The sequence below is a fragment of the Harpia harpyja genome, chromosome 19 (genome assembly GCF_026419915.1).
Source record: "Harpia harpyja isolate bHarHar1 chromosome 19, bHarHar1 primary haplotype, whole genome shotgun sequence".
NCBI classification, from domain to species: Eukaryota; Metazoa; Chordata; class Aves; order Accipitriformes; family Accipitridae; genus Harpia; species Harpia harpyja.
This window is the reverse complement of record NC_068958.1, coordinates 21,037,889-21,176,994: the sequence shown is the minus strand read 5'-3', so window position 1 is coordinate 21,176,994 and position 139,106 is coordinate 21,037,889. Positions and strand designations below refer to the sequence as shown.

The window sequence follows — 139,106 nt, the reverse complement described above, 5'->3', positions numbered from 1 at the left end:
TATAAAAACAAAGCAGAATAATGATACCAAATTGAAAACAAAATCCCAACAGGTCCAGTCCACAGAAGGATGCACACAAGCCCCAGAGATCACTGGGTCTGAGCTGCAAAGAACTCGAGCAGTCTGCCCTAGGTTACAAAACACATGAGCACAAAGTCACTCCAAGAGAAAGCAAAGCTGATCAGAGTGATCTGTTAAGATTCAGTATCACAGCCAGAAAAGAGACAAAACAAAAAGAAGAAACAATTATGTTTAAAAGTCTTCCTTAATAATGCAGCCTGGAAACCAACTATAGAGCTGGGACTATATATAGATGCTGGATAAATTCTTGCCTGTTGTAGGATGGCACAGCATAGCTGTGTGTAGCTACTCCAGCTGAGTATCTGCAAGCTGTTTTAACTGAGTGCCTGTGTGATATTTCAGTATATCATTGTGCTGGGCTTTCATCTGGAAATACAGCTACAGGTGCCTGTGCTGTTTGGAGCCTGCATGAGTGGAAGCAGCACTTCAAATTGGGGACCCAGCTTAGCATCTCAACCCAGCCCCTCCTGACAAAGCCTAATTAGCTCTAGTGTCAGGTGCTGTTGGCAGGACAGATGCTGGAGGAAGATGGCTGTTACCACAAGCAGGCTGCTACCCAGGTAGCTGGTTTAATCTCTCCCTGGTCTGGCACATTTGGGAAGCTGAAAACACCGCTCAGCTGGAGCCAGCGCATCAGCCTTTGAGCATCTCAGCAGGCATGCCCTGTCCTGCCCAGCTGAACCACCTGGCCCAGTGGAGGAGCTCCTCAGGAGAACAAGGTTATTACATACTCAATTTTTACTAGCAGGTGTTGGCATGGGAGTGGATCCATCCTTTGCAAGCAGGAGCTGTGCTTGAGGAAGGCAGAGCTCTTGGGAAGGGGACTGCTGCAGAGAAGGAGAGCCTACCAGTGAGACCAGTTCATTGACAGGAAACTCCATTTGGACCTCCAGTCCTACTCAAAAAGGATAAAGACAAATGCTGAAAGCTTTACCCAGCCTCCAAAGTGCCTCACAGCATTAATTAATTTTCAGTCTTGTGTGGGAGAGGATAGGAGCTGTGACTCCTCAGAAGGCAGCACTGGCTCCCTGCAGCTCAGGGTAGCAGTGGTGGGAGGGATGAGGGAGGTGCAGATGGGTTGGATGGACCAAACCCAACGCTCAGCACCATCCCACACCAGACACGGCCCCAGCACCACAAGGGGCTTCGGTGGAAAAATCCTTGTGAACTGACTCACCCAGGTCCACAGAAAGTCAGAAACAAAACTGTTCCTTCTTCCTTGTATTAACAATTCTGGATCCCAATGATTTACATAAAAGCAGGGACCCAAAAGTGTTTATTTTTGCTGTTTCTCCCTGAAAATTCGGCCATCCAATTCTCCAGTACAAAGAAGAACCTGTCTTGCCCTCCAAGTATTACACTGAACAGAAGCTGACCATTAAACTCCTCTGTGCAAAGCATTTGTGTTTACAATCCACAGTGTCACTATAATGTTTAAACCCTGGTAAGGAGAGCTTTGTTCACCAAGTGTACATACCTCCTAGCAGACGTCCAAGCAGCAATGCGTGATACAGCTGCATTCAGCCATCATTTTACTGCCTTACCTTCCACTTGTTGAAGAAAACCATGCAACTGTCCAAGGGGAAATTTGCCCAAGTAAATATGGGGCTGAAGAGGTATTCCTGGTGGGTCTGATCTCCCCTCTAAGTGCACAAGCTGCCAAGAAACAGGCCCTGCCATCTGGACAGGAGATCAGCCAGTACCTCTCCCCTTGCTCTTGCACTATAAGGACAACCAGCTGCTTAAGATGATGGGGCAAAACACAGCATGTCTTGCATTATTCCGGCTAAACCCAGTTGCTGTCAGCAGCCAGAGCATAGTTACAGACTCCCCTTTCCCTCTGTGATCTTTTGTCTGCTTGCCCTACTAAAGACTCCACTATCGCACCAGGCTTGGAGATGGGCAACACTTCAAGTCCCCTGGTCGGGAAGGCAGCTGTAGGAGGCAGGAGAATCAGAGAGGGTGTCTCAGAGCCATGCCCTCAAGGTGAGAAGGACTAAGAGGGTGAGTGTTGAGACAGAGGCAGCAGCAGTAACTCACCTAATGGCTGGCTGCTGGCAGAGCTGAGCTCTTGCATCCTTCAGCAGCGATGCTTTGCCATGGCAGGCAGCAGCACTTTAATACAAAGTACCTTTGTCACCAGAAGACCAGAGTATGGGCTGCACAGCGAGTCCCTCCACGTGGTAGCAGCCAGAGCTCTCCTTACCTCAGGATTACATCTTCCCAAATCCCAAATTTACTCATTTCCCACCTTGCCTTCTCTTATCATCCCCTGTTATCTGATAAGTTTGCTAGTGCAGTCAGAAACAGCTGATTAGCACTAACAGGAAAGAGCTGACACCTAACCAGAGAAATTACAAGGAACACAAGAGATAAGCAAGGACCCTGGGTACACCAAGATAATGCAGGTCTGTGTTTCACTGCACTCACCCTGCCTAGGTAGCACAGATGTGAGCAGACACCCCTGCGTGGGAACATCAGCATGTTCACCAGAACCTGCAGATACATATTTATCCTGACAGATGAATACATAAGATTCAGTGGAAGAAGCAATGTCAGTCAGCAATGCTTTCTTCTCCACAAATTACAGGAGACAAGGAAGTCTATAAATAATACCCCTTCAAACTCCCCAGGAGGCACCTAGGCAAGACCCTCAGCTACATCAGAGGCTCATACCCATCTCAGAGGCACCCCAGGGAGCCCCGAGGCCCCAGGTCAGACCTACTGCACCAGTGAAGAGCAGCTGGATTTTACATGCTGACCATGGTGGACCTGCTGGCACCCCCAAAAGCTGAGGGACCACGGGGACACCTCCATTTGCACCCAGTAGACCTGGTGCATACAGCACCAACCACCCAGTGCTGGATGAAGCCCTCTCCAGAAGGGGCAAGACTTAATGCCTGCGTGCCACGTGCCGATTCATTTGTGCTGCAGGGAGATACGGAGCTTGACTGATCCATGGCTTCGGCTGCCACAGCAAATTCTAAACCTGTGGACCACAAGACTAATCTGAGACTCTCAGGCTGTAGAGTTTTGTGGCTGTAGTTAATGTGCTTCCCTATCTGCGTGCCAGAACGGCTCAGACAAAGGCATAGAAATGACAAATTACACACCCTCCTGCAATTATGGTCACAACATGTAGGATGTATTTTTGACCTGGCAGCTCTAGCAGGGCCCCCTTTGAACGCATAAAAATCTTTCTCCTTGTTTATTATGCAACACATCTGATGACACCACACACATCAGAGTGGCTAATTGCCTGGAGTATTCCAATGGGTGCTACTCGGCCTATCATAAACTGTCAGTAAAGGAAAATTACTGATAAACACACTATCTTGCCTCATCATATAAATAATTGGTAATATTATGAATGCATGAGCCAGCACAATTAGGACCTGAAGGTTGTGCCATATGTCACAGCAAAGCTAATTTCTCCTAGATTTGCAATGAGGCTTATTACTCAATGTCACAAGTTTATTTAGAAGTGGATTCTGGCTTGATGTAAATCAGTATAACTACATTAGGGAATGGGGCAGCTCTGATTTATGCCAGGTGATGAACTAGTCCATAATGTCCATATGGGTCTATAATTATCCATATGGACACAGATACAGACATTCTGCACAAAACCACTACTGTGCCTGTTACAGTTATGATTCAAGATAATAAAAAAGGCTAATGATGTGTTATATGCCCATCAAAAGTCCCAGGCTAGTAGGAGAGTAAAATTTTCCAATTGCTACAGGCCCTAAGTAGACAAAATAATGTCCATTTTGTTTTGTAGGTTGGTTGAAGCTGAATTAGCGAGAGAGATTAACTTAATAAATACAACACTCCAACACTGGAAATGTCACATACTGACAGTGGGTGTGCATACCTTAGTTTAAGGTTAGAACAGACATTGCAAAGCGTGACTTTACTGCACGGGAAATGCGTGGCGAAGCAGAAGACCTGAATCCAGACCTCCCAAAAGCCACTCCAGTGCCTGGACCAGCTTTTCACCAGTGCTGCAAACCACTCATCTCCAGGAGGCGGGAGGGGGCATAGGAGCGAGGGGGAAGATGACAGGAGATGACTCAGCCTCCTCCATACTTCAGTAGAGACGCAGCATGAGCAAGCAGAGGATGTTGTGCCTACCTGCGTGTTTGCAGCCTCCTCAGAGGGAATCCTGGGGAGCGCAGGATGCTAAGAATGAGCACACACACCAATTCAAGTGTGAACCTCCAGAAATCCCAGGGCTCAGACTATATGGAGTAGGTTCAAGACAGGTTTACCGTAAACTCTAAGCACAGAGAACAAGATAGGTACAGGGCACTTCTGTCTGTATTGTGCAGATTAGCAAGCAAAGGAGCTGGGCTGGGCGTGATCTACCTGGGGATCCCACCAGAAGTCAGCTGTGGTGCTCCCATCCCTGCTGCTCACAGGGCTTTGCAAGATACTCAGACCTGGTTATCCCCCACCCATCTGTCAGGGGAGCATCACTGGTTTGTATCGCTGACAGATCCGTATGGCAGGAATTTTAATCTCAAGCCCAAGGACTACTTGCTTTAGCCAACAAGGCAGCCCGAGGCAGCCCTCCCCAGTCAGTGACTGCCCTGGGCAGCAGCAAGAGCAGGACCACCACAGAGGTCATCCTGCCCCTTGCTCTAGGCTCAGCAAGGGGCTGTTGCCCCTGAGGGCTGTGTCGAGGCTGCAGAAAGCCGTGCCGGGGACTCTGCTCCTTGCATCCTTACAGAGGCAAGGCCTGGCTCACAGCTTCTGGAGCGGGACACTTGCCAAATTTCATCTGAGATGCAAAATGGAGGTCTGGACCATTCCTGAGGATTGATCTTCCTACAGGAGTGAGCTTATCAAAATAGTAACAGCCCACCTACTTTGCTGGCAGCCTTTTCGCACACTTGGCACTCCTGACATCCCCACAGTGGGCTCTGCCCAGCATCAGTCTCCAGCCCCTCTCGAGCCCAGGGGAGCACTTGTGATCACGCCAGGTCTGACAGCATGGAGATGATGAACAGACAGGTGCCTGTTAGGGCTGATATATCACATCACGTGTCTTGAGATTCTTGATGGTTTGCAGGCTATGCCATAGAAACAGGGCTCTTTCCCTGCCTCTTCTAAAGCCACATGAACCACCAATAGGACCAGACAGCTTATTTTATTCAGAACAGGATAGCAGAGCTAATAAGCACCAGCAAAGCAAGCATTAATAAGGTACTATAAATATCAGTGTCCCTCTCAGAAGCAGCAAGGGGGGGCTCAGCTTTCAGTTATATGCCTTGCAGCAAACCTAAGGCTTGAACCTACAGAGAAATCCCCTCTGATCAGTTATGGGCTCACATTATCCACAGCACTAGGCTCTTTTAATTTGACATTTTCCTCCAGCTTTCTCAGCCCGATTCAAACTCCAGCCACCGAAAGAGAGAATTTACATTTCCAATTCATAGGCAATACAGTCCATTAGGTTTAACAAGTGAATGAACTTCACATGTAACCTACAGCAAGCATCAGCTCTGTGGCTATTCATTTTAACTGATTACCTCGTTCGCTATATCTAGGAGCCCCTGGCGTGGCCATGGCAACTGGTTTTGCTTAAATGCAGCTGAACAGTGAAGTTAATTTTAGATTAGGTGAGGAGGAAGCTGGTGCACCAAGGGAAGCTCAGTGCTAGATTTCTCTTCTCGGCTTCTCTAATGGAAATGGCTCTGCCTGCCAGGTCCTTTGCAGTTGGCTGTACCCTTGCAGCCATACACCAGGCTCCCAGTGCTTGCACATCCCCACTGGGCATGTCAGGCTTCAGGCATCCCTGCGCCAGACCAACCACATGCAAGTTCATCAGTCACCCATAAGACTCCAAGCCACCAGTACATCCACTTAGACTCTGCTGGTGGGATCCCTCTCCTGCAGCCAGCCCTCTTCAGAGCTTCTCTGCTCAGCTTTGTGTACAGTCAGTAGAGAAAAGCAGATGGTGTAGTTTCTCACATCCCAGCATAGGTCTCTAACCCAGGTGGGCTGGCTTGCCCTCTCCCTTCCAGCACTGCATATATCACCGAGATGATTTCCTCTCAGTATATTATAAAGGTGTCAAAAATGTCTTTAAAAACCCAGGCCTGGGGATAGTCATGTCCCAGCTCAGTACACTCATCTATATGTATACATATATATTAATGTGAATATTCGTACCTTAACCAGAAAAACCCATAAATAAGCTAGAAGTGACCTTAACCATAATTAGTACTTTGGACCCAAGAGGTGTATTTTGGCTGTTCTCATGAAAATGTGAAGTAGGTGGTAAATGGGCATTTCTCTGAAGCAAACCTGCTTATCACTCAAGTCCTTCCTGCAGGAAGCAAGCAATGCAAGGCAGCCTCAGAGCCCAGCTTCCCAAGTCTCTTATTCCAGCCAATGCTCACCCTGGAAAGCATTCTCAGGGGCTGGGTTAGCAGGGCTTCCTTTGCTCTTTTGGGTTTTCCACCGCCTTCACTGCCTGCTCCTGTGATGTTTCTGGCTCCCTGTGCTCAAACTGTGCCACCCAAGGAGCACCCATTCAGCCCTGGGACCCTGTTGCATACACATCTCTTTTCCCTGCCAGCTTGGGCTGCTTCTTTCAACATTTCAGCTATTTTACCCCAGCTGGAGCTTAACCATCTTTTACACGTAACCTGAAGGAAGGGCAGCTACTGCAGGCACCATACTGCACTCAATCCCAGCACAACAGCATGCTCCGAACTCATACACCACCCAATACACATGGGCACTTGCTGCTGCTGGTACATCCAGCTGCACCCGCTCCACAGCCTGGCTTACTGATAAAGAGCAAGTTAACTCCCCTGGCAGGCACACTGCAAATCCACAGGTGGGCAAACAGGTCAAACAGATCTGCACCAACCCAGTGGCATGCAGTATATAGCTATACATGCACATATATGTGTTAGCATTTTTGTTATATATCCATACACTGTATGCAAACCATCACTGACTATTAATACATATGCTCACATAAGAAAGCAATACCAAAATAAAAACAAGACCAAAGCATGCCTTGCTTTGGCTCCAAACTGTTGCCTAGCATAAAAAAAAAATGCCTGCCTGCATTTAAAGATGTATATTTACTTATAAAATTTTATATTTACTTAGGTAGCAGCTCTGCTAGTTCACTGCAGCCTCCAGTCCCTGCAATGCCCATTGCCCACCAAGGCCGTGCTGCCCAGCTCAGCCCAAGGGCCCTGGGGGACTTTGGGTTTGGGGACTTTGGGTTTGGTGCACAGCCCTTCCCAGCTCCAGGGCTCCGAGGCAGGGCTGAACCAAGCCCTGGTTCTCACTGCTTGCACATGGCTTGGTATTAAGATGAGCACATTACAGAGTCCCTTTTATTTATTTCTTTTTGGTTTGTATGTGAGCCTCTACCCATCCAGCCCAGGACTTCAGAAGAGACAAAAATAACCAGGATCTCTCTAGCAATTCCAGCTAATGCCAAAAACTGGGAGAAGAAAAGCATCAGCTGCTACAGCCTTTTCCAGGAGACAGTTAAAAAAACTTTATACAGAGAAACCTATTGAGATTGATTAACCAACGTTGTGATTTGTAATTTTGCTTCATGCTATTAAAGAAAAGCATTGACCATTTGTTCAAGAGAAAGACTGGCAGGGCACCAAGTTTTTGCATAATGAATTCAGAGGATTAATCCTATTAGTCTTCCTCCCTTCCCCCACCCCCTTAACTTCTCTGAAGATGAATCGCAGATGCAAAAAAACAACCAAACAGCCAGATATTGGCTGAGCTGCATCTGATATCTCGGAGACCATTGTGCTTGCCCTGCGAGATAGCAGAATGACTCAGAGGAGTGGCGGTAGGTGAGGAGAACAATGGTGATGTTATCAGAGAGGCTGGGAGACTGTTTCAAAGCCTCCAGCAGTTGAAATACACAGAATAATAGAAGAGAAAAAAATAAAAATTGTGTGGTTGAGTAGGTACAGGGATATTATTAGCAGGTTACAAGTGGCATGTGTGAGGGGGGCTGCGTGGGAGAGGGGCTGCACCCCTTGCACGGCACGGTAACACCCTGGATGGCTCACGTGTGGTCTGGGGGTTCAGCCTCAGTGCAGAGGGGCACCCGTGCTTTCTGTGGAGGGTGTCACTGTCCAGAGGTCACCCTAACCCCCCCGAGTCGGGCTTGCAAGCGCTAATGAGGGGGGACATGCAGGAGGAAAGCCGGAGGACCACCTTGGCCCCTCTTGCCTTCCCCCCTGCCCCTGAGATGCCAGCATGGAGCAGGGTGCAGCAGCCCCAGCTCCCCCCATAGCTCCACAGGCTTGGATGGTAACAGCTCTGGAGAGGAGACCTTTCTGCTCCCACCAAGCCAGCAGTGGCCCAGAGCTGCTGTGGGGTAACGAGCCTGGAGAAGCTCCGAGCAGTGCCCCGGGCTCTCTCCTTCCCACTCCCAGGACAGGAGTGCTCACCGCTGCTGCTGCCCTGGTCCTGCAGCGAGGGATGCTCATGGCAGGGATTTCACATCAACTCCCATCTTAGAGCTATCAAAAAAGCTAAACTAATTTTCTGAGCTTCCCCTCCCTTACCTTTAAGTGTCACATTGGGGAGGAGATCACTTTCCGCACCCAGTTCCCTGGTCCTCTAGCTACACGTAAAGCATTGCTAATGCACTTTCCCCGGGAGCCAAGGAGGACATTAGCTGCTTTCCTTTGGTGCAGCATATCACCTATAGACAACATCACGTTAGCTTCACATCAGTACATGTGACAAACCTCTGCATTAGGACCCATAAATATTTATATAGCATGAACGCAGACAACAGAGCCGACACCTCACACTGCAAAGGGATTCAAGCGTGGAATATTATTTACAACTTCTTCAGTAACGCTTGTGTGTCACCCGTTGAGCGCTTCCCTCCCCACTCTGTGTTATTCCTTCCAGGAAAGGAGGAATATACATCTCCAGGCACTGAGGGTGACATTTCTCAGCTAGAACTGACTGTACAGTCCTTTCCTTCTCCACCAAGGAGATCCCACACAGTCAGCCACCAGCTCTAACCAAGTGATCAGAGACAGCTGAGGAAACTAGGGCTACCCACTACAGAGACATGGGCTGTTTTTAACCACCACGATGATAATATGCTCATTGCTTCACTTTCCTTAGGAGCCTCTCAAAGCCAGACCTGATGACACCAAACTCTGCCAGTCAGCACCTTCTATTTTGGAGAGGGTTCAACAGGTTAAACCATTTCAGCAGTACCTGATGGCTGCTGTGCCCCCCTGAATCCAGCCACTCACCACAAGCTGGTCACTAGTGAGATGAACCCTTTGGGAGCTGCTCCACCCCAAAAGCTCCTGCCTGTGCACGGGCAACAGCACTGCACCCCTTCCTCCCACCCAAAAATGTTTCCTTCCTTACCTTATCACACATGCCCAGAGGGCAGCCCAGGATCACCCCCGTACCTCCCATCTTTGGTCTTCTGCAAGAGATGGGACCAAATAACACCAAAAGTTTCTGGTTGTAGCCATATCTCCTAGCAGCTATGGCCACCTCAGCTTGTACCAAGGCTTTCCCATCAGCTACAGCACACTCAGGAGAAGTAACACACCCCCCCAACACCTCACCAGGGTGGTATCAAGGCACTGAAGGTCCAGCAATAGTACTCAGAAGAAGCAGCCCCTTCCCATTCAGCAGATTTATTTGCAGAGGAGCTCTCACACAGGTGCTCAGTGTCTTGAATTTCCAACACTTCTCAGGTGTTGGACGTCAATCTTGATGAAAGCAGCCAACTGCCAAGTGTCTCCTTTGTGAGCTTGTTGACGAGCACTTAGACTTTGTGTTCTTTTCCATTAATAGTTTACTAATGAATTTCTTGGCGCGTGTGTTTGAGCAAACAGCCAAATTCAAAGCAACTTTTAGAGATGTTTCCAGAAAGTGCATTCAGAGCTCACTACCACAAGCATTCAAGAGCTGTCCCACTGGGAAGCAGAGTCACAGGAGGAATAACTGATCCAGAGTTCACTGAGGCAGTTTGTACTCAAAATCTGTCTGCTGCTTGTGTATTAGCCACCGTTTGAGCAGCTGGTGCAGAAGTTATTCCACAGTTGATTCTTAAAAGAAGATCTGGCCAGGAAACTCATAAGCTGCTCACAAGCAAGTTTCAAGCCAAGATTTGTCCAGAAAATGATTTTCTGGGAGGCATTTACTCAGTTCCAGCCTTGCCCTAACAAATCCGATACGGTGCCCACAAAGCTCCAGCCCAAAGAGGCTGTTGCAGTCCCCCAGCCTGTGCTCCAGCATCACCAGCCATGAAATTCCTGCATCTTACACTTATGGTTTGTGACTGAACTGGAGCATGTCCCTGAACCTCCTGCACGGAGAGGAGCCGAAGGTGAGCAGCCTCACGGGCCTCGTCCACGAGTCCTGAGCTTCCCAGACACGGCAGGGCAGCGTTGCACGCACGGGGTTGTCTCCTCGCAAGCAGTGCTCTGCAGAATTAGCTCTCATTAATCCTCATACACTGCCAGTTGACCGCAGCATTAAATTAGCGCCTGGTTAAGCATGTACAGGAGCTGCAGGAGATCGATCAGCGGGAATGAGTCTCTGGTGGCCGTGGATCAGCCGCAGAGTGTTGGGGACACAGGGTGAGCAGGGAGGTGCCACCACTGCAGCGAGGGCATCCACGGGGCAGTTCCCAGCTGCTCGTCCACAGGGGACATGCAGGACCGTGGCAGGGGGTCCCAATGCTGGTGGGACCTCACAGGCACCCAGCAGTGAAGTGCCCAATTTTCCCAGAGGGTTGAGGGGAATCGAGCAGCTCAGTCCCACTGGAGGCTCAGGGCTCAAGGAGGAGCTGCCACCCCACGTCTCGCAGGGGTGGCTCCCCAGGGTGATAGCCAGGAGCCACTGGAGGTGGGACAGTCCTGCGAAAGGCAGAGTGAGATGGACCTGAGATGGTCCTGATAAGCCCTACACGTGTCACCTGCCAGGATATTTAGCAGGGACCAAGCCATGGATGACCCACAGCAACGCACTAGTCCAGGCAGCGGTCACTGCAAGGGGAAGACCAGGCTGTGCCCTTGTCCATGCTCCTGCTCCAGAAACCTGCCCTGGATGGGTCTACAGCACAATACATTCAACCAGAAACCCCATCAGATCCACCTCCATGGCTGCTGCAGCACAGCAAGGCAGGGAGGCACCTGGGTGCTGCTGGCAGCTAATGCACAGCACTGATATTCATCGGGCTTTCTGGTTGCGAAAGAAACACCCTAGAAAATTGTTCCTGTCTTGTTTCCTCAAAATGTTTTGTAATGAGGCTTGCAAGCCATAAAATTTTCACTACTACGATGGTTTTGCCCTCTCATTTCAAGCAGTGTGTCTATAAGAATTAGCTGCCTGAATACCTAAAGACAGTCTGTGCTACAAGAGGCTTATGAAAGCATGGTAAGGCATCCTTCAAGCGCCCCGGGCTCCCGCAGGCTGCTGCCCAAAGTCTGCGCCCAGGGCCCATCATCTGCTTCCCAGGATTATACAGGAGCAAACATCAGACCCTTCCCTCCAACCTTCCCCAGCTACTTCATGATGGAACCTGAAGCCGCAGCCTTGGCTTCTAGCGATGGCAGGCTTCAACGTTTGCTTTCTGGATGAATTTGCATCGGGGCTTTAGCAGGGATGGTGCAAACCCAGCTGGGATCCTGCACGAGGAACGCTCCCCACCGCAGGCAGCCTGGGCTCGTGATGGACTGATGTCCTCCAGCCTGCACTGCTCAGGGTTGATGTGCTGGGTCCTTTTGTCCCAGCTCCTGCTCAGCACCCCAGCACGGGAGGGCAGAGCACTGGGGGGGGATGACAGCTTGCGGTGCCCAGGGAGCCCTCGCCGCCGGTCCATCCCATCACCGAGCCGTGGTCCATCCCATCACCGAGCCGTGGTCCATCCCATCACTGAGCCGTGGTCCATCCCATCACTGAGCCCTGGCGGCTGCCGAGGCGTCCAGGGAAGCGAGTGAGCACTGAGCATGTTAAGCAACAAACATTGTGTCTTACGCCTGCCTGAAGGCTATTTACACAGTTCCAATTGATTTGTTGTAACCTGTAATTATTTTAGTTGATTTTTTTTTATTTCATGCTCCGTTTGTTTCCACTCTCAGGGAGACGAACAATATTTCTCACTGCTGAATTGATGCTGAATAGGCTGAGGTGGGCGGGGGTCTAGCAGAATAGCAGATCGCAGAAATGATGGTCATTCACATGCTTTCCAGCCACCCCACGAGCAATGGCTGCTCACTCCCCTGCCCTTCCAACGGGATAGCAGAAGCGTGGCTTCGATAGCTAGCCTGATTCCTTCCCCCTATTTATCTCACATCTATTTTTATTCTGGTGAAATTTTATTTTTCTCCTTCTTTCTTCCATGCTACCCTTACAGCAATAAAATGGCATCTTTGTATGGGAAATCCCTGCTTTCTGCCAGAAAAGAGGTCACGTAAAGCCAGTACAGCCCAGAGCAAGCCCCACACTCTTGAGGATGGAGCCTGAATGCATCCCCACGAACACTCCCAGTTGTTTATTATTCAAGCTCCATTAGCAGCTAGAGACACTTCTGTGCTTGCACAGCCTGTGCTGGAGCCGTTTGCTCTCACCTGAGAGCTGTGGGGAAATCCTGGCTGGGACTGATCTTCTCATCCTGGTTTGGGGATAGGTAAACATCAGATTTATTCATTTCCCCGATCCATTTAGTGGGTCACCTTTCTAATTTACCTTGCCTTTTACCTCTTAGTTTCCTGGGAATGCTCTGCTGGTATTGCAAAGGAAAGGAATTATTATTCAGAAAAGAAGTGGGAGAGATGCTATAAATGTAAAGCGCAAGAGCAATCCTTAATCATCCTCATCATTAGTTAATTGCCGTAGCCTGAGTCCATTCCAAGGAGAACACAGAGTGTTAAATATAGATGTAGAAATTAGATCTATTTTTGTGATTTTGTGCTCTCTTTGAAACGGATTCTGCCTGCTGCTCTTCCTAAGGATGTCAACACCGGGGACTGTCAGAAGAGCGTCAGCCTCCCAGTCAGTGGGACGTGGGCTCCTACCCAGAGCATCTGGGAATCTGTTTAGCTAGACTGATGCCTGACAAATGAGCGCAATTAGGATCCTGCTATACTTTGCGCTAGGCTTTTGGGGTAAACCTGTTAAATACCTGGTTCCAACAGTGCCTTGTCCAAAGTCACATCAGGAAATCGGTGGCAGAGCCAGAAGCTGAGTCAAGATCTGCTGAATCCAGCCCAACGCTTTAACCATGAGGCAGTTGGTTTTCCTCCACATACGGAACCATTTGCATCTATTTCTTGGGCCTTAGACTAGCAGAAGTCCTTGCTCTCCTCATTGCACGCTCGCCATTTTCAGATCCCCTTTTTTCTTCTGTGTGTACCTTTGTTCCGTGTCCTCTCTGCATTTTCTCTCTCCCTCCCTCCTTCCTCCCATGCAATCCACTCCACTAAACATTTCCTTCTCAATTAGGGTAGCGACACCCATGGAGAGCAGCTGGCCATGGAACAGAGAGGGTTCAAAACGCTCTGTCCTCAATTACCTGTCCAGAGATTTCTCCAGTCCAGCACTTGTAAAAACGCTTTGCAGTTAACTCCTCCTTTGCAGGGGGGTTTGCAGCAGCGCTGAGGACGGAGCAAGATGTTTTTGCTCCAGCCCAGGTACAAGGCGGGGGAGAGCAGAGACCCATGCCTCCCTCCAGCCGCCCAGATTAGCGGAGGCTGCCGGAGCTAAATCCCTTGGCAGCGCCGGCGGCAGGGACGGTGGCTCCGAGAGATAACACCCCAGTTAATGCTTTTTCCCATGGCTGGCAGGGAGGTGGGTGCCAGGCTCCCCGCGTCTCATCGCCTTAGAGATGGCAGCGTTACCCTTCCCCTGCCGTCCTGCTTGGCTCTCAGCCTTGGATGCTCCAGCGTTTGGCCACGTTTGGGGACAGAGTGGGGACGGAGGAGCGAGCGCTGCCTGTGTTTCGGTGTAAGGGAGCGGGACAGGGCAGGAGTAAGGGCACATGCGCATCCTTGGGTGGGACCCTCTGCGGGGTCCTTGGGGTCCAGGGTGGGTGTGTGAGTCCCTGAGCATCCAGACCTGTCCCTGGTGGTGTTGGAATCCATGTGCTCATCCAGGTTATAAAACACGCATGACCGATGCGTGTCCGTGTGGCACTGTGTGCACGTCACAGCGGGTGACACAAGCCACGATCACACCGCGGCGTAGCCAGAGCCCGGGGATGTGTGCGCATCATCCCCGTGCAAGCGTGCTGCTGAATTAGAGTGTCTAGACGAGCATGAGTGTGCAATTGTGTGGGGGTGTCTGAGCATGTCCAAGCACGCATGTCCTTGAGCAGAGGCTTGGGAAAGGAGGATTAAATGCCAAGTGCTCTGCGGAGCTCTGCCGAGGGCTAATGCCTGATGTATTGAATCTGCTGGCCTGTTGACAGATACCTGGGCTTAGTGGCTTTTCTGCTCTCTGGCAACACTTGTACACCGTCTCATCACTAAAAATTCTGCTGCACTGAGCTTAGTTGTGTCCCGGTGCTGAGACCGCAGGGACGCTGCGTGTGCATGTATGCATACCTGAGCAGAGTGCACTGGCGTGCACGTGTGCTCCTGCGTGCCTGCTGCCCGTGCAGTTGAGTCTGCACACACATGTTCATGCGTGTGCAGTCAGGTGCATCTCCCTGGTGTGAGTGTGTGCACGCCTGAGCGCTGGAGACTGCTCGGGGTGTGTTTCTGGGGCGTACAGTTATGTTATATATGTGTGTGGTTCCCCTCTGCAGGGCCGTGTCTTCACGTATATGTGTGTGACCCAAATTAAGGAGAATTAGGGCCTGAATTACCTACCTAGCTCCTGGTCCACGGGACCGGTATAATGAAGAAAGATGGCTGAATGTGACTCCCCTGCAGACATCAGACTGAGCTTCAGCAGCAGAGGCTGGGGCTGATCTCCAACAGCGATCTCTGATACCCTGGGGCCACGTTTGTCCTCCCTGCTCCTCCGTCCGGTGCTGCACATGAGTTTCAACCCCCCCATAAGTAAAGGCAGCCATTCCACCCACTCTGCAGCAGGGGCTGTGTCAGCGAGTGCTCTCGCAGCCCGTCTCCAAAGGGCAGCTACCCATTCCAGGGGGATATTTTCTGCTTCTTATGGTAGAGGTTAATGGATTCTCTTGGGTTTGGTTCCTCTGCTCTGCATCCTTCTCGATCCCAGGTGTTGGGGAAAGGTGCTTTTCTCCAGTGTTGTCCTTCACCCTGCCATCTCCACCAGCAAAGCAGGAGAGGAAGAGGCAGAGGAGTCCCGCAGGGCTGAGGAAAGCAGAGACAAGGAGCACGCGTGGCATTGCCAGCAGCAGCACCTCACCAAGACGTGGGGCTGTGGTCTCTCCATCCCCTCTCAGCCAGCGTTTCTCCACTGTAATCCATGTGTTCCCTTTTTTTAGGAGACTGGGGTGGGCTGTCACCTGCAGGCAGGAGCTGTGCCATCCCTCTGCTCCTCTCAGCTGGATCTGGCCTTTCGCAGAAAGGAGGGGAGCCATCCTCATGCCTCCCAGCGAAGCCTCGGTCCCTTCGTTTGGATGCCGATGCTCCCAGGAAAATGGCTGGCAGCTGGGGGGGGAGATTGGGCAGAGGATCTCAAGGGGGATAGAAAGGGAAAGTCAAAACTTAATAAGACATTAAGACAACAGATTCATTAAAAAGTCATTAGTCTCTGTCAGGAGTGGCTTTAATTAACAAATGCCAGGAACTGCAGTACTGTCTTGTTGCTGCCACTGTGCCTCAACAGTATTGTGACCACCTGAATGCCGCTAATTAAATGCCATTTAAAGCTCCCCCAAACCTGGCAGCAAATTTTCAACACTCTGCCAATTTTTCTCTGCAGCCTCCAAATTCACCTCATTTGTCACTGTCCTCCCCACACCGGGGGTGGTGTTTCTTGGAAAACCTTCCCTCCCCTCCTCCCTTCCCAAGAAGTGCTTTCTAAAGGTTGTGTCCATCTTCCAGTTGTTAAGCCAAATCCCACACTTCTCCTGTATTTTTTAAGCTGTGGGATCATTGATGCTGCTGCGTGGCAGCTTGGAGAGCTGAGCTTTCTATGAAACATGGACCCGCCAGCTCCTGGACAAGGTCTAGCTGAAGATGTCCCTGCTCATTGCGGGGGGGGTTGGACTAGATGACCTTTAAAGGTCCCTTCCAACCCAAACCATTCTATGATTCTATGAAGGTGTTCCTCATCTACGGCTCCTTCAGCATCATCGGCTCATACCCATCCTTAGCAAGGGAAGGTCCTCATTCCTCCTCCCACCCATGGGTGACAGCTCCATCTGGGACCCTTGCTCCTGTGCATGCCCCAACACCGGGCAGCCCAGAGCCTACAGATGCTCCTTGGCCACCTCAAGGCATCTATTGATAAGGGATGGGGTTGCTGCTTGAGGGGAAGCTCTGTCAGCTTAATTTATTCCTCTGCATTGCACTTTTACAGAGGCTTCGCTGTCAGAGCCACACCAGCGGAAAATAAACCGAGGTGCCCGTCTGCCAGCCACCCCCCACCCCAGCGTCTTTTGTAGACCGGCTCTGAGTGCAGCTGCTTTCGTTTCGAGCAGAGACCCCGGCGGGCTGTCAGCTGTGGGCAGGGGAAGTCCGGTCAAGCTGATGGCCTGAAATAGCTGAGCGGGTCACCATCTGGAGCAGCACGGCTCACCCGGGAATACCCAGGAAAAGAAAAGCTGCTCGAAGCAATAAAAGAAGGACAGCGAAGTCCTTTGGAGATGAGGTCAAAGCGGGAGAACTTGTGCCCAAGAGCTGAGGAAGGGGGTTTGCATCCAGATGTCCTCTTCTCCCTTTCTCTGTAACCAGCTGCATCCAAAGCCCAGCTCTCCTCCTCCTCTTGTCCCTGGGAAGCTCCGGGGCTGGGGAGAAGGAAGGCATTGCCAAGGCCCTTTCTTGACTTCTCGTCATCCAGTGAGACTGGTGATGGTCTGACCGTGAGCTGCCTCGCAGGAGATACGGGGCCCCTTTGAGCAAAGCACTGCTCAGGCTCCCAGCTCTAACAGTCCAGAGTTTGTACCCAGAACATTTCCATTTATAAGTACAAGAGCTCCTCCTAAACCACCTTGAGCTCCTTGGCTCTGGCCACATTTCCCTCGCTTGCTCCCTCCCATCATTTCCTCTCTGAAAATAGCCCGTCCGTTCCTTGAGTAATGGGATTTCTTTGTACAATTTCAGGAGCCTTAATACTTCATACTGACCTCTATTGGCAAAATCAAATCAAATCAATTTAACCACAGGCTCCTGATTTCCTTGAGTTTTTCTTTGCTTTTATTGTCCTTAACGTTCCTTGTGATTCTTTCATCCGACAATCAAAGGTATCCCTTTAGCTGCACACACACTCGGGGACGACGGCAAACACACGATCCATAAAATATACAGCATCCTCACACTGGGATTTACATAACAGTGACACTGAAGGCATCAAAAAGAATCAGTTATTAGACTTAGGAGCAATTACGGCAATGGCTCCTATAAACAGGGAGGAGGCTGGAAGCTGACAGCAGATGACAGGGGCTGGTAAACACTCGGGTCTCTCCCGGCTCTCGAAGTGACACTCGTTCTGTTTTACATCTCACTGAGAAGTTCCCAGCTACTGGCAACTCCAAACCTCCCCACGGTCCCCTTGTTTTCCATAACCTGAGTGACAGCAGATTTGCAGAGAGACATCTGGAATGAGCTCGGACTCCACATCAAGCATTTTTAATTTCTGCAAGCGCCATCACCCCGGCCATGGTGGGCTGAGCCCCAGAGAGGGAGGACGTGGGCTGACTCTTTGCGAAGGAACTTGCAGCTGGATACGGCTCAAAGTGCACGCGATGCTCCGGTGCTCCAGCAAGGGAGCGAGGCAGGTGGCGTGAAATACCATAAATCAGAGTACCATTCAGTCACCCGCCTTGAATTTGAGAAATTGCTTTGGAAAGCATTCCTAGCAGACAGCCATCCAGCAGCAACTCAGGCCCCACAGACAAATCTACAGCCCAATCCAAATCTATCTGGACACCAAAATTAACTAATTAAAAAAGCCCAAACCTGTATTGCATGTGCCAGATGTAACAACGTGGCCTCATGGTGCCAGATAATCGTAGATCTGTGGGAGATCTGGGGCTACAGGGTGTCTGAGAAGGCAAACGGCAAATAAACCAGCCAAAACTCAACATATTTTGTTAGAATTCATACTGGCGAACTCTTCTTTTTGGTAAATGTTTCCTTTTTGGAGCTGAGCAGGTGACTTGCAGACATGCCTTTAATTTTATGTCTTATCTTCTATGAAGTGCATTCCCGTGCTATCAAGCGATGGGCTGAGCTCCCACACTCATTTCCCTTGTGCCCGCAGCCCGCTGATAGCCCTTAGCTCAGAAGCAAGACTTACTTTCACTCAGCCAAAACAAACCCGAAAATAAATAATCCGAGAATTTGTAGATGCTTGATTGTCATGGCAACCCCGCAGCCCTCCTCCTCCTGAGCTGCCTGCCAGCGCCAGGGAGCTGGCTGGAGCTCCAGCGAGGAGCATTTCCCCCAGCTCCCATCTGCTTTCCAGGGCTGCAATCCCACCCATTTCCCTGGTTTAGCCCTGGCTCCGTGTCCAGCTCGCACCGCCACTGGGGTTTGTCCCTGTTGTCTAGCACTGGGCACTGCCATGCCCAAGGCTGATGGCACTAGAGCAGCCCTGGGGTGGCTCTAAGGCAGCCGTGACTGTCACCAGCACGCTGTGCTCTGCCCCGTGCTGAGCCCAGCTGCCTCCATTGCCAGGAGCTGGGAGGAGAGCGGGCGCAAGGGACTCATTCTGCCCAACCTGGGTAGATATCAGCCCCCCCGAGATATGTCAAAGAAGCATGAATATGTTTTAGTGCACTAAAAAAAGCAAGTCCTGGGTTTTCTCTCCCTGCTTTGCACATGCAGAATGTGCATTATTCTCCCTGCTCGGTCCTCTTAATTCTGATGAGTTTTGCCTTCCAGCAATGCAGCACTTAAGCCAGCTCACAACAGGCGGGGAGAGCGATTGCTCCCACCCCAGTTCACCGGCATTAATGGGAATTGAGATCAAAGAAATTAGGGAGGAGAGCCCCGCTCCTGGGGGAGCTGGGGTGCAGCTTGGAGGTGATGCACGGGTCCAGTCCTGTCTCCAGCAAAGGTATCCAGGGCTGTGCCTGGGCTCTGGAGGCAGCTGAAGCAGGGTCAGGCCCTGCTAAACACTCTTGCTCCTGCATGAGGGTCTGAGCCAGCTGCGGCTTTGCTGTGGCATCACCGCCTCCGGGAAAAGATGCTTCGAAGCCCTTCTCAAAGGCAGCGCTGGCTCTCGGGGATTTAATTGAACGCTTGGTATTCTCTTCAGTTTGAGACCAGGTATTATTTATAAAAATAGAAAGCAGGAGAAACAGGGAGAGAGGAAAAATATCAAAGGGCTCTTGAATTTTCATGCTGCGTGTGAGCAAGCAGCCTTTTGCATCAGATCACAGCCCGGTGCCCCTGGGAGGATGCAGAGCGCTGGCGCGGGGAGCCGAGCCCCATCAGCACCACACTAACGGGGCTCCATGGGCCAAATCCTGCACGTGGAGCAGCCCAGGCTCTTGAGCAGGACTTACTGGACATTGCAAATCAGCTGAGGCTTAAACTTTGCCCCGCATCCCTGCATGCAGAGCTGCAGCCGGCAAACTGGGGGGGAAAGGGGCTGAGCATTGGCTGCCGCAGCGGGGAGAGGGGACAACGTGGTGGCTTTCGGCTGCGCTGCCGGGTGCCTGCTCGCCTGGCCGTGGCAGGGCTGGGTGGCCCCATCCTGCGAGGACTCAGCCCCCGGGGATGCTGCGGGAGCTGACAGGGCAGGCAGGGCTCACCGCCTGCCCCACGCTGCTCCCTCGCACGCCGCGGCCACGTCGAGACGGAGGACGAGGACGAGGGCTGCTCATAGATGAGTCATTTGCAGTGATTAAAAAGGGCCCTGCTTTTTTTATAAAGGAGCTGTGGAAGGATGCCAGTGAACATAACCTCTGTGACTGCTGGAGAAATCATTCTGGGGAGGAATTAGCAGCACAATATTAGTTGCAGGCAAAGAACTTAATTAGCAGATTCAGCAGAGATTCCAATTAAAAAAAAACCAAGATGGAAAGAAAGCCCCGTGCTCGCCTGCAGGCTCTTCTGGGGATGAGGCGGCGAGGAGGGGGACGGCATCCCTGCACAGGGCTGCTGGCAAGCCTCTGATAAGAGGCCTGGGAGGAGCTGGGAGGGAGAGGCTGCTGGGACTGGGGAGGCTGGGGAGCTGTGGCCGGAGCGTGGGGCGATGGCTAATGGGGGATCTGTTTCGGTGAAGGAGGCGGCACTGCGGGTCACAATGCGGCAAGGCTGGGCCAGCCCGGCGAGCGCTGGCCAGGCAGCCGGCACCATCCTGCCTGCAAGGGCACAGGCGATGGGATTTCCAGCCCCGGCACCCAGCATCACCCGGATTTAACACCCCCACACGTGCTGGGCTGTTCGGAGGCACCCTCATCTCCTCCCGTGCGCCTTGGCTCAGCATCGCTGCCCAACTTCTCTCTCCTGCTCGGCTATTACAGCAGCAAACCCCAGGAGCCAAATATTCATCACCTGCCACGCACCGCCCACCCTAGCGAGATGCCAGGCCCAACCGTGATGTTAGCCAGAGCTACCCCAAATAATTAGTTCCTTTGCTGGAACCTGTGCTGGGGAAAAAAAAGGATGTTTGGTTTTTTTTTTTTGAAATGCCTGTAATGAGTCATTCTCTGGTGACCTGGGGCAGCGACAGCCCCAGCGAGCATCCGAACCGCAGCGACGGAGAGTGTTTGCGCGAATGGTCTGACAATAGAGAAACAAATATACGCTACATCTTGTAACCCCAGCCTTCACCTCTGTAGTTTTATTTTATCCATGTTCAGCCACCAGTGCAGACACTAGCAGCAGCCTGCTGTTAGTGCTTGGTAGGAACAAGCAAAGCCTGGAGCCCTGCGGAACCTGCCCTCGCGTGGAAAGGGGAGGCAAAGGGAGAAAAGCTCTGTGTGTGTGTGTGCGAGCACACGCTTGTGTGCATGCATGGGAGCGTGCGTGTACACGTGCATGCATGCATGCAGGCACGCGAGCGCGTGAGCACACGTGCGTGCGGGTGAGCACGCGTGTGCTGACTGGGTATGCGTGCGTGTGCGCCCGCATGTGAGCCTGAGCGTGTGCCTGCAGCGGCAGCGCGCCTGCGCATGTGCGTGTGCGCGCACGAGGGGAGAGAAGGTGGCTCACATTGTCATGGAAACGCTGACAAATACAAATACGCCAGTACACACCGCTCGCACCGAAATTTTCTCGGAGCAGCAGCTCCGAGGCAAAGAGCGTCAAAACACACCCAGGGGCGGCGGGGTCCCCTGTGACGGTGACATCCCACGGTCCCCTGCCTGGCCTGGATGCCCACATGGTTTTCTCGCCCCTCTTGCTCGCTGCTGGGCTGAGCTGGGGTGGAAGGTGCCGGAGGACTCCAACCCCGGCGGAGGCAGCGGGACACGGGTCCGGCAGCTGCCCCATTGCCGGCAGCGCAAGCTCCGGTGGGGGACACCGACGCGCCAGCACTGCACGAGCCCTCCCTCCCAGGCCATCGCTTTTGTTCTTCCCTCTTGCTCATCCCCTCACATTTCTGCGGGGTTTCTCTCCTCTGTGTGTGATTTGTCGCCAGGTCGGGCTGATGTCCCCGAGCGGGGTCCCCGAGGGGGTTGCGGCATGAGCCCGCGTGGGGCGGGAGCCTGGGGATGGGGAAGGAGCAAGCAGTCCCCCCTCGGGAACCCCGCTTTTATATCCCTGCAGAATCTTGGGAAAATAAAAAGCACACGATTAATTTTTCAGTCCAGAAGACAAGAAGAAGGAAACAGCGCCCAAAGCCTACACAGCATCATTCGCCCGGTACATCCCTGCTACCTCGCAAGACTGGTTATATATCTGCGAGGAGGCAGTGGAAGAGATAACTGAGATTAAAAGACCCAGACACAAAAGGTGTTAATGGTCCTGTCTGCTAACAAATGCAAGAAGTTCAGTTGCAACTGGCTGACGCTGCAGCCTTTTAATTACATTTTTGTCTGGCAATAAAAGAAACAAATTTGACTCTTAAAGCAGCACGTAACACATGAGGCATCGTTACCATTTTCTTCACTGGTTTTTCCTTTCTTTATCAGCGAACGCTGTGCTCTTTAGGAAGTTTATTTCCCCCTGGCCCAATCTCCTGCCCGTAAATTTGAGAGTGGGTGGGGGTGAAGACAGCAAGAGAGACAGGAAGAGAGAGTAACATAAAATTTCTGCAATGCAAAGCGCATTCCATAAAAAAAGGCCACATTATTCAGCACGCCTTGCCGGCGTGTTCGTATAATGGGGGACTCCATCAGGTTCGCTTCACCCCTGTAACTTGCTTCCCAGGGTGGCTGTAAAGAAGACTGGGAGGGGGAAAGATAAACTGAGCTGCTCCTCCTGCATTTCTGGGGCTGGCAGAGGGAGTCAGTCTCTTTTGGGCTCTAACTATGGTTGTTCCTGCATTTTATAGTATCGCGCCTGATTTATTATCAGCTTTTATAGGAGCTGTAAACCAACCCCAAAGCAGAGAAATAAAGTAACCAGAAGAACATTTCCCCTTCCCACCCAACGTGGTCTGTGCAGCAGCGCCGGAGCGGCGCCGGGTGCAGCGTGCCATCCCTCCATCGCTGCCGCAGCAGCCGGGCGAGCAACCGAGAGACGGCAAGTTGCGGATGTTGCTTTGATCTGAAATGGCGTGAGCGGGGTTAATCAGGGCTCCACGCTCCTCTCTGTGTGAAAAGACGGGGTTTGGTATCGATCTCTTGAAAGTGGTGTGAGGCTAGGGGCGAGCGTTCTTTAATCAGCTTGAAATTAGCTCCTGTGGGTAGGAAGAAGGACAGCCCCATAATCCAGGACACTCGCCTCTGACTTGGGAAGGAGTCCTGAGTCCAATTCCCTTCGCTGCTACAGACTTCTGGTGTGACCTTGGCTTGGCCGTATAGACCCAGCGCTCCAAATGTATTTAGATACCAAAATCAATGGTGGCTCAGAGGTGGATGCTTAAATGTCTTTATTGATCTGGCCCTTAGCCTCACTGTGCCTCATTTCCCTAGCTCTAGTGCAAGCTCGGACTCGTGTCCGTGGCTGAGCAGTGCAGGGTTTTGCTGTACCCCAGGCGCCAGCACCCCGACACTGACTGCTTCCATGGGCTTGGGCTTGTCACCTCGCCCTGCTGCAGCTTTGCTCCCCCTTTTCGGGAGGGGATGGGGAGTGTTTCTGGGCAGAGTTTAACGTGCACGGGCTGATCTTGAGGGATTTGGAAATTATCCCAAAACAAGTACTAAAAGACACTATAAAAATATATAAAAATATGATTATGAACATCATAATAAAAGCATGTTAATAGTGCCTGATACAGTGGAAGTGAGGATTTACTGATAACCCTGAAAAAGCTTGGTGTCAGTACATGACAGCTTCAGACGATACGAAGCCTCCCCGATACTCCTGCCTCCTAAACTCTGAATATATGTTACTCCTCCAAAATTACAATTATTCAAACGTTCATCCTAGGTGCAAAGCCTGTGTCACAGCCAGCTCCAGGCCCCCACGCTGTGCAAAACCTCCCCCCAGGTTTGCAGCCGCAGCCCCCGGGCTCTGCGCTGCTCCACGGAGGAGTCACGGATCTGGATCGGGGCTGGAGGAAGCACAGGGTAATCAAGGTTGGTGTTTACCTCTGCAGCAGAGAGAGGGAAAGAGGGAGTAGGAGAAAAACACATAGTAGATCCTTGAAAATCTCTTTTTCTAAGGCAGATTAGGGAAGCTTTGGGGCTCGGGCTGTGCTAGCCCGTTTGTGTTTTACCCAGCTGGTTTTTCTTGGCTTTGCTGCTGAGGGAAGAAGGCTTATTGATCCCTGCTTCCAGCAACACACAACGGGAGAGCCCTGGGTGCCGAGGGTAACATATAGCTGCCCTGCCATGGGCAGCAGAGATGCCGTAACTCATGAGCAGCTGGAGCCTGCCTGAGTTACAGCTCTGTCCTGTACCAGCAATAGGCCTGCAATAACTTACTGCCTGCTGCTAGGATGTGATTTGGTTTATTCTGCACAGGGGAGATGCGGGAGGGGAAGGGGTGTCTCCTCTTTGGCTCCAGAGCAAGGGCTGCAGGCAGCTTTTCCAACACCTCTGGGGTTTATGACTCCATCATGCTGCCTCAGGGAGCTGCTGTTATATCCTTAAATCATTAAAGAATAATAATAACTGTGACACCAACAACAATTCCCGTACATGAATAACGCCGACGCGAACCTCTGGGAGGTGTCAGTACTTCTTGCCCAGCAGCTCCCGTCCCCGCTGGGACGTACCAGAGTCAGGCTTGGCTCGGCCGATGCCTGGGAGGAAGGAGAAGAGGAATGCTGCTGGGAATGGATCCTGTCTAAAGCAACCCTGCCATCGTGCACCAGGGACTGGGGGCATCACCTCCTGCCCTCCAAACATTCCCAAGTAGGTGTAGGACTTGCCTGGCCGTGGCACAGCCTGGAGAGGCTGGGATCCTGCCTTCAGCCCCGGGAGATGCTGTGGATGGGAAACCTCGCAGATGCACCAGGGCTCTTGTTCATCCAGGCTTGTTGGAACTAAGGCTTGGCTGAGTATGGCTTGCCCAAGCTTAGCCCTCCAAATCTACTGCTTCTCTATAAGAGTGCCTTGGAGCTGCTCCCTATGGAGCTAATATTGTGTCTTAAGGGATAAGAAGGGGGATGTGAAGCTCCTTACAACCCTACATGTGTAATGGGCTATAGGTAAAAAATCATCCGGAGACTGCAAGCTGCTTCTCCAGCAAGAAAAGTTTTTAACCCCTTGCACCAGGGGAATATGTTCCAGGTGACTTGAAGTGCAGAAGAGGCATGAGAACTGCTGAAGCAGCAGAGAAAATAAATTAGTGCCATCTCGGCTAAAATCCCACACAATTAAAACCTGGATCAGGCTGTACTCATCTGCCTGAAGATAGCATCTTGAGAGTGACATGCATTAGTCATCATCTGCAGCAAGCTGGCTTAGCGCACGGGAGGAGCCTGTTTACGAGCAAGGTGTTAGACAGAGAAGGCTCCAGGCCACCCGGGGCCAGCTTCTCCCTCCCCGGCAGCGTGCCGCCTGTGTCTGGAGCAGGGGGAAATGCCTGTCTCCATCTCCTTCCCTCGCTTGCAGTGGAGGCAGCTCAGGCTGACTGTAAATGTTTACGGAAACGCTTCTCCTCCTGCGCCTAAAGCATGTGGGGGAACGCTGCCAACATGGGCCAGCATCTCTCCCCTCTGTGAGGCAGTAAATGTCCCGTGTCACCAGGAGTGAGGTGACATTAGTGTCCCCATCCTGCAAATGGGAAGGGGGTCATTGAGTAAGGGACCCGCCTGAGGCCGAGCAGGGAGTCTGCGACAGAGGAGGAGAAACTCAATTAGTCTTAAGACCAAACAAGCACCTTTGAACTCCCTGTAGCTGGAATGAGAAGTGATTAAATGACCTGGGCTTAACGGTGCTATACAAGCTTCCACCAAACCTTGGATGAAAGCCCTGTGCAGTTCGTCTGGGTTCAGCTGTTTCTATGGAGTTTGTTTGTCGGTCCAGCCCTGAGTGAGGTCTCTGCAGTGCCGGCTGCTCCAGTCGATAGTGCTCTGGCAGCTGGGGAGGGAGCTGCTGCTGCCCCATCTCCTCCAGGTCCATGTTTAGGGGCAATGGGTGCCCTAAAAGAGGTCCCCAGGAGCTGCAGGGTGTTGCAGAGGGACCCAGCGAAGTGCAGGAGCATCCACCCGTGGCCACATCGCCAGGGCAGGCAAAGCTTTCCCTGTTCCTCCCCGAGCTGAAGCCAGCCCTCCGGCAGCGCCGTGTAGCTGAGCCACCAGATTGAGCCCTGGGGCAGACAGGTCAAGAGCCACCATCAAGTTCTGAGTGATTACATGGGCCTTCAGGAGCAGCAGACTGCTCTGTGCAGCAGCCTGGGCTGGGCTTAAGATGCCTCCTGCACCGTGGAAAGTGCAAGGCAACTCTTCCCTCTCGCTCACAGCAATCTGTGTGTGCTATGTTGCAGGCGCACAAGGATGCAGCACTGGGGCTGGGCACCGAATGGTTTGCAGTGCCTTGGGGTGGCCAGCTGCCTGCTCAGCCCCTGTGCCTTGAGTTCAGCAGGAGGGGAGGGTGCGAGGCGCTTGCCCTGCCAGCCCCACAGCACAGCGGGGGTTGCAAACCAGAAGCAATCCCAGCCCCTCTTCCCTCTAAGTACCCACTGTCCTGGCGGCAGCAGCAGCAGGACGTGGGCATCGGCACAAAGACCATCTGGAAGGGCTTCTCCAGCTGACTGGGAGCTCCATAGTCTCACGAGAGAAGTGGCTTTCATAGGATGCTTATGGGGGTTTTGCAAAATGAAGGGGCATGGCCCTGCATGCCCCAGTACTTGGCTAAGGCCTCACATTTCACCCCTTGCTATTTGAAAAGCCATGAGGAGACCTTCCAGCTGAGACCCCTCTTTGACTCTCAGTTTATGCCGCAAAGCATTTAAGTGAGGCTAACATTAAGCATGTGTTCCCATTAAGTATCTGCATAAATGCTTTGCTGAATGGGGGCCAACATGCCAGAACATCACCCATTTGGTTTGGGCACATGGGCAGGGATTTTATGTTATTGAAGTCCTGCCAATTAAATCAGGTCACTCCAATCTCTCCTCTTCTGCCTCTCTGGCTCTCTCGCCTGTGTGCGCGTCTGTTCTCCATCCCTGCGGTCCAGCCCACCGCTCCAGGCAAATGCTCTGGGAATGAGCCAGACCCCCAGCTCGGCTCATGCTCCTGAGCATGAAATCGGGATTCAATGGCCACTGTCACTCCTGGGCCGTGTGGCATCTGCAGGGCTCTGACAGCCGCTGGATGGGGCTGGGAAAAGCAGTTCTGGGGAGTGACTGCTGGAAAGCAAACAAAAGCTGGGGTTGCTCTGCTGCACCCACCCCAAATCCTGCCTTTGTCAGAGCCCCACGACTGTGCCTGACTGAGACACTTCTCCCTGCGTTGCCTTGGGTGCAAGCATGGATGGAGTATCCATCCCTCACCTCTTAAGATGGGTGACAGGCAACCGGGACCCCAGATCTTTCCATCTGAGACACAGCAAAGCAGAAGGCAGCTTTCCCTCAGTGTTTTTCAAGGTTAAGAGTCTCGGAGCGTCCCTTTCCAGGGGAGGAGAGCCACCGGCAGCATGTCTTGCTCAGGAACCCAGCCCCCCCGAGGTGCTGCAAAACCCCATGGGGCATCTGCGCTGTCACCCTGGGCACACTGGGGATGGGGTAGGTGCAAGGAACTCCCGGGACCACACGCAGCCAGGTCTTTCCAAAGGCAAAGAAAGCCCTTTGGGTGCCGGTGAGCAGGAGGGGATTTGGGCCACAAGTCCACCCCGTCGTGTCTCCCGCTTCCCTCGTAACGTGGGGCCACGCAGTGCTGTGGGAGAACCCCCCCCGGGCTCGGTGACCCCAGCCCGTGGGGAGCGGACCCCGGTGCCGCAGCGGGCTCAGCTGCAGCGGGAGCAGGATGCGCTGCGGATCCCGAGGGGTGCGAGCAATCGGCTCAGCCTTTGCAGGAGCTTTTTCTATCTGGTCCTTGGGAGCATCACCCCAAGGGGCTGGGGGTGCCGGGGCTGGCCCCTCGGGTGCTCAGCAGAGCCGCAGGAGTTAAGCACGCAGCCGGCAGGAGCTGATTCAGGTGGGTGGCACGTTGTGGCGACAAGACTGGAGTGAGGAGGAGGACTGGGAAAGGGAGGGGAGAAGAGAGGAGGAGGAGGAGGAGGAGGGAGCGTTTGCAGGCAGCGGGGAGCGGCGAGTGTGCGGCTGCAAAGGAGCGGTGCGAGGGAAGGATGAAGGTCTCTCCCCGCTGCCTCCAGACCAGGCGCTGAGGGCGAGCGTTGGGGCAGCGTGGCAGGGGGTGGCCTGCTGTCCCTGTCCCCCCACCCCCAAAGGGACAAGGACGGACCCCCCAGCTTTGGCAGGTCCAACGCAACCCCGGCCCTTTGTCTGCCGACGGGGGCTCTGCCCGAGCCAGATGTGCGGGCAGCTGTGGTGGGGAGCAGGCAGGCGGATGACAGCAACGTTGGGAGACGGGAGGAGAGTCCAAGGGTAAGTTGGGCTCCAGCCCCGTTAACCGTATTGTCGGTCGGTTGTGACTTTGGAGGGGGGCTTCTGTGCCTGGGGGCTCTGCAACACAGAGCTGGCTGTTCGGCAGTTTGTTTGGGTATTTTTTTCCTTTCCTTCCAGAGCTTTGCTTTTGCTCATCTCTGGCACGGAGGTTAAATGGTGTATTTGAAAATAAAAGAAAGAAAAGCAGGTGAAAATAGGAAATGCACACAGCGTCGGTGCCTTGCCAGTGTGTGGTCCAGGAGGGAGCAAGGGGTGCGTGAGGCAGGAAACCTCCTTTCCCTCCGCACTGACGGCGGGAGCTGGATTCCCGGTCCTGGAAACTCCTCTGGGATCGAGTCCATCCTCACCCAGGCACCGATGGGAATGTGGGGTAACCGTGGCAAACCCTGTGGCGATGCGCTGGGGATGGTGCTGCTGAGACTGAAATCCAGCCTTGCACAGGGATGCTGGCAGGATGCGATCCAGCCAGGAGCAGCGCTTTCAATGCATTAACTCCTCTGTGCCTGAGCTCCAATGAAAATGTTAAAGGAGTGAAGTTAGGTATAGAAAAGAGGCCGTGATAAATAAACCAGCCTGGTCCGTTGGTCTCCCTCCCTCATTCTCAACCCACCTTTGCCTGCCGGCACCAGGCTCAGCCCACCCACGGGAGAGGACAGGCTGCCCACGGGGTGGCAGGCAAAAGGTGATGCCAAAGCAAACCCTGGGAGCAGCCGCCCTGAGCCCTGGGCCCGTAGTGTCATTTTAATGATTTCTGTGCTGGTTCTGTGTTTACCTCAACCCTTCCTAACCCTGCTCCTCTATGCATGCGCTTCCCCGACGCAGCTACACAGGACATGCACCCACCCGCAATCTCTGTGCTTGTTCCTCTGTGCAAAGCAGCCGTCCCCTCCCGCAGCCGTGGGGTGCGTGGCTGTGCCCTGCCAGCCTGGGGAGCGATGGGGACCGGGGCACCCCGGGGGTCTGTGTGCGGGGAGGGACCCGCTGCAGGGACCCTTGCACTCGTCTGTTCTGACCCAGTCCTGGAAGGTGCTTGGGGCTGGGAGGGACCCCATGGCTCCGCACACCGGGCCCTCCCCACCTCCTCTTGCTTTCTGCCAGAGCCTGAAAAAAGGGATTTGAGAGATCTCAGCAATCCCCCTTTCTCCCATGAGTGAGGAGGGGGCAAAGCCCTTTGCCCCCCAGAGCTTGTCCCAGTCTGACAGTGGGACCCTGGAGGGGAGGAGGGGATGCTCAGGGCTGGGCACTGCGGGGTGGGAAAAGCACCCTTGGAGCAGTGTTCCCAGGGAGGCTTTTGCTGGAAGTTGCAAGTGGGTGCTGCCATTACCTCTGGGTATGAGGATCTGGTTCCTCAAGCCATGATCTAACAAGGCTGGGAGGTCAGAAGCTACGCACTGATGCTGCCTGTCTCCCCCCGCCTCGGTTTGCTGTGCTGGTGCTGAGCCAGGACCCATTGCTTTGAGGATGAGCAGCCCCGATCCCGCAGCCTGGATGCAGGCAGAGCTCGTAGCAAGACTGGGAAGCAAATGTCTCATTTCTGTCTCTCAAAGCCTGACCGCGGTGCAGCCATAGGGTGATGGGATGTGGCTCAGTGCAAGTTTCCCAGAGCGTTGACTGCTCCCTGCCATGGGGCTTCCCCTCTTGCAGGCGTCTGTCGGTCCCTGGGACCGCTTGGGATATGGGGCACTGTCATCCAGCTCCCGCCCTGGCTCCCCACGGCAGAGGACTCTGGTCCTGCTGGCCCAGCTTCTTTGCTGGGGACACGGCTCTTCCCAGCGCTCCTGGCCCTCCTTTTCCCAGTGCAGAGCCAGCGCTGAGTGCCGTTACCCCAGCACCCTGGGTCCTCTCTGTGGGCAGTGGGAGCTGGTTTGGCACCCAGCTGGTGCTGGCATAAGTGGCTGTGCAGAGCAGGGCTGAGGGCCAAATCTGGGGACAATTCTCTGCTCCTCAGCCATTTCAAACCCTTTCCTTTGGGTGGGACCTTTTTTATCTTCTGCAATATAAAACAAGGAGCTCAGCATCAGCTGCTGGGGCTGAGCTGTGTCAGCACCCCTCACAGAGCCTGCAAAGTCCCTCTGGTGCAGGGGATGGGGGGGTGAGTTAGGCAGGACCCTGACCAAACCCATCCCACCTCTCTAGGGGTATCAGAGCATCTGGAAATCACTTTCCCCACAGCACTGCATATTAAGCTGCATAATTACCTCTCCGGGGAGCCAGGGCAGCCCCTCTGTTCACAGCCCTTCAAAGGAGGTGCCGTGGAGGCTCCGATTCCCAACACGGAGCAGAGCTTCAGCTGCTCTAACCAGACGCGGCTCCTGCTTCGAAGAGCCATGCTGGCTCACAGCAGCAGAGGGTTTGTTCCCGTTCCTTGCTGTAGCTGCTCACTGCCATTTAGGGAGGTGATCCTAAATTCCCCAGCTAGGAGAGGGATGGAGGATGCTAGGAAGGTCCAGAGCTCGGTCCAGGTGGGCACCTGAAAGGCTGGGAACTTCACTACGCTACCGGCACCTCTCCAAATGCAGGGAAGTCCAAACACAGGACCCTCTCCCTTTCTTTGTTCCCAGCAGATGATGTATCTCCTAAATCACCTTCATGGTAGACCCTGGTCACTAACGCCTCTTCCCTTCTGTCCTAAAAACTACCCGTAGGATAGCATTCCTTTTGGCACGCGGCTGATTTCCTAAAGAGCAGAGATGCTAGCCCAGGGCCCGTGTGATCCCCTCCTTGCACACAGAAACTTGCCACCACCGTCCCTTCTCGCTCTCACATCCTTTTTGCCAGCAAACACGCCGAGGGGCTGTTTCGCTGCCCTCCGCCGAAGATGAGGTGTGAGGCCCCTGGCACTGACTGATAGTCCTTCTTCCTCCGCTCGGCACGCGTGGGAGGTACGCGTGACTTTGGTTCTCCTCCTGGAAATGAAATTGTTGTTCCCAGGGGAAATGCCCTCTCCTGTGCTCTGCATCGAAAGCTGCAGCTCTTCCCAGCCCTGGCTGGGAAAAGCCACAAGAAGGAGAATTACAGCTGCTGCCGAGCACAGAGTGCTGTCTGCTGCTTGCTGGGAGTACATCAGGAAAAACATTAAAATTAGATGAGTTCAAAACTTCTTAAGAAGGGAGATGGTCTCTGTCGATAAGGCTCTGCGCTGGGACTTTGGGTTTGAGTTTAGGGTTTGGTCATTGATGCTTTTGAGTCGTGAGCTCCTCGTGGAGCCCAGGGCAACCCCCCTTGCCCTCCTGCTGGACCAGCCCACGACCATGCCCTGGCCACCCTGGACTTTTGCACACCAGTCCCCACGCGTGTCCCTTCCAGCACCCTTCCTGTGCCGGACTGGGGCAGCTGCTGAAATGCCCAACACCGTTCCAGGACATCACCCAGCTCATAGGCGGTGAAATATATGTGCAGGTTTAGCGGTTGTTGACGGCAGTGAGTATTTTGTGATAAATATATTTATAGCAGGTTTTGTAAAAGGCTGTTCCAATGGGTGGGTTTTAGGAAGGCAATAAATGGCTGAGAAAATTGCTCCGGTTACACCTCGGAGCAGGGGGATGGCAGCCCCAGCACTCCTTGCCTTCCCCCCTTCCATACCCCCCGGCAGCGGTGAGCGCTCGGGGCTCCATGCTGTGGGAAATGGGGTCCCACAAATTACACCAGCCCAGTCAGGGAGCGATGGGGGCCTGAGTAACCCCCGTGCCCCCTCAAAACGGCTGGAGTCCTCACAGTGGGTGCTCCCCGGGAACTGTTTGCAAACACGCTGCAGAGCAGGAATTATGTGTTGGCTCTGTTTGGCATGTAATTCTGAATAACAAATAAATATGGGAAAATTGGGATCCGTTCCCAGACAATTCACAAAGGGCTTAATTGGGACTTAAGTGGTGCCTAAGTCTTGTGCTGGCTCTCTGCACTGGGGTGCTTTTCACCCAGACAGGGAAAAGAGACAAACTTAGTCAATAAATTACTTGTGATAAATTATTCACCAACCCTACTCAGAATTAATGCCAGCTTCCCCCTCCAGTAGCTTATAAATGCTCTGATATCTCCTGACCCTATCCAGGCTCCAGAGCTACCCATCAGCTTTAAAAGCCTATCCCAGGCGCTATTATAAAACCATATTTTGTGGCATTTATAACCAGTCATAAAAAAATCACTCCAAGATTAAATGTGGCGTGTGAGGTCGGAGCGTGACCGGCTTTGTCCTTCCTGTTGACCAAAGCTGAGTCGAGTCTGTTTTCAGGTTCAAGCTGAGAAAATTGTTTTGCATGAAGACAGGCCACTGTGCTTCTGTGAGACTTAATAACGCTTGCTTTGAATTTAAAAGCCTTCATCAGTAAGGAATTTGTAATCAGCATAAAAGGGGTTTTGCATTTTAACCAGCCTTTCCCAAAGGCAGAGATGAACTAACTCCAGCTCTCTCGTTTTGGGGAAGAAAGCATCTTTGCCCCAAAGCCCAGGAAAGCTCCTCTCCCTACTCTGTCCTGTGTCCCAGCAGGACCATGTGGCTAGAGATCAACAGCCTGGAAATATACAGGGGGAAAAAAAAAGAAAAAAGAAAAAATACAAGTATCTGGTCACCTGAAAAGGAAAAAATGTTTTTTTTCCTATTTGTGAAACATTAAAAAATGAACCAATTTGGTTTGTGCTGGAATAAGCATTTCAATTGGGTGTCTGTCACTCGTTCATAGTATGATTATTAAATTTAATTCAATGGTTTGGTTGTTCAAACCACTGTTTGGCAACGCATAATCAAAGCCGCTTGCTTGACTTGAAAAGCCCATTTAGACTTTAGACACATTGGCCCAAAAAAGGGTCTGCAGCGTTTGATCCAAATTTGCAAATTGCTGCGGTTGATCAGAAGCTGCATTTTTCAGCAAAGGCTTTTATTCCCATGGAAAATTCTGCCGAGTCCTCTTTCTGAGTCACTTTTCCTAACTCCTACGTGCTGCCGCTGCTGCTCGAAGCCAACGATGGAGCCGGGCGGGCTGTCCCAAAGCCCGTGCTGGCGGAGGGCTGGCTCTGTGCAGTGCTGTGCAGATCCAACTCGCCAGCAGCGAGACGCAGCTCACGCAGTCGGGGAGTCCTCTAGGTCCCGATGTGCAGCAGGATTCATCCCTGCATCCAACATTTGAAAGGTGCGGGACCAGGGGCGGCTCCATCGTGATGCTGCTGGGTTTGAGGGCTGCCCTGACACCCGTCTGTCGCCAGCGCCCGAGTCCTGCTCTGCGCTGAAATCGCCTGTTGTTCTTTGCTTTTCAGGAAGCTATTGTTAAATAAGACAAAAGGGATTTCAGCAATACTCTCCAGCTAGCTTTATGGCTTTTTAATATTTTGTCGATTCCCTCTTTGCTGGCTAAACCCTCCCAGGAAGCCACAGACGTACCCCCCTCGTCCTCCCTTCCTTGGCCACTGTTGTCCTCCCTGGCTTGGCACACACATGTATTTTCCCTGTTTTGCTCAGGTTTTAAGGGAAGTTAAATGAACAGGGCTGTTTACATCTGAAAGCCATCACTTATCATGCCAAAATCTCTGCTCGCAGGCTGGCAGCGGCAGGAGTGCTGCAGCTCTGCAGCGCGGGGGCCGCAGGGAGCCGGGGGCTCGCACCGAGCGGCAGGGCAGCCTGATGTTGTATTTTGCTTTGGCTTATATTTTTAAGGGTGCGGAGTGGGGATGGAGGGGGGAGAGCAACGTGCTGCCAAAGTCGTTTTCTCCTGGGAAATCGCGGGTGTGCCGGGAAGGGGAAGGTGTGATGTGCTACGGCTTCATGGAGCAGCCGCTCCCGGCACACGGCATCCCGCTCCCGCTCAGCCGGGGCGGCCGGACCCCGGCTCTGCTCCGGTGGGGGCTGCTGCCAGGCAGAGCTGGGTGCAGCTCCATCCACCCTGCGTAAGGTTTGGTGCCATCTTATTTTTCCTGGTGTCCTTGGTGCAGACGGTCTCCTTGGGCAGCGCCTGTAAATAATAGAGTTGCAGAGCTGAGTGGATTTAAAAACCACGGCGGGGGGGAAGTTTGCAGCCAGAGGCAACGGAGAGGGTTGATGTGGCTCCTGTCTCCACCGGGCTGAATCTTCCCTTTGCACGGATTGCAGAAGGGGTGAAGGCAGGGGGTCACCCCGCTGTGCTGGGGGCCAGGCAGCCCCTTGCCCCCCTCCTGCCCTCGGGGCTGCCTGTGGCCAGGCAATCTCCCCCTCTACCCCATGCTGCTGCAGAATTGCCCCGCGGTGCAGCTCCCCGATCTCCGCAGGAGCCTGGGATGACTAAGAGGCGATGAGCCACTCATTGAAACTCAGAAGAGATCTAATTCTGTGAATAAACCTTAAAAAAAAAAAAAAAAAAAAAGATAAAAAAATCCCCGGGGGGAGACGATGTTTGTGAATTAAAGACAAAGTGGGTGACATTTCCGCCAGCCATGTGCAGCTGCGGCATGGAGAGGGGGGACGTGCGTGGAGCCACCGAGGGCTGTAATTCCCGGCCATGGTGGGAGAGCGGCAACTCCTCACGCTCTGCCTGTGCTCGGCGGACTCACGCCAGGCGATACGGTGGCTCAGCGATTGCCAGGAGCCTTGTTTCATCGGGCGACAGCCAGCCCTCGTGGCATGCTCCATGCGAGGAGGACAGGAACCAGATTTTCCTCTTGCACAGCAGCCCTGGAAACCAGGGGCTTTGCAATTGGCACGAGGGGGACGAGTGAAGGAGCAGCTGGGATGCACCTTGGATCCTTCGTGCTCTTCCTTCCTGCAGCCCCTCCAGGACACACGGGACATCAGGGTCACTTCTCAGCTCAAAACCTTCCAGCTCCAGCCCAGCATCCTCCCAACTCAGTAACGCCAGCAGCCGGGTCACCCTGGCTCATCACAGTCTTGCTCCTACGGGCTAATTCCCTCTCTGCTAGCAATTCCCTTCGCCTCTCCTCTGCCCCCAGGCTCCCAGCAGTCAGTTAGATGATTTTATTTAAAATAAACTGGAAGTGGATTTTGCCAAGAATAAGCACAATTCCTCACCCGTGAAGGGTTATTCCATCCCCTTCAGTTTGAGGAGGGACCTTTATCAGCCACCGAGTGCCCCGAGGTTTGGCCACAGGCAGGGCAGTGCCCGCCGGCATGAGGCGCACGGACCCCAAAGTAGAAAACATGGAGAAGTGAAGACGGAGTTTCGGTTTGTCCCCAGCGGTTGGGTGCAGGGGGGGACGTGCAACCCCCTTAGTTTGTGATGGCAGAGTCAGCCCCGTGGTTCGTGAAGGACCAAGCACTCCCCATCCCATTGGAAACTACCTCTGTGGTCTCTGCTGGTGGCAAAGCTCCGCCGGTCCCCAGGGAGGGGCTCGGCACCCCCAAACCCCATAAGGGCAGTGCTGGTACAGCCACCCCCAACTCACTGAGCCCTTCCCGGCTGCGGTGGCTTCTTGGGACGTGGCACAGGGCTTTGCCTCCATCCCCACCGAGCTGCTCCGTGCCTGAGGAGGGGGTGAAGCAGCCCCAAAGTCGTGTCTGGCAGTTGCTATGGCAACCGTATATTTTTCTTATGATTCCTAATGACTTATTGGCATTTGCACTAATCTACGGCTTTTTTAGCTGCCGGAGGTTGACTCGTCTCCCCTCAGCCCCTAAGAGCAGGCGCATCCCACGTGGTTCCGGAGCCTGGACTGGGCTGGGAGGGCTGCCCTGGTGCTACTCCCTGCTCCAGGCACAGCATCCCCGGTGCTTCCCGGGGAGCGGCAGAGACCAGAGCCACCAGCCAGTCCTTTTTATAAGAGGCAGATGCTAAATCACAGCTTGTTTTTTCCCTGGCGAGGATGAGAGGAGTCTAGGAGGGCCGCAGGGTTTGGAAAGGAATGGCTGTCCCTGGGCAGAAGCCAGCCAGAGTGGAGAACAACAGCCCCGTGAGAAGCAAGAGGGGTCCCAGGCTGTGCAAACCCCCAAATTGGTGCAGAGTTTGATGGCATCCGAGATGTGACTTCAGTGTCGTATTTCCAGCCATGCTGGTCGGACACCTGAGGTTTTCCTCGGTGAAATCCAGCACAGAGAAAAAATCAATGCACTCTTTTTTAAATCCGTGTTTAATACCAAAAGTAATACCTTACCCAGATTTATTCAGCTGGATTAGATACTTCTTATCTGCTCATGAGCATCACTGAGCAGTTTGCAAGGCTGGAGCAATGCCCCAGGCAGGGCTGCCCGGCTCCCTGTGGCTGAAAGCAAGGCTTGGACCCGAGCATGGCCAGGGCTGGCTTTGCAAATGTTTGGAGGCTTTTTCAGAGATTTGGAGAGTCATTTTGCCTTCACCAGTTTCTGGCTGCTGAACCTGTACTTGGGCCCTGAGAGCAGTGCAGGGTTCTCAGCAGGTAAGCATGTGGCTCTGAGCTCTTCTGCCTAATTTCTTCAGAGGCAGAAGCCATGCAAGCCACCCACGTTGGTTTTTTTCCTGCAGAGAGGCTGCCGTGTGTGTTGCACGTGGGGAAACAACATGGAGGGTAAGCAGAGACTGGGGGGACAAAGTTACCGGCACAGCCAGGAAGAGCTTCACGTCCAACCCTTTAATGTCACCAATGTGCTCTTTCTGGTTGTCATGTCCTAATAAGCTGCTGAAATATTGGGTTTGCAATTACTGGCTTAACTCTGAGCAGTGCACTGAAGCTTAGATAAAATCATGGGAAGACTTGGGGGCTTTTAGGGTCAGTGACAAGCTGTTGTAGCGCAGGGGCAGGGGCTTGTTCACCTTGTCTGATGGGTCATCACCAGCCTGGATCTGCTCTTGTCCTTGCTTTTTATTGCTAGAACTTCCCTTCTCCTTGCCCTGTCCTGTGGCCACCGAGGCCGGCCATTGAATGCAGCAGAGCTGCGGCTGGCCGGTAGCACGGGGAAGGGAGAACCAAGCTAGCTGTCGCTGTCTCTGGGCATCTGCCAGCCCAGAGGGGTTTGGTAGGACCTCATGTCCTTATGGCATTGCCAGAGACATCATGGCAATAGAGCAGCAGCTCATCAGGATGCGGTCTATGGTGGAAAGCAGTGGGGGAGTCCGCAGGGCAGGCTCAGCCTCCTCCGGGAGCATCTTGCACCCCCGCAGACACTGCTGAGATGCTCTTTTGTGTCACTCTGTGGGGTCGTCAAGCCCTCAGAAGGTGTTTTGTAACTCCAGCCCTCTATTGCAGCCACACGGCCCAAGGAGGCCAGAATGTGCCAGCAAGATAACAGGGAGAGACTTCCCCGTAATTAGAAATTAGCCTGATTTCACGGCACTTACAAGCAGCTGCATTGCCATCCTGACCTTTCTTCTGCTGAAGATCAAAGGGAGCAGGGCTGGGCTCCAGCCGTGGCTGGTCTCGCCCAGCTTTGCATGCATGATGCGACCCCGTTCCGTTGCCCGTCTGCTGATGCTGAAGTCACCTGCCCATCAGTTTGCTGGCACTGAGCCCTGCCTGCGCCCCTGCCCAGGCCAGCCACCGTGGCATGGGTGGCCAGCTGTCCCTGCGAGCTCCTGGCTCCCTTCGCTCCTGGAAGAGCAGTTTAATCCATGAATAAAGAGACAAATAAGGTGGAGATGGCAAGGGACCAGCTGAGCCCCCAGTACAACGATGGCCGAGCGAGGTCCCTGGTTCCCTGGCCCTCGTCTCTTCCCTTGGTGTTGTCTGTGCAATGTTCCCTGCCTGCAGCAATGCTGCTTAGCCGAAGAAATATTGCTTCCAACAACAGACACCTCTAGAGAAATAACAGGAGACATCCCATCATGGTTTAGATTTTAATTACACTCAGGAATTCTCTCCTTTTTTTAAGCTTTGTTTAATAACCCGTTCCTCCCCACACGCCCCTCCCCTGCTGACAAAAGTTTAAAGAGCCTCGATTTATCCCTCTGAAGGGACTAACATCAAAACACTGCAGTGGCAGAACGTTTCTTCCTAAAATATCCCAGGGGGACGTACTGGAGCAGCCTCTGGCCATTCTCAGGCTCTGGACCAGGACAGGACCACCGCAGCTGGGGGCTGTGCAGGCGCCGGGCAGCCCCTCGGTCTGCACCCGATCCGGCACCCCGGGCTGCCGTGAGCCACCTTCACCAGTGTTTTCACTGTCTCGCTGGGACTTGATACCTTATTCCAGGCACCTGGGGGTTTTTGGCCCAACAGAAGGACACGGAGGTGCCCTCCCCAAGCGACAGCCCTGGTCTCTGTCCCCTTTGGAGCCTGTAGCTCAGATTGACTTCACGGCTGGTTTGCAGACTGCCACGTGGGTAGCAGAGCTCAAAAGCCTTTGACATTGCCTGGAGCATCCCCCCTCTCAAAGGATGCTGCCCTTGGCCTCGGTGTGGGTAGAGGAAGGGAGGGAGGTTTGAGGGGGCTGCTCTGCAAACGAGCCAGCCTTAATGGTCACCACCCCCCCTCCGACCCCAGCCCTCCGGCTGAGCCGAGGGGTATCGATCGTTCCTGTTTGCAAGCCGATCTGCTGGGGAAGGTCACTCGGGCTGATGCAGCATAGGCAGTATCTGCAGTCGTGCTGCCCGGACAGCGGTTACCCTGGCCATCGGTCTGCTGGTTTTAGGGCCCGAGGTGTCCACGGGCTGGGCTGGGGACCAAGCCTTTGTGCTGGATGGGATGGGGACCCTGGGGTGTCTGAGCAGCCAGGAGCAACACAGAGAGATGGACACTTTCCTCTGGGCTTTAACATCTCTGGAGAGGAAGGTTCAAACAGCCTCTGCCTGCCTGCTGCAGCTCTAGGCATGCTACTTGTTTGTTTGATTAGAGAGATGAGGAAATAAATGGAAGCGATATGAGCATCCCTCTTCATTCCCAGCTCCTATGCAGTACTGGCTTGATTTTTCAAAAGAACTCAGTGTCCAGAGCTTCAGAGCTGTCTGCATCATTTAGACAGGCACATGGGAGATGAGCCCTTTGAAAATCTTGTCCCAAATGGTTAACAAGGAACCGTTCTTCCCTGCAGGCCGGCGGCATTTTCTCCCACCGTAACGATATGTGGGGTCTTTCCCTGTGTCTGCAATGTACAACAGAGGGAAATAATATGTCACAGAAATATATATCATAATTTCCTGGCATGCACCTGTCTCTCCAGCACACACACTGCTGCAAGGCACAAACACACACTTGTGCGGATTATGAGCTACTATTGCTGTCATGTTGTCGCAGCTCAACAGGCATGTACAGCCACAGGAGTTATCACATCCCAGTGCCCGGCTGCTGTCAGCCCCTGGCAGCCACCGTGCTCCTCGCTCCGTGCCGTGCCGACAGCCTCCCCCAGGCTGTGGGAGCTGCGGGAGCCGTTTGTGTCTCAAAGCTGCCTGGGGGAAAAGACCCCCCACAACCCACAGGGACCCAGCGCGGAGCATCTTTGCAGGGAGAGGAGCTGCAGTCTGTGGGAGATGCTTTAGACTTGCATTGCTGGTCGTGCCAGGGTGGCACTGGGCTTGCAGAGATGCCAAGCTGGCTGCTGCTCTCCCTGCCTGGCCCTTCAGCCTGCCTGCTGCTGAGAGAGCGCGGGCAGCAGCAGGGCTGTGACGGTGGTAACGCGGGAGGGAAATCAAGCTGAGCTGTCCCCTGCTACCAGAGAGACATGCACGAACCTCACAGCTAATTAGCAGCCTGGAGAGATGGAGAAGGAAAAGGTCCCTCCACCAGGGCACTGCCTGATGGAGAGGGGACTGCGAAGGGCCCAGCTGCGCATCGCGACGGATGCCTTCCCACAGGAGAGCCCGCGCCACGCTCCAACCTGCATCCCCCGGGACACGGGGCTGATGTGAGCCCTGGCTCTGCAGCCCCCGGCAGAGAGCCGGCTCCCACGCAGCGAGCGCTGTGGCCGGGGAGCCTGCCAGAAACCCAGGGGGTGGGAGAGCCAGAGCGAAGGCAGAAGCTGGAGGTCTCTGTTTCCGCTGAAATCTGGCACCTTCCCCCTCTCTGGCAGCCCCATTAGAAGCTATAATTATATCTGAGCGTTCACAACACCCTTTCCCGAGCACCCTGGGGATAAAAATCAAGAAGGATGCTCCGAAGGGGTAGGTTTGATTGATGGGAGCTGGGCTTGACACACCATGCTCATCACTGGAACGATGATGGAGCAGTGACGGCTGGAGCGTTCGCAAGCCCCAGCACGAAGGGAGCTCCCTCCCCGGCTGGGAGGGCAGGGAGGGAGGTTTGCAGGCAAGTCCACCGTGCCACCACGCAGGGCAAGGACGGCGGGTGCTCCCGTTGTGGAGGCGGCAGGTCCCAGTGCTGCCATCCCATACGGCCAGGCGCTCAGGTCCTTCGCGCAGGGGTGGACCCCCGGGAGCTCTGCTCCGTTCCAGGCGCTAAAGCCAGAGGCAGTGAGGAGCTTTGGGGGTCTGCCAGCCCCCTGGGGCTCCGCAGCCTGCAGGACATCATCCCCAGGGCTGGCTGGAGAGCCGGCGGCATCGCCGGCAGGAGCTTCACTTCTTCGGCAGGGTTCAAAGCCAACCCACCTGGGACTGCGAACAATTAATTTTCCCAATCTGCACAACGATCAGCTTCTGAGGCGAACAATTAGCCGGTCACAAATTGTAATTGTCATCTCACTTCTGATTTTAATTTGGCCTAATGAAGGCTAAGTGATTCCGTCTCGCTCCTCCTCCCCCGGCCCCACGGCCCTCTGGCATCCCCGGCTGCAGCGGGGCCGCCTGGGGAGGCAGCACCCGGCCCGCAGCCGTGGCCCTCCCCGGGATGGAGCGTGCTGGGGGAGGCTGGGGAAAACCATTAATCCCTATTGTGGGCTGCTTGGTTTCAGATATCATGGCCAATAAAAGTTTTATTTAAGGGAATTGGCTGCCTGTGTCCATGCATTCTGGTTTGTCACAGCCTGTTAGCCTCTCATGCTTGACCTTTGATGCAGGGGCTGTCATTTAATCTTCATCTAAAATAATGCACTGATTTGTTTCCCCTTTCTGATTTTAAGTCACTGCTGCTTGTACGTCTCTGTCTGCACCCTGCTCCCCCCCCCCATCCCCACCTCCCCAATGCGTTGTCATCTGCAGCACCTTTTGGATCTAGCTATGGTTTCTAAAGAATTCATGGTCTCACTGAATTGCCTTTCACTTTAATACTTAATTTAGACTGAAGAAGGTGGTTGCTGGGTCTCGAATACCAAGTGAGTCTCTGGTGTAGCTTTAGCTGGAAGTTGCATGATGCCCGGTGGGGTCGGGATGAGCAAAGCCGTCCGAGTTTAGCGAACTTGGCATAACCACCCCGCTACTTTCTGAGCCTTGCAGCCTCCTTTCTCCCGTCCGCAGCGCGAAGCAGATGCATGAGTTGTCATCAGGATACGGCAGCCCTAGGCGCTGGATCTGTTCGCCCATCACATCATCCATCTCCGAGAAGCCCAGCCCTGGCTCCCTCCTGCTCTGCAGCTTCTGTGCATCGTTTAACGTGGGGCAAAGTGACAGCAAAATCCTCCTGAGCCAGGGAGCAGGTGCTTTGCCACACACCGACTCTGCACAGCTTTCCCTCCTCCCCAGTCCCAAGCGTCTGGTAATTTTAACACAAGCACTAAGGAGAGGGCTTCTTCATCCTGATAGAGAGACTGAGCCTCTTCTGGGGTGAAGCATTGCAGCTCTTTAATAGCACCAATTAAAACTGCAGAGGGAATGAGATGTTGGCAGGCAGTAATCACCCAGACTGGAATATGGCCTGAGCATGAGTTTTAATAGCTTTGCTTTAAAGGGAAAACGTACTTTCTGTGACCCTTGGATGAACAGAAACCTGGTTTCAGAGCTTGTCCGAAACCTGTGAGGTTGAGTACCAGCGTGCTTTCGAGCTCCGTGCTGGGACACTGCTGCTCTGCTCCGTCCAACAGCCCTGCTGCCTTTTCCTATTAAAAGCAGCAGGCAGCAAGTTGTGAGAAAGAGTAGGGCGAAGGGAAGAGGAGAAATAAGTGTATTAGCAAGATGAAGATTAAATGACAGCTACATAAGCTGATGCCTCAGGGAAAAATGTCATCTCCAGTTTAGGGCAGGGGGGTCACAACAAACTTGTGATGAAGATGAAATGGCTTTCAGGGCCAGTTAAAGTAAGTGAAATCATCTCCTGCTCACCCCCTTCCTGCAGCATCCTAACCCAAATGCTCCCTTGCCAACTTGCGAGCTCGCACGGCAACCCGGCAGACCCTGCCTGGCACTGCCACCAGCTCAATTTGCTTCCCCAGTTTTTCATGCCACCTGGGGAGGATCTGGAGGCGATCCTGCCCCAGCCATGCCTCCAACTCTCTCCACAGCCCTCGCCCAGAGTTACGACTGCTGTGCCCTGCAGACGTCTTGGTCTCACTTAGGGCTGATTTGGTTAGCTCTTTGCACAATTGAGGTCGAATCCCGTCTTGTCTGAAGCTAAAAACAATTAAAATCACTCCTGGAAGGCCCTAAGCACGGCCCCAGCTGCCTGCAGCACAGCATCCCTTCGGCTGCAGCCGGCAGCTCCCTCCTCCCTCCTTGCTCTACACAGCACATCCCGCTGCGCCTTGTCAGCAGGCGGGTTGCAATTTGCAGGATGCCCGTTCCCTCGCTCAGCCCCGAGCATCTGACCCCCTTCTTCCAGCGAGCTCCATTGCAGCTGCCCACGCCAGCAGCCTGTGCAGGATCCGACCCTCCTTGCATGCCCAGCTGGACCAGCCTGACCCCGGGGGGGTCACAAAGTTTCCCCTAAGCTGACCGAACCAGCATTGCAGCCGTGTCCACCCAGCCCCAGCACAGCCGTCTCACCGTCACCGGCACTGGCTGCTGTCGCTGGCATGGCGATTGGCAGCTCGCAGAGTTGTCACTCACCGCCATTCCAGGAGCAGGAGCTTCCAGCTGGGGTTGGCAGCCGTCACGTAATGATGGGGCCTCATCAGGGCCAGGAGGACCCCGTTAGAGCCAGCCTGGAGCTGCCTATTTAATTGGGCAGGTGCTGGGTGGTGGGGGTGTAAGGGGGTGTTGAGTGATGCTGCTTTGCTGGGGAGGTTGGAGAGGTAGGTGTTGGACTCTGTGTTCATTAACCTCTGGCCTTAAGGGGCTCGTCACATTTTTTTGCAGCCAGCTGGAGGATTTTGGTGGCTCGGCGGCTGTGGATGAGCGGTGTGTCTTTCCTGTGCTAGAGTGCTTCCCTGTGGTGGTTTGATTTCTGAGAGCCTTGGGGCTGTAAATCTGCACCCCGGGCACCCTCAGAGGAGCCTGGCCCCAACCTCAGCCCCTCGACAGTGTGTGTTTGAGCTCTTCCCTCCTCTCCCTACTGTGGTTGGTGTAAATACCCTGGAGGTGGCTGCAGAGGAGGTACTGGAAAGGTAAAGCCCTTAATTTTGTTCTGTATTATGTAGAAGAACAATTTAGCTTGTTGCTGCCACCGTAGGTTTTTGCTGGAAAATGGCTCTTGAACTTCTCTTTGCTCTTAATACACATACATGCCTACATCCCGTGTCAGGTTCATCTTTTTTTTACAGTCCTTTTAAACCCATAATGACACATCTGAAAGTTCCTCCAAAAACAGCTCCTCTCCCTCCTTCTGCGACATGAATGGATAAAGATCTGCTCAGAGCTCAGTCGTGCAGAGAGTAGCTTTGGTGGTTTTTTTACAAACAGTATTTTGTCAGTTCGTCCTAAGACAAGTTGATGGCAGGCTGTGTCTCCCCACCCTGCCTCCCCACGCAGCTCCTGGGTGCTCTGACTGTAACAGCACCCACCCAGGGGATGCACCCACCAGCTACAGGTATGCTCCGTGGCCCCGCTCTTGCTGGTTGCAAGGGGAAGGGGCTGGCTGGGAGCGGGTCAAAGCCCTGCCACGTGCTCAGCTAGCTCTGGTATGGGGGATGCTGCGTACCCAGGCTCTCCGTGTCGGGGCTGCGAGCCACCCCATCACCAGTAGGAAGGCTCTCCCCATGGCACAGCACCACGTCCAGCCCTGGGTAGCTCTCAGCCTCACCCCCTGCACAGCTCGGAGGAATCACGGGTGCAGGATTGCCTCCATGGGCTCCCGGGTGTGCAAAGCCTGTCCTGCAGACAGGGATCTGTCAGCTCCCAGCCACGAGGGCCAGTGCAATATTATTGCCTGAAGTTCAACGCAGCCCCAGGTTTATCCATGTCCTTTGCAAATTTTCCTCTCCGGAAGAGCAATAATACACTGTGATATGATTTTATTTAAGTAATTCAAGGGTATGCACAGTGCCTAGAGGAAAAGGCAAGGAGGCACAGCAACACACTCCCCAAAGGCTACTCCACGAAGCACAAACCGGTCTGCCTGTTCAGTGCCCCTGGGCTGCAGGCTCTGCCCCGGGAGCTGCTCGAGCGTGGCAGCCCAGACCGCAGCGGTCTGATGTGTAACGTCTGCATGGAGATGTCCAGTGTTCAGGTGGACCACACCGTGCTGTGAGCAGTTGTGGCTGGGTGTCCCACCGACATGTGTTTGGTGCTGAGCAGCTCTGGCACCCCGAAGGTGCTGGCTGCAGTCAGGCAGGGCTGCACTCCTCGATGCCTCCAGTGCCTGGTGGGATTAAACACCCACCAAAGCCTTCCCCAGCTCCCTATTTTCGCAAAACTTGTAGCTGCCTCATTATCTTTGAAATCAGAGAGTTTAAAAGCCATTTCAGGGAAAGGACACGGGAGCATGTGCCCCGCATTATGGCTCTGTGACCCCCCTCCATTAGCAAGGTGGCCAGCAGCCGGGGCGGCTTCATCCTGCCCTGCTGCATGGATGAGGGTGCTGGGGTCATCTGTCCCTCTGCGCCCTGGCTAGGGGTTGGATCTGGAAGGGAAATTTGGGCTGTAGCTGTGCCTTAGCAAAGTCTCTGTGCACGTCCCTCCCGACCCACCGATGCTGTATGCCAAATTGTCCTGCTGCCAAGCTGGGAACCCTTAAATAGGTGGGACAGAGGCAGCAAATGTTTTCCATTTCTCTTCCTGTTCCTATCTGGGTTTATTATTGTTATTATTATTATTATTTTATTTTAGATCCCCTTTGAATGACAACTCTATCAAAACAGCTCATTTGGAAATGTCAGGTCCATTCTTGATAAGTCATCAGTCATCGTGATTGGTGCTGACAGATGCCCTGGAACAGTGCTGCGGTATCTAATATACTGTGCTGCAGTCTTTTGTAATATCACATTATTTTATTTATTCAGCATGGCATGAAATCTCTCCTTTAGGAAAGGAGAAGAGGGGGGGGAAATTAATCCTTCTAGTGATGCTTCCATTTCTGGATAGTCCACACGGGAAGTAGCAGAAATCAGGCTTTAATGTGGCATTTGCGTAGTTTAAAGCTCATAATGTCACTGGAGTTGCTTCAACTGCAAGATCCTGGATCGTAGTCCACTTCTAGTAGTACTGTCCCGATGAGAGCTGACACTGGATTTCACAGCGCTGAGAGACGTGTGTCCTGAGTGGGTGCAGCCCCTTGGGGCGCACAGCACCCTTGTCCCCCTGTCACCCACGGGGAGGGCAGGGCCACCCATCGGTTCGAGTGCCTCCGTTTGCTCCGTCAGGGCGATGACGGGAGCTGCTGCATCCCACCTGGCTTGTGGCTGTACCTGCTGCCCACGAGTGGGACAGCCCTGTGCTTTATCCCCTCGGCTGGCTGCGAGCATCCCGGGCAGCTCCATTGCCCTCTGGCCCTCCCTCCGCACTGGAAATATATGGCAGGAGCAGGGGCGGTGATTTAGGGTCCCCCTTCAAGCCTTCGCGTTCCCTTGTATTTATGTGGTCCTCGGCTGCATGAAAAATATGGTTTCTTGGCGTCCTGCCTTCTCTTGCTCTGGGGGGAGCGGCTGCAGCACCGTGCTCATCCCTTCCCCAGCCCCAGGGCTGGTTTGGGGAGCTCCAGCCTGCCCGATCCCCTCCGCAGCACCCGGTCAGAGCTGCTGGGGGGGGCAATCAGAGATGGCTGAGCCCCACGGTACTACCCTCCGAAGCAGCATTTCAGCCTCATGGAGCTGCCAGAGGGCAGAGTCTGGCCGCGGTCCCCGGGATGCTCCCGGGGGTGTCCCCCAGGAGCAGGATGGCAAAGCCCAGCGGCTGGGCTGGCTGCGACCAGCTGAGCCCATCCTGGGAGCTGCTTTCCTGCATCCCCTCATCTGCATCGCGGAGCCTTTGTTTGCTCTCATTAACGTGTCTGCGAAGTGCCTGATGTGTGAAATGCCCTTTTTATTAGCTGGAATTGGCAGGGCCGTCTGGGACTCGCATCTGCTCCACTTTCAAGGCCAGGACTCTCCAGACAAGCCCATGTTGGTCTTGCTCAGTTTCTGGCTTGCGGTGAGCAAAGGGCTCGGGCTCAGCTCTCAGGCGTGCTTCTCCACCCAGAAACCAGGAATGGGAGAAGCCACGGTGTCACCCGTGGGTGCACCCACCCCTGAGGTCCTGCTGAGCAAAGCAGGCAGAACGGTCTGCTAGAGTGGGGCTGGGGCTGGTGCCTCCAGAGTTGGGGATCTCCTGGATTTTCCTGCCTTCAGGGGTTAATCTGGTTTTCCTACAGCCCCTTTGAACTATTGGGACTTTCCCTGGAGTGCAGAGGAGCCCAGCAGCTGTGGGAAATTCCCCCTGAGATGAAAGCTGGGTGGGAATTTGGGCAGTGAGAGCAGCCCACTGCAGTGCCATAGCCCAGGGGGGATCTCTCCATCTCCCTCTTTTTCCCACCACTTTCTTCCCATGTGCATTTTCACCCTTTGCCCCTCCTGTAGCCCCAAAACAGCAGCACAAAACACTGTTGACAGGCAGGAGGCTTTGTTATCATAGACTTAACCCCCTCGCAGGACGTTGCCAAGCAAACATTAAACTTTGGATTTGTAGCCAGCCTCAGTGAGACCGAATACTCCTCCTGGACACGCTCCCTCCCAGGAGGATGCATGTGTTGGCCCGTGCCACCATCACCCACCCTGCTCCCCCTTCCTCCTCCTCCTCCTCCCATTCCCGGTGCTCCCAAAACCCCTGGGGAGTCATGTCGCAGCAGCAGTGTCTGTCATCGGAGCCTGCCACCGAGAACCAGAAAATGAGGGGCAATAGCAGGACAAGGGCCCTCAGCGGGCGACGGGGCTGTGTCCGCAGTGCCCCACTCCTGCCCCCCCCACCGGGCTGGGGGACACGGCCAGACTCTGCCAAGAGCACCGCAGGGCTTGGCACAAGGGAAAGGGGATGCTGGAAGGGGAAAATGAGGCGACACAGGGAAATGCCAGCAGTGTGGGGCTTGATCTGAGGCTTTCTGGCACTGCTCCAGAGCTGTCGCTGTTTGCAGGGTCCGGTGTGGTTCCCTCCGGCCACCCGTGCCGCCGTCCTGCGGACCGAGGCTTTGGGGATGGAAGGGATGCCGGAGGGAGGCAGTGCCCTGCGCTACCCATCAGATCTGTGCAATGCCCCAGCACCCAGGGCTTGGGCCATGCTGAAAGGATTTGGCTTTGAAAGCACCAGCAAGCAGATTCCATCTCCCCGTGGGGGACTTTGTGCCAGGTTTTGTTCTCTGTTGCATTGACCATTTCTGCCTCGTTTGAATCTGCCTGGCTTTGGCACTGTTGCTTGTGCTTTGTGGCCCTGCTGCGTGCACCCATGCAGCTCCTGGTCTGCTTTGTACCAGCCAGGACATGGCCCGGCCACCTCCATCCTGCTGTGAGATGCTCACGGTGCTACATGCGTGGCCCAGGAATTTGGGGACCTGCCAGCCAGCCACGTCGCAGTATTTGGGGACACGGCGGTGGGCTGTGCTTGCTTGGTGTCTGCATGTTGGCGGAGGGACTGGCTCTCCCTGCTCCTCTAGCCTTGGATGGCAGGTCTGTAGCAAGCTCATTAGGAAAGACCTGGAGGTGTTTTCCAGGCAGTTCAGGAGCTCGCCTGAATTATTTAACATGCCGCTCCACAGCACGGCGGGGAGGAGGAACTGGGGGAGCTCATTACCAGGCCAGGGCTGTTTGTCTCTCAGCCACGGCACGGCGGTGCCAGGGACAGGCTGCGCCTGCGGCACGGCTCCCTGCTGCCGGGCAGTGCTTGCCGTTGCTGTGCATGCCGGTTCACGGAATGGAACCCTGCTTTCTGCCTCCGACCTGGGCAGGTTGGAGCTGAGCCTTGGCAGGAAGGTTCTGGGGCAAGGACGTGGTGCGGGCGAGCTGGGACTCACTGCAGAGCTGGCAGGTGGGAATCGAGCACAGCAAAAGGGAAGGGTAAGGGTTTCGAATGGACTCGGGATGCTCAGGGCATCCTGGCACGCCTTTCTGTGGGTGCTGGGGTTGGGGCACGCAGCTCCATGCAGCTCCCCATGTGCCGGGGACTGGGAGCTTTGTTGATCACAGGTAGCATTTTCTAAAGTCTCTGGGTGATTAAGGAGGCAAATGCCATTTGAAATGCTGCGCTAGGTGCTCAGAGGCTCAGCGATGGCTTTTACAAGCTGAAGGGCTCTAAATTAGCTATTGCCACTCAGGAAGAAGATCCTGGAAATAGCTCTGGAAATGGTGACACAGTGCAGCAACAGTCAGAAAGGGCACACGGCAGGCTGGGGATTATTAGGGAATAAATAAAGCAGCAGACCAAAGCCAGTCATATGCCTGTGATCTGAGCGGTGCCAGCAGCCTCTCCTGCCTGGGAAGGGTCCAGGCAGGGAAACAGTGATGGCCAGAGCTATGTAACAGTCCCCGCGTGAAGAGCAAAATGGGCTAGGGCTCTTCAGATTGCAAAAGAGGTGGTTGCAGGGGGAGGAGACAGGTACCTACAAAACCAAGCGTGGCAGCCCTCCTGCTTTCACCGAGCTCACCGGCACCGACCCTGCCTGACCCCTCTCCCCGCCTTCCCCATCCCCTTTCTGCCTGGAACGTTCTTGACTTTGACATTTGAAAGGGACCGGGAGGGCGCTGGGAAGGGGGATCTGCAGGTGCAGAGTCCAGCCGGAGTTCAGCTTCTGCTGCAGCCCCGGGACGGTGCCAGTCATTAGAGATGCTTCCAAAAATGCGAGCTGCAGTCCAATGCAGCATGCGTTTTGTTAAACGATGCAGATTTTGCAGAGTGAAGGACAACTCAGCTATGAGCCAAGACCAAGACTCCATCTTTCCAGTCTTTTATTTCTTCAGGCAATCCAGAGCAGAGATCAGCTAGCTTTTCCAGTTGGCTTTTGCAAGACATTTACAAATGCACCAGTTAACCCCACAGCCCGGAGACCAGCCCTGCGATTCTCGGGAATAAAATGAGATGGCCCCGGGGCTGCCCAGCTGAAAAATAATGGATTTGAGGCTTCCCATAGATGTGATCATGCGGCATGCAGGGGGCAAACCTGCCGCCTTCAGAGCTCGTGCCACCGGCTCGGCACCTCCAAAGCAACCTTTCGAAGCAGGCAGGGCAGTGCAGATGGATTTAACTCCTGGCCCCGCTAAGGACCGTGGCCACGGCTCTGGGTGTCGTGGGGAGGGCCGGGTGCCATCTCAGCATCCATCCCCGCTGCTGTATGCGGCCACCTGGCCCCAGCGCTGCTCCCTGCCAAGGTCTCACGGTCTCAACTTTTGCAATCAAAGAGAACAAGGGAGATGAGGGGCAGGGAAGGGCCCTGGTGATTATTTCCAAGAGGAATAAACCTTCAGAAAGCCTGAACATTGCTGAGCCATGTTTTGGAGAAGCTGCTCTGCAGGGACCCCCCAGCCCAGGGATCCCGGCTCCTCCTTGAGCATCTCACTGGCCACCGAGGCACCCAGCCTCTCGGTGTCCCGGTGGGATGGGACCATGCTTATCCCCAGGCAATGAGTGTGAGACCAAAAGCAGCTCTGGGATGTGCTCAGTGCTTCATGGGCGGTTTGTGGCTGAGCAGGGCCAAATCCTGCATGCTCCAGGCTGGAGGCTGTGCCTGAAGCTGGCAGCAGCATCTCCAGGAAGCCACAGAAACCTGTAGGAGCGTTTTGGAGGCAGGCAAAGTCACCGCAACCCTTCCAAAGCCTGAAAGCAAAAGAACAACAGGCTTATTTCCCAGCCCTCCTCATTTAAAAAACATCCGAAGTGGAGGGAGAGAAGCATCCAGATAAGAAGCGGGCACCGCTCCTGCCCGCCGGCTCCTGGCAGATCGGCGTGATGGCAAGGTGCAGGCAGCCGAGCAGTTTTCTTTGCACGCTCCCAGCAGCTTTTTATCTCCTGGCTTCCTCCTAGACAAGCAGAAATAATGCTATCTCCCTCCCTGCCAGGAGAGAAGCAGGAGAAGGCCCACAAAGAACATTCCTGGGTCTCTCTGCACAAAACAAGGCTTAACCGAGGAAAGAAACCACCAGAAGAGCCAGCAGAGCAGCAGCCCGGTGCTACTGGTTTTGGAGGGGTCTGTTCCCTCTCATGTAAGTGCTTTTCAGGGCATAACAACCTAAAATTACAGCTCAAGGCTGGAGCACAGCTTTGCTGCCATGGCCCCGCGTGTAGGTGCAGGCAGCACACAAGGTGGGATGCAGGGACCCGTGCGAGGGTTCCCCGTGCTCCGCACCCCGCCGCCCCGCTCACCTTGGGCTGGTTTGTTTGCTTTAGCCGGGGGGTGAAGCTGCAGAAAGGCTGGGGCGGGAGCATCCTCCCATCCCTCGAACCAGACAGTGAAGACGCAAAGCTGCATAATATGCTGGAATTTAATAAAACGCCTCAAACAGACAAAGTTTTTCCTTTTGCCAGCTGCTTAATTAAATTGCCTAATGCTGTTTGCGATCACAGCACAAACTCCTGTGTTTAAAGACCACGGTGTTGCCATGGTGCTCACCCGGCGGATGGTGCGGGGCTGTGACGGAGCATACAGATGAGGGAGGCTGCCGTGGATGCGGAGGGAGCGGTTGCCACGTTACAGGGGGAGATTCGGTGTCTTTTCTTTATTTATTTATTTGTTTGTTTTCTGACACAGCAGTAAAGTCCCTGCCAAGGTTTGTGCCGGGATCTTTGCTCTGAACAGAGCAGCTGCTTTTTCACCCCAGGGCTTCAAAGATGCTTGCTCGGAGGTATGAGTTCCCCAGAAGCATTGCTGAAACATCCCAGCCCCCTTTTACCAGCGGGAGGGAGGGGATGTATTTGGCTTCCAAAGACACCGAGCCCTTGCTTTGCCATTGCCTCGCATGTCGGGTTTGTAAGGACGCAGCACTTGGGAAGAACAAGCCTGAACCCAGTCCCAGCGTGGGTCTGAGATGGGGACTGAGGCCAGAAATCCCGACCCACGGTGCTGAGGGGTTACCCTGTACGTGTCTTTGCATGAAGGAGTTTCCAGTTAGCAACAGGAGCAAATTAAAGCCCAGGACGCCGGAGCGCCGAGCTCAGCCAAGGCTCCACCGAGGTCTCCAGCTGCATTGACCCCCCTGGTACTCCATTCTCCGTCTGTGAAGTTTTCCTTCTCACGTTATGCATCTCACCAGTGCCGGCTGGTGCAACTGCAGTGACACATTGGAGGTCACACCTGGCCGGGGGCTTTGGGCTTTGTGGCCACGGGTGAGGCAAGGAGACCTGCCAGCTAAGGACGGCTGACTTAGAGAAACCGTTGTTTGCTGTGACAAAGTGGGTGGATGTTGGGCCGTGGTGCTTGAACGGGTTTCCTCGCTCAAGCATCAGGTATTACTGTCACAGCAATTTCTGCCATTTTCTATCACTGTGTCAGCTGCAGTGAACTCAAGATGCCTGCAGAGGCATCCCTCGGGCTGCCTGGCTGGTTGTCACCTACCGTTTCCTCCCCTTGATGGTGCAAATGGAGAAAATGCCGAGGAACCCATGAGCTACAGGGGTGGGACTCCATGGGGTTGGGAGGCTTGCGGGGCTCCCTCTGCCCCCCAGGCATGGGGTGATGCTCAGCCCAGGGCTCATCCCACATCCCAGAGCCACCCCATCAATGCTCCAGCCCCCTTAGTGCCCAAGGGCACTGGCTGGTCCCTACACCAGAAAAACCTTTCAAGAGCCTTTGTAACACTTGAAAGATGTATTTCCTTTTCCCAATATCCAGAGTTACGTCTCCACATCATCCTTACCACCATTACTCCCAGATAATGACTTGACCTCTGCAGCTTAACTGAGATTTAATATGTCAGTTATTGTATGTTAAACAGTGGATCATTAAAAACATTTATTCAAGATTAACAGCTATCTAATAGATATCATTAGTATCATAGTTGTATAAGTGGCTAATCCAGAATGCATGCGATTTAATGATCCCTTGGGATGTATTTGCCATACTGTCACCGTACTTTTAGACCTAGATCAGGCTGGCCTGATGCTGTGCTCCGTGGTGGGGGCAGGCAGCGATGGGGATGCAGGGCAGTGTACAAGGTCCATGGGCAGAGCTGCCCCGGCGCGAGCGGCTGGCCCGGGGTGGATGGATCCGCAAAGTGCCTGCGCCGGTATCGTTTGTGCTCACTTCCCAGAAGGCACGAGATACCCAGGGGGAGGAAAGGGCTTGTTTTGCATTTGCACTAAGGCTTTTAATACTATAAAAATGTCATAAATAAGTCACGCTCCCAGCTGCCGTCGCAACAGCAGCAGGGGCAGGGCTGGTCTGCTGGGACCCCGGCGTCCACGTGGTCCCTCTCCTCTCTCCCCTAGCCTGGATTTAGATGTGTGAACCACACACAGCTGCCTCCAGCTTCCAGGCACGCTGTGGGAGCTCAGCACCGCTGCAAATAGAAGGTCCCGAGGAGGTTTTATCTGGCGGGGGTGGTGGTTCGGAGGAGATGTGCTGGCTGCTCCAGGGCAAGGGAAGGTGACAGCCCTGAAGACAGCAAGACCCCAGAGCCAACCTCATAAAACTGGCCGTTACAGCAAAGCCCTGCAGGATTTAATACAGCATCTCCTTCCAGATAAAAAAAGTGATATAGGAGTGTTTCTGATAACAGCAGAGTACCTTATTTCTAAGTTTTACAAGTAATTGATACAGAACCCTATTTAATTCTTGTTGGTTTTATCACAAATAAAAGTGAAGCTTTTACACAAAGGTTTAAATGGGGGAGATGTGACCTCAGCCTGAGGGGACAAACTTTGCTGGTGCCACCACAGAAAGTCCTGAGCCCAGAGCAGCCAGGGCTGAGAGCTGGGCGAGGTGATACGCCAAAAAAATTCCTTTTCTGGGGATACGGTGGGGCTGTGCAGCTTGGTCTGGTGTTGTCTCAGCGTGCTGAGAGGCTGGACCAGCAGCATGTGCATGTCTCTGGCTGCAAAGCCAGCAAAGCCGGAGGGCATGATGCCCAGGTCATTCCCATCCTCCCACCCCGGGCAGGATGAAGGCCGGATCCGGCGCTCAGCAGAGCTGCCGGCTCCCCGCCATCACATCTCCTCCCGAGGGCTGGCTGCAGATTCGAATCGTGCCGTCGAAAAGATCAAACGGCGGCGGGGACAGGCGAGGGGAGGATTTTCCCACAGCATCCGACTGCCACTTCTCATTTGCCTCCGCCGGGAGCTGGCAGGGCCGGTGACAGGGACGTGAAGGCTCAGCAGCCGCCGACGCGCGGCAGCGCTGGAAAGCGTCGAGAGCCGTGGCCCCGTCGCAGGCTGCTGTGTGCACCGCTCGCTTAAAGCCATCACCCAGAAAAGACAGGGGCTTGGCAGGAGCTCACGGCCCCCCCGGGGAGATGCGGCGTGGGCTGGGATGTCTTGCCACCCCTTGGGGACATCGCTGTGGGAGGGCTGCTGCCTGCAGAGAGGAGCCGTGGGCTGAGCGTGGCCCCGCTCCCGGCTTTCCCCAGCCAAGGGAGCCCGGGAGCAGTCAGGGTCCTCCCTGTCCCCATCGGGGTGTAGGGGCTGTCCATCGCCTCTCGTCCAGCAGCACGCTGGGGGAAGCGTCGGGCTCTTCTGGCTGCGGTAAGGGAGAGGGAAGGGCAGGAGAGCCCGGGGCTCAGCTGCAGCCATTTATCTCCCGAAGCCAGGCTATTAGACAGATGACAGAGGGAGAAAGGCAGCCGGTGCAAGCACTGAGACCAAGGCTCCTTCCACTGGGTGATTTATCTCCTGGCTTCATCCAGCAAACTTGCTGATGAAAAGACTCTTCCCTTCTCTGTGCCTCATCAATTCTCATTCTCATTGCTTTTCTATTTTTTTTTTTCCTTTCCATGGGCTTCTGCCGCCTGTTCATGCAGCCACGCTACCCTCTCCCCGGCGCTGCGCACCCCGTCTCTCCTGCCCTCCCCGTCTCATCTCCCTCTCCCTCATTCTTTGATGGTTTCTTTGTCCCTTTCCTTCTCCTTTTCACCTCCGGTCGTCCTCCTTTATGTCCTTGTGGCGCTTTCATTCCCTCTTTTTCCTTCTCCTTCCATGTTTCTCCACTGTATCCCCCTCGCTGTCCCTGAGCATGCCTGGCTGGGATGAAAACAGATGCCTTGAGCCCCCCATCAGCAAGTGACACCGCAGACGATGTCGTGGGCTTGTGGCAAGTTCAGGCTGGTACCATTTGGGGCAGTGGCCCTGGCATTTTGTGTCTCGTTTCTTTGCTTGCAGAGGAGCAGAAACACCTCCCAAGTGGGCAAAGGTACCCCAGCACCATCGTGAAGGCTGCTGGTGCTGCATGTGCCAGCTGACCTGATCCTGCTCCATGTGCAAATAATGCAGCTCAGCCTCATGCCTGGGGGATGCTCAGGCAAAGTTTGCCCAGGTTTGCTGGATCGCTGCATGGACCGGGCCTTACCAGCCCCAGGGTGGCTGGTGTTTGTCTGCTGCAAAATTCCCGCTGTTCTGGGGACGCAGAAGGAGCCATTTGTGGTTTCCAGCAGTGCCACGTGTTGCCTTTCTGTCCCAGGAACTGGTAATTCAGTGGCTTCTCCAAACCCTCGGCTCGGAGCCTCCAGCCTCAACTCCTCTGGCCACTGGATGCTCTGCGATCGCTCATGGCAGAGGCGGGTGTGGGACGACAGTGGGGGCTCCAAGCTGTCCCCCCGCAGTCCTTCCTGCAAGAAGGAAGCTTTGAAGGCAGAAGTCACAGAAATGGCTTAGGGAGACCAAGGAATTGGGTAAATGCTGGGAAACTCTGGAAGAGACAAATGACATCCCCGGTGTGGGGACTGGGCTTGAGTTCTGCTGGGGGAAAAAAGGAAACTGGGAGTATTTCCCCTTTCCTGGTGTTCAGGGCACTGCAGCAAATATTTCAGCCCCTTGGCTCTACATTTCTGGAAAAAAATAAACCCTGAGCACAAACATCACCCGGCTCCCTGCTGTCACTCTCGCCGTGCCACAGCCCATGCTGAGGAAGAGCCCGAAATAGCAGCTGGGGGCTGCTGGTGCTGGCGGGGAGCGGGGGGCCCGTGGCCTCACCGAAGCCCAGCCTGGCCGTGGAGGGGGTCCCCATCCCTGGCAGACCCTCCAGCAACCCACATCCCCGCTCCTCCTTGCTGTCCCCCTTCTTCTCTCTGGTTTAACCGAGGCTCCCGTTATCCTGGGCAGCATCTTCCTACTGCCTGCAAAGGCAGCAAATCAGTCTGTCTTGGAGAGGAGATGAAATCTGGGCTCCCTGGGAGACACCACTTAGCCTCGCAACCTCAGCTACATCTTGAGCCTGATCTCTCTATTTGTTAACCTCAAATCCCAGGTCCTTCTGTTTTTCTGTCTTATTCTGTGCCCTGAGTCTGTTTGGGGGGGAAAACAAGGGCTTTTGGGGCATGGTCAGTGCTTTGGTGCTGCTGGGGAGTTTCGGTTGGACGAGGTGGGTGGGAGTTCAGGGTAGATGTGTGCGTGTGTGCACATGAACCACAGCAAAGTTGCACGTGGGGAATCGACCCCGCTGTTCTCCTGCGTGAGCCCCTCGAGGTCCGGCTCTCCTCTGGACCAGCTCTCTCCCGGGACCCCCGTCCCTAACCCTCGCCAGTCCTGGCTCCCGCACCGACTGCCCAGGCTGGCGGGGATGCAGCTCCACGGGGGGAGGCTTTTGAACCCAAATGGTAAACCGATAGAATTAAAACTGTGGCTGCGGGACTGCCCAGTCCATCCCACCATCCATCTCTGGTGCAGTGCAATAAAAGGCTAAGCAAGTTTGCATACAACCCGCAGGCTTCTTCAGTGCCTAATTAAGAAATAATGAGCCCGACTTCACTGGGTAACAGAGAGAAGACTACCAGGGGGCTCATGCCTTCTCCTTCCCTGTCTCCCCACCACCCCGTGGCTGAACTGCAGGAATTCAGGGTGCAGGTCCCTGGGGTGTCACTGCCATCACAAGGGAGCAGGGCTGTCACGGCAGAGGGGGGTCAGCTCTGTCCCCTGCCAGGACTGTCCTCCCCAAGGTTCATACCCCGCAGCGGGGACCACACGCTGCCAATGCCCTCCCTGTTCAGTTTGCTCCATGCCATTTGAAACCATGAAGTATGAAGTTTAGTACCCAGAGTTTCCAAAAAATGACATTTTTCTGCAAGCTCTGATCCTATTACTTATACAAACACCTGGACTGTTAGGGCATCATCCTGTATGCAAGACTTTCCACAGCCATCAGTGCTGCAACACTGTCCTGTGCTGGGCAAAAGTGATAAAACCTGCTTACAGACACAAACCCCGGAGACATATCACCCAACACCAGAGCTGGGGACTCTTCCCTGTAAAATGGGATTTGAAACAAGGTGCTTTTTCTGGGCTCTTCTTCACAGCCTTAAGGAAATAAAAAAAAAACCATCCCTCCATATTATTTTTTTAAGGAGAAAAGATTCTATAATATTTTAATGGCCAGAGAGATTTATAGTCACAGAAATGCCTGTGCACTTAAAATGAAAGATGTAGGTCCATCAGAAGGATGCAGAAATCAATACAGCCTTCCTCTTCTTTAATGCTGTTTCTCCAGGAGATGGTTTAAAAGCCAATGCCCTCACAGCAGGCAAGAAGGGAAGTGCGCGGGATCAATTCTGGTGCAAGGCTTGAATGAGTCGATGCTGAATAAACTTTGGTTGGAAGCCCTTTACGGGGAGAACAACGGGGTGATAAAATAGAGCTGCTTGGAGAGAAACTTTCTTTTCCCACTCTGGCTGCTTTTTAATGTTTTTCCTGCTGCGTGAGAGTCTTTTAAGATGGGGAGAAGCTTTGGGACTTGGTTTGATTTGTGTCAGTGTGGGTCAGGAGAGCTGTAGCAAATCAAAAAATCAAAGGTGGGGTGGTAGCCGGCTCCAGCTCCTCCAAACCCTGCGGCCAGATGGGGAGAGGGGCAGGGAGGTGCCAGGGGGGTCACCCCCACCCCAGCCCCTCACTGAACACCCCACCGAGGAACCCGCGACCCGTTTTCCCTGGGAAGGGTGCAAGGCAAGGGGGCAAAGCCAAGGTCGCACCCAGCATGGAGGGGATTAATGGGTTTCTGCATTCCCCCAGGAGCTTCTAAGGAGCCCAGTCAGGGTTTCCTGCTCCCAGCAAATTGCCCCCACCTTGGGCCAGTGCTTTGAAAGGAGCTGGGGGGGCTTTATTCTAGAAGGGAGGTTTGTGTGGGGTGGTTATATGGCTGCTGCAGCAGCTTTTGCCTCATTGCGCAGGGGGCTGTGCTCACTTGTGTACTGCTCTTTCCCTAAAATCTTGGCTTTCTGCTCAGCATCAGCCCTCTGGGCCACCAGCCCCCTGCCAGTATTGGCCACTTGAGGCCCAAGTTTGTGCAGAAGTAGGTGTGCTTGTTGCTTTGCTAGTGTAGAAATAAAAGGGATGAGATGGGTCTGGGATAATCTGTCCCAGCGCAAAGCAAACTGAGCTCTGAGCCTGTGGTCCCTGTGCTGCTACGGGGCTTCTGCTAGAGCTGCCAAGAAACAGGTCTCTGCTTGGGGGCATGCTTCCTCCATAAATCCACCAAGGAAAAACACGTTAGGGATCTGCAAATAGGGCTGGGAGCTCCTGGATGTGGGCGCTTGATGCTGGGGAGGGTAAGGGGCAGGAAGCAGAGTCCTGAGAGCCTGGAGGAAAGTTGCCCCCATGAAGACTTTCTCTTCCCAGCATCTGCAGCTCTGGGTCTGCCAGGGCAAAGCCTTTGGTCCATGGGCTGCTGGTGGCCCTGGGAAGAACATCTGTGGGGTAATAACACTCAAAACCTCTGGGATGGGCGGGAACAGTTAATGCTACGGGTATAAAACAGATTAAATGGACATGTTGGTCTGTCTTGAGGCTGGGCAGGGTGCTGGGGGTCCCATGCTCGGGGCTTTGTCTCTCCAGCCTGTTTATTCTCTCTGATACTTGTTCACCACGTGCATGAGGTCTCCTCTAACACAACTTGTTGTCTGGCCTTTTTCAGGAATGACCTTGAGGAGGAAGCCGAAAGATGCAGCCGGGTGCAAAAATGAATCACTTGGGGAGGAAGAAAAGGCGAAGCTCTGACTGAAGGCACCAGCCCTGGTCGTGGGTGTTATGTGCTCTTGGTGGGGGGGGCCAGGCAGGGCAGCCGGCAGCAGGGGCTGATCGGTGCCAGGGGCTCGCATGGAGCATCTTCTCCCACGGATGCTATCCCCATCCGGCTGTCGCCCCATGCCCTGCTCTGGATGCGCCCTGTGAACCATTCCTGCCTGGGAGGAAGCTGGTCCCACCAGCCGAAAATGAGACGCTTCCAAACCAGCTCGCTTCTGCTCTGCGTGGTGGCTGCCGCCGCCATCCCCATCGTGCCCTGGAAGGTCAAATGCCCCCCGCAGTGTGTCTGCCAGATCAGGCCGTGGTACACCCCCCGCTCGGTGTACCGGGAGGCTGCCACGGTGGACTGCAATGACTTGTTCATCTCCGCCGTGCCTGAAGACCTGCCGGAGGGGACTCAGATCCTGCTCTTGCAAAGCAACAATATCGCCAGGCTCGAGCAGAGCGAGCTGGACTATCTTAGAAACCTCTCAGAGCTGGACCTGTCGCAGAACAGCTTCTCTGATGTCTGGGACTTTGGCCTGAAGAGTATGCCCCAGCTGCTCAGCCTGCACTTGGAGGAGAACCAGCTTTCTGAGCTGCCCGATGGCAGCTTCCCCGGGCTGGGCAACCTGCAGGAGCTCTACCTGAACCACAACCAGCTCCGCAGGATCGCTCCCCGCGCCTTCTCCGGCCTCGGCAGCCTGCTGCGCCTCCACCTCAACTCCAACCTGCTGAGGACGGTCGACAGCCGCTGGTTCCAGATGCTCCCCAGCCTGGAGATCCTCATGATCGGAGGCAACAGGGTGGATGCGATCTTGGATATGAATTTCAGGCCCCTGTCGAACCTGCGGAGTTTGGTTCTGGCTGGGATGAACCTGAGGGAGATCTCGGACTACGCGCTGGAAGGGCTGCGGAGTCTGGAGAGCCTCTCTTTCTATGACAACAAGCTCGTGAATGTCCCCAAGCGGGCGCTGCAGCAAGTTCCTGGCCTCAAGTTCCTGGATCTGAACAAAAACCCATTGCAGAGGGTCAAGCAAAGCGACTTCACAAACATGCTGCACCTCAAAGAGCTGGGGCTCAACAACATGGAGGAGCTGGTGTCCATAGACCAGTTTGCCTTGATCAACCTCCCCGAGCTGACCAAGCTAGACGTGACCAACAACCCCAAGCTGTCCTTTATCCACCCCAACGCGTTCCACCACCTTCCCCAACTGGAAACCCTCATGCTCAACAACAACGCCCTAAGTGCCTTGCATAAGCAGACGGTCGAGTCCCTGCCCAACCTGCAGGAGATCAGCATCCACAGCAACCCCATCCGCTGCGACTGCGTCATCCGCTGGGTCAACAGCACGGAAAACCACATCCGCTTCATTGAACCCCAGTCCACGCTGTGCGCCGAGCCCCCCGACCTCAAGAGGAGGCACATTCGGGATGTCCCCTTTCGGGAGATGACGGACCGGTGCCTGCCTCTCATCTCCACCAAGAGCTTCCCTTCCCGCTTAGATGTGGCGGATGGTGACAATGTCTCCTTGCATTGCCGAGCTCTGGCAGAGCCAGACCCGGAGATCTACTGGGTCACCCCTTCGGGGGTGAAGCTGATCCCCTACGTGGAAGACGGGCGGTACAAGGTGCACCCCGAAGGGACGCTGGAGATTCATGGGATCTCGGCTCGGGAGGCCGGGCTGTACACCTGCGTGGCGCACAACCTCCTCGGGGCAGACACCAAGAGCGTCAGCATGACGGTCAACCACTCCTTCCCGCTCAGCGAGGACAGCCTGGAGCTGGTGGTGGCGGATGTCCAGGCCTACCACATCCTGGTTGCCTGGAAGCCGCATCTCAACACCGTCTCCTCCAACCTCACCTGGTCCAGCTTCTTGCTTAGCTCCAACTTGGACACGACCAACGTGGCCCGGATCCCCATGGGGACCCACACGTACAACATCACCCGGCTCCACCAGGACACGGAGTACTGGGCTTGCCTCCACGTGGCCTTTGTAGACTTGCAGGCCAAGGTGGCTTGTGTCAACGCCAGGACTAAAGAGGCTGCCCACCGCTACTGGCTCCTGGAGGGCCGGCAGAGCCTCCTGACGGTGCTGGTCCTCTCTCTCCTGCTCCTTGCCGCCAGCCTCGTAGCTCGCTACGGTGTCGGGGCAGAGCCCAGGAGGGCCGGGGAGCTGCTCCGGGGTGGCACGGCTTTGCGCGTGGTCTATCCCCCCCTCGCCCAGCCCTGGGCTCGGGGGCAGCGTGGGGGGCAGCTCCTGGCCGTGGAGGTGCAAGCAGCCCCTCTGGACTGCTGAAGGCTGATGAACTGGTGGGGCTGACTGTGGGGTGGGGTGGTTTGGGGTGGGAAGGGAGAAACTATTTTTTACCAAAAAAGTAACTAAACTACAAAACTGAACAAAAAAAAACAAACAAAAAAAAGGAATTTAATGGACTTGACCGAGAGTCAAAGCGGTGTGGCAGAAGGAGAGGAGCAGAGCTGGCCACGGGGCTTGCAGAGCTTCTTTGTGGTCCTGGCAGGGTCTGGATCCATGCGTAGGGTCTGGATTTGTGCATGGTGCCCGAAGGCACCCGCTGGGCAGCCGGGAGGGCTCAGAGGGGCCCGAGCCCAAGGGGGACGATGCCCCGAGTGGTCGAAGAGCCATACAGATGATCAGCAGATCACCCCTTCCCCGTATCCCCCTGGCACCATGAGACACCCCAGCGGTGTCAGCTCCTTTGCCGGACAGTCCCTGTTTTGGAAATACAAAAAAAGGCCTTTCCCTTTGGGATACATGTTCTTTCTTTGTTTCTTTTTCGAGTTTTTTTTTTGAGCACTCAGATAATCAGCCACAAACCCACCCCCGGCGCCTTCCCGCTGCCCTGTCGTTTGCTTGCTGCAGTCGGCCGGAGGGAAGCAGAGGGGAAAAGAGGGGACTTTGGGCAAAAGAAACAGAAATTACAATGGTGACACATCTCTTAATTGGCATCCCTGCGGGGTTGGCTGGCTTCTGCCAGAGTTGATTGGATCCTGTATCCCGCAAGAATAATCTCAAGGCTATTTTGTAAACTTTTGTGGATAATGTTAAAAAAGAAAGAAAGAGGAAAAATGGGAAGAAAAGGGGGGGAGGAAGTTCTTGCTTTTTTGGTTTTGTATAAAAAAAAAAGAAAAGAAAAAAAAAAAGGAAATCCTTTGTATACTGGTGTGCAGCTGGAGGGCTTCATGGTAGGACCCCTTGCTTCAGATGCAGGAGGGGCTGGGGGGGCTCTGCAGGACAGTCCCCGTGTGACAGCAGCCCCTGCACACACCCTGTGCATCGCTGTGCATGTGAGGGGGGAGAACGAAAACCTGCTTTCCTGGCCTGTTGCCACTTTGTTCTCTGATAAGCAATTAAAATTGCAAATGAAAGGGAGCAGTGGGCAGCACCAGTCCCCCCCGGGTTGTGTCAAACCAAGGGACACAGCAAACCCACATCAGTGAAGCTTGAAGGAGCCCTTCTCCTCTGGCTCGACGGCCGGCGGTGGTCCTCTCCTTGGTTAATGTGAACAAGCCATCCCTTTGCTTGGGCCTAAACCTAATCCCTGCTTGTTAGAGGTAAAGACTTTGGGGTCGGTTTAACTACAACCCTAAACAAAACGTGCCTTTACCAACACACACATGGCCCCAAGAGACCCCGGTGCAGCACGTGGTGTGGGCATGGATGCATCCAGAACCTGGCTGGCACCTTGCTTGGGCGTCCTTCCATGGGAAAGACCAAAAAAATCCATCCCAGCCTGACCTGGGGGGGTGATGGGGTGCAGGTACCCCATCTCCATGCAGACATGGTGCCCTCTCAGGCGAAGCTGGTTGTGCCAGCGCAACTGCTGCTTGCATGGGGCTTTGAAGGGACCAGAAAACCTTGACACAGTAAAAAGCTGTTTGAACTTCTCATTCATCTTCCAGCCAAGGCGAGATGGTTCCCCGCTGGATAAGCTCTGCGCTCAGCCAGGCACACGAAACGGCTTCTGCGCCTTTGCCGGGTAATTATTTCGGAGCGTAATGGCTCTCCCCGGTCCCCATTCAGCACACCATCACCGCTCACCAAAGCACTTCAGCATGTGTTCAGGACCCAGCAAGATCTCCGGAGGCCCTAAGCACAAGCTGAAAGTTAAGTGCAGGCTTAAATACTTTCCTGAATTAGAGTCATGATCTGCTTTGAATATTCAGCTGTGGAGCCCCAGCCCCGCCGGCTCTGCTCAGGTGTGCAGCCATCAGTGTTTGCAGACTCAGGGCCTAAAACAGCCTTTCTCCTCTGCCTTTTGTACAGTGGGGAAACTTAAATGCAAAATATATTCCCTGTGGTTCAGCTAAATTGGTGCTGGAACATGTAGAAATAGTTGCTGAGAAATTTCCCTGGTGTAAATGTGTCCCTGATTTAATCCTGCTCATCCCAGGCAGCCGGGCAGCGCCTGCATCTCCCATCCCCTCCGCCATCCCACTCCCTGCAAAAAACATCATCAGTTCTCAAACAAAGCAAGGACTGAGCCCCTTAAAGGCTGTAATTTTGTAGGTGTAGAGAAAAAGCCTCTTTGATCACGGTTATCGCGGCTGCTGCTGCCACGCTGGGATGGGAGGTGAAGGTTCAGCCGCTGCCTGAATTGTCTGCTCTCATCTAAAAGCGATGCCTGCAAACCAGAGATTAAAATGCAAGATACATGCAATTAATTTGATTTCCTTTGAAATCGGAGCAACCCGAGGAGCTCTACGCAGTGCATTCAGAGAGAGGCACCAGCCACTGCAGGACTCATTTCCCAGTGGGTCCCCCGCACCGAGTGTCCCCGGGTGGGTGCTCCAGCCCAGGCTCCCACAGGAGGGGGGTGGCCAAATCACCCCCCCAATGCCCCAAAACAGGACCTTTGCTGTGAACCGCTCCAATCCCCTCCCTTCCTCAGAGGCCATCAGCCGAGAGCACTGTAGGTGCCTCATACACTATTTATTGTTGTTGTTATTTATTATTAAAGCACCAACCAGTTTTTCCTGGGCACCATGCTGGAGGAAATGCTCCATAAACCGTTCCCTGTCCCCCATGCCCAAGCCTGGATGAGGCACGTGGAGCAGCTGCGGGCAGAGCCTCACCAGCACCGTCCCCTGTCACCCAGGGGGACGAGGTCCCATCTACTTGGAGACCCTTCCTCCTACAGAGACCACAACCGAGTGCATCCAGGGCAGGTGACTGAATTAAAGCCAGCCCTTGCTGGAGGAAGCAGGGGAGAGCCAAGCGTCTCACACCAGCCCCGCAGCATCGTTCACCCTCCGCATCTTGCATTTTCCAGCACGGTTTGCTGGGGGAGCAGCCCCGGCTGCCGCCCTCCTTGCAGCACCGAGCCCCTCGCGCAGGGGAGCGATGCTCAGGCTCCTCATCAGGAGGTATCTGGTCAAAAAGGAACCTCACCGGGTGAATTATAGAGGCTGCAAAGTTTTACAGGGCTCGTGATCGGGACTTACAGCCCATCCTCTGCCTGGAGGCTGGATTCTGCACCTGGTGAGGCTTTGCTACTGCTCACAAGTGTTATTTTGGGGTGCCAGGCAGGGGAAAGGGGACTTTTTAGGCACGGTAAAATCTAATTGGATCTTAAGTTCCCTTCAAGGGGGAGCAGCCCCCCAGGCACCGAGGCAGGCTCACTCTGCAGGGTTTCATCTCCCAGCCCAGAGAGCAAGGATGTGGCAGGAACCAGAGATGCTTCGGAAAGGGGGAAAGGAGTGTCTGGCCCAGGATGCTCTTGACTGGAGGGCTCTTTAATCTGCCCCCCAAAGGCATGGGAAGAGCCAAGGCAAGTCAAATGAGAAACAAGATGTTGGGGTATTTTTAAGCAGCAGAAGTAATTAACCACTGAAGCAGCTTTAGCAGTAGTGGGGGACAGCAATCTCCATTTCTGAGCACCACGAGGGGATGCAGCTCTCAAAGAGATGCTCTAGTGAAGAGGCTCCCAAATTTCTCAAGCTCAAAAGACTGCCACCAACACCTGACATCCCTCCTGGCTGCTGCCAGCCCAGCCCAGGGGTGCCAGGGGGCCCAACGAGGCAGGGGAGGCGAGCAGGGGTGCCCTCCATCACGTCCCAGTCCCCCCCCTCCATCCATCTGGGAAGTCAAAGGCTTGTTTGGCAAATGCTTCTCCTCCAGCCTGTCCCATCAGGTCTCACCCCTGGGCAATGGTTTCTCTCCCATAAACCACTCTTCCTTAGCTGTTCGTCAGGTTTAATGTCTCCTTTTTTTTTTTTTTATTGTTTTATTACCTTCACTTTGAGGCTAGCAGTAAAAGTCCTCATTTCTGCTTCTTCTGCCCTCTACCCCTCCTCCTGTTTCTCAGTGCAAACAGCATCATGGATTTCATATGCAACTGAGCTTCTCTCGACAAAGCCAACCGAGAACATTGCGTGCCAGGCTCTATTTTAAGCACCTAATAAAACTGATTTTTGGAGTGGCTCCATCATTGTGTCCTTCTTTTGCAGAGCCCTTACCCCTGCCAAGGGCCCTGCAGTGGAGATGCCCCGTTCTCAGCACCTATCATGGGGTGACAGGGCTACCTGCCTGCCTGCCTCCCTCCCTGCACCAAAGGCTTTCAGGCTCTGGGAGGAGCGTGACAGGCACGTATTTATTAGTTCGTTAGAGAATCAAAGCAGGCCTCTCCTTCTCTCTCCAGCACTTCCTCAAAAATGATTTAAATTAAAACACCCGACCTCCCTGGGAAATGTCAGCGGTGTTATCCATATGCATGATGCCATTATGATGAAGCAGGTGCAGCTTTCGAAACCTTTAGGAAAATCTACCTGTCAATCTACACGGCAAGCAGCTCTCCTTCCAAATGCTTCATCACTTCTCCCCCTCCTGCCTTTACCACTGATCCACAGGTGGGGAAACTGAGGCAGGGAGCTGCTTAGTGACTTATGGTCCCGGGTCTGTTTTCTCCTTCCAAACACATGCTGGGGTCAGGAGACAAGCACTGCTTTGCCCTTTCCATCCAGAAGTCACCAAAGAAAGGAAGAAGCAGCGAAGGCAGGAGTCACAGAGGAGAAATGATTGCAGCTCATTTATCTCCCATTGCCTTTTCCAGCCATTCAGAGCTGAAGTAGCTCCTGCCCCCTACTAGAGCAGCCCAGCCAGCCCGAGTAAATGGATTCGGCTGTGTTCAAGTGGGCAATTGAAGCTAAAATCAGGCTGATGGAAAGCAGTGGGGCAGGAGAGGTGGCACAAGGTCAGTTTGGAGCTGTCTGAGGCTAGAAAAGTGCTGACCTTGCCAAAGGTTCATTTGCAATTAGCTGCTCTTCTTGCTTTCACAGCCCTGGCTTGCAGCTCTCGCCTTCCCTCTCCACCAGGCAGTATTACGGGAATCCCAGTTCCCTTCCCAGCACTGGCTTCTCTCGTGATGGCCAAGCCATCTGCAGGGGATGCTGTCATGGGCGAGGCTGCAGCTTGAATTTGTCCCACGGTGCAGGGGGTCTGTGGAGGAGCGAGGACTTGGGGATGCCCAACAGCATCACAGGAGACGTCAGTGGTACCAAGGGACCATGGATGCTGTGGGTCCTGGTGAGAGACAGGTAATTGCTGCTGGCCACCGGGTCTGGTTGTGCTGCCTGTGCCAGACAGGCTTAAATAATTAATTAAGAAACTGCTGTGCACCCAGGTGGCACTTTGGGGTGTTTGGGGTCTGACCCCACAGTGAGCAAGGGTGCAGGAGGTCGTGGCCACCCCAGGGCAAACAGCAGCAAGGGGCAGAGCACCCTGCTCCCATCTGGGACTCTGCTCCCAGTGGGATGTGCGGGGCACCCCTGGTACCCTCACTGCTCCCGAGTCGTCCTGGAACCATATTTAATGAGGTGGGACAAGGGGAAGAACTGATTTTGGATTTGCATGTAGCTAAATAGGAAGAGAGCCGGGAAAGGCAGGCAGGGCTTGTGCCGATGGGGAATGAATATTAACAGGGAATAACAAGCCAGAGCCCAGCTCGGTGGCAGCAGGAACAGGCAGCAAGTGCAGGAACCGGCAGGGCTGTCGCAGGGCGAGCAGGGTCCTTCTCGAAGCAGTTTGTGGTGGGAGGCTCTCCCCAGGGCTGGATGAGGCCCTGAGGAATATCAGGGTTTGACAGGGGCTCAGCTGTGTTAGCAAGATATGGGGAGACATGGAGGGGGGGCAAAAGCTCCCACCTCTGCAATGAGAGCCAGTGAAAAAGGTTAAAAGCAACAGCAAAAATAACCAAATATAAAGGGGAGGTCTGCACCGTCACCTGTGTATCAGGGTCCTGCGGAAAACTTCTGGAAAGCTGGTGATTTCTAGTGTGAATACCAAACAGTTTTGATTTTTGCCAATCATCTCTAAATCTTGAGCAGTGTGTTGTAAATCTTTAATTACAAGAAAATTGCAACCTTAACAGTGAACACACAAACTGTGTTGATAAATATTTAAAATTGCCACAGCAACAGATCTGAGGGGATTAAGAAAAGATATATTGGAGTGACAGTTATTAAACACTAGATCCCAGTAAATGTTACTGAGCAGATAAATAATGCAGGTCCCTGACAGCCGCTCGGCTGCTGACAAGGGGGGGAAAAAAAACCGGCTGCTGTGGCGGGGGAGGCCGGTGATGCTGAGCCCGGGGCTCTTCCCAAAAAGCCCAGGGTGATGGGGGAAAAAGCAGGGGGTAAAAGCATTTCCTCTCCTGCTTGGAAATAAAAAGCAGCGTGCATTGCAGCGGTGCCCAGCAGCTGAGGAAGGGCCAGGAGCTGATGGCATCTCTTGACCCCTCAGCTCAACAGCTCGCCTGGAAATCCTGCTGTTCTCTCGGTCTCTGCCAAACAGTTGTGTGACCGTGGCGGTGCTGAGCACGGTGCGTGCGTGGGGCTGCATGTCCTCCGGCTCCTTCCCCTGCATCACCGCATCCCGCCGGCATCCCTGCTGCCAAAGCCGCCTGGGTTGGGCTTCGTTCGCCTGCTGTGCCACCAAGCTCCTGCCTGCCACTTTGTTCCTGCTGCTTCACCCCGTCTGCTTTCCTCACCTTTTTCTGTAAGTTTTGAGGTCACCGACTAAATTTCTGTTATTAAATTTGCAGCTAGCATTAAAGATTTATTAGTTCACTAAAGGTAACTAGCAAAAAGTTCATTATTCCTAATAGCCCGGGTTTCACTCACATGGAGGGAAGATGCTCGAAGTATGAATTACCCCAGCAACCTTCCCAATAAAATATTGATCTAAAAAGTTGGTTCATTATAAATATTACAGCAGAGTCATGAGAAAGTCGCCTGTTTTGCAGTAAGCTGCCCTGTCCTAACGTGACCTGAGGATGGGTACCGGCTCTGCCTGGCAGACCACTGTCCTCTGTCGTCTCTCAAACAGACCAGAGCTGTGGTGGGAGTGGTGCCTGCCCCAGCCCTGCCCAGTGCAGCCCAGTATCACTGTGTCCCTGCCACAGGGCTCTCCCCAGCCACCCCTCACCATGCCATCCAGCATCCTGGGGGAAACCAGAGCCCAGAGACCCCTCCAGAGACACATATTCACCCATCCTGCTCCTCACACCCTGCTGCTTTCGGGCTCAGCCTTGCATAGATGAAGCCAAGCGCTGCAGGACGAGCGTATGCATGCCGATGTGTTTTAGATCTCATTTATGGTGTGCTCTGCTGCACTATGATAACGAAGCACTTAAAAATCTAACGAGGGGGGCTGGTTTGTTGGCCTTGCAGAAGTGCTGATGCCCACCTAGTAAATCTTTAATTGGAAGTGGAAGGGAACTGGGAGGCTCACCAGTAGAGAAAACAGTAAATATTTAATTTGGGCACAGTGATTACACAAACAAGGTTAAGGGAAAGGGGGGAGAAGACAGATAAAAGTGGCACCTATAGAACATTAAATCCAGATAAAGTCACCAAGGAGATAAATAAAACATCCCCTTCCAGCAAAAGCAGGAATAAACTGCTTCCTTCCTCCAGGCAGCTGAGTACAACTTCTGGGGAGTGCTGGGAGAGTAGCTGGAGCAGGCACCAGCTTTCTGCCCTGGCATCTGTGGACTGCCTAGGGCTGCACTCAGACACTTGCAAAGCAGGGGAGTGAGTGGAAAAAAAAAAGGGGGGGGGGGGGAAACCCAAACCTGAAAGGTTGCAGCTGGGGCTTCAGCTCAACACCATGGGGGGGAAAAGCCCCTTACAGAGCCTGGTGAAGCTCAGCGGGGCGGGGGGCAGAAGTGGGTGAGCAAGGCTGTCCTCGTCCCTCCAACAAGGACAGCGGGCACCCGGTGGGAGCCCCCCCCACGCTTCCCAGCAGCCCCCCACACTTCCCAGCTTGCCAGAGAAAGCCCAACTTTGGGATAAAACTCAAAGCACCTACCCAAGCACTTGGGAAGCGAGCAGGACTTGAAAGCACGTGTGGAATCGGGGCTGGGGAGGATACCCAAACGTTTCCACCATTAAGCCCACTTCAGGTCGCCCAGTATCAGCAAGCCCCAGCTCCTGCCACAGAGCACAGCCGCGCAGGGTTAACAGCAAGGGACCCAGAGCCTGCTCTGCACACACAATGAACAGCCCATGCTTGCTTTTCTCTTCTGTAGCCCAGGTGATTGATGGCAAAATGTTTGTGGACTTGTGTTTTCAGCCAGAGCAATGTATTCTCTGTGCATTCTGTTGTTTTGGTTTGGTTTTTTGGTTTTTTGGTTTTAATAGTTTAAAGGCCTGACTGCAACATGTTGTATTTCTAGGTATGAGCAGAAAACACAGTTTTGCAAGCAAGGGTCAGAGGTATGGTTGCTCTCTCATGATGAAGTAAGCATTGCTTTATACCAAAGGAGAATATCACCCAGAGCTTGAAGGGCTGTGTCAGCGTGGGTTACAATCCTCTCTGCTAATGGCAATAATAAGAGTATCGTAGCAAGTGAACTGGCTTGCTCAGGCGTTCTTCTTTGTGGTATCGATTTTAAGGAGAACATGGTTTCCAAAGCAAAATAACAATAGCTGGCACTTGTAAAGCTGTTCCCACGCTCAAAGCAATATGCAAACATTTACATGCCATTTAAAGCATTCCACTAAATCACCCTGGTAAATAATCATTCCTGATTTACCGCTGGCTAAATGAGGACACTGAGGTACAGGGATGTCTCTGGTGCTGTGCAGGGAAAGTGCAAGTCCTCAGTGGGCATCAGGGCTCTGTTCTTCTCTGAGGTAGAGCACTGCCGTCTCATTAAACGGAGCTGCAAAGGCAAAGCGCACAGAGGCTGGTCTGGCTTTCCAGAAACAAGAGGTACATGCCCCCCATCCTTTGTGCAGGAGACAGCTTGGCTCTCACAGCGCTTCCCTCCGCTTCCCCAGACCCTGGGGTCACACGCTGGTACCTTTTAATCCCCGTTCAGACCCGCTGCTGGGACTGTGATGCCAGTTTCCAATTGTGTAGCCATTTCAATCTTCAAATTAATGAGGCTTTCGCTGCTAAAAGAAAAAGCTGCATTTTTTCTTAAAACCACCATGTTTTTTGCTCACTGGCAGCTCACACCTGCAGTGCTGAGCCTGCTTTGCTGGCAAGGTTTCGCACCGCCTCCCTCCTCACCCCAGTAAGCTCCAGCTGGAGATCCCCAACAGACCTTCGGGGGTCTCCCAGCCTGTGCTGGTGGCTGGGACAGCAGCAGCGTGGCTCACACCAGAAAGATTGGTGTTTCAGAGAGCTTTTATTTTTCCCCAGTGTCAGCATTTGGGTCACCAACAATTCTGGGGAAGGTGTTTGGATGAAGCAAGACTGTTTATTTTCAGTGGGCTGGATTCTGCAGTCTGTTACCCCACGGCAGAGGAGGAAGAAGTGCCACTGGCTCGCAGCAACAGATTGCAGAGCACAGGTTTTAGAGGGTGCTCCTGCACAGACCTGCAACTGCTTAAGGGAGCTTGGGAGTGCCACAGACGCTGCCCCAACATAATCACTTTTCTACAAAAGATGAGAGAAAAAAGAGGCACGGTGAGGTGGAGGGACTTCAGAGGGCAGAAGCTGAGCAGGGTTAGAATACCAAGCTCTGGCTGCTTGACAGGCTACAGCAAAAAAGGATCCTTTATTTTGTAAGATACAGAATAGTACTTCTTCCTCACAGAAACACATCGTGGTTGCACCTGTGAGGAAGATGAAATGCTCTCGTTTCCTGTATGAGATGAACAGCCATCTCCTTTCAGCATGCACCTGGCCAGCTTCCCCTCTTAAGTCAAATTCAGAGGTGAGCAACTCCACCTTGCTCCAATACCTCTTCTGTTAAAGCTGGGAAGATTCATTTTGCCTGCTGCTGGCAGAGAGCTGCTGTTCACCCAGGGTGGGCAGAGTGAGGGTGGGGGATCTCACTAGCACGACACAGCCCCTGGCAAACAGGACGGATGCAGATGCTCTACTTTATGCAGCTCCTGTGCTTTGGAGCACGTTGGGACAAGTTGGTTTTGTTGGCAGGGTGCGAGAAAAGGTTACACAGACAAGAGGACTGTGCGGGCAGAGCCAGAAACTTCCCTGCAGGCTTAAGATTGGCAGAGGTTACCAGCAAGTCTAATTGCTGCTCTTATAGCTGCTGCAGGACAGAATGGAAACGGCTGCTGGGTGCAACCCAGCTGTCTGCCAATGGGTGATCCTGGACACCAGCCCTACCTAAAGCTGCTCGTAGAAACACAGGCAGGGAACAGGGAACAAGCAGGGGCAGCTGGGCAGGAGCATAAATACAACCAACTCTGCCCTCTGCCAGCAAGTATCCTCGTATCAGGGATGGGGGAACCAGCTCTGGTTCTCCTGTTCTGATGCCACAGGTGGAGTTTTATTGTTTTCCTACAAAGCAATCAAGATGCTCTTCATTACGAAGCAGCATCTCATCCTTGGCAAGCAACTAGTGATAAATCACTGCTGGGCGTATGTGGGGCTAGTTTACAGCACAAAAGAGCAGAGCGTGCTCAGCCGTCTTCCTCCTGATTACATGCAGCCTGCTGGTCTCCACCAGCACCGTAAACCAAGAGGCAAATAAGGAAAGCCAAACCCCAACCATGGGACTCGCATCCCCCAGCGCTAACTATTTATGCCAGCTGTAAATGTTGGGTCTGTACAGCCTGGAGGCAAGGAGATGAGAGCTGCAAGGAAACTGCCAGCATCCCTGCTCCGTGCCATGCACAGCCGGCGGGTGCCCTCTAGTGAGCCGCCTGCCCAGGGAGCTCCGCTCGCTGGGGTGCAGGGGCTGCATGCTGCCTTTGCCAGGGCTGCTTCTATCCCAAATGCAAAACAAACAGCATTAAAAACAGCTGGAGAAGGGCTAAGTAACCTCCTGGCACTACCACAAGCAAATGATGTGGTGGTTGTACCTCCTGGGAACCTGGAGTGTCTATAGCTGTTGGTGGCAATGGAACTGGGGAACCAGCTTAAAAACAACACAGCAAGTACTTTTTCAAGCTGGCTCAGGAGATGAAGCCTAAGCTGTTCCCCTGCTGCCATTCCTGCTGGCTTTTGCAAATGCATACATTCATGCTACAGCCTCCCCTCCCAACTGCCAGGCAGACCCATCCTGGGAGGGATGGGAGGTCTCTCCCGCCCTGGAAACAGACACAGAGGAAGATCACAGGCTGCTTAGCTGGTAACAGGCCTTTACTTAAAAGGTTTTCCCCGAAACGCAGTACAAATGAAAAAATAAACCTACGTTATCATAGAACGCGCTCAATTTAATTAAATTCATTATGCGCAGGACACAAAAACAGGTCATCAGTTTTGCGATACGTGCCTTTTTTTTAAATAGTGCAAACACACAGATGTTGTTTAGCAAGCACTCCTGCTTGTTACTGCAGTGACTGTGTGGGTGTATGTTGAGACATGGAGTTTTTCTAAACAAGAAAAATATATCTGGGAACAACAGGCTGCAGGGAAGGGTGATGGGGAGATCCAGCAGGAAATCACTCTTTCCAGAACAGCAAGTCTTTATCTTTGCCAGAGGTACATGTTCCTGCCTTCTTCAAGTATCTTCTCAGACTGATCCTCAGATGTGATTATGCCTTCTAGGAGTCGGAGATTCTGAAGATAACTGCCGAGTTCAGTGGGCTGCATCTTCTTGAAGCACCTGCTCAGCACAGCAGGCATGGGGCATCCCCACAGATGTGTGAGCAGCAAGTGCACATTACCAGGGTAAAATAGCACAGAAAAACAGGACTGCAATCACAACAGCTGCCTGTATTAATCATAATAAGGTGCAGAGAGCAAGTTGATGGGATGTGTAACCCAGCTAGTGGCAGCTGACTGTTCTGCTGGCCAGACACTACCGTGTAGTCGCAAGCAGGGTCTCACCTGTTTTCAAAGGGAAATTCCTGTCACTGTGGACAGATAACTGAAGGATTTCCAGAGCAGAAAAGCTGCTGTCCAAAGGTCATCTGTGCTTCCAGAGCTGTTCCAAACACAGTTTATCACCCCCATATCATTTGTGAGTCTCATTCTTGCTCTTGATAGAATGGCCTCACAGTATCTCCTTTTCAAAGATCCTGATGCTGCTTGCAAATGTATAGGTGGCCGAAGAGCATGCACAGGACTTGAGGAGTTCCTTGCTCAGCTTATGGACAGACAGAATGGAGACCAGTGTCCCGGCTCTTCCTTCAATCACTTAATCATGGCATCTTCCAAAACAGTCAGGCATCACTGAAGGCCTCTAGTGAGACCATTTTGTTTTTTCTTCCAGGACTGGAAGATGAAGCTCAGAAGAGGCAGAGTGTGAGCAGGCAAAAGGAAGCTACCCCGATGCGTTTTGAGACACTCAGTTTCCACTCCATTTCCACTTCCATTTGTCCAACAGCCACTTTTTTCTCTGCAAGGACAGCTTCTCGGTATCAGATACAATCTATGTTGGACACAGAAGGATGGAGCAGACCCTGGCAAGCTGCATTATGGTTTCCATCACAGTCACGCACCGTAATAAATACGTAGCACAGGCACAAAGTTCATAGCTGTCTTTGGCAACACCCACCGTTCAGAAGAAATAAGCACTCTGGGGAGGTGCTCCAAAGGATCTTTGTAATTCTTGTAGCGGCTTTGTTTAGGCTAAATTGGCTCGATAATACATCTCAGCAGAGGAGGGACGCTGAGATTTTTGAAGAGAGAGCTGAAGAAAAGGCTGATGTGCTGTGTGTGTCAGTAAACAGAGTCACTGAGAGTAACTGAGAAGAGGCACTTAAACTGGAAAGACTTTCAGGAGTAAATGCAACGTCTGTACCTCTGGCTGCCAATACAGAGAGTTTACATATACGTATGGTTTCAAACTGCAGAGCACTATAATGTGCTGAACGGCACTATACAGTATTTAAATACCCACTAAAGTAAGAAATCTGCTGGTTCTGGGCATAACTAGTGCCAAAACTTCTGGTGGAAAAGCAGAGGGATCTAGTAATGAAATCTGACCTACAGGTACACTTGTGCCTTTGAGACTTTAGCAGGTTCCTGCGGAACAGCAACCAACGTCATCGAAGAAAAAAAGCAGTGAAACAGATAAACTTTTTTAGTCTGGGCATCGAAAGACAGCTGCACTCAACACTTCCTCTAACAGACATGCAGCAATGACTGCTAAAGATTACCAAGGACCTCTTCTCTCATATTGCACTTCATAGTAAAACCACTGTAAGAGAGAAGAACTGTCATCCACTATGAGACACCAATGACGGATTCAGAGAACCCGAGTTCATACCCATCTCAGGTAAATGCTTAGCTCCTCCAAAAAATGGGTTTCTGAATTAGGACTCCACATTAACTGCCACATCTGCAGAAAAGGAAAGTAATAACACCGCCTGGCCAATCTCTCATCTGCACTGCAACGTTAAGTATTGTAGCTGAGTGCTTTGAGCTAGTTCTTCAACCCATACCTCAAGTCTGCACTTCCTACAAAGTGTCAGAAGAGCAGTTCTTGGTAAATTGCTACTTCTTTAGACTTAGACTTAAGTTAAAGCAATAAAACATTCTTCTCGCCTTGTCCTGCACTAGAACTCCCCCCCCCCCCCGCCCCAAGCCTCAGCCACAACTGGGCAGTTACAGCTACACACAACGTGCTTGCACTGCAATAGCTTATACTTCTATAGGAAGGAAAATCAACTGTAACATTGTGATATCTTATGTCCACTAACTATTTCTGCTAAAAAGAATTAAGAACTTGACAAATGCATGTGTAAACACTATGGTTATACTGAACAAGAAGTCACAGATACAAAGATAGTTACACTGAAAGTTATCCTGCAGATTTGCTTTTTATCACAAACTGCCACACTGACAACAATTTTCATTTAATAATGGAAGCTGCATACAGATCTCAGTAGGATTTTGGTAGTGATATTCAACCCCATTACTGGAACTTAAACTCTCCTGACTTTTTTTTTGGTCAACACAAATCACATGCTTTTCAGTGCGGCCAGATCTGAACAATTCAGTAAAACCGCTTTTTAGCAAAACATTTAGTTCTCAGAAGCAATCGGGATGAGGGGGAATTCACAGTATTCAGAAGTGCCACAAAGTGCCACAACGCACCCTGCTGAGCCCAAGACCCTTAAAAGGAAAGAAACTACCTGGCAGGAACTCCCTTCGGTGATTCCAGGCGGTAACGCTGCTGATCTTAGCATGATTAAAGTGCATCACCAGCAATTTAACAGCCCTTCAGTTAAGGGAGCAGTAAGTCAGCTTTTCCATGTGGATTGATTCCCATGGACTTATAGATAGTGCACCAAAACACCAGACGGTTATCTTCCGATTTTTCAAATACAACTGTAAATAACAGCCAACAACAATAGTCTAAATAATAGGCAACATAGAAATAATCACAATACTACGCAAAATATAAAGTGGACCTGACTTTTGGCAGTGGTAGGCAGAGACTGCATATAGCACCTACTCTGATATATTTGCAGAGAAACAACAACTTTGACATCGCAGTTTGCTGGGACCTTCTACTGGGCAGGTTCTGGGGCCTTCCACTGCATGCCTGACCTGCTGTAGCTGGACCAGCACAAGGAGTGTGGAAAACAAGGTGGAAACAGCCTAGAGAAGCACCAAGATATGAGCACTACCTTCTCTTTTTTTGTCTTCAGGTGTACTTCCTAGATTAGAGAGGCAACTATAGAGAAGATGACAAAACCGGGTTTATTCTACACACTGTACTGAATTCAGATGCCTGTATACCTGAAAGGTGAAGGCACTATAGCTACTGCTGCATGATGCAGGCCCTCCAAAGCCCTGCACAACAGGAAGGCTGAGGAAGATCTGAGCGTACTCTAGGATATAATCTCAGAAAAGGGCTAGACATTTTTAAACTGCAAGTTCTAGCTGAGGTTTTTTTTTTTAACAGCCCATAGAGCAACCATGCATAGCTCTGAAGGACAACGTAAATGCTGCAAACAGATCTGAAGCATGAAATGACAGGGAAAGAAAATCAGTGGAGAAAAATTAAAAAAAACTAACACCAAGCACAGCCCATAGACTAACCAGCTGCAACTGGTGCTTTACAGGAATTATTTTTTTTCCCTCAATGGCCCATATCCTGTTGTTAAAGCCACACTGGACTCTAAAGTGAGCATCTTCTATCTAGACTGGCCTGATGAGACGAGGCAGGTAGAAGCTGCAATGGTGCTGTAAGCAGAGAGCTATGAGAACATCCCAAAACATGCACAGAGCTGTTATAATTTAATCCAGCTGGCAGACCAGATTCTGAGCTAACATTGGACAGGCTTCAACAAAGCTATGCAAGAGGACATAGAACTGTATTTAAGTGAAAAAAAGAATCAATAAAAATTAAAAGCTCCAATAACAAAGCAAAGTATAACTCCCTATTCTTTTGCCATGTGACCTGAGATAGCTACGGATTAAACGTTTGGGAGGACTTATTTCAAGTCTGGGAGCAAGAGGACCTTCGCCTTATCTAACAAACCTACATTAAACAAACAAACAAAACAATCAGAAACCAGGTTATTTACTTCTCACTGCCCTCAGGCAAACTGATCCTTGGAGAAATGGCTTATCTAAATTGCAAACACCTTGGTCTACCCTTCCCTCCCACCTCCTTTCCCATCCCTGCATAAATGTATCTCAGATGCAGACTCCCCCTTAAAAGGCATTGCACAGGGTTTGACTTACTGGAGAACAATGCTCCAACAGCCAAAGTATAACTCTTTCCAAAACTCGTTTTCTTCAAGGACCAGTTGTCAGAACAGAGAATCCTAGTGACACCACTGAGCTGAAATTAGAAGATTTAGACAATTTTAAAGCTGGGGCATTGATACCAATGTGCCCGTCACTCCCTGCTCCCTAGAGGCTTTCATTTAAATGGACATCGAAAAGCGGATGATGCTTCATTTAATGCAGAGGATTCCTCAGTGTTCTTGGTCAGATTGAATCTAAATTCTTTGGTATTCACTGGCCGAGCTCTGAAGTTAGGGTTTGTGTGAGTGCAAAAAAACCCGTGTGCTATCTTTTGGTGGAGAAGGCCTGAACTGGCACAACTACCCCATAAAGATCCTGATCACCATCTCAATCTCTTTCCTACACACTGGGCAAGGTGATCTCTTTTTCTTCAGCATCTTTGCACACTTGAAACAGGCCACAAGGTGAGCAGTCCTTCCATGGACAATATTCCCATCCCGTGGTCTGTGATGGCATAAGAAGCAAGGATTCAGTAATTTTTTTATACTCTCTAAGGACTGTATTTCTTCCTCCTTTTTATGCTCACTGAAATGCAACAGAGACTCCTTGCTTTCACACTCTCGTGCCAAATCCAAAGACTCAATAGAGCTGCAGGGAGCTACACGTGATTTGTTTTCTACCATGTACAGGTCTTTGGGTTGGCCAACTGGAGCAGAAATAGTCCTTCGGCAGTCCGGGACATCTATCCCTTCATCATCATTTTTGTTCTGCATAGCATCAATGTTGGACAGAGAAAGAGAATGAGCCAGTTTGGGACAATCTGAGTACCAGTCCTTCCGTAAGGCCCAGCAGCGGTAACAGTACCGTTTGCCTGGAGAGTTAAATTTCTTGCATTTGGTGCATTGCCAGCAGTCCTGAGGAATGATTGAGGCAGACAAAAACAGCAGCAAGTTAGTGTATTCTTGCGTACGACTTGTTTCCTCTACACAGGAAAAGCAGCAAAGAAGCTTCATCAAAAAAGGACATTTATTACCAAGTATAAGCTTGCGAATGCATGATTGCTAGTTTGATCATCAGCACCTCAGAAAGCCTAAAGAGAATTTGACTACCCCTGTGCATTCTACAGATGCAGATCTCTTAAGCATTAAAATCTGTCCTTCCTTCCTTCCAGCCTTCAGCACTCTGGAAGAATACAATGTTCTCAAGCTGTGCAGTTTATTGAATTTTTCAGTATCTCACTCTAAATTCAAGGGTAGAGCTCCTGGAATCAGTCAGGAATATATTTCCCAGACTCACTAATCACTTAGCATCTGTTGAATCTGCACAACTAATAGCAGCTTACTTGATTACCCCACATAGCAAGGGCAAGAGCTGCCAAAGTTCAGAACTATAATTCAGCTGTTCAATGACAGGGATATCCTAATTTGTCAAGCATGCACAGCCTAGAAAATTATGCTAAAAAATTTTGGTGCCATCAGCTGCAAAGAGGATCATGATACACTTTTGCTGACTTACAACAAAACCTCAAAAGGCAGCCTGCAGGACTGGGAGGAAAAAAAGCACAGATGAAAGAACACAAATTTGATGTCCCTCAGTATCTATCATGAGGGAATTTGGAAGAAGAATGGGGTAGTGGGGAGGGGTGACAACGCAGTAATTACTGCTTATTCTCTCTTTCCATCTTGTTTTTTTTATTTAAACAGGTGAAGAGCTGTGGTCTGTCCTTAGAGAGTCACTGCAAGGGCAAAGACATTACAGCAGCAGGTACGCAGGCTCTCCTCCTGACAAAGGCCATACAAGTATCTCAGAAAAATGGAGCGAGATGAGAAGTGCATTCTCTTCTCATCCCAGAGACTACCACAAAACAAGTGACAGCTTCAGAGCTGGCCTGGACACCAAAGACTCAGTGGAACCCTGATCTTGACACAGAAATTTCCACTACCAAGCTTTTTTTGAGTATGAGCACTTCACTTTGGTGATAACAAAGTGCCTGATTTAGATTTCTGAATCTCTGCCAAGCACTATACTCCAGATTTCCTTTCAGAGGACATCAGAATTAACCTAATTAAAACATGCATGGATATTGTTAATACTAACTTCATATAGCATTAAGACTGACCATGCTGGAAACTGAGGGCCTAATCTTCATTCACTTCCCGGGTGTGTGAAGGGACAAGTTACATCATGAGTAAAAAGCCAGCAGCTGCCCATGCTGACACTACATTACCCTGGTACAAAAGGAACGAATAATGTGGAAACAAGGAGCCTAATCTCCTAGTCAAAAAAACCCCTCTTAGCTAGAGCACATATAAATTCCCTCACATTGCCACAAAAAGTGGCTGAAATTACGTAAGTTCCAGAACTGCTCTGTGGCGGGAGAGACACTTGGTGCCTTTGGACTGGGTAGGTCAGAGCATTCAGGGGTTGCCAGTGCTCAATGCCTATCCAGTTTAGAATTTAACAGAGCCCTATCCAAAACAAACCAGACCAGGTTGAGCCAATTTCTCTACATTTCTTTACACAGGTTACAAAAAAGCCTTTTTGGCTTGATTTTTTGCTTTTTTTGGCCTTAGAAACCCATACAAGAATCAGCTTCTCCTACCACAACCAGTAGCAGCTGTAGGATGAGTTTTTTCCAACTACAGCTAGGATGGAGCACACTCCAAGCAAGGAACGCTGACCTAAATGATGCCTACCTCAGAAGCAGCTTCTGTATCTGTGTCATCACTTAAGCATTGAGAATCCTCAAAGTCATGCAAACATGCATCCTCGGTCACCTGGAAAGAGTGGAAATGTTGTTAGAGGGCGCAATAAACTCTACTTATGACGCGCCTGGCACTGTACACCAAAACTAAACTGACTATATAATTGCCATGATAATTATGTCATTTCTATAAGTGAATGAAAAGCCATTTTATGTACGGTTATCTATTCGAGAATGTTGATAACTGTTGCTGGGCTAGTTTACAGTCGTATTTGCTGGTGGTCAACTCATACCTCTCTCTGATGCACTCAAGAAATCATACAAATACAAACGTATACACACCTGAGTGATCCTACTAATTTCCATGGAAGAAGTCATGAACTCAATCCTTTTAACACACATTTGATTAGTTACCTGTGACCAATCTCACTAGCACCTCAACTAGCAGACTCAGGCCAGCCTATCTTACACTGAATGCTAACACAACATAAACTGAGATCTTCCTCTTCAAGTCTTTTCATTTATTAGTCTTGCAGGTATAGTAAAGTTGCTGCTAGAGTTTTAATTAATTTTAAATTATTGAAAATACACGTATTTAAACCAAAACCCAAGTAGACTGACCACACAGGAAAGCCATCACCCCATATGTGGAATCATGACAGCCTTTTCTAAACACAGTTTAAACTCTGGATGGTTATAGATCTAGCTCCTCCAAAATCAGCACAGCACCGTGACATCAATTAAACAAGGCCAACCTGTGGAACACACGCACTGTGGCTGTTTGAAGAGGTACCTTTTTGCCACCTTCTTTCAGTTCCTCGCAGTCAACCGTTTCCACCTTGACTGCAGCACTGCTCTGATCCGACGGGCATTCGTTGAGGAACCACAAGTCATCAGTAGTATCTGAAACAACGGCAGTGTCTATGTCCTGTTGGAAAAGAAACAAGAGAGACCACTTAGAGCTCAGGTTACCAGCAGAAGGAGTACCAGCACCGCAGCCATCACCACAGCAAATGCCTTTCCCCTCTTCCTCACTAACAGCCTGCTCAGCCCTGGGCAGCTTCTCCAGTCACCCCTGGGAGAGAAACGGGTAGCTCACTACTCTCACAGACACCCCTTTTTGCAAGCAGCACTATGCTCACTCCCCTTGCTAGCTGGCCATACAGCAGCTGGCCACCACGCTACAGCCATCTGCACCGCGTAACAACTTTCAACCCAGAAGAGTGGCAACTCCTGAAATACAACCAATGCTCTGGAGTGCAGAAGGACCTCCAATGGCTGAACACAGCCTTCAGAGGGTGCCTAGTTTATTTAAGAACACTAAAGGTAACCAACCACCTGATGTGAAAGGTTGGGACAGGAACACACAAGGGAGAGGCTGAAAATCCTGGAGTGGGAAGGGGAAAGAACGAGAATATTTTATTTACTTGGAACCCAAAAGAGGAGAAGAAGAGAATACAGTGCACCTATTTAAAACGTCTACACACCTGGTTAGTCTGAATATCTGTTGATCCATTACTTCTGGACTTGTAATTGCTTCTGAGGTTGCCTAAAAACCACCATGGAAGACCAGCTACATCCCATTCCTCAAACACTAGGTCCAGTTTAGGCTTCTTGCTTTTAGAGAGGTTTTCTATTAAGTCTTTGTCTGTAAGAGCCAAGTAGAATCTAAGTCATGCCACACCTACATTATTTAAGAGACTAGCACAGAAAAATTTGGCCCCATCCAATTTTAGAAATCTTTCTTGCTCCTTCTTACAGCCAGTTACTGCTAAGAGCTTTGGGGTTTGTATGAGCATACTGGGATGTTAGATCTGCCACACATCTGTACTCATATATCTACCCAAGTGAACCTGACAAAATAGTCACTGCACAGCCATCAGAGGACAGAGGAACATCCCAGTGTTCCCAGTGTCTCTGTAACAGTATGGGTTCTCTTTAGCTTTACCTTACTTTTAGACTCTATACAGAAACATGAACACTTATTTCAGAGCTCTAACCAAGTCAACACTGAGTAGATTTCTTAAGTGACTTAAGATGCAGAAAGAACTGGTTTGAATTTAGTTCAAATTTCCAGTGATGGGAGCTCCTGAATTCTGAAACCAGGCTCAAAATAGGAAGCAGGCAGGTAAGAATCCATCCTCCACAACCCCATGCTTCAGCCTTCTTTTTAGCCCGTGCAGTTTAGTCTATGATCCTAAACTCAGCAGTCTGAATTTCAAGATAACCTTGAATCTATCTCTCTTCAGTGCCAAAAGTTTCAAAGGCACGCACAAGGACTGTTTCTACCTCTTTTGTACATGCAACCAGGAAAATATCTACCACTCTCATTTGATCTGGAAATACCCACACTTGTGGAGAAGATTTGGTTTTACAAATTAGGTTCCTTGATATGAGAACGACGTGAGAATAGAAAGTAGAAAAACAGGAAAATTGCTTCCATAACATCAGAAATCCATATGAGTGAACCAGCAAGAAATCCCCAGACATTAAAACAAAGGAAATGTCTAAATATGAAGGAGCTGTATTACACTTAAGCTGGATAGAAAAAAAAATTCTGTTGTTATTCAGTTCCCTGATTGGTTTGCAGGTAATGACTGCAGACAGCTCAGGCTGTGTTCTATGTAATCAGAGGAGAGAGTCCCTTGGGAAGATAAATAGATACAAAGTGTAATTTCAGCATTTAAAATACCCTTCAGCAAGGTCTGTAAGATTTTTCATGGTATTGTTTAGTGATAGATGTGCTTTTGGGGCTTAACCTGCCATTTTATTCAAAGTGTTTGTTTATTTATGAGACCAAATATCCAAGCTAGAAAACACGTCTATCATAAAATACCTTTGGCGAACATTTGCAGTTCTCTCAATCTTTAGCATAAAACGATGATTTTTAAAGATTATATTCCACAACACGTTTTTATTAGTCTCCCAACACCCTCCTCCAGCATTCTGCTGATGCAGAGCTCAACATGTCACACTAGAGTAGGAGCAGAAGAGCTTGTACACATTGAGTTACTGCAGAAAAGCTGGCACTCACCTTCATAATTCTCACATTTTTGCTCTGAGGTAGACAAAGCAGAAGCATTGTTTTCACCCTCCATGATGCCAGTGTCAGAACCTTCTTGCCGGCTAAACTGCATGAAGGAAAAAACAGATGTTAGTCCATCAGAGCTTATAGGGACAAGGGGATGTAGCACTTCCATTCCAAGTCACCAGCTGCAGTACAAGACCAAAAAGTTATGAAGAGAAATAAAAGTTTCTGAACAAAAACTACACACTATTAACCCTTTAAGAATGCTAATGCATCTGTAATGAGCACAAACGATACACTTGTAACCCAGGAAAAATCTTAACATTGGCAAAAGTCCAAAAGTTGCCATCTTTAATGCAGTAATACTGTGATCTTTGTGACTCTCTGGCCCCCAATGTGAACAGACACCTCCCAGATCAGACTACCTTAATCCCCAAATATACCTGGAAACTAGTCTGAATGTGCAAAGATTTTTCCTAGGTTTCAGATTCTGCCTGAAAGCTTCTGAAAACAATCCTACTAAACACAAAACTTGTTCACACATTTTAGAAAGCTTAATTATTTGGCAATTCCTACTCAGAGAGGGGATGGGAGAGAGGGGGGAAAGACATGAAAATACAGAGCACGCTGGAGGAACTGAGGACTAGAAGTGCTACACCCCAGAGAAACGCGCTCAGAGACTGGTACTCTGTTATGAAGAGAACAGAGAAGGGTCACTCTGTCCCTGCTCTGTGGACTCCAAGAACTTTTCAGGAAGGTGAGGACCTGGCAGCCAAGCAGCACAAAGTTCTGGCAGTCCACCATGCACAGGTACAGAGAAGGGGCACTCTGTACAACAAAAGAAACCACCAGGCAGTGGGTTTACCTTCAGCTGGTCTTGGCTTGGCTTATCGACGCTCTGTTCCTTTGCGAGATTCTGTGCAGCATCTAGATGGCAGGTAAAACAAAAGAAAAAACCTTCCCTGGTAATAACCATTCTCACAACACAGAGGGTCTTCAGCAAGCAACCAACGAGCCAGGCTTGGCAGACCTCTAAGTAACCCTTTAAGAGAAACAGAGCCCTTTCTTCCTTAAGAGAGCTGGCTGTTTCCTACAGAGGCATTACTCCAGTATTCCCTAGGCTTTGCTAGGTACACATGGAAGCGTTTGCTTATGGAATACAGAGTCTGTGCCTCCTTGGAGATGAAGCTTGATGAAACCTCACAGCATGTAAGAACCTTCTTCCCAATGTGAAAAACTACTCTTTTTCCTACAGGCTGTCCTGCCATCGCAAGCTCTAGGTCCTTTACACAAGAGGTCATCATGGAGGCAGAAACCCAGAGCAATAGCAGAGCGTGGGGACTCTCACTTGAAGGCTGGATCAGATCCATGCTGAAGGTGAACAGAGAAGAGTAAGATTTTCATAAATACCTGAGGACACCATCTCTTTCATTAGGCTGAGACAGGAAAAACACCTTTCTTAAAGGGTGTGGGCATGAAGAACAATGACTAGACTAAAGAAGGGGAAATTCCATGCACAGCAAGCTCTTTCCTGGGTAACTGTGTACACATCCATAACACAGTTTAATCCAGATGATTACGCTGGCCCCAAGAGTTAATTAAAAAGGCCAACCTAAATAGCAAGAACAATCAAATTAAGAGAAATCTTTCTATATAATAGCAGAGCTGCACTTAGGAAGTCTACCCTTTAAGCAGAATCACTTGCTAGAGAACAAAAGATGCAAGGATGGCTCCTGCTTGCTCCGCTTTCAATTTAGCAAAGAACTTCCCTGCTGAATGCCAGGCAGACATGAATAGTCCGATTCACACCATGAATCATGGCACTGATATTAAGACACTGAAAACTGCTGCTATAGACAGAGAAGTGGACCACAAAGTGGTCCATAAAATGGACCAAAACAGGACCACAAAATGGCATGGCTCTATCTCATATTCTTTGCCTTCCATGCATTAGTTCAGCTTTCCTTTCTTCCCTGCCACCACCCTACAGCTTCTGCAGTCACTGACTATTTAATACTTGAAGGAAAACAGAAGCCAATTGGCTCATCCATAATTGCTTTGCCTCTGCAGGGGCATTAGAAGAGGTGAAGACTTACCCTTCTAACACTTTATAAATAATGCAAACTAGCCTTAAAGACTGTGTGAAAAGACACTCTGCTTATTGGAAGGCTTCCTTTTTTGAAGCCAACATATACCATACAAAATGCCCTTAAAGTGAGGTATTCCTAAACACGCCTCGTAAGAGTCACACTTAGCGTGAAAGCTAGCCAAGCAAGGACACCATCTGATAAAGAGCATTATGTAAGAGCTTAGTCGTCATTATCAAGATGTACTGCAGTCACTTTTCTTTCTACAAGTGTACTTAAAAGAAGTGGCTGAGATAATCTGCAAAATGATGTTCTGATAAGCACTGATTTGGCTAATGAATACAAGCAGCTATTACAAAACATGAAACATGAAGACCTCTTTAAGCCCTATGGCACTTCTAGTTATTCCTCTGTTGCTATGAACAATACCTAGAGCCATCCTTCCTATGTATTTGTCAAAGGTCTGGTCTGCCAAGCTTGTTTCGTTTTATAGTCACACACATACACAAGCAGACACGGTGGTATAACTCAGTGATCATCTCCCTAAAGGAACAGTATTTCCTTTGGCAGGTTTAAAAATAGTTACACCATGACCGGACCATACACACACACACACCCAGCCACACGCACCCAGCCACATGCACACACCAAGTAGAAGGGGACAGGGCAGCAGAGCAGAGAGTGTTTCGCTGGGATCCTTTGCTCCCCACATACACTGCCTATAGAGAAGAGGCCAGGGCATCTCCAGCAAGGGAAACAGCACTCACACAGTTATTCTGTGGGTAACGTGTTTAGACAACAGTCCACTTAGGAAGTTTCTTCTACATAAATAGAGAAAGGAGGGGGACCTCAGAGGCACCAGTACATGGCTCAAAGCAGAGGACTAAGCAGTTTAGGGCCATGTTTTCTCAGTTTCTAAATCTGCACAAGCTTTTATGTATGTGTGCAAAAATAGACTAAGTCCATATTATCTGCTTAGAGACCCCAGGAAGTGCAGCACAAAACTCCACAACTCTCCAGGTGCAGCTCCTTCATCATTTACACACTTGTAGTTTCATCAGAAGTTTTTTTTCAAAAGGAGATTAGCAGCCATACAATGGGAACTGGCTGCAAGGAAGCCGTGAGCTGAGATTAATTTAAGAATAAATTTTAATTTCTGTCTGAAGGACTTTTGATGTAGATGGATTTGATTTCTCTTATGAGCTGGGAAAGTAACAGTGACCTTTAAAGGTTCAAGTGTTCAATTAAAGTCCAGACCTCTTTGGCTTGCAGAACTAGGCTGGGTTTCCAGCACTCTTATATTCAGTCTCAAGACTATGAAAGTATAAAATGAGGTGAGAGCGAGAAATCACAGCATGCTATGAAATCGAGAAAAGACTGAGAAATCAATAACAATTTGGATGGGATACTTCAGCCACGTTGATTTGTACATCTGTAATATTTAGCTCTGTCAGCGTGATTCCAGACAGAGTGTGTCTGCTGCTCCGAGGTTTGGCCACTGGTTATAGGCAGCCACGTTACTCAACTGATTTCATATCACAGCTACTGATGGTGGACACACAGAAAAGACACATACTCAAAGAGACTGTCTTGTCAAAGCCTTCATTAGCAGTTTGTTCCAACTTCAGAAACATTTCTCTTTTCTGAATATCATTACTTACCCAAGTTACATCAACACTATATTGAATATACTTGCCCATACTGTAACAAACCTACCTGCCATTGCAGCAGAAGTCAGGTTCCGTTTCAACATGTCATAGACTGGGCTGTGGGAAAGAAGGTGACAGCTGAGTGTACTCACAAAACCAAACAGCATTACCCTTTTAAACCAGGGACAGAAATTCTCTTTTATTAGCCAGACACTGGAAACTGCAGTGGGGTTTCTTTGCCACTCCTAAATGCTTGCTACAGAGAAGTCCAGCTCAGAACTTAACTGAAGGATGCAGATTTTTGCTTAAGTGTGAGACCAAGGGCCTGAGAAGATGCAGAAATAAAACGGGGAAAAGATGTTACCTCAAGCAGCTCACTGCCTGGACCATTCAGAACTGGCTCTTCAGAACAAAGGAGTTCAACTCAAACACAGCAAATGCATTACCAACAAGCCACTGAGCAGGGCACTTGCTATTCACGGAGGTGTATGCAACAGTGAACAGAAACAGTGACACCAAGTCTCCTGTCTCAGCAACTTCTATAATACAACAGATGTTTAAGGAGACTTTTTCCTACCTTGGATCTTTTACAGAGAAGCTTTCCAGTCCCAGCAGTTCTCCCAGCTGATCTCCTCCACAATAGACCATGTGCTGCTGTCGTTTGTCATATAGCTGCCTCACCATTATATACTGTCCTAGGTAATGCATAACCTGTGGATACATGACATACCGTTAGCCATATCAGCAACTGAAACCAAACCACCAAAGGCCCTGGAAATTTGCTTTAGTTTATGATACTTGCCTCCTGATACTCTATATAGTGTGAGTCAAATAGTACCTGCTTTTTATGCACATCTGCAATTTGTCCATGCCTCCCAACCAATGGAGAGTTATGCTTTACCATATTGCTGTAAGGTTTTTAACTATTAACCCTTGACAAGAAAGAAAACTGAGTCGAAGATGGACAAACAGCAGTCACTCTGCTACCCCACTTTAAAATGAAACATGACACGGGTGATAACACTTTTATCTGGGCAGTGTCCCTCAGTGAGAGCTGCAGATGGAGACTGCTGCTATTCAACTCAGAGTAAAGAGGAGAAGGAAATAGGTGTGGAGGAGGCAGAAGGTATCCCCAATTAAAAGAAAAAACTATTACTAAAGGATAACCACATTTACAGTGCTGTCCCTCAGGACACAGTTTGCAAGATGCACAAATAAGTGCATTAGTATCACAAAGAAGGATGGAGAGGAAACATCCTCTGAGAGCTAGGGGACACTGCCAGCTACAGTGAGGAATCCAGAGTGCAAGAGGAGAAAGCAAAGTACATTACACACAGTATAGGCTGGTTTCACCTCCCATTACCCACCAAAGTGACCCTCCTGAATGATAGGGTCACCAAAAAGTTGCTAACAGTACTCCATTCACTGCAGAAAAAACTGACTTAGCTGAGTTAAAATGTTGATCTATACAAGTAACCTGCATTTAATACTCAACTATCCCCATTTAAACCATTCAATTTGTTTTTGCAAAAATTTTTAGAAGCTAAATAAGTTATTTAAATGCATAAGTGTTTAAAATAAGTCACAGGGCTCTGCAGGAATATTTGACACATTCATAATGAAAAACCACTGCATTTAATTCTTTGCAGACAGGATACTCTTGTAAATCACAGTCAGTGTCATTTTTTTAATCTTGTACACATATTGCATTTTAATCTTAAAATAAATGAATTCACAGGGTCTCTTAGGTTTAGCTGACAAGCCATTTCAAAGGAAAGTTAAAAGAAAAATATCAACTGGAATCCAATTTTTAAGGCTTTCATGCACTGAGCAGAGTGCAAGACAATTGAACAGAATCTCCTACAATCTCTCAGGAATGTGGCTATTGCATCTCTCCTTTCTCTACAGATGTTTCTGATTTTCCAGGATAAATTTTCTTTAATATTTCACACTCCTAATCCAATTCTTCTGGGGGCTCTCAAGACAATTTATGATCAATCAAATCACAACAGCCCTGAGGGTCAGGTATCCCTGTTTGGCAGACAGGGTTTCGAAGTACAGAAAAATTCATAACCAGTCCCACCCCTTCCCCACAAAGAGCCATCTCCCAAACAGCCAGGGACAGGCATAGTTTCAGTGCCTAGAAAGTGAGCCCACCTCCTTCAGTGTGAAGGTTTCACCTTGGGCGCCTGCAGCCTGCAGAATCTTCAGAAGCGGCAGTTTGGGTCGCACCTGAAACACAAAGCACAGAGTTTTGTTTGAATGGCAAGAAGCAGTCGCCTGCTGAGAGAAAGCATGTCACCCTGGCATGTACGCCTGCGTATCAAGTTGCCCAAGTCAACCCGTGTTAAGACTCACACCAAGCACAGAGCTGACAACCATGGTATGAGTTGGAGGTCGTGGGGATACATGGCTTGCCTCAGGCTAACCTGCTGAAGGCTGGTATTCTTTTTTACAAGTAATCTGCATGGACAAATGCCTAAAAAGAAGTTAGAAGGACTGGAAATCAGCACAATCATTCTGACTCAAGTGCAAGACAAAAAAAGCCAAGGAATGTGGGCAGCCAGCTCTAAAAGCTTTAATCACTCACATTGTCCCATTAACTTTGATGTCATTCATCCTGTGAGGGAAAATTGGAAACTCAGACCCTTGGTATGGAGTCCTAGGCAGTGACTAACCAAATGTACTGAGTCATATATTTAGGAGTAATGATGGTGCATTCAGATTGCCACTTCAAGAGCAGCATGCCTGAATTTTCTCAGTTAGTGCAGTGAACAAATCCCGCCTGCTCTGTACAGACCTTAGGGAGTATGTATTTATTAGGATCCGTGAACAGGCACACAATAAAAAGACTGCATTAAACACAAGGTGTGGTTAATTAACACCAAGGATCAGAACCTGTATTTTCTGTGGGTCTCAGTCATCAACCAAAATCTTTATTATATAAAATATAAAGCACCCTGGGAACGATGCAACTGCTCCACAACCCCTTTAGGCTTCACCCACACACCCAAGCAGCTTTGAGTACCAGATGATCCTGATGATGCTATATAAAACAGCAGCAAGTTTTAAATAGCTACTTCTCCCCCACTTTGCCACTTCATCTATTCCACAAGAATTTTAACAATTCCTAGGGGAGTGCCACCACATGATCTGACGCCCTGTATTCCCTAAAAATGTCAGAAAGCCTTCACTGTTCTCTGAATGCTACACAATTGTGTACAATATTGTATACTAATGCACGTGTTTCCCACACCGAGTCTCTTCTTCTGTTCTCACCTATTAGATGCTAGTACAGCAAGATACTTCAATCTGTCACAGGACCAAAAGTCCAGTCCTCAGCACACAATATTCATGCTGTTTCCTCTACACTTTGACAAGGCTTATCCTCTCAAGGCATGTAATCTGTGCTAGCTAGTAAAGGCCTCCACCTATCAATGTTAGGTGGGTTCACCTGTGTCTCATACCTACCCCTGCTTTCTGCCTATATAAATGCAATTGCAATATCCCCTTCCTTTCTCAAGGAGTAGAGCCTGCTTGCAGCCCTGCAACATTTCTTCAAGAGACTGCCTAAGCTGCAGCACATTTTCCTGCACAGGGTAAGGAGAGCAGGTTTTGGTTGCTTGTCATGAATGTAATTTGTCAACTCAGCTAACCAGACAGCATTTTGGCAAGGTATTTGTTTCACTATTTTCTAATATTGTAAAAAAATTCATCTCCTCTGTGAATCTGTCTGGTCTGCCTGTTTTCTCATTATGATGTTTGTTAAATGCATTTTCAAGCTCAAACAGAACAGCTTGTGTCCAGCCCCAAGTCTCTTTCCCAAGAACAGCTTTTTCACCAGGAAAAAGCTCAGCACTACTCAAATAAGTGCTTGTATCAGCACATGATTTTTAATAAGATGACATTATGTGTTTGCATGCATTCATTTCTCTAATGACCACTCTCAAATGGATTTGAAGTAACTTCTTATACATCTCTTTGTGATTAAAGAAGCAACCTAGTTAGCTTGATCATTTTAAAATGGGCCCTTAGCTACTACAGCCAAAATGGAAGTGTTTATTCCATGCTGCCTAGGACACTGAGTGTTGACAATCAATATTTTGCTGCTAATATCAGAGCCTATTTGCTTATTTTTTTCATGCAAAGTCAACTGAATAAATAAGCATATACATCAATTCTGCACAGGACTTGGCTACATTTCAAAGCTTCTAAATTAAGCCTCAAATGGGAGGCGCTCTCATCTTCCCATCAGCTTATTTCCACTTCTGCCACATCCCCTCATATTGTGGAGATGCTTTTCACAATGAATTTGCTCTGGAAATTGTCTTGGAGAAACCTTTCCGATTTTTAGATCAGATTTCTACTGTTCTTGTTTGCAAATGTATCTTCTCTGACTGGATGTCAACATAGTATTGAGCCATACTCAGATCCCACACCTGCCATGTTGGCCTTGGCTACAGCTTACAACTACCTTTTGTTCCAGGGACACTCTAGAAACAGTCGATAATGGGAGTACTACATGTTCAATACTTACCTAAGCTGACTCCAAAAAAGGGCATGGTGATGCATTACTGACTAGACAAAGTTCAGCATACAAAGTTACAAAGCTCCAATACAACTGTCACAGAGTCCAGCACTAGGAAGCACACTGTATGTGGAATACTTCAAGCACATGCCCAGCACAAAAATATGCATTGTACAATTTCTTGTATGGCAGTGTTTAACTGTTTGTTTTTTCCCCCTCCTCCCCCTTTAAAATGTTCATAAATAATTGATCTGTTAGTGAAAGCTAACACAACTCCTCAGGATAAAAGCCCTACTCCATTAGGCTAAATTCTTCTTTCTTACCTGTAGTTGGAGAGCTTTGATTTGATGGAAGAAATCACTGCTTTAGTGAGGAGAAAGCAGAGAAGGTAAGTGGGAGAGATAATTACCTGGTTAACTTGCCCCAGTGTGACTCTGCAGGCATTCTCAGCTGCTGGATGCTGGGCAGAGCTTGAAGATGTCATTGTGGCAGTGATTAGCTGTTTCTAGCACAAACCTATAAATGAGAAGGTTCGTGTACCAGTTAAGCTGAGAAACCTGGTCTTGAGTTTAACCACTTCCACTTCTTAGAAGCTTCAGGAAACCAGTGTTTAAAATTAGCCCTGCATGCATATCTTACATGACTGCTGTATAATGTTAATGTTAGTGCCCCTCACCTGCTCTGTCCTACCCAAGCTGCATCCAGCTGCCCACTGCCTGACAACCAACCATGTGAGAACTGGGACAGATCTGCTGTGGCACTGAGGATGCTTTGACTCTGCCCGTCTCTAAGAATGGCACAACATGGTGAGGAACTTGGGGACCTGCCAGCTCAAGGGAACTGCCAGTCTCCATCAGGCCACTGGCAAACTCTTAACGTGGTGAAATTCTTGAGTCAGAGGTGGGGAAATAGAAGCTGAGTCACAATCAACCACAATGGAAATCTCCACAAGACAGCAACCCCCACCCCCGATTGCCCCAAAGGAGTAGTTGGTGCTGATGGCAAAGATTATCACATTCCCCACCTGCTTCTCCAAGCTGAAAACCTGCTAAAGCTGCTGCAGCCTTCATCCCAAATGACTAGATGCAGGCTATAAATTAACAGTTTTAACAGCATTACTGGGTGAGCAGGTGAAATGATCCTTTCCTGGAAAGGAACAAAAGGGGAAGTCCTGCAGCTATTTGAATTTGTCAAGCCCTATCAGTTTCAGTATCCACCCAAAGAGCACAGCTTCGTATGCAGAAAGCTCTGTAATGACTCATGTTCACAGCACAATCCAGTTTAAACTACCTCACACAACAGGTTTGAAATCCTCTTTATATTTAAAGAGAACGGATGGTGTAAACTAACTAGCCACTGAAAAAAAGTAACTTGACCCTGCTGGAGAAGGAACTTAAGTCTTGAGCTCTTAGTCTCAGCACTGAAGCTCAGACCAACATACCTGTAAAACTCTTGTGTGTCCCTGGACCTAGTTACAATGAAATCTCCATTTCAATGTCAATCTGGTTGCACTTCTGCAGGCAATACTGAAACAAGCCCTGCAACTGCCATTTTGCTAACCTTAAGGCTAGAGCATGAGATGAGCTAAAAAGGCCGGCCCCTGAATTTGCCTACATACATGCAGCTTTGGGAAAGTTTTTACTGTGTGGAATCTGGAAGAAGTGTCAACTTTTAACCCATGCAGTAGTTTAATTAGATTTTAAAATGTGAAGCTGAAAACTTTCAAAGCAATAGCTAAATTCTTTCGCAGAATTTTCCAGATATAGTAAATGAATTTGTTATTACTGCATCAGTTATACAGAATGTGAGCCAGTATGATTAGCTATGTTAAAAAGTGAATACTAGCAAAATAACCAGGCTTATGCCTGAGGAATGTAACCAAACATTTTAGATGTAGACAAAACACGCTGAACATCTATATATCTTGCAGACAGTGCAGAAACCGCAGTAATGACAAATCTGAGCTTTAGCACCAATTCAAGTTACAGACCACTGGTAACCGTTAAACCCCTATCCCTCCCCTTCCCCATCTATTAAAAAGGACTTAAAATGACTTTGTTAGAGGCTTCTGATCCTTCAGAGAAATGTAACACTATAAGAACTAAGGCACTATCAGGAATAAAATCATTTCCGAAGATCAAACACATCTCTAAATATTTAGGAAAGCTTGATTAAAGCATATAAAATGTTCAAGTTTGGTAAATAACATTGATAGTGACCAGATCTAGGTAGTAACTCAAAAAAGTGGCTTTTAACAGCTAAAATCACGTCCATGTTATCAGCGTCTTAAATTTTAACTAAGGTTTCTAACTGATAGTGCCAAGCGCATTGCAACACAAACTGCCCACAGGATCCTTTACGCTTTACAAGCTGAGCTGTACTTTGTACTAGCTGCAGATAAACTCACCAACCTTGAACTTCTCTGATACAAGGAGTATCGCTAGGATGGGCCGGTCGCTGCCACCTCAGTTTCCCAGGCAGTGCCTCTGCTCCTGCCAAGGAGAGTCTGCGGGTCCTTGTGCAGGAGAGCAACTCCAGCAGCCCCCGAGGGTGCTCAAGTGAAGCCTCCCCAGGAGCTCTGCCACGCCTGGCTGGGCTCCGGATCCTGCTGATGCTCCGGGCTCTGAGTCGCTCTTTCGAAAACCGCTCCTGCCTCCAACTCATTTAGTCAGGACAGGGAGTTACTAAACACATCAGCTTCTGATAAGAGCTGGAGGTGGTGTGAAAAACAGCCAAAACGAGAGAAAGCACTGGATTTCCTCTCCACCCTGCATTCCTGGAAAGGGACTCTGCTACCCCTGGGTTAAGACAGTCAACTAAAAAGATCACTTTAGCTGTTTCAATACTGAGCTTATTAGAGAAAGGCCGGCAAGTTAGTGCCTTGCTTCCAGTCTTTACAGATAAATTGTATTTTTAGTAAGCTTGATTCTTAGTAATACTCACTTCCTTTAATCAGAAATTAATCTCGGTATTACCGAATACTGTCTTCCCAAGCATGCAGGCTCTAAAACACGTCTAGGCTGCAGATACCCACAAGATTTATGGAGGCAGCCACCAGTCACTGTCCTGCCAAGACAGAAAATCTCACTTATGTTACCACCCTCTGTACGCAGGCTGGCCAGAAACACAAATGGTAGAAATTCCTAGAGAACTAAGAAGCTTCTTGCTCATTGTGCCCTATTTAACTTTCCCCTGCAACTCTATTTTTCCCACCTATTTTATGCAAAATAGTTTACCTCGCAACCCTGGAAGTGTCTAAACTAACTTGCAGCCAACTGAACGAAGCACCAGTGAACTTACTGCTGATCCCCTCTATAGCTTTAGAGCTACATATGTAAGAAAATGACACTGGACCAGAGTAGTGACTCGGAGGAAACCATGAATCACAAAGGAGTCATGAACTAACCATTTTTTCCACTTGAACACTTTATATGGTCAGACACACTACAGGAACAAGTCGTCTGTCTTTTGTGAGTAAAAGCTCCTTAAGAGATCAAAACCACACTAGACCACAGCTTTTGATGCTTGCAGAAGGAAAGGCTTGAGACAAAAGATCTTAACAGACCCGGAAGAGAGTGCAAGCATAGGGTGCACAGACTTTTCTTGAAAGCAGTGTCTAAAAAGTTGAAGCTAAAATTCTAATTCAAGTTCTTTTTTTTTGTTTTAAAGTCTTCTCCTTTTAAGGACAGAATACAGTTTCTAGCTTCTGTGCAAAGTGAAAACACAGCAGGGAGTGTAAACTAGACATTACTGTTCGGTGTATCTGTGGACTCTGTAATGGCTCACTTCAACAGTGGGTTAAGGTCTGACATTTAAGTCTTGTCCTCAGTCAGCATCATCTTTTTTCATGCTTTCAAATAAAGCAAAATTTCTACTGAAAACAAGCTTACAGTATCATGCAGAGAGCAGCCCTGGAGGGGAGGCTTTAAACAAGCACTAATCTGACAATTGAGTCGGAGCTAATTAGGTTTGTCCCTATCAGTGTGAGTCCCTGTGAGTTTTCATGCCTGCAAGTCCTTCTGCCCACCTATCTCACCTGGCCTGCGACAGCAACATTACTCTTCCCTGCACACCATGCCTTACTACATCCTTATCTCCATCAACGCTGTCACAGTGCTTCTACCTTTCTCTGGGTCATACATTTCACCTGATCACATCACTGTGTTCCCAACAAGTTCATACATGTCCTTTGAGAGCTGCACAATGTCAGCCAAGGAAACAGCAAAGTTGCCCTTCCCCTGGCACCTCCCAACAAGCGGTGCCTTGTCATGATATTACTCCATGAGACCTTGCAAGTGTTGGCTGGTTATTTGGGGGCTTCTGGCTGGGAAGTGGCAGCAGGAGGAGAGAAAACTGGGCTGTGAATTACATGATTTAACAGATTTCACACTTTATAGACTGTTTGACTTCAATTTTTGCTGTCCTGTGCTCAGTTAAGTGCTCTAATTCATTGCTTTGATATTGAATTGGCATTCAATCAGGAAAAATATCATCTGCTAGGAAAAGGATCCAGAGAAAAGCCCGATTTCACTAAGGAGAAGTCCTTTAATGTATTACTGATGGCAACAAAAGGCAGGGCTACTATTTTTAATATCTAGCCGAAACACTGAATTTAAAGAGCTCCTTTTTGGCAACTGCTCTGGAGTAAAATCCAGATCTTCTAATACAAAAACCATTTTAATTCTGAAATTCACCTGACATGAGTTTTGTTGCTGACATGATGCATCTGCCGTGAGCCGTGTGCTGCTCCCCAAAGGTCTGCCAATAACACACCAAAATTAGCCAACCTTTGATAAATGTTAGTAGTTAACAAATACAAATGTTATGCAATGCTCTTTTTATTGCTAAACATGTTAAGCAGGAGGAAAAACAATGCTGATCGTTGCAATTAAAAAAGGCACACTGGCAAATTGCTCTGCAAATCTCCCCACATCAGCTGCCGCTGACAGGATCTGTTGCTGGTGATGTCCAGAATGGGGCAGCACTTCCACCCCACCACGCACACCCTTGTTTCCATTTACCTCTACTTCAACAGATGAAATTGGGCTTTTCTCGGGATCGCTTTTCCCAACAGCGGATACTTCCTTAAAGGAATGTCAAATCAATGTCACTATTTTAATGCATTCAACCATGGAGCAAGAAGTAGTTAGATCATGAAAACAAGCTGCTTCACTGGGTGGGGGGAGTGAGTGAGCGGCTGCGCGGTGTTTAGTTGCTGGCTGGGGTTAAACCATGACACAGGTAAAGGCTATGTAATACCCTGAAGTGACGGTGATGACTGCTACAGAACAGTTTCTTTCTTTTTAGCGTTGAGCCAAGTGCTTTAGAACTTATGAGTCAAACTGAAGCTAATAATCAACTATTTTTTGCAGCAGTGAAAATGAGAAAAGCCCTTATTTGAATCACATCTTCAGCAGGACTAGCTGCGTGATGTTTCCCTTGTGAGTCTGCGTATTGCTGAACATCTAGGTGCTTTTGCTCTACTCCTAACAGTTGCTAAATATATAGGCATTCACTCAAAGTCCTATTACATGTTTGTTTGCCACACAAAGTCCACAGTACAATTCTGAAGAAGCAGGCCCTAGGGATACGAATTTTAACCCTTTTTGATCAGCACGTTTCCTGTGCAGTCTCCTAGCAATACATGGAATGCAGGGCGCTGCTTGGCACCTGACCTACCTGGCAGAAACAGTCGACGCTGCCCTGCTTAGAGCAGGGCCACCTATGCTGGCAACAGAGTAGCTTGGTGCTGCTGGAGAGCATTAAAGGAACAGATAACCAGAGCAGAAACAAGTTCAAGTTCTTATAACAGCACTGTGTTCATATTTCAGTGGCCCTTTCAATCTCACTTATCTTCTCTAAAAGTTCATAATTTGCATCCATCAAACTCTGCTTCTGTCACATTTAAGTCTTGGATAGGTTTATTTCAGCTCTTTTTAACCCACTGAGCGTTACATCTCTAAATTCTGCACTACCCCAGGCAGGATGTGTCAGAACTGATTAGCCTAGAAACTAGGGATCATCTTTTAAAGTCCATCTGGTTAATAAGTGAGAAACATTACACATCTGATCTTTGAGTTATTAAGCCCTCCCTGAAAACACTTCCTTGTTGTTAATATTGCACTTAGCAGAGCAGCTACTTCCAACCGTTAAACTGCACAGCCTCTGGCACGGTTTTGCCCTGGAAAAGCATGGCAGCATTTAAGGTTAAAATCACGGTGTGAAAGACGACACGTGGCAACAAACAGTCCCAGTCAGCGTTCTGCTGTAGTCAGGTCATATCACATTGCTCTGAAAATTTTACTCCAAATGCTGCCAAAGTTATCAATGCTGCACATAACCACTAGGTATGCAAAAGATTAGAAAGCAAAAAGTGTGCTCTGGAAAATATGCAATAATGCAGAAACACTTGTTGCATCTCCTTTTATTACTGGAACAGATGGTATAAGCGACAGCTAACTGCAAACCATAAGCTGTCAGACAACGGTAAGATGTCCGTAAAAAGCGTTCAGCAGGAAACAGACTTAAGAGTAATACTTAAAGTTTGTAAGCATGTTTCTGAATGACAGCTCTCAGGGCATGACTTCACGAAGACAGACACCTCGCTGTGCTCCCAACACAACTAAGCGAATGCTGCACAGCACTGCTGCAGGCAGCGGGATGACGCTACTGACACACGACTTCTTCAGTCAAACGGGAAGGTTTGCATCTCGGGTTTGACGCTTGATTTTTATGGGTGGTGGGGTTTTTTATGCCCACGAAGGTAGCTTTCAAGCAGAAATGCTTTCAAGGCAGGACCCAGCAGCCGCTCCTCTGGCTGTAAACGCACACCCACCACCCCTCGGTGTCACAAGCCGGCTGCGAGGCTCCCGCTCGCCCAGGCCCCTTCCCCGCCGCCACCGCGGGCCCAGCCGGGGGGCGAGGGCGGGCAGCTTTCTGCCGAACCTGCGCCCCCGGGGTCCTCCGGGTCCCCCACCGCACCTCGCTCTTGGCTCCTCAGCCGCCTTCACCCCGGTCCCCGCCGCCCTCCCCGCTTCCCCCGGCCCGGCCTGCTCGGCACCGGAGCGCTACGCCCCCGAGCTCCGGCCTCCCGCGGCGGGCTCACCCTTATAGCTGCTCCATGGGCCCGGGGTCGAGGGGGTGGGGGGACGGGGGACGGGACCCCTACACCCCCCGAGGACTCCTCTCCACCATCTTAGCGGGGCTCCGGCCCGCCACTTCCCCTCGCAGGCAACATGGCTGCCCGGGCGCTTCCGCGGGGGCGACCGGCCCGGCGGGGCCGTGCCATAGAGCGTCCCGGAAGCTGTCCCTAGAGAGGACGCAGTGACCGCGCGGGGAGCGCACACGCACTCTACCGGTGGAGGACCGAGCTGTAAGACGGAGCGCATGTCCCCCCCCCAACCCCATGCGACACCCCCCCCGGCGCGGTGCAACACCCCCCCCCCCCGCCGACACCGCTTAATAAGGTACAGAGCTGCACCCCCTCCTCCAGCCCAACGCAAGCCCTCCCATGCCTCCGTCCACCCAGCCTGAACAGGGCTGTGCCGCCCCCCCCGGCCCGGTACAAGCCCCCCCAGCCCGGTACAAGCCCCCCCGGCCCGGTACAAGCCCGCCCCAGTTCGGTGCGAGCCCCCCCCCACACTCGCTTGCGGTGATAGTAACGGCCCGGGAACACAACTGACAGAGCCCGGATAGCTCAGTCGGTAGAGCATCAGACTTTTAATCTGAGGGTCCAGGGTTCAAGTCCCTGTTCGGGCGAAACTACTTTTTTTTTTTTTTTTTTTTCCCCCCTCCAATCCTCTATTGCTTTTTTGGTTGATTGGTTGGTTTTTTTTTTTTTCTTTCCCTGCCAGGGTTGTCCGGGGGCGCAGCTGGGACCCCTCCCGGCGGGAAAAGCCGCTCCTGTCGCGGGTGCAAAAGGTTTTTGAGCGGAAAAAACCAATACTCCAGAGAAGGGGGTGAAAAAAAAAAAAAAAAACCAAAAACAAAAGCTTCACCGCCCGAACAGGGACTTGAACCCTGGACCCTCAGATTAAAAGTCTGATGCTCTACCGACTGAGCTATCCGGGCTCTGACATTGCTGCCTGCTCTGCCTGTACATCGCGCTACCCAGGGGCTGCACCGCTGCCTGCACCCCTGCCTGTCTCCCCCCCACTACAGCCCACACCCCCACGGACACCCGCCGGCCAGCTCGTTAATGCCAAGGTTATCGCACAGCGTGGCATACAAATACACCAGCACGGGCCGATCCTGCACCTTATTCTTACCGTAGGTGCAGCGTGAGCTGTGGGGCAGGGGGTGCCCTGCGAAGGGGGGGTGCCCTGCAGAGGAGGGTCCCCCACCACGGGCCCTGGGGGTCCTCTTCCCCCCCCCCCCCTTCCCCACAGCAAAGCTCAATACGAGGAATGCGGCTAGGAGGGCAGCACTGGAGAAACGTGGGGTGTTTCAAAGGGGGTTAGGGAAAATGCGAAGAGAAGGACGGGGAATAATGCGTCCCAGGACAGAGGATATTGGGGTGTGTTAATTAGTGGGATTTCTCCAGCCGACCCACAGCCCCGCTTGCAGCTCATCCCCGCGCCGTGGGCGACGATTTGCATCGGAGGGCGGGTGCAGCCCATGGGGTTTTGCGGGCGGACGTGGTGCTAATTGGGGCCATTTTTCCATCAGGGCCTGGTGGGAGATGGGGCCTGGGGAGTCCCCAGCCGCACCAGGGGACCCCCGAGTCCCAGCTTACCCACACACGGCGTGGTCAATCCTGCAACAACACCTTCCTCCATCTCCTGGGGATCTTCAGGGAAGCAGGGAGGCTGTCACCACTAAACCCAAACCACAGGCTGTGACCCGCAGCCCTCCCAGCGCGGCTCGCGGCTCTCCGGCGCGGCGCTGGGGTTTCGGAGGTGAATATTACCCCTGTCTGCGAGAGCCTGGCAGGGCCAGCTGCCTGCAAAAAACAAATTACAGCTACCGCTGCGATTGGCTCCAGCACATCTGTTGCCCACAATGTGCTTGTGCGGCCGCTTCTGCCCTTGCTCTCCCCCAAGCCCAGGGGCTGGCTGCTGCGGGTGGGAGCGTGTCCCCACCAACCTGGGGGGACGGGGGACGGGGGGGGGGCTCTGGGGACCAGCACGAGCACCCCAGCCCCAGCGGGGTGCTGTGGGGTGTCTCAGCACCCTCCTGCAGCTCCTCAGAGGGGTACACAGGAGCACCAGCAGCCCTGGAGGTACTAGCCCAGTGGGAAGCAGCGGGAGGTGGGTGCTGATGGGGACCCCAGAGGTGCCCCGGAGGACGGGGCTGCAGCGTTTTTGGGGAGGTGGCGGGGGCCGGCGCTGCGGCCAGGACGATTAGCAGGAGCGGCTTATCGCCCACCCCCCGGCTGCGGAGCGGGGGCGATGCGGGGAGGAGATGCGGGCTGGAGGAGAGCATCCCGGGGGCTCCATGGGGGGGAGCTGGGAGAGTCCCGGTGACATGTAGGGGGAGGGGGAAGCCGAGGAACACCGGGAGCTCGACGGGGACCAGCCCCGGGTGTGTGTCCCCCTCCCCTCCCCGGCCCCCGTGCAATGCGGCGGGCCGCCGGGAGATGGCCCCGCTCCGCGCTGAGCCCCTCCATTGTCCGCCGCTGCCGTCGTGCTCCTCCCTTCCCTTCCCTTCCCTTCCCTTCCCCTCCCCTCCCGTCCCCTCCCCTCCCTCCTCCCGCCGCCGCCGCCGCGGCGCGGCCCCGCCGCCCGCCCGGCCCCAGCCCGGCCCGGCCGCCGCCGCCGCCGCAGCCCGCTCGGAGCAGGTAGAGCTGCGCCCCGGGGGGAGTTGGGGGGGGGGGGGGGGAGACACGGAGGGTGCTGGGGGATACACACACGGGTGGTGGGAGCAGGCCGGCTCCTCCAATGAACGGGTCGTTCCGGGTTTTTCCCCCATAAAAAAAAAAAAAAAAAATCATAATTTTTATATATATAACTATAAATGATTTCACCTCCTGGGAGGAGATGGGGGAGCGCCATCGGGTCGCGCACGGGGTTGCTGCGAGTCGTTTCCCCAGCGCTGCCCGAAAGCTCCAGCCCAGCCTTGTGGTTTTTTTCCAAGACTGAAAACCCCAAAAGCCCTCGGGGGGCGGGGGGGGTCCCGGGCGCGCTGCACCCCCAGGCGCGGTGCGGGACTGGGCTCTTGAAATGCAGCGTCGGGGGGGCCGGGGGGGGGCGGGGGAAGAGCGGAAAGTTGGGTTATTTTTATGAGGAGAACAATGAAACGGTCCCCGTCAAATGCAAAGTTGCCCGTCTGCAAAGTAGAGAGGCAGGGCTGAGGTTTCTGCCCTTTCCCATCGTGTCGGGGTCCCGCCGGCCGGGACAGGGACGGGGACGGGGATGGGGACAGGGACAGGGACAGGGACAAGCCAACACTCGTGTGTGGCCGGGAAGGGTCAGTTCATCCCACCAAAGCCACTGTGCAGGCGTGGGCTTTAGGTACGGTGCATGGGGGCAGAAAGCACTTTCTGAGGATGCTGGGCTTGCTGCAGCAAGCTGCGATGCTCCCTCTGCTCCTGCAGTACGGTGGATCCTGAACTTGCAGAAATGCTCATGCGTGTATTTAGCAGTAAACTCTAGAGATATGTGAGCTATTACCCCTAAGCAAAGGAGATATATTGACTTAACCACAACTATTCATGTGTATAAGGCCAAGCACGAACGTAACTGTTCACAGGATCTGGGCCGGGGGGAGCTAGCACCAGTGCGATCAAGAAAAATCAATGTTTTCCTCCCAAAGTGGGAGGGACAGGGTAGCAGGGAGCTGTGGGGTGAGGGAAACCTGCCTGCCAAATGGGGCACCCGGCTCTCCCAGGCTAACCGCCCCGGCGAGGTGCCTGACCCACCTTGCCTCAGGAGCACCCTCCTAAATACCAAGTGAAGTGAGGTCGAGGAGAGGATCCGCGCCGCTGCCGGGAGCCGAAAGGAGCTGCCTTTCCAGCCCAGCAGCCAGGCAGCCGGGCGCAACCCTCCCTGCATGCTGCAATGTAAGTAGGTGCTCCGTGTGTGTGTTGCCTGGATGCACACCAAGGATGTGTGTGCAGCCGGTGCACGCCGGCACCACGGGGCTGCGGGGCAGGGAAGGTGGTTGCGAGGCCAGGGTGCCAGCGAGGCTGGGGGTCCTGCGGTCCTGAGCCGTGGGGATAGACCGCCGGGGCTGTAGCAGCGGCAGCATCCACAGCCATGTCCCGAGTGAGGTGTTTCCCTGCGTGTCGGGTGCTCTGGAAGAGTTGCCTGTGTCCGGCTTGTGTCTGTGGTGTGTCCTTGGGCTGTGGCTCTCTCCCACGGCATGTAAATCCTGCTGGCTGAGCAGGACTGAGCAGCGTAAGAGGACAACGGTTCCCATTGCAGACTGGGCTGGGTCTGGCATGCAGCGTGGCGGCGTGGGGCCAGCCAGGTCCCTTGCACCCCAACAGGGTGCTGTGGGCAGGGGGGTGCACCCCGGCTGCTGCATGTCCTCCGTGCACCCTGCCAGTTCGGCTGCGGGAGCATCTGGGTCAGGGAGAGCCCCCGTGGTAGCAGGGAACAGCCCTGCGGAGCATGTGGCATGGATACAGCTGCAGTCACAGCAGCAGGATCCGTCCCTTGGGGCTCACCCAGACCGCTGGGCTGCGGGGCAGAGGGCAGCGCAGGCAGGGAGGGCAGCATGCTGCTTCTTGCCAGCCCATCCCAGCTCTGCCGTGCAGGCAGGACTTTTCCCCTGGGTGCTGGTGCAGCGAGGAGCACTGAGGCCGGGGAGGTTCTGTGCTTTACGTTGCTCGGTTGTCCTGGGCGTATATAGGGCTCCAGCTTCTCCTTGCCTAGCTGAGCCCCCGTGCAGGCTGTGCACGCAGGATCACTGCCGGCAGGCCGGTGTGCAGCTGGGTGCACGTACACCCGTGCCGTCGCACAGCCAGCCACGCCGTGCCGGGCGCTCGCCGCAGAGGAAGCCGAGAAGCCGAGATTTGCATAGGAGCCGAGTGCCAGAGCTGCGACGCAGGGAAGAGCCTGACCGCCAGCATCCCCCGGGGAGGCTGAGCACCGAGAAAACCTGGCCCTGGGGATGGGTGCTGGGCGCTGGAGCAGCGAGGGTTGAGTAATTTGGAAAGTCCGACCGCGGGTGTGCCCCAGGGCCAGGGAGCAGGCGGAGGCTTGGGGTGTCTTGGCCCCATCATCGGAGCTGCCGTGGGGCCCAGAGCTGCCACGTGGGAACACCGGGGTGGATGCAGCGGTGGGTGGCTTTGCGGAAAGGTCCCACCCTCGCTCCTTCCGCGCTCCCCCATTGCTTTGCAGGTGCTGGGTGAGGTTCAGCATCTCCTGTGCAGCCGAGCATGTGGCTGTCGCACCTCGCTGCAAAGGGGGACTCTGACATCCCCCCACCCACGCTGCCTCCCGCCCCACGCCTGGCTGGGACATCCCATTGTCCCCTCCGCTGTCCCCATCGTGGACTCGGCTCCTGCCATGCAGGGCTCTGGGTGATGCCTCTGCAGCGCTCCCTCCTTCAGCTGCCCCAATTCAGGGGCTTCCCATCCTAAACCTCAACCCATCTTCCCAGGGCAGGATTTCCTCCCGAGGGTGGAAATACGTAGAAAAATGATGGAAGAGCCTTTGGCATCGGCCAGCTTCACATCCTGCCTCCTCCGGAGAGCTTGGACCAGACTGGACTTTGCTCTGCTATTAATAGGAGACGTATCGGCTTGAAGAGGAAGAAACTCCTCCTGCCGTAAGGCAACAGGTTGGAAGTGAGTGGCACTGGCTGTTTTCAAGGCATTTGCTCAGCTCGCCGTCTGCAGGACGGCAGCTGCCTGGTTTTATTTTGCTGCACATAACAAACTGGCTGGATCCTGCAGGTCTCTGCGTTGCAGTGGCAAGTGCTGCAGATCTGCCCTGGCAATGGGACGCTTTGGGGTGCACAGAAGGAGCTGTGTCCTTCGTGCCCAGCCCACGGTGAGGGTGGCTCCTGGGGGGTGAAGCGGGGCTGGAGCCCAGCACAGGGACCCTGGCTGTGGGGCTGGAGCCCAGGGGATGGGAATCAGCTCTGGGCCCTTCCTACCATCCTGCCAAGAAATGCTGGCAACAGCTCCTGGTGGGGGGAGCCAGCTCCAAACCCCCTCTGGAAACTCCTGGGAGTGCAGCCCCTCGGCTTTTGGAGTTTGTTTTTTTGTCTGCAAACTGGAGAATACAAATAGAGTTGCCTGAAAATGTCTGCTGGGATCGGTTTGGGGGGGGAATCATGCCGTTTTCGCTGCGAGCGCTGCCGGAGCGTTGGTTTTGCTGGGTTTTGGGTTGATGGGTGGTGTTTCAGCAGCGCTGAGTGTGGCTCCAGAAATGAAATGCTCTGGGTTTCAGTGTCATTTTTTCAATGACCGTTGAGACCAGGTTCCTCTTCTGGAGCTCTGGTTCCAAACTAGGATGAAAATCCTGCATTTTGCCTGTGTGGAAACACCACCTGGAGACCCACCCAAAGGGCTTTCCTTGATCATGATGTTGCACAGGAGGTCCCAAAAGGCCCCATTTCCCTCCTGTTTTGGAGTGGAAGAGGAGAGTTGAGACCAGAGAGTTTCTTCTGGAGCAGGGGGAGCTGGGTCCCACCTGCTCTGGGGGGTGCTGGAGCTGGTGGGAGGCCCTGGGAAGCTGCCCCCCCCCATGCCATGAGCTGCATGGGATGAGGAGCTGGCTCTGCCTTGCAGATGTAGGAGCATCCCTGCTGCTGGAGGGTGGCCCCGGGATCCAGTACACCCGGGGAGCTTTGTCACCCCGCGATGTGCTGTGACTCGCAGCAGGAGCGATGGCATGTGGCTGGGGACGCGGCCAGGAGCAGGTTCCGTGTCCCCAAGGCAGGGAAGCCCCCGCCATCCTCCTGGCCAGGCAGGGGCTGCTCCGGCGGCTGGGAACGCAGCGGCTCGCCCTGTTCAGGGGGAGCAGCAGGATGGATGGATGGACCCGCAGCCCCAGAGGTGAAGGCTGGTGCTTTATCCTTCTCACGGCCGCTCCTCCCTCCGCTGGATTATAAATGGGTGTGAATTGTCTCCCCTGATAGGCATAACCTCCATCCCCGGCTCCCACACCCCGGGGAGGTGCCCCTCTGGGGCTTGCTTTGCTTCCTCGCCCTCAGATGTTTGATGTCTTCCCAGATGCTTCGGACCTTTCGATCTGCTCCCAACGCAGCTGCCTGCAAGGGGGAAGGGAGGGATGGGGAGAGCCGGGGGGGGACGCAGCGAGCCCCCTCCGGCTGCAACAGTTCTGACCCAGGCTCCCGTCCCCGGACACGGGGAGACGGGGCTGGATGCGGCGTTTGCTCAGCCGTGGGATCCCGTAGGATGATTTTCTGCTCGGCTTCCCTCGTCCCTCCCCGCACCGAGCAGGTGCTGCTTAGCTGCCAGGAGCAGGGATGGGCACGGGGTGGCTGCAGGCAGCGCTGAGCTCTCCCCGGGTCCTCCCCAGCCTGCCCCAGTCCTCCTCTCCCTCCTCCCAGTCTGATGCTCAGCTCTTTGCACAAGGGCTGGGATCGTCCCTCCCTGTCCCACCGATGCTGGGTGTGGGGACAGGGAGAGCCCTATGGGGAGCCCGTGCATCCTCTGCCCCAAAGCCCTGCAGAAAGGCAGTCCCCAAGAGCCACCGCAGAGCAGGACCGGCTGCTGTGGAGGGATTTTGAGGGGGCTAACGGAGCCTCTCGGTGGGGAGGACTTGACGACTGCCGTCAGGCTGGGCTGCTCCTGGGTGGATCCAGCTGTTCTGGTATTTGAGAAATAAACTCTGTGGGATCTGCCAGCATGCAGGCATGAAAGCCTCACCCCAAGCCTCCTTTTCTTTCCCATCCCGGGAGGGTGCCCCAAGGTGTGCAGAACCCAAGGGGTGTTGGCCGGGCTGGCAGGCAGGGTGCCCACACTGGGAGCTGGACAAGGGATCGTGCTGCAACCAGCAGATGCTCTGAAATCACATTTAAAAATGCAAGAGGTTCCTGAAAGAGGATTTGGAGCTGGTTTTGCTGCCCTTTGGTCTCAGCACTGATGTTCTCGAGGGCTGTCCCTGAGAGGAGGTTGGCTTCGTACACCTGGGCAGGGCATCGATGGGGAATCGTCCCTGCGCTCTGCTGATGGGGCCACACAGAGCAGAGCAGAGCAGGGACTGCTGGTGGGTTACGCAAGGGATGCGATGCCTGTGCGTGGCTCCTGCAAGGCTGCAGTCTCCCTTACGGGGCCGTGCTGGTACAAACTGTGAAGAAAATTGTGATAAACCGTAATTTGGGGCTTAGGGCAAAGGGTTTCCAGTGGACAAGTGGTTTTCCCTCCTGTGTGCCTCCAGCCGAGCCATGTGCTGCAGCCACAGTAACTCAGCACAGCGAAGCGTTTCTCCGAAAGGTGGGATCCCAAGCTGGATGGGTCTCCTGAGGCTGACGTGACCGTGGCAAATGCCAGGAAATTTAAAGTCAGAAAATTATCCCTATGTTATTAGTAGTAGTATTTTAAAGAGGAAAAAATCTGCTTTTGTCTGCTCCTCTGGAATTCAACTCCTGCCTCGGGAGCTCCCGTTCTGAGACCTAACCCACAGCTCACAGTCCCGGGTAATTTTTGTAACAAGCTGCTGGGGGAAAGAGAGGCATTTGGTGGAAACACGAGTGGCCGCTCAACAAACCCCCAGGAGCAGGAGCCGGCAGCATCGCTGAGGTGCTGGTTGAGCATCGGTCCTGCCCCTGGCTGAGGACTTGGAGGGTGACCGGGAGAGTTTGGGGCTCTTCCACGTGGGTCTGTATCCCCTCAGACTGGCTGTGGTGCCGGCTCGGGAGGGAAGGGGCCGAGCAGCCTGCTCAGGGATGCTCCTGGCGTCCCCAGCTGAGATGACGGCCCCCGGGTTGCGTGCAGCCCCCTCCTGCGTGGCTTTTCTCCGGCTGATGTTAGCACCGCGGTGTTGCTCTGCCCGGTGCAGGCTGAGCCTGCCTCCCCCCATCCTGATCCCCATCCCTGTGTCCCAGCTGCTCTGACAGTGCCTGCCCAGCTCATGGCAGAGGCAGGACCACGTTTGCTGTTGCTGCCCCGGTGCGGGTCTGGCTGCATCCCACCGACACGTGCGGGAGCCTCGGCTTAACCAGGCAGGAGCGTTTCTCTGCTCAAAATTTCAGCAAGATGCAGATGCTTCTCTTGGAGATGAGAATGGGTTTGTGGCTTTGTCAGCCACAAAAATCAGTTCGATTTTATTGCTTTTGGGTTAAAAGCAGATTTTCTTTGTTCAGCTTCCAGAAGCCCAGGACTGCCAGCTTTTGGGATTTCTATTTCTCCAGGAAAAGCCCACGGCTGCCAGCAGGGACCAAAATGCTGGGGAAGGGAACATTTCCAGCCTGTGTCCCCCAGCAAAGCCATTTTTCCACTTAGAATGCACAAAAAAGCTGGTTGAGTGAGGTGCCCAGCCAGCCTGGTGTTGGGGGACCAAGAGGGGACCCGTGCCGGCGAGGGGGTCGAACCCGCCTCGTTTGCGGGAAATGTGTTTGCAGCAGGCGAAGCCTGGGCTTGGCTAATTAGCAGCCATCTGGTCCCGGGGTCAGGAGGGCCCTTTTGCGGGTGGCGAGGGGGGTGACGTGTCTGGGGGGGCTGCCGTGGGTGATAATCAGCAACCGGGCTGGGAGGGGACGGCGGGCACCAGCCTGGTGACGATGGTGATGCTCTGCTGGGTGCTGGGTGCTGGGTACTGGAGGAGGGTGGTCACTGGCATAGCCCAGGCTGGAGGTGGTTGCCCCGTGCCGTGGGGTGGGATGTGGGGGGGATATGTCGTGCCAGATGGGCTCCTCCATCGCTGGGGGTCAGAGCAGGCAGCGGCGGTGTCTGCCAGTCCTCTCCCCACTCCTGCACTTTAAGGGCTTTCCTGCCCTGCAGGGGCACGGGCACTGAAGGAAGGTCCTCGGGTTCAGCAATGCCCGCAGCCCCCAGCAGCGCTTCCCAGCAAAAACGCTTGCAATCACCGGGAAGGGGCGGTTGCACCCTTTCGTCCGAAATCAGAGCATCAACCAGAGCCCTGCGCGGTGCAGAGCGAGCGGTGTGGGGCAGAGGAGAGAGCCCTGGGTGGCAGTCGAGGTCTCGTGTCCTCCCCGTGCTGAGGCTCGTGAGCCAGCCCTGGCCGTAGCCCGAAAACACTCAGCTGCCTCTCAGCTCTAGAGATTTCAAGTGCCGGCCGTCTCCAGGGGCTTCGGGCTCGCTCCACTCTTCTGTTTAACATCCACTTTGTTGTTTATTTTGATAGGAAGGGAAGAGGAGGTGAAACATCCTTCCCCGGGGAGCACGGCGCTGGCCGGGCAGAGCAAAGCCCCCTCTGCGGTCACCGCCCTCCGTGGGTTTTGGTCGGGGGCCAGGGAGCGGTTTTCCAGTCCGGCTGTTTCGCCTCTCGGCTCGCACAGCTAAATGCCGCAAAGTAGCTGGGTTTGGAGGCTGTGCAGCGCCGGGTGCTTCGGGGAGGCTCGGAGGGACCCGCGGGGCCGTTCGAGGGGGCTGGGGCTCCCGGTGGTTCTTAGACCTGAGCGTGATGCCTGGATGCCCATCGCCGTGCCCTCTTTCTTGCTCGCTGAAGCAGCCCAGGCTCGTTGGTGCTGGGGAATAGCAGCAGGAGCCGGTGAGAAGCGGGTGCTCCTGGCTGTCCCGGGCCATGCATGGTTCCGTCTGCTGAAACGGGGTTTGGGGACGGGATGCCGTGGCCCCGAGACGGGGAGAGAGCAGCGTGCTGCCAGGCAGCGCCCTGTCTCGTGCCATCCTTGCCCTTCTCTCTCATCTTTTCCTTTCTGCTTCAAAAAGCCCTAGTTTTGCCGGCAGAGGCTGTCTTTTTTTCAACGCTGTGATGGCCCCAAGACTAGCAAGGGGGCTCAGAGCCATGTCCTAGGCATGCCACCGGAGCGTCAGCACCAGGGTGAAGCCCATGCCGGGGCAGGCTCCTCACGGCAGCGGGGTTGCAGGTTGAGTCAGCCCCAGCTGCAGCCACTGGCCGCACTGCCCTCCCCTCTCTGCGTCTTATTTTGTCCTCGGGGAAATACGTCGGGCTCCAGCAATAGCCCCAGCAGCTGCTGTGGGGCCAACCAGCCCTGCCTGACTGGTGGCCGTGGGGTCCTGGGGGGGCGGGCAGCAGCAGCAGCACAATCTTTATTTAACCCATCTCATTGCTGAGCCCCCAAACGTTTCCTTTTTTCCGTCGCAGAGAGGAAGGGCTGTACCACCAGCGCTGCCAGCCTGACCCTCCTTAGCCAACCTTCCTCCTTGTAGCCTGCCCAGCCATCAACCCTTGCCTTTCCCCTCCGCCCAGGTGGCCGGCGGTGCAGCATGCCTTCCTCCTGACCCCTGAGCCCAGGAGGAAGAATTCCTGGTCCCCGGAGAGATGTCCGCCACGCGCGGCAATGGGGAGCACTGGAAGTCCCTGGAGTCGGTGGGCATCAGCCGAAAGGAGCTGGCGCTGGCCGAGGCGCTGCAGATGGAGTACGACGCGCTCTCCCGCTTGCGGCAGGACAAGGAGGAGAACCGCGCCAAGCAGCGGGGAGACCGGCCCCTCATCTCCTGGGACGATCCCGCCGAGAGGAACGGCTGTGCCGGCATCAAAGCGGCACGTGGCCTCTCCGGTTCCGACCCCACGCTCAGCTACAACGTCCCGCTGGCACCCGAGGGTCCCCCCGCGCCCGGACCTCCCCCCGGCCCCAGCCCCCCCCGGCCGGACCCCCAGCCCTGGCTGAAGGGACCCCTGGCTGGGGACTATCTCTACATCTTCGAGGGGTCGGGGGGGGACTTCCTCGGGGAGCCCCTCAACGGCACCTCGCCCCACGACGGCGGGAGCAGCTCCCCCAAAAAGCTCTCGCCGCCCCCGCTGCCCCCCCGGAACTCTCTCTGGAGCTCGCCCGAGGGCACCCAGCGCTCGGGAAAGGGGTCCCCCCCATCTTCCAAAGGACCCCAGCCCAGGGACATCAACATGTTCTCAGCGGCCCACGAGCGGGCTCACGGCAAGCTGCTCGGCCGCCGCATCTCTGAGGAGGACCCCTACGGCATCGCCGACTATGGCGGCATCAACGATGCCATCACCTGCCTCAACCTGAAGTCCACCTACGAGTCGGAGGTGCTGCGGGAAGCTGCCCGTGGCTGGAAGGAGGGCAGGAGCATCTTCGAGAAGGAATCGAGCGGCAAGCCGGTGGCACGGAGCAAGACCATGCCCCCCCAGGTCCCCCCGCGGACATACATCTCCCGCTTCGGCAACCGGAAAAATCTGGCACCGAACAGGAACCGCAGGATCTCCGTCGACCCGGTAAGAAGCTTTTCTCTTCCTGCCTTGGAAGTGGGACTGGGATGGAGCCAAGGTGCTGGGGAGAGCTGGGAACCCAGAACTGGGATGCAAACAGGGCCATGGGCGCCTGCGGCTTTGCTGCGTTTCCTTCGCTCCGGGTTGGTTTTATTTGTCCTGACACCGGGGCTCCTCAGAGTCTTGTTTGCATCACTGTCGGAGGCATCCGTGCGCTGAGACTCCGTCCCTGGGGGTTAATAAGACCTTTCCAGATTGCGCAGCTCCCCGAGGGGTGCGGGATCACGCAGCCGTGACCAAAACCCTCTGGGGTGGGTGAACCGGGGCCGGGAAGCCGAGCAGAAGGGCAAGTCCCACCCGGTCATCATCCCGCTGCTGCCGAGCGGGCGGGATGCTCCATGCGCTGCCACCCGAGCGCTGCCTCCTCTCCGCACCCTCGTGCCCAGACACTGCTGGTCCCCAAACACTGCCCAGAGCCCACAGCCAAAGCCCGGTGCCCGCAGGAGGGCACGGGCAGTGCCCGGATCCAGGGCTGGCACGGCACACGAGCACCCTGGAGCTGCTGCGCCGGGGTTGCAAGCACGCACCGTCTCCGGACGCCGTGCTGCAGGTGGTTTGCAGCGGATTCGTGTGCCGTCGGCTCATGAAATAACACAAGATCCTCCGGAAAGAGCCGGGAGTCTCCTCCCGGGAGCTGGGCGATCGCTTTCCTGTTCGGCTCGCAACGTCCTTTCCGATCCCAGCTCCCTTCTTCCCTCCGTCGAGCGGCGAGCGGGATACTCCTGTCTGTGCACAGAGGTGTTGGGGGGCTGCTAGCACTGCCGCTGTCTCTCTCCCGGGGCTCCCAAGCCCCCTGCCCCAATTGCAGGGGCAGAGCCCCGGCTCTGGTGCGGCTCATCCCGCCTCTGGCAAGAGGAGGAGATAAATAACGGGAGAAGTTGCCTTCCTCGCAGGGTCCCCCCTCCACGGGGAGCGAGGGATGCAGCCGGGGACTGCCGGCGGGGGCTACGTAAGTCACTCTCGGCTTTCTTAGTGCCAGAAACTAATTATAAAAGAGCATTAAAATTGTCTTTAGCGGCTGCTGTGTTCTCTGCCTTTCTCTGCCTCCCTTTAGCTGTTGGCTGGGTTAATTGCTCTGACAGTGGGGCCATTGTTCGCTGCAAAAGAGCAATGGAGGCCCAGGGACCCCCACGCGCGGGGGGAGCCTGGCACGGCAGTGCCGCCTGCCCCGGCACCGCGGCGGGAGGGCGGCGTGTGGGGCTGGGCACGGGCACGGGCACGGGCAGGGCTCTGCTGCAGCACCCTGGTGGCCTGGGGACAGTCCCTGCCCGTCCCACGGGCATCCTCGGCTCCATCTCTGCCCATCCCTTGTCTCACTGGGGAATCTCCCCGCTGGGACTTTTGGAAACAGCCTGGAAATGGCCAGTTTTGTGGGCAGGGAGCTGGGGGCAGCGAGGCCTTAGGTCTCCCTTCTCCCAGCTGTGGGGAAGGTGCTGGTGCAGACGTGGGTGGTGCATCCTGCGGCTGGTGCCTGCCTGGCCCAAACCCCTCCTGTGCTGGACCATGTTTTCCCCCCCCGTGCTGCTGCAGAGCTGCCTTACCCCCGGCTGCAGCAAAGCCAGGGCGAGCAACAGCTCTCGGTGCCCAATACTCTATCAGGAGGATCCGGCAAACCCCGTCCCGGGTGGGCGGCGGGCTGGAGCCCCCCGGGACGCTGCAGCCGGCTGATGGGCTGGTGCTCTGCCCCGTAGGTTGCCCCCCGGCCGCACTCCTTCGCCAACGGCTACGAGCTCTTTGAAGTCTCCGAGGAGCGGGATGAGGAGGTGGCTGCTTTCTGCCACATGCTGGATGTGTGAGTACCCAGCCAGGGCTGGAGCATCCTACTGCAAAATGCCCCAAAACAGGTGTTTTTTTTGGGAGGTGGGGCAAAACCCAAAGCAGGGCGGCATCTCTGACCTGTCCCTGCCTCCGCAGGCTGCGGTCCGGCTACAGCACCAAGGACTATTCCCTCACCGGCTTGGTGTGGAGTGCCGTCAACCTCAGCCCCGAGCAGCTGGGCCACGGCGTCAGCCTGAAGGTGACGGTAGTGTGTGACAGCCTGCGGGAGCCCCTCACCTTCACCTGCGACTGTAAGTGTCCCACGCCGCGCAGCCACTTGCAGAAATTGGGGGGGAACCCCAGCAACCCCCAGGTGAAGGCTCTGGGGGGGGGTCCCACCATCCCTGGGGCTCACAGTGTTGTACCTTCTCTCCGCAGGCTCCTCCACCGTGGACCTGCTCATCTACCAGGCACTGTGCTACACACACGACGAGCTGCACACTATTGACGTCGAGGACTTTGTCCTCAAGATCTGTGGCTTGGAGGAGTTCCTGCAGAAGTGAGTATTTGGGGGGGGGCACACGACACAACCCAGGCATCCCGGGGCTCACGTGCTCGGCCATGCTCGCCCCGTGCGTAGCCTCGGCCGGGTGTGATGGATGGTCAGGGCTGATCCCGGCGTGCACAGCGGGAGCCTCTCCTCTCTGGTTCCTGCCTCCTGAGCTGCAGCGATGCTCTTGCCAAAAGCAACATGTTGGGAGCATCTTTCCCGGTGGCAGGGTATCCGTCACGCTGACCCCTGCACGCCTGGAGAAAGGCTTGAAAACCAGGGAACTGCCAAAAAAGCTCTTTGGAGGAGTATTAATAACAGCCATGTCATGTCACTGAGTGGAGTGGCAGAGCCCGGCTTCTCCAAGCCTGCTGTTTAAATCGCAGGAGAAGGTGGAAAAGGGATGTGTTGGGGAAGAGGGGGTGCGGGATGCATGGGAGCATCAGGGCTGCAGTGGGCTCCCTTGGCTGCAGAGCCAGGGATGGGTGATGGGGACTGAGACCTGCACAGATCCCTCCTGCCCTCCCTGCCTTGCTGCCTTTCCTGGAGGAAGGCTGCATTTCCATAGGGATTTTGGGGTCTGACAGCTCGGGAGAGCTCTCTGCAGAGGAAGATGCAGCAGCCATGCGTGCGCAGGCACATGCCGTCCTTCCTGGCGGCTCGGTGCAGCCAGCCGGCTCCTGCTGCTGGAAGGCTGCCCTGGGCCTGGCCCTGCCGCGGGAAATCTGCGGGAGCTTTGCCACGGCCTCCAGGAGCTGCTGGTTTAGGCCCTAAAGGGGCGGCTGGGAATTGCTTAGCCTGGGAGAGCCTGCGCGGCACCCGAGCGGAGCCCAGGCTCTGCTCCTGGCCGCCTGGCACGGCCATCTGAAGGGGTTATTCCCATCGGTGCTGAGCCCTTGTGCTGCCGAGCAGCCCAGTGCATGCGTGTGCGCGTGTATGCACGTGTACACGTGTGCACGTGTGTGTTTGCACACAGCAGGGGTGCAAGCTGTTAACTAGCCATGTGTACAGCAGCATTTCCATACAGCAAACCTCTGCTGTGGGTGGCTTGGGGCTGCCAGGGAGCACCCAGCTGTACGACGGATTCAGCCAGCTTGGAGGGCATTTCCCAAAGGGGTGAACCTCCTGCCTTTTTGGCAGGGAACGGCATCCTGGGCACGAAGCGGGACAGTCCCTGGCGAGCATTTCCCCAGGAGCCAGCGCGGGCAGGCACTGCCGTATCTCCCGGGGCCCTCAAAGGACCTTTGAGAAAGCCCTGGGACATAAAGCCCTTTTGTCGCCGATCTTTTCTTTCCACATCTTCCCGCAGCAGAGAGGATGCTGGAAGTGCCAAAACCCTCCCTGCGGAGCCGGTCGGACCCTTGAGCTCTGCAAACCGGCCTGAGCCGCTGTCACTTGCTGCCCGTTTGCTTTTGCAAGGCATGGGGGGAGGCAGGACCAGGCGGGGGTGCTCAGGATGCCAGCCCCGTGGGCGCGTTGCTGCCCGTGCAGCTGGCTGCGGGCAAGGCGTCCTGCAGCACCTTCCCCACGTGCCCTCTCCCCATCCTGGCTGTGGGGGCAGGACACGGCACCAGTGGCCACGTGCCGATCGGACTCCGTGTCCCCGTCCCCTGCAGCATCGCGAGCCTCTGGGGGTGCTTCTCCCAACCGCCTCCCCACTTCATCCTGCCATTGCAGCTCCGTCCTGCCTGGAGCCTCCCGCACCCCCTCGGCACCGTGCCCACGGCTCTGCCGTGCCAGCCAGGGCTGAATCGGCTCATTCTCCCCCGCAGCCGGCAAAGAAAGCGAGCGAGCTATGCGGGTCCCGCTCCGGTGGGGCTTGCCATGCCGGTGGGTATGGTGGGACCAGGCTGTCGCTCCCTGCTCCGGGGCTCGCCCCGGTCCTGCTGTCAGCCAGAGCATCCTCGGGTCCACGCTCTGCTTCCCACGCGTTGGCAGGCAGGTCCAGGCACGATGGGCTCCTCCGCACCCGCTCCCGGCTCCGTCGCGGCGGCTGGGCCGGGCAGGGCTTTTTGGAGGGTGAAGGGGAAGGAGGGAAAACAATAGCTTATTCTTTGGGTTTCCTAGCGCAAGCGACACGGTGCCGCGAACGTCCGTTTGCAGGCGAGGCGGCCCCGGCCGAGCCCCAGCCAACGCTGGCTGGCCGTGGGGTGTTGGGATGGGGCATCCCGGGTTGAATTTTGGGGCATCGCGTGGGATGGAGAGGGGCCGCGGGCTCAGCGTGCAGTCTCTGTCCCCGCAGCAAACACGTGCTGGGCAGCCACGAGTACATCCAGCACTGCAGGAAATTTGACATCGACATCCGCCTGCAGCTGATGAAGAGGAAGGGGGTGCGCAGCGACCTGGCCCGGACGGTGGGTGTCCGGGTGTGGGGGGCGGCGCGGGGATACCCGTACCATCACCCTGCTGCGGGAGCACCCGTGAGTGGCCAAGCTACTTAAGCACAGCATCTCTCCATCTCCAGGCGAACGATGACCAGAGCCCCTCCACCCTCAACCATTACATCCACCTGCAGGAGAGACCCATCAAGCAGACCATCAGCAGGTAGGGGGGACGTGGCAGGACCGGCCCCCCATGCCAGATGCCCACCTGGCCGGGGCTGAGCTCTGTTCTCTGTCCCCTAGGCAGGCCCTGAGTCTCCTTTTCGACACCTTCCACAATGAGGTGGATGCTTTCCTGGCAGCCGAGGTGAGCACCAGGGATGGAGGGGGGCATTTTTGGGGCCAGCTTGCCTCATTTGCTGCGGACTCTTTCCCCTTTTCATTATGGGGCTCTAAGGGTGCATCAGGGAAGGGGAAAGGCCATGAAAGTAGGGGAAACTGAGGCACGGGCTGGTGCACCTCCCAATGCATGGCGTGTGGGCTGCAGGGAGCAGCCCCTGCCCCCTCGGCTGCCCGGGGGTCCCACGTCAGCCCGCCTCTGCCCTCCAGGGAGACTTCCCGCTGAAGGCGGAACGGGTGATCCAGTCGGTCATGGCCATCTGCAACGCCCTGGCTGCCGTGGAGTCCCAGGAGATCACGGCAGCCCTCAACCAGATGCCCCCCTGCCCCTCCCGCATGCAGCCCAAAATCCAGAAGGTGAGTGATGGGTGCTGGGGGGCTGGTCCCTGTGGGGTGCGGGACCGGGGGGCTCGGCCGGGAGGTGCAGAGGGGAAGCACATTTTCACATCTGACTTCTTTCCCTCCTTCCTCCTGCTATACCACGTGGAAAATTCCTCAATAGCTGGGAGCAGGCAGCTGCCTGGCCGTGCTGCCTGCTCCGGCAGCCGAGGAGCCTGGGCTGGTTACGTAAAGCGGCTGGCTTGGCGAGCTGTTCCCCGCCGACAGTGCGGGGCTGATCCTGATGTTGCTCTTGTGGTTTCTTTCTTTTTTCCTCAACAGGATCCAAATGTTCTGGCCAAGAGGGAAAATCGAGGTATTTCTGTTCTCCTCCTCCCCTTCTGGGCTCAAGTTCTTAGTGCTTTTAATCTCCAAACCCCTCCCCCTCAATTATTAAGGCCAAAAATGTGTTTGAAACTGTTCTGGTTAAGAAAAGAGGGTTTCTGGAGGCGATGGCTGTTGTTCCTCCCAATGAACGCAGTAAAATGGGAAGCCTGAAATTCTCCATCTCACCCTCTTTGTCCTGGGGGAGACCTGGCCACGCTCCAGCCCCGGGGTCCCTCCAGCATCCTGACCCCAGCCCAGAGGGACACCGCGGGGGGCAGCGGGGCCGGCAGCCGCCCCGTCTCACCCCTCTCCCACCTTCAGAGAGGATCGTGGAGAGCCTGACGGCCGCCATCCTCAACCTGGTTGAGCTCTACTGCAGCACCTTCAACGCCGACTTCCAGACGGCCGTGCACGGGAGCCGGGAGCACGGCGTGGTGCAGGAGGCTCGCCTGCTCTCCTGCCCGCTCTCCTTCACCGTCTACGCCACGCACCGCATCCCCATCACCTGGGCTGCCAGGTAAGGGCAGCCGCCTGGACCTCACTCAGCCTCTGCCTGCCCGTCCTGGGGCTCACCTCCACGTTAAACACCCCGTAGCAGGGTTATCCCTCTCCTGGGTGGCTGAGGAGCGTGTCCCTGTCCCAGCTATTCAGCAGGCATGGGAGGGAATAAGAGCTAACCCACCCCAAGCCTCCTAAAGGGCAGGAATATGGGGATGCTGGTGCTCGACGGGATGCTTGCAGCCAGCTGATGCCAGAGCTTCTGGGTGGGACGAGCTCTGCCACGCTCTCCCATCCCAAGCCCACAAATCCCCCAGGGCTGCAGCATCGCTCCGGGCTCGCCGCCGCCCCGGGGATGTGACAGATGGCCCCGGTACAGCAGGGCCAGGCTGCCCTCACCCCACATCAGCGGCGTGCTCCTTTGTTAGGTGCCTCGGTGCCCGTACCCGCTTTCGGCCCCCGCGCGGGGGGGACGGCGGGAGCCCGTCGTGGGGAGGGCGTGCGAGGCAGCGACGCCGGCAGCAGCCGCCCCGCCGGGGACCCCTCGCCTTTGTCCTGTCCTTAATGTATTCCCCCTGGTGACTGGCTCCGAACAAAGCGGGTAGCCTGGGAAATGCCGGCATCCCCTGACCTCCGGCACCCCGCAGCCCTCCCCGGATTGTCGCTCGGCACCTGCCACATGGCAGGGCCCCCCCCTCCCCGCCCCGGCAGCCCCCCGTGTGATGGTATGCGCGGTGGCATATGGGGATGGGGGCTCCCGGCTCTGCACCCCCTCCCTGGCGCAGCCCCCTTCCCAAGCCCAGCCTGGGGAAGGCACGGGGGGGCAGCACCTCCGTCCTCCCCACCCCGCTGGTGCAGGGTTTGCCCCAGGGTGGGGTGAACCCCCGGGTGCCGGCTCCCCTGCCCCAGGCAAAGCTTCCCCCGTCCCCGGTTCACGTCTCCCTCTGTTCCCCTTGCAGCTATGAAGATTTCTACCTCTCCTGCTCCCTCAGCCATGGTGGCAAGGAGCTGTGCAGCCCCCTGCTCACCAGGAAGGCCCACGTCTACAAATACCTCTTCCACCTCATCATATGGGACCAGCAGTAAGGCAGAGCTCCGGCTGTGGGGTGGGCAGGGGGGTCCCGGTGCCATCCCCAGCCACGATGCCTTCCTCCTCCTCCTCCTCCTCCCCTGCTCCAGCAGCTCCTCTCTGCGCCTCTCCCCACTTTTCGGTTGTCAGAAGCTCTTGTGTCATCCCCGGGAATAGCACCAGTCCCAGCACCAGCCCTGCCCTCCTGGGACCTGCGTGTTTGCACCCAGGAAAGGGGATCTGCTCCAAAAATAGCCCCGGGAGCAGGCAGGGAGGCTGTGCCAAGCCCTCTCCACGCCTGGCATTCACAGCGGCCCGGGGAGGTGGGGATGGGACAGGCTAATTTTAGAAGGTGCCGATGCCCCCCAAGGACAGGCGCCGAGCGGCCAGCGGGACGGCGGGGAGCGGAATCGTGCCGGTCCCCTCCGTGGAACGATCCCCTTCCCGTGCCCACCCGCGGGCGGGATGTAGCTGCCGCCCCGGGCTCCCCGGGAGCGTCGGAGAGGAGCCTCGGCCCCGGGGTCCCACGCAGCCCACCCCGGCCGTGGGACGAGGTCAGTGTGCGGTGGGGGCCCTCCGTGGCGGCCCCCCTGCCCCGCGGTCACCTTCCCGGGATAGAGAGCAGCAGGACTCTCCGGTGCCGGGAGAAGACTGGGGTACACGAGCAGCTGGCTCTCCCCAAACCCCGCTGCCCGTGACCTCCATCCCACGCTGGGGGGGACGTGGCACCCCCAGTGCCGGCAACAAAGGCGTCTGTTGGGCTGGGCTATCCTGGAGCACGCTTGGCATCCCAAGGCGGGGGGCTGGCCGGTGCCGCGGGGCGCTGGCAGTGCCCGTCCCCGGCACGGCTGAGCCACCGGCTGCTCTCTTGCAGGATCTGCTTCCCCGTCCAGGTGAACCGTCTGCCACGGGAGACGCTGCTCAGCGTCACGCTCTTCGCTGTGCCCGTCCCACCCCCGGGGAGCTCCTCCGACGCCAACAAGCAGCGGCGGGTCCCCGAGGCCCTGGGCTGGGTGACCACCCCCCTCTTCAACTTCAGGCAGTACGTGGGGCGTCCCGCCACGACGGGCACTGCGAGGGGCTGCGCCGGCATCCCCAGGGTGGGACAGGAGGGTCCCCAGCACCGTGGGGTCCCCAGCGCCTTGGCGCAGCGTGGGGACAGCATCACTGCGGCGGTGCCACCCTCCTGCCCCGGCAGGGTAGCCCCCAGTGCCGGCATCTCACCCATCCTCCTCCTCCAGGGTCCTGACCTGTGGGCGAAAGCTCCTGGGCTTGTGGCCGGCGACCCAGGACAACTCCAGAGCCAGGTCGAGTGCCCCCAACTTCAACCAGCCCGACAGTGTCATCCTGCAGGTACGTCCTGGTGGGGGGGGTTCTGGGGACACACACACCCCCCCCAAGCCCTACATGTGGCCCCCACTTATCCTCTGCCTCTGCCCCAGATTGACTTCCCCACCTCCGCCTTCGAGGTGAAGTTCACCAGCCCGCCAGCGGCCGAATTTAGCCCCAAGTACGAGTTCGGCAGCCTGGGGGAGGAGGACCAGTGCAAGCTGCGGGAGGCGATGCAAAAGAAATCACTCTACTGGTAAGCAACCCCGGGGAGGGGTGGCAGGGGATGGCATCACCCTGCCGGGGGGGACTCTGTTGATATACCTCCAGCACTGCCCCGGCACGCACAGCGGGTATCTGAGGGTCTGACCCTGCCTCTGGCTGCCAGCAGCTGGGGATGAGGTTGGAGCCTGGCATTTGGCAGAGCTGCCTGCCCATAGCTGCCTGTCGTCAGTCCTTCTGCGCTCTGCCCTCCCCGGCTGCCCCTCTCTGGGGAGGGTCTCTCCAGCCACGTCCCCTCCAGTGGGGACAGCCGTCCTGCCCCTCGTCCAGCCCAGTATGGCTGAGCTGGCCAGAGTCCTCCGGCGCCGGCTATAAACGGGAGGATCGGGTATCGGCAGCTGCGCAGGGATCCACTGCGCAGGACAGTGCTGATGCTCCTTGCAAAAAAATGCCTGGGGTGCACGGCCGGCCCGGCTGGCTCGGGGGTCCCCGGGCAGGGGGACAACCAGGGCCATCCCTGCAGCAGCTCAGTCAACCCCCGCGCATGGGTGCTCGGGTCCTGGCTGCCCCTTGGGTGATGGGGTGCGGTGTGGGGATGGTGGGGAGCCCCCCCGCATCCTGCAGCACCACGCAGACCTGTCTGCTGAGCTTGCCCCAGCCGGAGAGGGGGGATGCAGGCAGGATCCTGCTCTCCATCAACTCCTCTTTTTCGTGGGCAGGGCCGTGGTGGGGCAGCAGGGAGGGCTTTATCGGTGTCCCACGCACCATGCACGATAGGGACAGAGGGATCCCACATCCCAAACCTGCCAGCCCATCCACGCCATCCCCTCCCGAGCCTGAGCCGTGCCCCCCCGTCCCCCCGCTGCCGTAGGCTGATGGACGCCGACCGCAAGCGGCTGTGGGAGAAGCGTTACTACTGCCACGCAGCACCCGGCGCCCTGCCCATGCTGCTGGCCAGTGCGCCCAGCTGGGAGTGGGCCTGCCTGCCTGACATCTATGCCCTGCTCAGCCAGTGGACCTACATGAGCCACCAGGATGCCCTGGGGCTCCTCCACGCCACGTAAGCTACCGGTGGGCTGTGGGTACCGCAGGGATGCGTGGTCTGGCACTGCTGCCCTCCCCGTGCAGGCAGGGAGAGGGCAGCGGTAGCAGTGGGGTTGGGGGGGGGGGATTGCTGAGGATTCTGTCCCCATGACGCCTGTCCCGGCCGTAGGTTCCCAGACCAGGAGGTGAGGAGGACGGCCGTGCAGTGGATCGACTCCATCTCCGACACCGAGCTGCTGGACTACCTGCCCCAGCTGGTCCAGGTGCGTGGTGGGACCGGGACACGGCATGGGGTGCATGCCAGGACTGGGACGTGGCATGGGGTGCATGCCAGTCCCGTTGTGCCCCAAAAATGTCCCCTCTCCAGGCCCTGAAGTACGAGTGCTACCTGGACAGCCCGCTGGTGCGCTTCCTCATGAAGCGAGCGATCTGCGACCTGAAGATAACTCACTACTTCTTCTGGTGGGTTTGGGGGGGTCAGGAGTGGCAGGGGGTTCCCTGGGGCTCACCTGACCCTGCGTGCCCCTGCTCTGAGCAGGCTGCTGAAGGATGGCCTCAAGGACTCCCAGTTCAGCATCCGCTACCAGTACCTCCTGGCAGCTCTGCTCTGCTGCTGCGGGAAGGGGCTGCGGGAAGAGTTTGACCGGCAGTGCCTGCTCGTCAGCACGCTGGCCAGGTTGGCCCAGCAAGTGCGGGATGCCGCCCCGTCCGCACGCCAGGTGGGTGTCGGGATGGTGAAAGGGGGTGCAGGGGGGTGCCAGGCTGTGTCCCAGCCCCCCCCATCCCATGCCCACCCCATCGCATGCCCACCCCGCAGGGCATCCTCCGCGAGGGGCTGGAGGACGTGAAGCAGTTCTTCAAGGCCAACGGGTCGTGCCGGCTGCCGCTCAGCCCCAGCCTGCTGGTGAAGGGGATCGTGCCCCGGGTGAGTGCTGGAGCCGGGGGCATCGGGGGGCTCCTCTGCCCGCACCCGGCTCACCCTGACAGGCTTCGCCTTCCTCCCCGTGGCAGGACTGCTCCTATTTCAACTCCAACGCAGTCCCCCTGAAGCTCTCCTTCCAGAACGTTGATCCCCTTGGGGAAAACATCCGAGTCATCTTCAAGGTGAGCCCATCCTCCCGGCGATGCCCAAACCCCCTGCACGGCTGCCCCGGCCCACCTGGGGCTGGCTCAGCTTCGCCCCCCGCCGCTCCCCGGCTCTGATGGCTCTTCCCCGCCGGCTCACAGTGCGGTGATGACCTGCGGCAGGACATGCTGACGCTGCAGATGATCCGGATCATGAACAAGATCTGGGTGCAGGAGGGGCTGGACATGCGCATGGTCATTTTCCGCTGCTTCTCCACCGGCCGTGGACGAGGTAGCCCAGCATCGGGGCGTCCCCTGGCAGCATCGGGCCCCAGGTTGCGATGCTCTTGGGCTGGTGACGGCACAGGAGGTCCTGGGGCTCGGCTAGAAAGGAGCTGCTGTGGGTAGCCATGATCCACCTTTGGGTCTGATCCCACCAGCCCATCTGTAGGAACATGGCTTTGCAGGCTGTCACTCAACGGTGATGGCTGGGGAGCGGCTGGGTTGGTGGCAAAGGGGGCTGGGGTGTCGGTGCCCCCCGGGTGGGATGGATGGGTCTCACCCCGCTGTCTCGGCTGCCAGGCATGGTGGAGATGATCCCCAACGCCGAGACCCTACGCAAAATCCAGGTGGAGCACGGCGTGACGGGCTCCTTCAAAGACCGGCCGCTGGCAGACTGGCTGCAGAAACACAACCCCGAGGAGGATGAGTACGAGAAGGTGAGGAGGAGCCTGGCAGGGTCCCCACTCCTCGTGCCCCCCTCTCGAGGGACGAGACCCCTCACTTCCCAACGTGTCCAGCCTTTCTCCACACCTGGTTGCTCCTTCCCTCCCTCCCTCCTCCCAGGCCGTGGAAAACTTCATCTATTCCTGTGCTGGCTGCTGTGTGGCCACCTACGTGCTGGGGATCTGCGACCGGCACAATGACAACATCATGCTCAAGACCACCGGCCACATGTTTCACATCGACTTCGGCAGGTTCCTGGGCCATGCGCAGATGTTCGGCAACATCAAGAGGTGAGAAACACTTCCAGCATCTCCTTCCCCCTTGCCTGGGCTCATTCCCGCAGCGTGATTTCTCAGGTGAAGCCCCCTCTCCTCGTCCTGGTGGCGGGTGACCCCCCAGCCGTGCTCACTTTCTGTCCCTCCCTCCCCGGCGCAGGGACCGGGCACCGTTCGTCTTCACTTCGGACATGGCGTACGTCATCAACGGTGGGGACAAGCCCTCCAGCCGCTTCCACGACTTCGTCGACCTGTGCTGCCAGGCCTACAACCTGATCCGCAAGCACACCCACCTCTTCCTCAACCTGCTGGGGCTGGTGAGAGCCGGGGGGCAGCACACCCGTGCCCCCCAGGCATGGCAGAGGGGTCCTCCTGCCGCCGCCTGCCCTCACCCCCTGCCTTGCCTTCCAGATGCTGTCCTGTGGCATCCCTGAGCTCTCTGACCTGGAGGACCTCAAGTACGTCTACGATGCCCTGAGGCCGCAGGACTCTGATGCCGATGCCACCACCTACTTCACCAGGTAGAGGACACGGGTGGGTGTTGGGGCAGGAGAGGATGGAGGGAGCCCTCGGACGGAGGCACCAGCTCTGGCTCGGCACGCTGACGGGCTCCTCCGTGCTGAGCGCGTGGTGGCCTCGTTGCAGGTTGATCGAGTCCAGCCTGGGCAGCGTGGCCACCAAACTCAACTTCTTCATCCACAACCTGGCGCAGATGAAGTTCACGGGCTCCGACGCCCGCCCGACCCTCTCCTTCGCCCCCCGCACGCACACCATCAAGACGTCCGGCCGGATCCACGACGTCTTCCTCTGCCGTCACGAGAGAGTCTTCAACCCCAGCAAGGGCTACGTAAGTGGGGATGGCTGGGGACAGGCGAAGGGACAACTCGAGGGGTTCTGTCCCAGTGCTTCTCCCTGGCCCCATATGGGGTCGGGGCACCTCGGGGTCCCCATCCTGTGTCACAGCCCCATCTCTCTGCAGACCTACATAGTGAAGGTGCAGCGGGAGAGCCCGGGCGAGGTGGCCTTCGTGCAGCGCACCTTCGAGGAGTTCCAGGAGCTCCACAACAAGCTGCGCCTCCTCTTCCCCTCCTCACTGCTGCCCAGGTACCCCCCCAGACCCCTGCAGACCCCCGGGGCTCCCCGCTGCCCCCCGGGCTTTGCTGAGCGTCCGTCCCCGCAGCTTCCCCAGCAGGTTCGTCATCGGACGGTCACGGGGCGAAGCGGTGGCCGAGCGGCGGAAGGAGGAGTTGAACGGCTACATCTGGCACCTCATCCATGCTGCCCCCGAAGTGGCAGAGGTGCGGAGCCGGGGGGGTGGGTCTCAGCAGGGCGGAGGGGGGCTTCTGCCTCCCGAGATATGGGGACAGTGCTGGCGATGCCGGCGAGGTGGGAAAGTGCTTGGGGGCCAATGCACCGCGTAAAGCATCGGTGTGTGCACTGTGTGCATGTGGCAGTGGCGCAGGCACCGGTCCCGAATGGTGGGGGACATGGTCACCACCATCACCGCTGATGTCACCTCCTTGCCCTGCAGTGCGACCTCATCTACACCTTCTTCCACCCCCTGCCACGGGACGAGAAGGCGGCTGGCACCAACCCGACCCCGAAGCCGGCAGGTAGGGGGGCTGGCGGCACTGCTGGCAGCTGGCTGGCACCGCGTGGGGCGATGGTGGGGGGCTCCTGTCCCACCCGCGCCTCTCCTCTCCTCTCCAGATGCCACGTGGGCTCGGCCCGTGGGGAAGGTCGGTGGGGAGGTGAAGCTCTCCATCTCCTACAAGAACAACAAGCTCTTCATCATGGTGATGCACATCAGGGGGCTGGTAGGTGTGCGGCACCCGGTGGGAGCGGGGTGAGGGTCTGCCCCACTGCTGCGCTCATGGGGTGCCCCCCTGCTCTGCTCCACAGCCACCGTTGCAGGATGGCAATGACCCTGACCCCTATGTCAAGACCTACCTGCTGCCCGACCCCCAAAAAACAACCAAGAGGAAAACCAAAGTGGCCCGAAAAACCTGCAACCCCACCTACAATGAGATGGTATGTGGGATAGGGATGGGGATAGGGGGGTCCGGGGGGACCGTGGCTGAGGGTCTGCCCCATTCTGCCCCGCAGCTGGTCTACGACGGGATCCCCAGGGGGGACCTGCAGCAGCGGGAGCTGCGCCTGAGCGTGTTGAGTGAGGAAGGCTTCTGGGAAAACATCCTCCTCGGGGAGGTCGGTATCCGCCTGCGGGACCTCGACCTGGCGCAGGAGAAGATGGGCTGGTTCGCCCTGGGATCCCGCGGCCACGGCACCCTCTGAGGTCCCACCGCCGGGGCTGGGGACCCACGGCATCACCGCCGCGGCTCTGCCCACCCTGGGATGTGCCTGTAGGGACCGGGCACCCATGGGCGCTGCCGCAGGCGTCTTCTTTTTTAAGTTTACCTTGTGTCAAGGGAGCAACGTGGGGAGGGAGGGGCAGGGAGGACCGGTGGGGTGTTTCAGGGGGGTATTTCTTCCTTTGGGATATCTGTATTTTAATTTTTTTTAATAACGAGTAGCGTGCAGCCGGGCACCGAGGTGGAGAGGAGAGGGGAGGCATCGCGGAGGTTCGCTGTGGGCTGGGGGTGCGTGTACCCGCAGAGCCCCGGGTACATCTCCAGCCAGGAGCTGCCTGCCTGGAGCCAGGCGATTCCCATCCCGGGGAATTCGCTCCCAAAGGAGAGCGGTGGGGCAGGGTTGTATGGCTGACCCCCCCCTCCTGCGACGCCACGGGAAGGGGACCACCGGCCCCCCATTCCCATCCCCGTGCCGGCGGGGACATCCGTCTCCTCATCTGCCATACAGCCCCAGAGCCGGGGACGCCTGTGCCGGGGCGCGGGCTTGGTGCCTGTGGTGCTTTGTTTACAGCGAGAGCTCCGTAAACAGACAAAATGTTTCTCAGGATCGAGAATAATGAACTTAACCTTTATATTAAAAGTTTTAAATATTGTATCTAGCCGGAGGTGGAGGGGAGTGGCGGGGGGAGCAGCCTGGCCCCGCCGGCGGCTGGGGCTGCTGGAGCTGGCACGCTGCTGCGGTCGAGACCCTCCTGCCTGTAACATGGTGGCGTGAAAATAAAGGAGATGAAACGCACGGGGTGGCGCGTGGGCCCTGCCCGCACCTCTGCCCGCACCTCTGCCCACACCTCTGCCCGCACCTCTGCCGGCCGCAGAGCCCAGGGAGCCGAGTCCTGGGGGGACGAGGACGCGGCTCCCTCGGCCCCCAGGCACCGTCCCGTCGGCACACGCAGGGACCCCGGCCTCCTCCAGCTCGTCTCCCCATCAGTCCCCCCTCGGCCATCGTTCCCCCCGTGGACCGACAAAGTGTGCCCACACATGCCTGATTAACGGGGGGGGGGGGGGGGGTGGGATGGCGGGCAGCCAGCTGGACCAGCCCCGCGGCCCCAAAAAGCAGCTGGCTAGTTCCGGGGCAACGGGCAGCTGCCCCTGGCCGCCTTGTCCCGGCTGATGGCGGCCTTGCCCGGGGCCGGGGCCGGGGCTCGGTCCCCCCGCCGGGTCGGGTCCCCCCCGTCGGGTCCCCCCCGTCGAGGCGGCCAGAGGAGGCGCTGCCGCGCGGCGCCCTCCGGCTGATGCAATCCCCACGCGGAGGGAGGGGCGGGGCCTCCGCCCTTGCGACGGCCTCCCGGGGGGCGGGGACCTCGCACCGCCGCGCCGGTATCCAATGGGCGGCGGCGTCGCGCTGTGACGGTCAGGAGGCGGGCGGGCGCCTGCGCCTTTGGCGCGCCCCGCCCCTCCGGGCTCGCTGAGGCGGCGGGAGGGTTGAGGCGCTGCGCTCGCCCCCGCGCCGCCATTTTGTGCCGCCGCCCGCAGCAGGATGGAGTCGAGTACCCGAGGGAAGCCGCCCGCCGCCTGCCGCGCCTGCCTCCCCGCAGCCCCTCGACGGAGCGCCGCTCCGCAGGTCCGACCGCACCGCTGGGAACGCTGAAGAGCCTCCTCTGCCCGCCGCCGCTCATGGAGCCGAGCGGACGGGAACGCGCCGGCCCCGGCCTGGGGCGAGCCCGGCTGGGCTTCGCCGCGGCCTGGCCTAAGCTGGCCGGGCCCAGCGCGGCCCCCGCCGGGGCCTCGCCCCAGGCGAGCCCGCCCTTCTCCTGGCTGCGGCTGATGTCGCAGCTCCTCTCCCCGCTGCCCGCTTTGCTGCATCGGCTGCTGCCCGGCCCCGCGCTGAGCAGTGCCCTCTGCCCCGCCGCCGGGCAGCCGTCCGCCAAGGGCCCCCAGCCGCTGCTGTTGCTTTCGGAGCCGGCCGCTTCGCTGGGCTGGGCCGAAGAGAGGCTGCCGTGGCCGGAGGAGCCCCTGGAGAAGGGGCGAGAGGGTGGTATGGAACCCGCGCCGGGCCTCTGGGGAACCGGGCTGGTGCGGAGCAGCCTGGTGTCCTTCCCCGTACCGCGTGTGGACTTGTACGTGCTGGCCCCGGAGCAGGGCCAGGCTTGGTGCTCCGGGAAGAGCCATCTGCCCCAGCCCCTGCGAGCCGAGGTCCCCGCGGAGGCCTGGCGAGGCTGCCCTGCCCGGGGCGGCTTGCCGGAGGCCGAGTTCCTCCGTAGCAAGCGCTTGGCTTTTCTCCAGCCGTGGCATTTGGCGAGCGGTGGCCTGGCCGTGCCAGACCCGGACCACGGCTATCACAGCCTGGAGGAGGAGCAGCAGCAGCAGAAGAGCGTTTGTCAAGAAGAGGTCGGGGGACGGCGGGAGCAGCAGTGCGATGCCGGGGAGTTGAAGCGGTCCGAGGAGCCGAACGACTTGGGGAGGCAACCTGGAGGTGGTCCCTTGGAGCAGGAGGGGATAAGGGGTTTAGCTGAGAAGGGGGCACTTGATGGGGAAGCCTCGACTGAAGAGGACGATGAGGACTCCGAAATAGAGCAAAACCTTCCAGTTTCAGCCAGACCTGCCTGTGCAAATAAATTAATAGACTATATCATAGGGGGAGTTTCCAGTGGGGAGGAGAGTGCGGATGATGAGGAAGACTGGGATGATGATGACGATGGGTTTGATAGCGAAGGGCTCCCCTCGGATTCAGACACCGGTAGCCAGGACGGGGAAAGGCTTCATCTCTGGAATTCCTTCTACAGTTTGGATCCATACAACCCTCAGAACTTCACAGCGACCATCCAGACATCTTCCAGCAATCCGGGAAAGGATATGTCGGATGTGGAAGAGGAGGAAGAGGAAGATTCATCGTGGGCAGAGGACTCCTCAGGCTCTCCTCATCCTAGTTCTGAAGAGGAAGACGAGTGGGACTGTAGCAGTGTGGATGAGGCAGAAAACTTGAAACTTTGGAACTCGTTCTGTACCTCAGATGATCCATATAATCCTTTAAATTTCAAGGCAGCCTTTCAAACAGCAGAGAAAAAAGGAACGCCTGGTTTAAAAGGAGCAGAGGGGCCGAGTTTGGGCACTTCTGAGCGTAGTCACTTAACTGTCTGTCGGGTGCAGTTGGAAAAACATAACTGTGGGGTCACTGGCTTTGTGCAGCATGGCATTCTTTCTGGTGAGGAATGTAGAAGTACCAAGCGGAAAAAGGTATATCCTTTGTTTATGTTTCTGTGTTTTGGGGGTGCTAAAAAAAAAAAAACCAACAAAAAACCAAACAACAAACCCACATTGCACCAAGTAGTGTGTGAGTGGGTGAGGTCACTTGTGCCAGGATTCCAGCCACAGCGGTAGGCAGATCATGCTTCCATGAGCTTATGGTCTAGTTATTTGACTGGAATGAGTGTGCCTCATCCTTTACACGTGATGGTAGATTTTGTAATTCAGTGACACAAGGCAGATAATTTTTTTAAATTTCTTTTCTAGACCTGAAGTTAAATTTTCCTTTTAAGATGTAGTTTTCATTCCATATTTGTGTCGTAATGTAGTTTTTGTCATTGGAGAAACAGATGGGAACTGCGGTGTAAGTTTTTCCTTTGGAAAGTACCTGTTTCTGTTACGAATAATGTTGATGAAGTATTTTAGGACTTTTGCATATGCCTAGTGTAATCGAGACTTAAAGGATTGTAAACGTTTTAGGACTTGTGACAGGTCTGCTTGAGTTACAAATGTCTTTTGGAGTAGGAAGAATTCTTCTGTTGCAGGTTAACACATGCTACAGTAAGCCACTGAAGTTTGACTACAAAGTGTAGTAATACTCCCATTTCCATTTAAGAGACTATTATAATTCAGCAGTCGTTTATAAAAAAGATGTAATCTGGAACTGGGCGTTTGAGCACAAACTGGAAATGTAATGTGTTTATGAGGAGTTTGTGCATTAAAAAACTTTTAATACATGTGCTAGGATTCAGGTAAATAGTAGCAAACAAATTCGTCCTCTCATAAGTTTTGTGATGCTACAGATGCACAAGATGGCTTTTCAGGCATAATGTCTGAGTCTTGCCTGATCCTTCAAACATTTGTATGAGTAATAGCTTGTGATACCAAGTCCCAGGGTAATACACTAGTGTAACGAGTTGTCAAAATAGAAAACTTCTATAATGTTTGCTTTAGTGTTCTTAAGGTGGAGAGATTTGTTTTCTCCTTTAATTGGGAGCCTGGCTTGGAGGTAACTTCATACCTGTTTTTGCTAGGGCGAGTGGTGTTTACAGACTTAATGGTTCACACAGGACAAACTATTGTATTTTAATCTAAATGGAAAACAATCAAAAGTTAAACAGCTCCTGCAAGAGGTCCTTTGTAACTGACAGCATCTGTCTGAAGTGCTGCGAGGTAGCACTGATGAGCCCTGGTGTAAGTTCCTACTCTTCTGACCTAAATCTTGTGCCAGGGATGTAGACTTAACAGCAGTAATTTTTTGACTAATTTGTTGTTAGGCTCTGTAATCTATTGACATGGTGAAAGAACGATGATCTAGATGCAATGTTTCACATGATGTTACAAAATCCAGTAATTGGGCCCAAGGGTGTCTTAGACTGATGTAAAAAGAATGTAAGGTAGCAACTCGCAAAGGGATAAGCTGATGTAACAGCTCCGTGTGCTTGAAAGCAGATGCTTAATTAGGTCTGTCTGCAAAACAGAGCAGGGGTTGCCAAGCAGTGACCAAGGTGTTCCCAGGAAATCCTCCAAGTCATTCGTCCTGCTTAAGGCTATTTTCTATCTGGCATCCTGCAATCAAACCTGGGAGCGTTTTGTTTCACTTACGAGTTAGCAATGCATTGACACTACGCGAGGACTCTGCTTTCACAGAGAGCTCAGCAGTAATTTGGAATAGCTGCACTAGAATTAGATGAATTCTGGAGGTTGCTTTCACATGGTCTCTTGTGGCTCTGTATCCTCAACTGCTGATTATTCCTGTAGGTCACCTCTTCTGTAACTGTTACCTTCATGTTTTCTGTGAAGGTTGGAAGATGGCTCTACCACAAAAAGCAATCTCACTCTACACTCCTCATTGTGTTAGCATGAACTGGGTGTGAAACCAGGGTTCTGTGTTAATAACACGTAGGAATGGTGCAGCGAGGTTGGTTTTTTTGTACCTCCCCATGTTTTTTCCTGACCTTCAGAAGTAGCTGTCCTGCAGCAAATTCAGTGGAGTCGTCTGTAATGACAGTGTTTGGCTTGTCTTCAAGAATTGGTCCTAGTCTGAGAGTTGATGGATGCTGACAGGTAGCTAGTTTGTCCTTCAGTTTTGTGCCTTTTGTATAGCTAAATGAAAAGCAATACATAATTCAGTAGGAGCCTGAAATAGTCTGGCTTTTGCTTATTGCTTGATAACAGAAAGACTTAAATCCTGAGTATACTAATAGTATAAATACTGTGAAGTTTAGATCCTGAGCCTCTAAGTTACTTTTTTTAAGAACTATTAAGCTATTTTAAGAAAACATAGTGAAGAGTGAAAGTTTTCATACGTATTTTAAAGTGCCATGACTTTGACTTCATTTCCTTGCATGAGCTTAGATCACTGGAATTTGATACCAGCTCTAAATAGATGGGTTTGTTCCAGTCACGTAGCGATGACTGTTGCTTCCTTACATGTAGCATAGTTCCTTTTCCTGAATTACAAGCTGACTCACATGATTGCTTACTCTACAGAACAATGATTCTTCTTTTTTTTTTTTTTTTTTTTATTATGTAAGCTTCAGTAATCGGAGATGTTGGCCGGTAGTGTATTTCTAGCCTTAAGTGAGTGTCCTGGCATGTCCTACTGAGTAACCTGCTTGAACTGTATCTGTGTAAGGTTATAACCCAGTACTGTTGTTGGGAGGGTGTTATTTCACAGGGAACATTGTTTGATCTGCCGTCAGCCTGAAGAGGCCTCTTAGGCTGCAGTTTAGAAACTCTGTAGTAGTTTGAGCACTACTTTTGGTAGAGGGGGAAGTCAGCAACTGGTCGCTTTTAAAGCTGAGAGGTGAAATATACTCTGGCCCGGGTAGTGCAGAGACCTAGCATGACCTGGTAGCATATCTGAGGCTTTTTGCTATTTTAGATGTTTAATAACTTCTCTTAAAACTAAAAATCATATGTGCAAATAAATATTAAGCTCCTTTTGCATGAGCGTTTGGCTAACGCTTTACTAAATGACTTGTCTTTTCCAGGTGACCTTCCTTGAAAAAGTTACTGAGTATTACATAAGCAGCGAGGAGGATCGTAAAGGACCCTGGGAAGAGCTTGCACGAGATGGATGCAGGTTCCAGAAACGTATCCAAGAAACAGAAGAAGCCATAGGATACTGCTTCACAACAGAGCATAGACAAAGAGTATTTAATAGACTCCAAGAAACCTACTACAAGAGGGTTGATCCTTTCTAGCACCTTAAAAGATATGGTAGTTGTGTGACCCTAAGCACTCATGAACATCTTCAAAACAAGAAGTGGCAGCTGCATGTGCTATTTTGAAATGGGGAGAGAAGTGGGATTTAACACTTTTTTCCCAGTTTGATATTCAGCCAACAAATATACCTGTGTGTCCCATTTTGATATCCAGACGAAATCTTTTGAGTATCATCAAGGGTAAGGATGATATAATTGCATTCCTTTTAAGTAACACTTGAGAAACAGACTGCTTTAGGTTAAATCCATTCCAAAAATGCCTTGTCTGCCATATGTGGAGAAGTGGTGGCTATTAAGTTGGATTTTTGCACTTTGAAAAAGCAAAACCTATTTTGAAGGAAATATTTATGGGGCTCAGAACCTAGTTATTGCAGTTTTGATTTAAAGTTTCTAGAGGTACTTGCTACTTTCTTGTGGTTCTCCATTTTCTCTAACATGTACAAAAGTCTCAAAATTTTGTTTAGCTAATAACGTTAACTTTACTGTGCAAAGCAGATAGTTTATTCCTTCCTTTTAAGATCGCAGTTTTGCATGTAATCTAATGTTTGAGTGTTTGTGTAGCGCTTTGATGTCTTAATATTTCAGTCTAGCACACTGGGGGATTCAGGGGAACTCTGGTGCACTACAAGCCCTTTGGTTTGTCTTTATTTAAATAATACCTTTACCCAGTACTGTTCCAAAGGGTATTGGCTGCTTGAGCACCAAACCTTTGCTTTCAGGGTGATGAAAGGCCTCATCCCGATCGATAAGTAAAGCTTCAAGGTATGTATCAAGGCTATGGCTGACAGTTTGAATTTAGGTAGCCACGCAAAGGGAACTAACCCCTAGTTCTTTAGTTAATCTTACAGTAACTTTGCTGTAATTGATTCTGCTTTCTGAAGGTGGATTGAAGTGCAGGATTCTTCATATTTCTTGTATCCAATATGCTTGTTCTGGTACTTGAAAGGAGAATTATCTTTGACTTATGGAAATCTAAGGCTACAAATTGCTGTGTTCTTTACCAAAAGCCAGTATTAATACCTCTACGTGTCTGCACTTTTGTTCATCTGGTACCAAAATAACATTTCACGTTTGGGGTCTCAATGTTGAGGTCCTTGGTAGAAGGAAAACACTCCTTATTTATGTTCCTAACTTAAAATGTTTAATTGTTGTTTCAGTCAAAATAAAAAAGCAGCACCATTTGGATATGTGTTTGGACCTGAAGGATGTTTGTGGCTGTTATCCAAGCAGGTATGAGGTCAAGCGATAGAATAAATACCAAACATCAAAGAATTCTTATCTGTTTGCATGAAGTTGCGTGAATAAATGATTTGCTACTTTGTTCAGTCAGCTGACTAGAATTGTTTCCCTTTTGTAAGGGAGAAACCTAAAAACACTTCAGAATTGTCATCTCGTTAATGACTTCAGTTAAAACACTTCAGAATTGTCATCTCGTTAATGACTTCAGTTTTTACTTTGAAATAAAATTACAGATAATGGAGAAAAGAGCTTCACAGAGCTTTCCTGAATTTTCTGCTTGATTGTGCCATCTCAATTCTGTCTCAAATTTCAGAGTTATTGGGTTTATACTTTATTCTTACTGCATGAAGTATGTTCTTTGAATTTAAGAATTACCTTTCTCTGCTACAAGTTAGAATTGTTACAGTTATGAAATTCAGAGGGTTAACTGTGAACTACAGTAGAGTTGTCATGTAAACTTAAAATATGGCTGAAACTCAAGCAGCCTTACAGACTGGCTACTTGAAAGCAATGCAGCAATGTTATTTTTCATCCCCATGGCACAAAAAAGGGGGATTCTCCTTTCCTACAAAAGATAATGTTAGTTGTAAGATCGTAATTTTAATCATGCCTTCAAATCCTGTGAAATAACTTAATTTTTAGGAGTTCATTTTCCTGTATCATATTTGATAACAGGTGTTCTGCTTCTTTGTTTAGGAAAAAGCACACAGGGTGATAAATGTAGAATTACAGTAGAAAATTTGTTGACTTATGGTCCAAGTGTGACTGATAAGTAAAAATGCTGTTCATTGCTTATGGTAAAATACACTGTAGTCATTTTTCCATTACTCTCCTAGTTTCTTCGATCTTGGAGAACTTGTTGGTGCTTCAGTTACTCTGGACAACTCACTTGGTTTACTGGTGCTTGTAAGAAGCTTTAGAGCGGTGTGAATTAACACCTGCAAATACTGATCCACTGTTTGCAGAGGCTTGGAAAAGACTACAGCTGGAAACGAACAGAATTGACAAATTGGATGTAAACTAGATTAAAAACTGTTACTTCCAAAGTGCTTCTAACATTTGAGAAGTTATTTTTTTTCCAACCTGCAGTGTATCAAGCACTCTGTTCTAACACTGCTGATTCTCACTGAAACATACCTGCTTGGGTAAGCTTTTCCCCCTCTCAAGCCTCATGTTTTCAAAGTATCCAATGTAAGGTGATAGGAAATTAACACTAAATGCATCACCATAAACATAATTTTAAAAGCAAGCTCAGCTTGCTTGTCACCATTTTCCCTATAACATCTTAAAATGGTCATACAGGATGTGTACATGTGTAAGTGCTTTGAGTGAGACAGTAAAAATAACACTTGTTGAACTTTAAATCAAAACTGTAATTATCAGATTTTATTTTTATATAATTTAGAGAAAGTTAGAAGACCTTCAGCATTGGCTTTATACAGATTTTAATTGATTTGTGTCAAGTTTGTTGGGTTTTTATATCTAAAGTTATATTTCTGTACATAATAAAGCTATTCAGAACTAATCTGTAAATTGTAATAAAGATATTTGCAAGATAATGCCAAATTGTTTTCTTTGAAAGAACTTATGGGAGATGTCAGGTAACTGTGCAAAAGCACGGTTCATGCATGTATGTTTAGCTTTATGAGAACATTAAATATTTTTTTTATCACCCTTGTTTCAGAGGAGGTTATGGTAATTCAGAAGCAGGCATTCTCCCCTGTGAATTTCCTTCTGAACTGGTAAATGCATGATCATAAGGGCTCCTTGTACTGATGAAGCTTTAAACTAAAATACAAAGCGTGCAAGTGCAATTAGTTATATTCAAATTGGGTGTTGGCTTGGTGTAAGCAGGGATGTTAATGTTTTGTTGCCCTAATTGAAGCTGAACATTGAGATTCGGGTTTAGTTTGCTCACTGGTTAGCATAACTTTAAATATGAATACTGCATGGTTTTGAAGGTATTTCAGGGGTTTTTTTGAAGTATTTTCAGGCTTTGCATTGAAACAAATTTGAGGTGTCACCTTGTGAGTGGAAGTGACTCGAAGCTGCCAAACATCTGATCTTTCTTCAATGAGACGAGAGCCAGAACGCTTCCCTGTGTTTTGCCACGTAGTGTTGGCCTATAATGCAGTGAATGATTTGTTCCCTTGTTTATGTTTTAATGAAGCAAAATGTTTGGTAAGGAGCTCAGAATACAGGAGAGGTCAATGCCCAGTGACACATAATCCTGCACAGCATTATGCAGCATAATTATTTTTAATGGAGGATTTATTTTGTTGTGTAAAGCTGTGTCTATCATGCTGTGTTTTTTAGGCTAGCGAATACCATAATTTTGGCACAGTCTTCCACGAGCATGAAGCTAGAATGCCTCACCAGAGCTGGGCGCTCTCCAGGGTGTTGTGCCCCTCGGCTGGGGCTGGTCGGGATGGCTGCTCTTGGCTGGGTGGGAAGGAGGAGGCTGGAAATGCAGCACTGCTGCGGGTGCAGAGCAGGGCAGCGACAAGATGTGGCCTTTAGATCTCACGAGTTGAGGGGTGAAGGTGCCTGGAGTGGTTTGCAGGCACCAGTCAGCTTTTCCAGGGGTTCCCAGGGGCTTACTGGGGAATGAGGCTGGCCTGGATGGGCGTGAGGATTTTGGCCTCAGCCAAAACCCTGCTGACGAACTTTCCTCCGGAGCAGTGATACTGGTGACTCTGCTCCATGTGGGACATCGTCATGGTGTAGGAATCTCTGGAATGAGTCCAAGGGCCGCGGGATGGTCACACCTCTTCTAGAGCGACGTCTTGGGGGAAGAGCTTTCAAAGTTATTCATTGTTTAGTTTATGCCTTAAAGAAAAGCGCTGCTGAGAGCTCACTATGGGGATGGTACTATATACTATTTGCTCCTGTCTTGCAGCACAAGCCATGTTTCACCGTGTGCTTGCATCTTGTCTGGGCATCTCTAAACCACCACTGTGCAGTATTTGTTTCTGTAAGAGCATCATGGGTAGAAAACTGCTGGACTAGACAAGGAAAAACATTGTTTGAACTTCCTGCAATACTCTCTTGAAAAGAGTGAACAAAGCTGAACATAGTGAATGTAATTATGGTGTTTTAAAAAAAAAAAAAAAACACTTTAAAAGTCATATTCACCTGTTCTGCTGCTGGCTCTAAAATCTGCCTTAAAAATGAACATTGTAATTTCTCTTTATTCAAGTGAGGTAGCTTGAAGAAATATAGTTAGCGTGCTAAATGAAAGCTGCTGTGTGTCTGGCTGTCCATCCAGATGCCATCTGGAATGTAGAAATCCTGCTGGGATTTCTTTATTCTATCGGCACTGAGGTCTGCAGTTGGAGTTTAGTTGACAGTTTTTATCTGTGTTAGAGTAGAATTGTTCCTGCTCTGGTAGCTGTATCTTCTCTGCAGGACTTGTTTGTCAGCAAAGCACATGGGGAGTCAATAAGCTGCTATTTTTCTGCTCACTACTGACTGCATCCACTAAAATGCCATTTGCAAATTAATAGTGCTGCAGAACTGGTTTGGTCCCACAAAACCAAGTTTCTTCTGAAACTGGCAGGCAGGAGAAGGCAGTGACACTGTGAATCATGATTGCAATTCTAGGGAGAGTCCGCTGCTTTCCAGCTGCACGGCCTTGACCTGATGGGCTGTAACTCGGATATAATCCAAGGTTTATTTCAGTGTGTGTGGTGGGGGTGGGGAAATGAAGTCTTGTAAAAGCTGTCCATTAGTCTTGAGGGTATAAAGTATTAGAGCCCATTAGTAGGCACCCATCTGCCCCTCTTGCTAATGCTCACGATAAGACTGTTAGCAATAAAAACACTGGCTGCTTTGTAGCGGCCCCAGCTGTAGGAGCACATCGGATATTCATTGCTTTCCTTGCCTGTCTGTTCTTTTCAGGATGGCATGTGGCATTTAGCTAGACATGTGAACTGTCTTCTCTATTCTTCCTCTTGTAATCGCTAGGTGTGTTGCTTCTCACAGGAAAAAAAAAAAATCCAACAAAACCCCCTGCCTGTAGAAATGTACTGTTTGGGGTATCCCGCGCTGGCAGGCTGGATTTGAAGCTTTGAGCGGCTGTGGGAAAGGAGGTCTTTCTCAGCACGGTTCACTGGTTCAAGGGACAAACCTGGTTTGCAGTAGCCCACCAGCTGTAAAACGAAGCTGTTGAAGATAAATTCCTGCTATCTTTGGCGCAGACATAGTCTGGACAGCCCTGGATGGTACTATCTTAAGCTAAATCTAAATGCCTATCTTTAGGGAAGATAGCTGCCACAAAGAATAACTGATACGTATGGAGCAAAGAAAGGTCTGCTTGGAAAATAGGGCTTTGATGCTCGATGGGTCTGTGGAGGTTTGTGTAATGGCAGCAGCATGTTTAACATTGCTCCGGAGCAGCTGTTCCTACCCCACTGCTGCGTGACAGCCTGGCGTGAGCTGCTCATTGCCCTGTGGGAAACGCTGGCTGGCTTCTTTCCCTGTCACCGAGAGAGGAGGCACCTCATCAGAAACAGAAAATAGCTACCCACTGCAGCCCTTTTGCATGCAAAGAGCAGCCTTTGGCTGCGAGCGGTTGGGATACGGTCCCAGGTCTCTCACAGGGACTTTGTGCTTAGAAGAAACAAAGACCCAGCAGGGACATTTGGATTTAGCACCTTTTCCCCTTTCCTTCTCGTGCTCCGTGCTTCTCGTTTTAGGCTTGCTGTTTCAGGTTGCTGAGATAATTTAGGCCAGATCTGAGGTTAAGCAAAGCTGCTAGCAAAGGGGAAGCAGGAGCAGGTTAAAAAGATTTCACTTCTAGAGCTGGAGGGATGTTATGCTGGCACCTTTCCATGCCTCCTCCCATGCCGGCTGTTGGGAGCTATGGTAACAAGCTGTACAAGGGTTTGGAGTTCTCAGGGTGGATGTGGGAGCAGTGGGTTGCCTGCCTGGTGGTAAATGTGTTACTCAGATTGGTGATAAAAGGCTGTTAAACATCTGCTTGCGATCTGGGTGTCTGGGCTCCAGCGTACCAGCCCCGGAGGATCCACAGAGCAGCACCCACCAGTGCTCCCGGCAGTGGCGTTCCCTGGCACCATCTATCAAATTACAAGCAGTTTACAACCAGACATAAAGAATATGAAGCAATTAGCTTTTTTGCTTAGCAACTCTCTTTCACTTGAGGTGATTACTGGTCTCTGTGCTCGAGCTGGGAAAGCCAGGAGGGACCAGTGCGCTCCTGCCTGCCCCAGTATCGCAAAGGACAGTGGTGCGGTGGCCGTTGTGTCCCCAGCCTGGCTCCCAGGTGGGGCCTTTGAGTAGTTGGATGGGCAGTGTGTGGAGTAAAGGGGAGGGAGGAGATGACAGCTTGGAGTTACGGGGAGCAGACTGGTGTGTATTAATGGTCAAGGAGGGGGCACAACACGCATCTCAGGGTGCATCAGGTTGGGCCCGGTGGAAGCTCCTGGCCGACTCGCTCTGCAGCTGCATTTCTGGTCTTGTTTCTGGGGAAGCTTTTGTCCAGGAGATGGTGCCAGAACCGTACAGCAGCGCAGGACTCGCAGCCCGCAACGCTGCCGGGGCCGCCGCCACCCCAAAACACTTCTGGCCGAGTGGGTCCCCCAGCTGTCCCCCTGCAGAGCCCCCTCCCACCCATCCCTCTGCGGTGGCCTGAAGGTGCTTTGCCACCTTGCTCTGGTGTGAGCATCAGGGCGGGACGGGCAAATGTGGGGCAAGCGCAATAACCATCCCTTTCTGCGCAGAAGCGCCCGGTTTTGTGACATTCCTAACATCTGACCCACGAGGGCTCCACGCAGGAAACTTCCTCAGCCTTTGTTTGCTTTCCTCCGCAGGGCAGGTCACCCACGATGGGCTGGGTGTCAGGCAGCAGCCGGGGTGAGACGTCCTCTCCGACCACAACCAAGCCACAGCGGTGCCTGTGTCACCCCGCCGCTCACCCAGCGCAGCCCTTTTTCGCGTGCTTCGCTCCCTTCGCCTTTTGTTCTCCGCGTGGTCCCACCGTGGCTCGAAGCGAAGGCTCGGCGCTGCATAGGAGAAGGTGGCTGCCGGTGGCTACTCCTGGCACGTTGGTGAGCGAAATCCTTCTGCCCAAACTGGCATCTCATGCACAAGGGTGACCTGGTGCTCCATAAGATGGCCGATGTACCGGGGCTGTCTCTTGCTAGAGCAAATACATTTACTGGGCTTTCTTCTCCATCTTCTCCCTGTGCCTGGTCCCGATGCAAATCCATTCCCCCACTGGTAGGCTTCTGCTCCCAGGGTGTTCCTGTGGGAGACTGGTGGCTTCCCCATCCCTCCGTGTCCTTGCTAAAGGAAGGACACGGTGCACAGGGCAGAGGTGGTGGTGCCCGGTGCTGTGGGATCTTCCCTGGGACCATCAGTAGAAACACTGAATATGGGTGGTTTTGCAAAGAAAACCTCGGTGTGTGCCTGCTTGCCGTCTCCTTCCTCCCCAACCTGGATGGTTGTGAACAAGGAGCTTTTAAAAGGATTTTAAACCAAATGAAAACAAAAAGCCCCGCTGGTATTTCCCCTTTGAATTTCCATTGGATTAAGATATAAAGAAATAGGGAAAAAAATTCTCTTGTGGAAAGCAATAAAAGCTGATTTATTTACCTGGCAGGAGAGACCCTGGAGCTGCTCAGGATTCTTGGCTGAAGGTCCTACAAAGCCCTCCAACAATCTCAGCATTATGTACCGCGGGGGCTGCACCAGCTCCTCCTCCTTTCTGATGTTAGTGTCTGATGAGTTGGTCCCCTGTAATTGCCATGGACAAGCGAGGGGCACCCTGAGAATATGCATGGTCAGGGAAATGCATCTCTCCCTGGGGGTTACTAGAGAAGGAAGGAAATCTTTTAGGATCAGATGAGCTTATCTGGCATGGACCCTGATCCCGCATACCCTTGAGGTACATGTGAGAATAACTCTGCAGTAATTGGAGAGGTTTTGCCCTGGGCTGGAAGGTGAGGGCCATGCACAGTGAGCTCCTAACCCTGGGACTGCAGGGTGCCAGGTTCTCTTAAGGTTTCTGCTTCATGTCTATATAAATAAATTGGCACCAGTTTTGAAAGCTCGGTCCTGAAAGCTGTGTGATGGGGAGATCTCAGAGGAGGCTTGGGAGCAGTGCCGGGAGCCACTCACAGACCCAGGTCCCCGAAATGTTTGTGCTGAGGACTAATGCCGTGTATGAGCTGTGACTCAGGTTAGAGGCTGCTCCCAGTAAAGAAAAGCCCATTTGCGAGCGGCTGCAGAGGCA

At 53.3% G+C, this 139,106-nt stretch overlaps 4 protein-coding genes and 2 non-coding genes across 10 annotated transcripts; 4 read left to right on the top strand and 2 right to left on the bottom strand.

The window, feature by feature from the left end:
• Window positions 1–27,946: 27,946 nt before the first annotated feature.
• Window positions 27,947–64,909, top strand: LRRN2 (leucine rich repeat neuronal 2). The gene is made up of 2 exons (XM_052815148.1): window positions 27,947–28,274; window positions 58,380–64,909. The coding sequence occupies exon 2, from the start codon at window positions 58,624–58,626 to the stop codon at window positions 60,766–60,768; it is 2,145 nt and encodes a 714-aa protein (XP_052671108.1). The 5' UTR covers window positions 27,947–28,274; window positions 58,380–58,623; the 3' UTR covers window positions 60,769–64,909.
• A 7,127-nt stretch (window positions 64,910–72,036) lies between these two features.
• Window positions 72,037–97,833, bottom strand: MDM4 (MDM4 regulator of p53). Of its 3 annotated transcripts, none has more exons than XM_052814419.1 (12): window positions 95,797–97,396; window positions 92,967–95,731; window positions 90,969–91,075; window positions 88,189–88,263; window positions 86,609–86,742; window positions 86,099–86,148; window positions 83,161–83,222; window positions 82,302–82,398; window positions 80,755–80,915; window positions 80,061–80,195; window positions 79,260–79,340; window positions 72,037–77,477 (listed from the first exon to the last, which is right to left on the bottom strand). In XM_052814419.1, exons 3-12 carry the CDS (start codon window positions 91,041–91,043, stop codon window positions 76,923–76,925), a joined length of 1,425 nt encoding a protein of 474 aa, XP_052670379.1. In that variant the 5' UTR covers window positions 91,044–91,075; window positions 92,967–95,731; window positions 95,797–97,396; the 3' UTR covers window positions 72,037–76,922. The 3 variants fall into 3 exon arrangements, with proteins under 3 accessions (XP_052670379.1, XP_052670378.1, XP_052670377.1); XM_052814418.1 differs by having other exon boundaries at window positions 92,971–95,731; XM_052814417.1 differs by lacking the exons at window positions 92,967–95,731; window positions 95,797–97,396 and adding an exon at window positions 97,665–97,833.
• Window positions 97,834–98,244: 411 nt separating this feature from the next.
• Window positions 98,245–98,317, top strand: TRNAK-UUU (transfer RNA lysine (anticodon UUU)). Its single transcript has one exon. It is a non-coding gene; the product is annotated as a tRNA-Lys (tRNA).
• Window positions 98,318–98,556: 239 nt separating this feature from the next.
• TRNAK-UUU (transfer RNA lysine (anticodon UUU)) lies at window positions 98,557–98,629 on the bottom strand. The gene has a single exon. It is a non-coding gene; the product is annotated as a tRNA-Lys (tRNA).
• A 1,628-nt stretch (window positions 98,630–100,257) lies between these two features.
• PIK3C2B (phosphatidylinositol-4-phosphate 3-kinase catalytic subunit type 2 beta) lies at window positions 100,258–124,935 on the top strand. 3 transcript variants are annotated; one of them, XM_052815252.1, is made up of 34 exons: window positions 100,272–100,337; window positions 103,106–103,292; window positions 108,829–109,812; window positions 111,558–111,658; window positions 111,781–111,935; window positions 112,063–112,183; window positions 114,417–114,528; window positions 114,639–114,718; window positions 114,799–114,862; window positions 115,105–115,251; window positions 115,555–115,588; window positions 115,921–116,116; window positions 117,057–117,179; window positions 118,041–118,208; window positions 118,408–118,519; window positions 118,609–118,751; window positions 119,589–119,777; window positions 119,931–120,024; window positions 120,129–120,223; window positions 120,300–120,480; window positions 120,579–120,686; window positions 120,773–120,865; window positions 120,989–121,118; window positions 121,409–121,545; window positions 121,673–121,842; window positions 121,988–122,144; window positions 122,239–122,348; window positions 122,473–122,674; window positions 122,807–122,931; window positions 123,008–123,125; window positions 123,359–123,440; window positions 123,538–123,644; window positions 123,730–123,858; window positions 123,934–124,935. In XM_052815252.1, the coding sequence occupies exons 3-34, from the start codon at window positions 108,901–108,903 to the stop codon at window positions 124,120–124,122; spliced, it is 4,884 nt and encodes a 1,627-aa protein (XP_052671212.1). In that variant the 5' UTR covers window positions 100,272–100,337; window positions 103,106–103,292; window positions 108,829–108,900; the 3' UTR covers window positions 124,123–124,935. The 3 variants fall into 3 exon arrangements, with proteins under 3 accessions (XP_052671211.1, XP_052671212.1, XP_052671210.1); XM_052815251.1 differs by lacking the exon at window positions 103,106–103,292 and having other exon boundaries at window positions 100,258–100,337; XM_052815250.1 differs by lacking the exon at window positions 100,272–100,337 and having other exon boundaries at window positions 102,437–103,292.
• Window positions 124,936–125,211: 276 nt separating this feature from the next.
• PPP1R15B (protein phosphatase 1 regulatory subunit 15B) lies at window positions 125,212–132,120 on the top strand. The gene is made up of 3 exons (XM_052814512.1): window positions 125,212–125,271; window positions 125,451–127,373; window positions 130,379–132,120. Exons 1-3 carry the CDS (start codon window positions 125,212–125,214, stop codon window positions 130,589–130,591), a joined length of 2,196 nt encoding a protein of 731 aa, XP_052670472.1. The 3' UTR covers window positions 130,592–132,120.
• The last annotated feature ends 6,986 nt before the right edge of the window (window positions 132,121–139,106 follow it).

Bases quoted from the DNA above. Each gene is read 5' to 3' on its own strand.
- MDM4 (XM_052814417.1), bottom strand. From the start codon at position 91,043: ATGACATCTTCAAGCTCTGCCCAGCATCCAGCAGCTGAGAATGCCTGC. The intron at 82,399-83,160 runs GTAAACCCACTG...TCCTTCATGCAG, and splicing joins CAAGCCAAGACCAGCTGAAG to TTTAGCCGGCAAGAAGGTTC. The intron at 77,478-79,259 runs GTAGGCATCATT...ATCATTCCTCAG, and splicing joins ATACAGAAGCTGCTTCTGAG to GACTGCTGGCAATGCACCAA.
- LRRN2 (XM_052815148.1), top strand. From the start codon at position 58,624: ATGCGCCCTGTGAACCATTCCTGCCTGGGAGGAAGCTGGTCCCACCAG.
- PIK3C2B (XM_052815251.1), top strand. From the start codon at position 108,901: ATGTCCGCCACGCGCGGCAATGGGGAGCACTGGAAGTCCCTGGAGTCG. The intron at 119,778-119,930 runs GTAAGCTACCGG...TCCCGGCCGTAG, and splicing joins CTGGGGCTCCTCCACGCCAC to GTTCCCAGACCAGGAGGTGA. The intron at 121,119-121,408 runs GTAGCCCAGCAT...CTCGGCTGCCAG, and splicing joins CTCCACCGGCCGTGGACGAG to GCATGGTGGAGATGATCCCC.
- PPP1R15B (XM_052814512.1), top strand. From the start codon at position 125,212: ATGGCGGGCAGCCAGCTGGACCAGCCCCGCGGCCCCAAAAAGCAGCTG. The intron at 125,272-125,450 runs GCAACGGGCAGC...CCCCACGCGGAG, and splicing joins AGCAGCTGGCTAGTTCCGGG to GGAGGGGCGGGGCCTCCGCC. The intron at 127,374-130,378 runs GTATATCCTTTG...TGTCTTTTCCAG, and splicing joins GAAGTACCAAGCGGAAAAAG to GTGACCTTCCTTGAAAAAGT.